Source organism: Cyanistes caeruleus, chromosome 3 (assembly GCF_971803275.1).
Source record: "Cyanistes caeruleus chromosome 3, bCyaCae1.hap1.1, whole genome shotgun sequence".
Taxonomy (NCBI): Eukaryota; Metazoa; Chordata; class Aves; order Passeriformes; family Paridae; genus Cyanistes; species Cyanistes caeruleus.
In genome coordinates, this window is record NC_141703.1 from 98,958,791 (window position 1) to 99,097,782 (window position 138,992).

Consider the following 138,992-nt stretch of genomic DNA (forward strand, 5'->3'; position numbering starts at 1 on the left):
TCCCTACTCTTCAACTTGTGACTTTTCACATATTTGAATCTTTTACCACCCCTTTTGACCAATAATATGATCATTTTATTGTCAAAATAAGTATTTTTTAGCAAATGAAAAGCTTGTTGCAACAGTACAACATCTCTATATCCAGTGTGAAAGCAACATGGTGGTATAAATATATGCATACATTGTATTACACAATCTATTCTATACATTCCAGTTAACCATGGAACAATTAACAGGAGTAGATGACCACTGATTAAGGGCACAAAGTATTTTTGTGAACAAGATTTTGAGAAACCTGAGGGAAAATCTGGTTTCTAGAAAGATGACAACCTTGGGATTCCATTTCTGTTTTCAATGAAGTCAATGATTTTATTTTTAAGGATGCTGTATATAAGAATGCACTTTGTATTAAAACAAAGATCAATACTTTACAGTTTAAGAAACTTTACATATGTACATAAATTACACATCAGGAATGGTTTTAAAGCTCAAAATGAGTGGTGGTAAAAGTCTATTTTCCTTCTATTAGAATCTTGAACTCTTTTACATTGTGATCATTTGCAACAGTAATGGCATGATCCAGGGCTCGGACACTTGCTAGAAGCTTTATGATCTGCTTGATGTGCTCCCTAAAAAGGAGGCAGGAGAGGTAAATATAGAAACAGAACAATCAATGACATGGATTAATTTTCCAACAGAAGACTACATTATGAATGCATATATTTCATATTCCTGTTGCAGATTTATTACATTTGCTTAGTAAGCGTAAAGGCAACAGATTTTTAAATGCTGGGAAAAAAGCAGAAGACAGAAATCAAAATATAACCTGCTATGAAAACAGGATAATTGGATGTTTCTCTTGCAATAAAATTTTTTACCAAGTCATCATTTCACCTGGTGAAGAAAGTTCTTTCTTTTAAATTTCAAAACACACCACCAAAAGAGAGCTCAAGAACTTATATGAACTTCAATCCCAAACTATCACACTAAAACACAGGACTGTACCAGCACTGGAGACTGTTCATTCTTGTGCTGTTACTGTTCCCTTAGCATGTCAGGTTACTTGGCCAGCAGTAATATGTCTAACACAAACTTTTAGTTAAGCTGATCATAGGATCCAAGTAAAATTACTCTTGGATCTCAGGCAAAACAGGTTCATCTAGTTGGTTGTGTAAATAGTCAGAACTTTTGAACTGTTTGCAATTTAGAAGCCTCACTGCAGGACTTAGCAACAGGCTCACAAAGTGAAACACTCCAAACATGGTAGCTTCAAAATTTGACAGAATCATAGAATTCTTTGGGTTGGAAGGTACCTTAAAAGCTTATCTCAGTCCAACACCCTGCTATGGACAGGGACACCTTCCAGCAGGCCAGGCTGCTCAGAGCTCCATCCAACAAGGCCTTGAACATTTCTAGGGACAGGAAGCTTCTCTGGGCAACCTGTGCCAGGGCCACCTTCACAGCCAAGAATTCTGTCCCTAATATCTAACATAAATATCTCCTCCTTCAGGTTTAAAGCCACTCTCCCTTGTCCTGACAGTACCTGCTCATATAAAAAGTATTTCTCCCTGCTTTTTATAAACCCCCTTAAGAATCCAGGACACTTGGCAGTACTGCAAAATATATTATCAGTGTGTCAGTATTTTCAGAAGTTGCTATTTTCAGACACCTTAAAAATATCCATTTCTAACATGTGAATTCAATGAAGTTTCCAAAGACAGAGAGCAGGATGGAGAGAGTAACCAAAGTTTGCATGCACTGGAAAAATAAATCACAAGAACTGCAGCTGCTTTAACTCAAAATAAGTTACCTTGCATTTCTCTTCTCTACATCAGAGGAACCAATGCTGTTTCTGTAAATTGTATCAGCCAGGTGAACAAGGTATCTACAGAAGTTTTCTAGCTGGGAAATAGTCTTGTCTCCTGTTAGATTAGTGAACCACTGCTTAGGGAAGCAAGCAATTACCTATGAAAAACAGGAGAAAGGAAGTTAAACACAACGTAACAAAATTTTTAAAAGCTATGTAACATAACTTGTCAAGTCTGCCTAGTAAGACTGCAGGACCAACGGAGTGAAAAAATGAGAAAACAAAAAACCCACACCAAAATCCAAGCAGTAAAGCACTGAAACCCACACTATACCTAATCCATCTACAGGCACGAGCCAGAGAAGGTTCTTTCTCTAGTCTCTATACTAAAAAAAAAGTAAAATCCGTTTTTCACAGACTACAGCTTTTGAGGACTCAAAGCCAATATTTCATAGGCAATGCCAAGTTTCAACTATATATTTCTTTCAGCTGAAATACATTCCTTTAAACATTCCTTGATTTTACTTACACTTTGAGCTTTCTTAATGCTGTCCTCTCCATACTCTGAGTTTTGAAAAGCCATAAGAATGTATCTATTTAGCAATCCATCTATGGACAGCTCCTGCAGAGTTTTGTTTGAAAGGATTCCATACCACTGGAGAAAGTTTCCCAATAACTGAAAATACAACACAGGGAAAATAACTGCTCTAAAATGTACTGAAACCAGAGAGTTAATCAAACACATCAAAGATTTTGAAATATTTTGTTTTGCAAACCTATTGGGAATACAGTCTCCCTTGCTGCTGCAATTTAAATAGAAAATTCCAGAGAAGAGTTCTGTCTGTGTGATCATGGAGAGCAGTTGTCCAATCAACATCAGCCTCTACTTTTCTGTTTATCTGGGAGTTAATTTTCTTCACAGTCTTTTATTGGAAATAAACTATGACATCCACAGCTTTGAGCACCCCCATTCCCCAAAGTAGTATATTTTATTCTGACAAGCACAAGGATACAAAAAACCTGAGTAAGCCAAGTGACCCCATAACATTCAGTTGAAATAATGGTCCTTCCACTTGACAATCTTCCAACTACAAAACCAATTAGACTGGAAAACACCTCTGAGATCAAGTCCACTCTTAGACCAACAACCACCCTGTCAACTCAACCAGAATATGGAACGCCACATCCACCTCTGTAAACATCTCCAGGGATGTTGTTAGGCTCCATTTCCATGGTTAATTATCCTTTCTGTGAAAAAATTCTTCCTGATGTCCATCCTGAAGCTCTCCTGGCACAGCTTGAGGACATTCCCTCTCACCCTATCTCTGGCTGCCTGGGAGCAGAGCCAGACTCCACCTGGCCCTGCCCCACTGTCAGGCAGTGATAAGGTGTCCCTGTCCCTGTCCTGTCCCCCCTACTTCCCACCTCCTCTTCTCCAGGCTAAACAACCCCAACTCCCTCAGCTGCTCCTAGGACTTACCCTCTAGACCATTCCCAGCTCTGTTCCCATCTCTGAACATGCTGCAGCCCCTCAATGTCCTTCCTGAACTGAGGAGCCCAGAGCTGGACACAGCATTTGGGGTGTGGCCTCAGCAGTGCCAAGCACAGAGGGACAGTCACTCCCTGGTGTGTACACCAGGTGTGTACACAGCACTGCTGGTACAAGTGTCCTTGACCTTCTTGCCCATCTGAGCACACCTGGCTCACCTTCAGCTTCTGTTGACCTGTACCCTCAGGGCCTTTCCTGCCCAGCAGCTTTCCAGCCACTCTGCCCTGCAGGCTGCAGCTCTGTACCATGGACAAAGTGTACTCAGCACTTGGCCTTGTTGACCCTCATCCCACGGGCCCCATCAATCCAGGTCTCTCTGCAGAGCCCTCCTGTCCTCCAGCAGATCAACACTCCTGCCCAACTTGGTGTCGTCCACAGATTTACTGAGGGTGCACTTGATCCCCTCATCCAGATCATCAGTAAGGATATAAAACAGGACTGGGCCCAAAACTGAGCCCTGGGGGACACCACCAGTCACCAGACACACCGTGAAGAGGGCACAGTGCATTATCAAAGGCTAAGAATGTGAAGTTGGAGTTTTTGCAAATTAAGTTGAAGCAGTTTCCATCTACCATTTTCCACAAATCTGAGGAGGATTTTATTGCTACACTGTCTTAAACCAAAGATCTACCAGATGCATTTACTGACTTACCTTAACAGAGGACCAAAACTGACGTTGGAAAAACAAATATGGACCAGAGTTCTTGTTTTCTAAGATGCTGAAAAGTAAGAAATTTCTTTAATGAGCAACCAAGACTAAACCTCTGTCTTTAATTTGCTAGATTTTTCCTTCCAACACACAGTACATTTCCATAAATATTCCCTTTCATCCTTCTTGTCTTTGCTAAATGCTCCCAGAAGGATGACAAAAGATCTCCTGTACCCAGACACTGAAACACACTGGGAAAAACCCTTCATAAGTACAGACAGAACACAGTGACTTGCTAAGAAAGGTCTCACATGGTGGTTGAAAGTAAACTTACTTTTTTGGATACAAGGGCATGAATACATCATCATCTAGTGTTCTCCTCATTCTTAGCAACAACGCCTTTAAAAGCATCTGAAACAGGTAATTTTTTTTTAATGTCCAATGCACTTAGTAGTTAAACACTCAGAAACTGGTTTTTAAAGCAACAAACAACACTTGTGACCATAACAGTAAACATACATACATACATATTTGACCACACAAATAAACCATCTTAAAGAAGTCTGTAATAATTAACAGAGCTGAAATTTGACATTTAATATTTTTGAAATTGAATTTTTTAAAATTTGAATTTTTTTTAATTTTTCAATTAAAACCTGAACTTTTAATACCAGTTCCTGGATTCACAGAAGGCACATAAAACAATCCAATTTGTAGGCAATACATTTGAAAAGGCTACAAAGATCTAAAAAAGAAAAGCCTGAGTATTTGTAGGCAACCCTTACAGCAAAACTGGAGACAAGTCTTAGAACATCTGGTGTATCTTTTCATCTCTAGTATCTGTTTTGGAGAAGCTCCACTGAATTTCTTCTTTTAATTTATCATCATCATACTTTACTCCCCACAAACAGGCCACAGAGCACCAAATAATTAAAAATTTTTTTTTTCTTGGTGTATTTCCCAACATAAGGTATTAAAAATTTATTCAAATTCTTTAATTTATGCAACATATTTAAGAAACTTACTTGTGTATTTTTGTTTTCTGCATTCACCACTGAAGGATATCCATCTATTAGTTTCTGTACAATTGCTACCATTCTAGACGTTTGTGTAGTAGAAAAGGGATCCCAGATATTTTCAGAAATTACTGTAAGAGATTAAAGAATTACTCCACTTTACAAATACTCAAATACAAGCATAGAGACATCCATCCAAGTACAGAGACATGCAATTATTTAAGAAGCAGAAAAATCTGAAAGCACAAACAAGCATCAGACTCCACAACCCCTTCCCTCCCATTTTCTAAGCCTATACCTGTTAATTTAGGAAGAACAACTCTCTCTACAATGGTAGGCAACAGTGAAATATCAGCATCATCTTTCACCTGCTCCTGCTCTTCACAGCCATAAAACAGCAATGACTCAAACCACAGCATTGTTTCAAAATCTCGACACTTGCCCTAATAAAAAAAGAATCTGGGTTAGATCCCTAAACAAAGGTTTTAAGTTACCACATAGAAAAAGTATTGCGTATGCAAGTACGATACACTCACAAAAACAGCTTTTAAACACTCTGCCAAATGAACCAATTGATTCTACCAGCACAGCCCCTAGATGTAATGAAAAGAGAAAATGGCTGAAGCAAGATTGATTTTTTTAGCAGCTGCTGCCCCACAGATTTTAACTCCTACTTCCACCTGAGCCAAAAAAAGCCTACAGATTAGGGTACAAGTCAGAAGTACAGCTCAATTGTGCTGCATTATAAAATTATGCCTTCTGGATTTAAAGCCTCTCTTTATGAGCACCTTGTAATTTTTCTACCTTAACAAAATGCTTACCAGGATCAGTAACAGAGACTAATGAATACAGTTAGACTTGACCATTCTGTACCATGTCTCCAACTAACACAAGCTTTGTTTTGTCAACCTGAAAAACTCAGAGAGATGGCATGCGAGAAGAGAGAATGCACAAAGAATGTTTTAAATTTAATGAGGGCATCTTTCTTAGATTTTTCCTTGTTTGATTAACGAAGTCAAATTTCTCTGAAGAGGAGTCATGCCTCCCCCTCCTCTGCACTTGGAGAAGAGGTGACAGAAAATCCCCTTTTGCAGATAATCTCTTGGTAGTTAACAAAAAAAAGAAGCACTTCTGAAAAAAGGAGGAATAGAGAGGGAGTGAAAAGCTACCTGAACTGTTTGTCCTGGTGGCATCACATGAAAGCATACATATGCAGGCTGGACAAGGAATGTGTGCCAGGGATACTCGGCTGCCACAGTGCTGTCCTGCTCTTCCCATGTTCCCTATATAATAACTGGGCAGTGAGTACTATGGGAAAGACTTGGAAATTGCCAGCCAGAATTCTACAGGGTATGGAGATGTAGCTGAGAGATAGATACATAACCTACAGACACTAGGTTGTAATTCCACAAGTTTCATAGTTCCACTTCTAACAAAACAGCATTATCTAGAGTCAGAATTTTCTCTGAAGTATTTCAAAGACTAAATGCACTTTCATAGAACCATACAATGGTTTGGGTTGGAAGGGACCTTAATGATTACCTAGTTCCAACCCACTACCATGGGCAATTGCAGGTCTTTTGGTTGGCCACTTCCTGAGAAGGAACTGGCAGCATGCCAAAATGAACTCCAGTCTGCTGGGAACATAAAGGATCAACTAGTCCAGACACTCCCCAGAAAAACTTTGCCTCAAGACAGGTGCCCATTTGAAATTTCATCCCTAGAACACACATCAAAGGTGCAATTTATTTTGCTCTGCTGAAGTGTCAAAGAACCACCATGTAGCAGCTAACATAGAAGCTGCTTGCAGAGAAGCTTACCTCCAAAGGAGTCCAGGTAAGCAGCTGAAGTCTGATTAAAGGGTTAAACAACTTTGGTAAACAGAGGCCAATATAAGCATCCTTATAAGAAGCAAAGTACTTGGAGCGCCAAGCTTCAAACTGTGACTTAATGCAATCAATCGAGTAAAAGCTTTCCAAAACATCTTCGAAAACTTTGCTGGATTCTTTCAATATACGATCTAGCAAGGGAGAAAAGAAACAAAAAGTTAATCACTTACTCCTTGTAATGCTTCTTTCAAGACATCTTTGATGCTCACTGGCACAAGCCCATAAACAAAACAAAAAAAAAAACCTCCATCATCTTTAGATGATCTGTTACTCCTGCCTCAAACACACAAAGCTATAAAGACAGGAGCATGTGAGTACTCTCAAATAGACTGTTTTATTGCAGGTCTTACTTTATATATTTCATGGAAGGATTTTAAGTTACCAGACGTAATTAGGATTGGTGACATACTGGGCTGTGTTCAGAGTGAATCTAACTTCAAAGCTGGCCTTGCTTTGCATGGGAGTTTTAACCAGCAGATCTCCAGCCCCCTCCCAACTCTGATTATTCTACATCTTTGATAACCTAAGTGCAAATACAGGAGGTCATCTCAGATAAGTCAACTGAACTGGCACTTCAGATAGGGTGGGTCCTGGCAGAGACCATGCTAAAATGCTGTGCAGAACGTGCCTGCTGGCACTGGGCCGTGATTACAATCCTCTAGCACCTTCTTTTCTATTTTTATTTTATCTGCAGTACCAGTATTCTATGCAGTCCAGACCTTTTCCTCTATATATTATTTTCCCTTCATCTTTTCTACTTCTCAGGGTTAGTTTCATTCTAATCAGTCGTATCTGCCACAGCTGCAGGTGGTAAATGTTTGGTTACAGTAGTAACCCTTACACAACGAGCACAACTAGTACACACAGCAGGCAGAGACAGGGCCGAGGGAACAGGAGATTAGGTCATGTAACCACACTTTTCATATTGGGCAGTATTCATATATCCATATTTTCATATTGGTCAGTAGGTGCAAAGTGCACTCCTCTGTTCCACTGCTGTTTCTGAACTAACGTCACAGCTACAAACAATAGCAAAAAAGCTTTACAAACACTATGCCTATTCAGAAACTGAAAAAATTTCTACAAAATGCTTTTGCACACATAAACTGCCAAGTTACCAAGTGCAATTCAGCCCCATTGAGTCTAGATAATTTAATTTAGCTTAAGTTTATTATAGCACCAAACAACCCTGACCACTTCTTCTGTTTATCCAAGACCCCTCCTTGTATGCAGAAAACCAGTGCAACCATAAAATTGCAGCCAGTGACTAAAGGTGTGCAAACTGCACTTCCAAAGGACCTAGCAGCTAGACAGGTCATCTAATTGCTTTCTAATACGTTCATAGTTTGGGTCTCCACAACCACCTACAGCAATGACTTTGCCATTTATTGCCTTCTCTGTGGGAAATGACCTCTTTATTTTAAACCTATCCTATCCCTTAATTTCATAGTCCCTAGCTCTCATACTGTGAAAAGTCAATACTGTTCTCCTACCTGAAGAGACCAAAACCAATCAATCCCTCCTCAAATGCAACACAAGCAATTCTATGTATACGATCCTTACTGCTCTCCTCCTCCTCACTTCTAACCTGATTCTCTTTTAATCAGAGCCAACACTAATTGTACCACCAGATTTTTCTGCAGTGTTTGCATTCAACATTGTTTCCTATCATTTGCAAACTTTGCCAGGCTGCAACAAGACTACAAAACTTCTGTCACTGCATTTCTAGAAGCTTATTCACAACTCCACTACATACTTGTCATGAACCAAAAAAAGATTTTTAAAGCACTGAGGTTTTCAAAATTTCACAAGTAAGATAAACACGTATTTCAAGAATCATAAATTATTTTACAAATTGGAAGGAAGACTTACTGATGGTCCAAAACCTTACTGCTTGCCAGCAAAAGGAAGTTTGAATTAAATAAATAGAATCTCACTAAGGATGGGCTATCCAGTCAGACGGTGATAGAGGCTATTCTGGTCACACTGATGATCCAGGAATCAAAAGTTCCCAAACTCCTTCCAAAATATGGTGAAGTATATAAATAGGGCTGCATTTGGATCAATTCTTTTTCCTGTCAAATATTTGGTGCTTTGTTACATAAGAGAACTGGGATTGTTCAACCTGGAGAAGTTTCAAGGTAACTTAACTGTGTGTGGCCTTAGAGTACCTGAAGGCAGTCTGCAGGATGGAGAGGGACTATTTATAAGGGCCTGAAGTACCAGGACAAGGGGGAAGGCTTCCCACTGACAGAGGGCAAGGTTAGATGGGATATTGGGAAGAAACTCGCCCCTGTGAGGGTGGTGAGGCCCTGGCAGGCTGCTCAAAGAAACTGTGACTGCCCCATGCCTGGAAGTGCTCAAGGCCAGGTTAGATGGGGCTTGGAGCAACGTGGTCTAGTGGAAGGTGTTCCTGCCCATGGCAGGGGGTTGGAACTGGGTGGGCTTTAAGCTCCCTTCCAACCCAGACCATGCTGTGATTCTGTGATAAAGCCTGGGTAGCTTTTCTAACCTCGCTCCAAGTTGAAGTTTGTGATATCTGTTGAAGTTTCCTCGTCATCACTGGAAAGGCCTTCAAGGTGATCTGCCATCTTCCCAGTTTGCTCTCTTGCTTGTCTACGGCGAGCTCTGGAAAGGAGGAGCAGTATAAACCAGCTATAGTAAAGAGAAATGAGCTGTTTTCCCCACCTGTACAATGAATACACCCACTTAGGCTTGTCCTTTTAGTTCTAGGAAAGTCAAGCTGAAAAAAACTTTTACTATGTCACCACCTCAAGCGTTCCATTATGCTGCTGCCTCAAACAATGAAAAGAAAGAAAACCAGCCGAGACCATATAGCTGTGGAATGTATTTACTTTGCTTTCTTTTAGCGACTTTCAATCAGTATCATGGAATGCTTTGTACACTTGCATGGTAGTCTGGGATGTATAAGAATATTCCTGCCCAACATACCAGCTGAAGTGTTTTCTTCCCTTTGCAAGGAAGAAGCAAACATTGCCACTCATGTTAGTATGTCACAGAGGACAGCTGTACCTTGCAAGCAGACAAAGACTCCTAAAGGAGAAAAGAAATCTCATTCTCTACCTTCTAGCCTCTCTTTCTGCAGTTCGACGCTTGACTTGTTCTTGATAGATCACTCTGTCTCGCCCAAAAGAATCAAGATTTGGAGCCATGAGAGCTTTATCTGTAAAATTACATTGATGAAAATTAAAATGTTTATTTATGATTCTATAAATGTGCTGTAGGCAGTTTCATAAGAGCCTTTTACCCACTTTTAAACTAAATGCAATTTGAAATAGAAAGTTGAAGTATAAAAAAAGAAAAAAAAAAAAAACAACAATGCCCCCCAGAAGCCCGAATTCACGATGTGTAGAGATTATAACAGAAAGTAGTGGAGTTTGGAAAAATTTCCACTTAAATGTCAAATAGTCACTGCACTTCCCTCTTATTTCTCTCACAACAGTGCTGAACTACATAAAAGTCAACAGTTTTAACAGAAATAGCTGAAATGAAGTGTCCAAGAAAAAAGTGCTCCTTAGATAAACACATTCACCACATAATTTTTGAGAAGAAAACTAGCAAAAAAAAGCAGACAAGAGTGACTGGGGAATATACATTATTTCAGAGCTCTAGTCACAGTGTTTCTAAGTTTTTTTGCTTTAGATTGCCTAAAGTTTAAAACATCAAAATCTACTAATCTTCTCTCCTCTTTTCAAGCTCCTCTTATCTATGCTCCTGGCTATAGAAAACAACACAGCTAGAACAGCAGCCACTGCTCAAGTCCACCATTAAAGTTTAAACATTAACAAGTAAACAACAGCCTATCCAAACTTCAGGAATAAATTTACATGTTCTGACAAAATGTCTTTACAAATTCATCATTTAAAGTACTAATGCCAATCTATGTCAGCATTCCAATTCAATACCTGAACTCCTAAAGAGCCTTATCTAAACTTCCAGATACTGAATAAAGTCTCTGTAAAACCCAACATCAGCAATGAGAACTATTCCCATCCTATCATTAAATTTCATTATAAAAGAATCCATTCTAAGCTTTTAGGAAATAGGTTTCTAGTTCTCACAGCAGCATTTTCATGATAAAACTGCAAGGCCATCTGATGCCTGGAACTCCAAATAACAGTTCTAGAAAGAACATGTATGCTAACCACTCTATAAAGGAACAACCAACTCTGACACCCTAACACTTCATCATCTTCAGTGAGCTGTAGCTAATGGTATTAACAAGATTTCATCTGAAAACTGTGGCAGAACAGGGAAATGGCATTGATTATAGAATTTTACATCAGCAACAGGACAGAAAGCCATTTTTAAAAATGGGAAATTCTATGAAGCATAAAGAGGACTCCTATTAACAGGATATTTCATCCATTGATTTAATAGTCTGAATAAAACCTCCTCCAAGAAACATAGACTTCCATCCAAGTTAACATTTATGCTTTTGTAGTTTTACATACTGAAGAGTAATCACCGTAAGACACCCCCTCAGTGAGAATTCCCCATCCACAAATTCACAGTAAGCAGGAATTTTAACTAGGTATTCTTAAGCTGTATTTCATACATGGTTACTGTGTTAGTCTGATTAGTCTTCCAGTTCTTTAATTTACCAGTTAAGTATCTGAAATCAAATACTTATACTGGCTACAAAACAGAACATCAGACAGAAGTCTAGCCCAGTGCTTTGTGGCTTTATACAGTTAACTGTACATGTTAAAGAACATTTATAGATTCAGGAAGGTTAAAATAAATTTTTTAGAAGTCCTGCTATAAGAAGAAAATGGGGAGTCACATACTACCACTACTCCCACAGCCACCATGCATATATTTTTAGTGCTAGGAAGGAGAAAATTTAGTTAAGAGAAACAGAAACGAGAGATTAAGTCAGAGTTACGGTGGTTTAGAGTTTAAAACAAAACAGAACTTTCATCTAAACTTGCTTCTACTAATATCAAGAGTAAGAATAAACTTTAATAAGACAGTCATACATTAAACATTTACATTTCAATTAAGTCATACTATGTAAACAAGGTTGTTTAATGAATAATAAAAACCTTCAAGATGGACTGACTTGAATGGCTTGAAAACTCCGAAGATTCATCTTTAATATCATCTTGTCGTCTTTGGACAAGGCGGGAAGCTCGCTGTTTGTACAGCTGGTGCATTGCAGATTCAAGTTCGTTAATCAGAGGCACCTGTAAAAATACAACACACCACGTAATACCCGGATCCTGAGCTGCTCAGCTTCTGGGGTCCCAGTCTATTCCGGAGCAAAATGCTGTCACTGTGCTCCCAGCAGCACAAAGTCCTGGCTTTTACTCGTTTGTATCATTTGCACCAGGAAATAGTTCAAGGTGTGAAAAATGCATACATTTAACATTGGCAGCTTTCAATCAGAACAAGAGCATTCTGAAAGCAACTTCCATGGATTGGATGAGTCTACACAGACAGACATCCTATTTAGAGAGTGCAATATTCTTCCCAGTACTCTTGCATTCCCTAGCAAGTGTGTAATGTGTTGCATAAAGGTCTGCAATTCTCAGACGTCGACTGCTTCCCATCTACCTTTAAACAAGAATGTAGAAGTATTCTGTACTCCGGTGAGAAAATAAGCTGACTGTACACAGTGAAAAAACTACCCATCAATCTAACCTACTGAAGCCAGCAGCTACTGTTCTGCTCTAACTCTTCACAGCATATGCTGAAATATTACTGAAATGAAATCAAACCCTGCATAAGGGTGTTATGCCAACCGGTAATTCAAGTAAGTCAAATACTCCTCTAGCTTATCACTAAAATTAAAGTAGTACAATTTGCACAAGTTATGCATTAAGTATAACCTTGAATTAATCAGGTAGATCAGGTCAGACCTATCACTTTTTTTTTCTTTAATGAACTATTCTAGTAGCATCTCTAACAAAAATAGATATTATGACAGCCAGGAATTTCCTGACATAATATAGCAGGCTCACTGCTCATTTTTTTTTATTTTTTTTTTCATTTCCTGGGACAAGTTAAAATTAGATCATTATAAATATTCAAATGCAAACCAGAAGTTTTCACAATCTCTTAATGTGGAAAGGCAAGTCCTTTTGGTATGAACACTTAAGCCATGTCCTCCTTACCTCTGAGACGTATGCTTACTCCACAGTCTTCCAGTCTTTTATATTTCATTGCTGCCTACCATCCAGGATTATATTTTTTTTTTCAAAACAAAATATAAAAATCAGAAATTGTTTCCTAATGTGTTTTAGAATGTGACTCAGCAGCTATTAAAGAACCTCCTTCAGTAAAATGTAAAATTCTGAGTTTATAGTTACAGGGCCATTTCAGCTCGCTGAGACTGACACACACACCAGAGAAGAAAAGAAAATTAGCTTTGTGGGATAAACTGGGCTCCAGGGATTAAAATGAAAGCAGCTCTGCACCACCTCAAAACACAGGCAACTTTCTTTTGGAGAAAAGAGTAGAGTGAAAGACAAGGAGGGAATAAACTTCCAAGTGCTGGAAGTTTATATTCAGAATTTAAGACCATTTTGAAAACAGAAATAATAGTTTAAAAATACTAGTTTTACTGCAGTTTACCATAGAAAACACAGTTTCTTCTCTTAAGCGTGAAGAGGAAATTTTAAGATTGAAAACTTAAATGAAAATTTTTCAAAGCATCTCAAGTGTTTTTTTCTGTAATTTTCTCAGGATTAAAAAAGAACCCTAGTAATGTATTCAGATATATGAATCCAGTCAAAATATTTCCCATTTAGAATACAAGAGACTTAGCAGCCCTTATTCTTCTTTAATCAATACTGTGGTTAATGAGTGGCTCATAATTTTACTGACTACTATAAAGTTACAGTCCTCATTCCCTGTTTTATTTAGTCAGTACCTTAAATTCAGTGTTTTCAAGGGGATTTTTTTGTTCACTTTTCCTGTATACAGTGGAAGAGGAAAAGCAGAAAGGTCTCCAAACATTTAGATCACAAGAAAAATCCTGACACACAGAGCATGTTTTGGTAATTCACTTTTGCAGGTAAAGTAACAACTCATCTACTTATGCTTTCAAAGGTATGCCCAGAACAATTCAATCTTTCTGTATCCACTGTATGTTCCTACATTCAAAATGCAGAAGTGTCATTGCGACTCACCAGCCTTCTCAGAAAGCATAATTTTGACAGTATTTATTTCTGAAGGAAGTCATGCAGCCATCTTCCACTCTACTGGTTGTCTTTTTATTGGGGAAAAAAGGGTATTACGCAGGATTTGACCTTTCTAGTGATTGTTTCTAAAATTTGTGTAATAGCTATCTTGTCATACTCTCTGCTGAGCCTTAAGAATGAGCAAAGTGACCCTAACATTCATATTTAAAGATATGTTTTCATATATGTATGTATATACACATATGGTATTTATTATTACACATACATATACACATATCCTCATGTGTATTATAATAACTACATACATTATAAATAATAATAATAACAACACTTTAAATAGAAACAGTCAGGGCCACAGGTTCTACAAAAAAGCTGAAGGTAATTTATAATTTATCTACACTCACAAGATAAGAACAATTTGCTGTCCTCCTGCATTTCATTTAAATAAAAACTGATACTGATTTTATTACTTGATTTTGTCCCCTTTCAACACCTTCTTTTTAGAAAACTTTTCAGTGTCTTGTTCTGGACAAGTGTTACTGGTTCTGAATTTGATGGTACTTTTGGCATGCTGAAAGCACTGAACTCCAAACCACATTATCTGGACAAACAATAAAAAAATAAATGAAATGCTCCTGTTAGACTGCATCACCTGCTGCTTTTGCAACTCGCTTTACATACAAGTACAGCAGCAGCCTCCACCTGAAACCAGCAAAACCCCGTGAATGCCCCTAAGAAGCCTGAGATGATAAAAGTCACATTTTAAGAATATTTGAACAGGACCACTTATGCTATCAAGGAGAACCTCCAGACATGGTTTATAGTTATCACAAAGGTAATTTAACAAAAGGTCTTTAGAAAGGTCTTTAACAAAAGGTCTGTAGAAAGAAAACACTGAATAGAGACTTCAGAAATAAAAATATATCACAGAGTAATAATGTCAAAACTTATCTTTAGTAGGAATTCAGCCATCTGGGTAACCAGCACTGCCAGAGATGCTTAGAAAAGTACCTTTATTAGATAACCTTCAACAGCTAATGCTAATATGGACTCAGGAATATGGCTTCCTAAGTGAACAATCAATTGCAACTAATCAGTTACACTAATTAATCAGCTGGGCGAATTAACTGTCCCACGCTTCCTGGGTTTGTTCATGACATAGTTATGTTCACTTTTACAGGACAAAGACTGGACTGGACTCTCCCAATTCCACTAATAACAGACAACTAACGTCTAGGACCCAAAGTGCTTTTCCATTCCTCTCCCAAAGCTAATGGGCTAGGCAAGCAGTAGCTTAAAACTACTCAGTTATTCTGACAAGATACCGAGAAATTAATATACTACTACTGTATTTAAGTCAGAAGACAAGGAAGAAATAGCCAATATACTGCTAACTGAATTCTACACCTTCTGTGCCTAATTAATATATATATATATATATATATTCATGAGTTTCTACAATATTTGCAACAAAGTAAGTAATCAAAGCACTGTGCATAATAAAAGAAAAAATACTAAGTCTTGGACTTAGAGATGCATGAAAGTATTACACTACATGAAAGAAATATATTTTTAAGTCTGGGTGTCTTTGAACAGCTATGCTAGTTTTAAAACTTCTCTCCTTCAGACTCCAGAGCAATACCAAGAAACATCTGCAGGAGGAAGTTTATAATAAGAAAGAAAATACAAGTCTCAGCTATTGTGTACCCCAAGCATTCCAGAAAGTAGCAATGTCATAATTCAGTCCTCACTTTTGCTAACCTGATATCCAGCACAAGTAAAAGGAGTATCTGAGTAAAGTTGAAATGCCAGAGTATCTACCAAAATCCTGAAGACATAAAATCTCCAAGTTTTTAGACAATCTCAAGTCAGTGAGCTGGGAAGAGAGACTTCTGATAATCAGCTTAGAATGGTAAAAAGTTCTTTTCAATCCTCAAATAACCAAACCTTTAGGAGAATATGCTCTCAAAGGACTTTTTTTCAAAATCAGAGGGAGAAGTGGTGTTTGGCATGTAATAGAGACCTTTTTATTTTTTTTTTTTTTTTTTAAAGAGATTAATGTTTTTGCATCCTTACCTTTTCACTGAAACACTCAAGCAAGTCTTGGACATACCCTCGCATTTCTTGCAAAAACTTATACCGTTCACCAATACCCCCAGAAGACCCTTCTAATCTTTCAATTGCCTTGGTAGAGTCCTCTTGGCTTTGCTGGTGTTTCTCATATTGCTGCCGATTAGCTTTGTGAATTTCTTTCATAGAGTCCAACCTGAAGGGCAATGGATAAATAGTAAATTTACATCCAAAAGTCTATTTCAGACCATTGAGACATCAAACAGACAGTACAGTGCAAGTACTGAGCCAATATACGGGAAATTTTGCAAAGACATTCTTGACCTTTGATTTGTCACCTTCTCCCCTCTCTTCATGAACTGCAAGGCTAATGATTGGAACTCAATTGCTAGACTATGCTGTAGTGCACTGCACTGGCCACTCCTACAAACTTTTACAGGAGTTGATAGCACAAAGAATAGTGCAAGGCTATCCCTAATGAAAAGCTGGCTGGACAGCTTGGGGGTGGATGGGCTTATACAAAGCAGCTTATACAAAGCATTCTTTTTCCTCTAACTTGACTCATTGTCAAAGGCTGCAACACTACAAGGCATACAAACCAATTTCAAAGACATGTGAAGTACAAGCTGTTTGTTACATATGATTTCTCATTTCAATTGTGTCGTTCATTCCGTACCTTTTGCGTACCTGACAAGCAGATTACAGTGTTTAAGCCAAAAAATCTCTGTATACACTAAAAATTAAATTCTTTATCTACTGGAGGGGAAATATCTGATTCACAGTTTAAAGGAATGCAGCTTGATAAGCTAAACACCTCACTGGCCTTTCATTTCTTCACTATAAGACTGTGCAGTGTCCAGAAGATGCAACTCAGACCTCTCTTCAACAAGATCAATGGCCTCATATTTAAAGTTTCACTTCAGAGAAGCAATCCAAGGAGACTCGAACAAAGTGTCAATGTCATCTTCACTTTGAGCTTTTTTGCCTTTTTTTTTTTTTTTTTTAAATGGATGTGCCAGTCAGTACTTTTCCAGCGATGAAACTCTGTGTTTGCTCACCGAGACTAAAAGACACCTGAGGAACAGAAACCTAGGGTACAGGTCTTTAAGTCTAAAAAGATGGTCTGTCCTACCTGTCTTTAAGCTGTTTCTTTACCAAATCAATAGTAACAGGAGTCATCTCATTACTGGGAGTTTTGAAAGGAACTGTATTATCTGTTTTTTGAGACTTGTTTTCTGATGATCCATACGCAGCATAGGTGTATGGAATGCCATATGAGGAACCGTAAGACAGTGTCTGGTAAGTGTTCTGGTAGTATACATTATTCACTTCTGCAGGCTGACTTGGTTGAACCTAGTGGCAGAGGAAATGCAATTGTAGTATATTAGGCTTTAAAGAAAGGGGGAATTTATTTTTTTACACATCTGAAATCAAAGTGAAAAATGTAAGCAGATACGGTTACAAAATGTAATTATCAAGGGGATATAAGCATTTAATATCTAAGGTAGAAGAAACAAATGCCCACGAGAAGATAAATGGACAAATTCTTAGTATCAATACCATTCTAAATACTTATACTATTTCTCTTTAAAGAGCACCAGAATTTACAGACTTAATTTCTCAAATGCAACAGCCTCCTGTAAACTAATCAAGTTTATAAAGGATTTAGCCAATACTTGCAGAAACAAATCAAAAAAGAGTGCACAATTATATACATGCCTGGGGTATGTTGATTCCTTTTCGTATCTGCTCTTGCTCCCATCTACTGAGCTCTTCATCTTGCTCCCCTGCCACTAGTGCTTCATCATCGCTTCCTTCAATACCTTCATACAAGTACAAAAAAGAAGATAATGTATTCATGATTATAAGGGTCATGAATTCAAAAACCTGAAACCATGCTTCAGTGAGAAAATCTCACAGTATCTTCCTTTCCTTTTCATGAGGAATTAAGGACACTGGCCTGTGAATTATTAGCACAGGGGTTCCACTTAAAAGATCCAATGGGAAAATTTGCAATTCACTGCTGGTAAAATCCTCTAACATTTAACTCCTTTTCCAAAAGGATATTTTACCTGCTTGACAGCAAGAAGAATTCTGTATCAAACCTTTTGTTTCACAACTATATACTTCCTAAAAATAGAGTACAGGAAAAACAAGAACTGATCCTTAGTGTAAGTTTCTATCACAGTCAGCAGTGTGCACAGGAACATAGTTTTGTGCTCAGGATTTTACAAACATATTCCATTATGTAGTACTTTTCCTCAGAAATGTTATGCAACTCCAGATTGTTTGAAAAACATGTTGTTTAAAACGCTGAATAGGAGCACTCGCAGTGAAAACAGTGTGAATATTTATCAGCTGACCTTCCAAAAAAAGGGTTTACCTATTTCCTCAGCAATCTTTTGCCTCTGGGATTTTTCCTTCACTGTAAAAACTATCCTCCTCTTCTCGTCATCATCTTCATCATCACTGGCATCATTTTCATCTTCTCGAACAAGGCGGCTTTTACCTGGTTCACTGTCAACGGGGGTAAAGTCTCCAAGTTCACGAGCCATTTGACGCTTTTTCCTAGCGGCATGAATAAAAGCAGCATCTGGAATTTCTCCTAAAGACAGATGCGTGCACTGTTAAACAACCACTTTAACAAAACAGGTGTTACAATTTCTTATTGCTCATCTCTGTCATTGCACCGAATCACCTCTGCACACAGAAAAAAAATGTGAGGGGAAACGAATCCATACTCACAGAAAATATTTGCAAGCAACTTAGATGCTAAACATGTCAACTTTCTGACCAGAAACCCTCAAAGTTGGGATTGTCACAGAAAGTCTGGCTCTGCTTCCAGCAGCTCATGTCATAAGAGCAGAAGCCCGATGCTCCTATGAGAAATATTCCTTAAAGAAGAGGAAGCTCTTTACAGGAGCTGACTATTGCAAAGGGAGATAGAAAATGAGGTGTTACCTCCCATCCCAATATTGCTCCCAGCTCTTCTTATTTTGGGGGGAATAAAAAGCATCAACAGTTTCAACAGTCAGTCATCGGTCAGAGATTAAGAGGACTCCAAATTAGACACGGTTAATATACAGAAGATTGTACAATCAAGGGGAAACATGAGAAGTGCCAGACCTAATTGGAAACTCTAAAATCTGCAGCACAAAACTTAATGCAACTTACATAAGTCTTATCAATTAGTGTGTGGACCCAGGACACCCATCTGGTATTTGGGGAACAGACTACCATAATTAGCAAACTAGTTTCAAAAATATTTTCCTAGAGTGATTTCTCTGACCTCAGGGCCTGACTAGAACCTCAGTATACAAAACAGGATAGGAGAATATTTCAGACACCTTGCAGACCCATAACTGAAATATTTGAACTAAAGAGATTTTAACTGAAAGCAGTGAAATCTCATGTGAAGTCACCTATTCCAAATCTAGATTTTCTTTCAGTTTGTCATCTATTTGAGAGACAAATTCCTGCTTCTGACATCAAGATGAAGCATTCTGTAGCAAAACATATTCTCTCATAAGGCTTGTAAAACTGAACACCTTTAAAAAATAGCAGTTTCTGTAATTCTCAGATGCTAAACTGTTGGAAACTATTTCCTAATCTCTCTCACACATTAGTCTGCTGTAAACATTGGCTAAATCACTTGGTAACTTATCAAACATAATACAAAAACCAACCTGGGCGGAGAACATTCAGTGATGACAGAGCACTTGAAAAAGCACCACCTGCTTTTGGTTTTTCTTCTTCCTTCTCACTTTCAACTTCCATTTCTTCCTCACCATGCTCACTGTTTGCAGTCCCATCTTCTTGGCCTATATCCTTATTCTGTCCTGTCTTTTCTAGTGGTGCTTCAACTGATAAGACAGCAAAGTCCATGTTTTACTCCTTTTATAAAGATCACTCAGAAGTATTTTTTTAAGATATAACAATCAAAAGTGAAAATCAAATGAAAATGTTAAATAATTATTTTACTGTTTGAGATCTAGAAAAATACACTTTCTTAACTGTGATTAAATCACTGACATACTCTCAAAACAAAATGTGACAAGGCAGGCCCCAGCAACTACTAAACAGTCTCCATATTGTTAAGTATTAAGAAAGTGGGCGAACTCAACTTTGTGCAACCTTGTCAAAGTCTCTTACATATGCAATGAGAAAGCTCTGCCTGTGTTACACCAAATCTTTCCACAAGAACCAGCTGATTTCAAAAGAACCCTTCATCTTCCTCTCAGCCTACAACCTATATTAGGTGGGTAACATACATACAGGCAGCAAGTGCAAATAATATGTAAAAAAATGCATGTTAAACCCAGCTACTCAATCCAAGCTGCACATATCTGACGTTTCAGACTCAAGCACTTGTTTAGAGAATGCAGGCTTCTCCCTCAGTAGCAGCCTTGAAGTCTTTGAACTATAGCCACATGAATTAGGGAGAGCAAAACAAACAGTAATCAAACAAACATTGCCCACACAGCCATGTGCAAAATGCAATGTTTTAAGGGTCTTTGTGACAGAAGCAAGAACCCAGGTTTTCACAGATGAACTAAACATTAGCCACAGAAATGATAATTTCTGATTTTGCTCATGCCCCACATCACTGCATAGGCAATTTAAAGGATTCTAATAAGAATCTGTGGGTTTTCTAAATGCAGGCAAAACCTTTAAGAATAATTTAATTAAATTTAAAAATTTTAAAATATTTCCTGAATGGGACCATGTTCAACCCCCATGTGCTTCTCTAGATCACTGCAATCTTTAGATCATAAGCCTCCCAGCTCGAGCTAGTAGTATTATATAAGCCAAGTCAAAACTTAAGTGGAAAAGCAACCACTACACTTTACCAATAAGCTTCCCAAAACCCAACAGTACAATGAAACTGAGTCCCAGGCTCTACTTCAAGCTCTCAAGGACTGTACATTGTTAACAGATCCTTTTGCTCCAACACTTTCAGTCTGTTATCTACTCAAAGGTTCAAGTCCTGAAACAAGCAGCTCTTGAACAATTAATAAAAAAGACCACCACTCTGCTCACCCCAACAATCTTCCTTTTCAAAGAAAATGCATTACAAGGGCACATTCTGTCAGACAAGCACCAGAAACATTTTCAAACTAATGTAATTCCTTCCTAATTCAACAAGTAACTCATCTGTCATAAACACAGCTGCAGTCCAGAATACTGATGTCTATTTGACAACCATATAACAGAGCTGAGAAGTTCCATCCTTCTGTGTTCATTTCTACATGAGAATCAAAGAACTCTCTACCAACTGCAGAACAGCATTCCTAAGGCTCAAGTAACACATTTCATCTGTGCTTTACTTCAGCTCTAAATGTGAAATCCTCTGGAAGAATAGCAATCCATCTTGAAAACAATTAATTAAATTACAGTACTTAAGCTCTTCCACTACAAAAGTTACTATTAGTTTTGCAGTTACCATCTGTTGGAGAATTGACCTCTGTTCTAACTTTTGATTTTTCAAGATCTTCTTTGTATTCTTTCTTCAACTGTTTTACAATCTTTTTGCTGTAACTTGATTTCTTCACTTTGAAAACTTCTTCAGTTTCTTTAAAAGAGAAATTGGATAACATTACATTCATTAGATCTCTCAAGCATACTTATTTGCTAAATCTCTTAATTTTGTACCTGGAACTTCACAAATTGCCATTAACAAACATTGTAGGGTTTTTTCAGAGTCTTATTCTACGCTTTCAGTACTTCCATCAAGATTTCAAATCACGAGTCTGAGAAAACAAGTTTCAGTGATTTCAAGAGAATTCCTTCCAAGACGACTCAAAACTATACGAATTGTTCGGACAACAGGCAGTGAGTCCGAGGTGACCCATGAACACCAGCCACATCAGACTAAAACAAACTCGACACAAAGCCACAGGACACATGCTCCTCAGCCAGTGCTGCTGGCTCCAGGGGGAGACTACGGGCTGCACCTACTCCCGCACAAACCTGCGGGCTACCCAGGGGCAGTGAACGCAGCACAGGTGATGCACCAGCAACACAGAAGCAGAGGCAATTTGAACCCCTACACCACAACTAAGCCCGCTGGGAGCATGATGGCTCCGCAGGAGCCAGGTCGGGCCGGGGAAGGCGCGGGCATCCCTGGCCGCCCGTACCGTGCCCCCAGGGCTCGCCCCCTCTTACGTGATCCCACATCACCACACGCCACACGGGGGAACTGCCTTAAGAAATAAATATTGATCCCAACTCTCTTGGAGGGCCGGGGGAGGCCCAGTGCAGGCTGAGCAACTCCAGGTCCCTTCCACTCCCGCAAGAAGCTACCCAAAAGCCAGGCAACGACCCGCCTCACCCTCCTCCTCGTCCTGGAAGCTAAGCAGGCTGGCCCTCGGCACCTCTTTGTTCTCCCGCGAACGCTTCTTCTCCTTGGGGCGCCCGGCCGCCGGCAGCCCATTGCCCTGCTGGGGCTGCGGCGGCGGCGGAGGAGGGCGCAGGACAGCGGGCGCCGGCAGAACCCCCAGGCCTGCTCGGTCGCTTCCCATCAAGCCCAGCCCCAAGCCGAGAGCCGCGCCGTAGCTCGCTGCACAGGCGAAGGCCGCGGGGCTGCCGGGCAGGGAGAGGGGCACGCAGCCGGCGGGCAGCGGCAGGAGCCCGGCGCCCGACGCCAGCGGCATGGCGGCCTCGCTGGGCCCTTCCCCCGCCGCCCCGACAGCCGGCGCCGGCTCCTGAGGCGGTTCCTCATCGCGCTCCTCATCCTCCTCCTCCGAGTCATTCCGCTTCCGCACATTCACCCTCCGCGCCTTGCGGAACATCCCGCCGGGCACCGACCGGCCGCCCCGCCAGGCCCCGGTGCCGCCCGCTCCAGCCGCCCCGCGCCGCGGCCCAGGCCCGGCCCCGCGAGCATGGCACCGCCGCCCGCAGCGCCCCCTGCCGCCGGCTCCACTACCGACGGGCTGAGGACGCGGCTCTGCGCCTGCGCGCCGGGGAGCGCGCCGAGCGGGCTCGAGCGGCCCGGCCCGCCCCCGCTACCCCCTCACGGCCGCCGCCATCTTGCGTCGGGAGAGCAGCGCGAGCCGGGCGGGAAGGGGGAAAGGGGAGGGAGGGAATAAGAGGAGGGCCGGGTGATGTAAATATAAAGTGAGTTATATTAAAGAAAAGATTCATTGTATGAGACGAGTTTATTTTACAAAATTTGTTTTATTACACCAGACATACACGTATTTTAGAGACATTGCTGTGGAAAAACACTGCGACCTTCTAATGCAGTACTTGCATAGGGCAAAGCCATATAAAATAGAATTGGGAGGATTAGGTTCTTGGTATCCGTTGGGGCCGAATAGGGCCTTTGGGAAGATCTCCACAATATCGGAGCTGTGGATTTCTGTAGTTGAGGATTTTTTGCTCTTTCCAGAAAAAAAATCCTGCAGTGGTTGCTTGGGTGCTGGAATAAAAGGTGTTTTGCACCAGCCTTATTCAGAACGCTACAGTGGCAAAAGTAACTGGCAATTTAATTTGCTCTGTTAGAAAGCCCATGGACTATTAACCTTGTTTCTTCCCAAGGCCAGAATACATACATCCTCAGCTACTGCTGCATGTGTGAATTTTTGGACATCACAGTTATGGTAATGGGGGATTACTGTGACTTCAGCACATTTTTTACCAGAGGGCAGCAGATCTTTGCTGAAGATCATCTAGGTTTAATTTTTCCAGATTTTGGAGAAAGCCTTGGTAACATTTAGAAATCAATATATTTGTGTGTGTGTACTGCCTTCAAGTTCGTGAAGGAAAGGTTAGTTCCCTTGCAGAAACAGCTGGAGAAGGCAGTTCCTGGGAAGATGACATGAATTATGTCTGTAATAGACAGTCATGAGAGGTATCACTAGAAGTATTTGTAATTTAGAGAAAAAGGCTTATGGTTTGTTGCCAAGGTGCTGACAAAGGAAACTACATCTTTACAACAGCTGATTCAATTGTTCTCTGCCTGAGTTAAATGGAGTTCCGTAACCAGCTTGTAAACACCACTGTGCTTCAATCTATTTGCAATTGCAAATAGATCCCATTAATTCCATTGTTAGCACACTGTTGATTTCGGAGGGAAAGCTCATAGGTTCAAAGTAATGGGCGGTGGACATGTATTTAAGTCTTCTGAAAAATTAAGTTTTGCTTCCTAGCAAAACTGCTCCATCATTGATTACAGTTATATCAATACAATTATTTAAAATACAAATAACCTTTCTTTAAAATTGCAGCAGCTTCACTGGTTCCTCAGAATCTTGATAGCCATTCACCTAAGTGCACAGAGAATCATGGAATCTCAGATTGGCTTAGCTTGGACGGGCCCTTCAAGACCCCCCAGTTCAATCCCCCCTGCCACAGGCAGGAACACCTTCCACAAACCATGTTGCTTCAAGCTCCATCCACCCTGGCCTTGGACACTTCCAGGGATGGAGCAGCCACAGCTTCTCTGGGCTGAAGTTTTCTTATATTTTGTCTCAGTTTCATGTAATCCGTTGCTGGGAGTGCAAAGCTCTTACAACCTGCTATTTCAAAGCCTTTATTGTACTATATGGATGGATACAGCCTTAGTCGTATCTCACAGAATTCAAAACCTCCAGACACAGGCAAGAAGCAGACTGAGCTATTTTAACAGTCCTGGTATATGTTTTTCAGGGCATGACAACCTTTCTTGTGCAACACATCTGAAAATTGTCTGCCTGAAGCCTCGCCTCCCTTGTCAGATGAGACTCATTGTATGGGGTATTTCTACTCTCTCTTAGGGGAGAACATGACCAGTTTGCCATTATCACAAAAGTTGAAGCTCCCTGCATTTAGGGAATTGCAGTTGTCAGCACATCCGTCATGCAGGTGGCAGCCTCTCCCTGGAAAAATATGGATCAGCTGAAGTGGTCCAGTGGAGAGTATGGGCCATTCACTTAACGGTTAGACTTGCTGGTCCTTGTGGGTCCCTTCCAACCCAGAGTATTCTGTGATCTGGAAATAAAGATTATGTATGAAATAAGGAAGAAAGGACAGATGCAGGGAAATACCTGCTTCACAGAAGGAAGTCCCATACCTGTTTCCTAAATCGCTGAGCATAATGGGAGTAGATTGCACCTTGTAAAACAACCGTGAATTTACCTGTTGAGCTGCAATCTAACCTGAGTGGTTTTCTGGGGGTCTTGGATTCTTCTGCAGGGGGAACTACATGATTATGCCTTTTCTGTCCAAGACACAACCTTAAAACAAAATTTATCTGCAGATTTCAATTCTAGACTTAGAATATATAAACAAAAAAAATCTAACAGTGCTTTGGAAAACAGTTGTTTCACATTTACTTTGTTCTTTAAGAAAGTGTTTGCTGAATTAATCTGATGAATCTCTTACATCAAACACCTCTTTGTAGAGTTCTCTCACAGTCCCCTTGTGCATCCTCCTAGACAAACCAGGACAGCCTTAAAAGCATCCCATCACTCTTTGAAGCCTCCCATGCCTCTTACTACTGATTGCGTTAAATTACTCAGTAAATGAATGTTACAACATAGCTCTCATTGTCTGAGGTTGAGAAAACATCTAAGTACAGCAGGCTGGAAAAGTGCTTTATGATACTAGAGACGTTTTCCACACTGTATGACTTCAGCAATGAATATCCATTGAAAACTGAGGTATCCAGAAAAGAAATAAGTGCAAGCATTTGCCTGTCTTTGTTGTGTGCCTCAAGCAAGTCTTTGTCATTATTGCTGCTGCTGGAAATGGTTACGCTCTGGTCTGGAAATTGTCCCTTGACCTTGTTTACCTGGAGCTTTTGAATTCCCCAAATGGCCATATATTGTGTTGGGAGAGGAGTGGTACCACAGAAGGACAGCTTCAAATCCCACACCCTTGTGAAGTTGAGGACCATCCCCAGCACAGAGGTGTCTGTGAACCAGATGCTCAGGTGGCTGTTGTAGGTAGTTTTTTCCATGGTAGGAGGCAGCACTGTTTTGCAGTTGCACATCAGTTTTGCCAGGCAGTAATCGCAGTCATGGATAGCCACAGAACAGCTGCAGTTGTGAATTGTGTTTTCCTCAGTCAAAATTTGCACGTGGTTCTTCTGATTTCTCAGAAAAACTGATGTGTATGCCAAGGAATCTGGCCAAAATGAGAGCCAGAAAAATGGAGAAAGCAGGGTAGACTATTGGCTTCATTAGTAGGTACCAAGCTGCCAAGTGTCTTCTCCTTATACTGAGTGATTTAGATCACATGGCTTTACCTACTGCGAAAAAACAGTTTCTTTACTATACTAAAGATCTCTCAATGGTTAATATTACTTTGCTTTTCCACTCATTACTTGTTGCATACCTGGCCTATTTAGAGTCATACTGCAGTTCTGCATTAAGGGGAAACCACAACTACACTGATTTAGAAAACGGATTGTGACTAAAGTTTGGGATTCTTTTTTTGTTCTTTTTTTGCCCTAAGTGGTTATTATAACCACTAACGGATATAATATGGTGTTATTATAATATGGTTATATGATGTTATTAATTATAACACATTGAACACATTCTTCTCTATGCAGACAGCTCCTTGGTCTGGCCTGTGCAGAGGTAAGGACAGGACAAGGAGTTATGCAGGACAATTCTTGCTTGTTTCTCCTTTCTGCCTTTTTTACTTCCAACCAGACAGTGGTGACAAAGGACCCTGTTCTCCACTTCACTGAGTGAGGCAGTCTGAGAAGGCCTAGCAGCAATAGCTTTGTTTTACACCTGAATTGCTAAGTAACATTGTGATAACCTTTCCCTTAAACTGATTTTGGGATATTGTTGGGGATTATGTATTCTTCCTTTTATTTTTTCTTACCAATAGAATTTTTCCTCATTAGTTGTCGGGAAACCTGACTGCTGGTACTTATTGGGTGCTTGAGAAGACAAAGAGTTTAGCTGGGCTCAGGGGGAAAGGAAGCTGCAAGTACAAGGGAGGGCAGCGGCAGCTAAGGACAGAGCTTCTTCTTGTTCTTCTTCTTGTTCTTGTTTTTCTTGTTCATGTTCTTGTTCTTGTTCTTCTTGTTCTTCTTATTCTTCTTGTTGTTGTTGTTGTTCTTCTTCTTCATCATCTTCTTCTTCTTTGTCTTCTTCTTTGTCCTCTTCGTCGTCTTCATCATCATCATCATCTTCATTGTCATCTTCATTGTCTCCTTCTTCTTTGTCTTCGTTGTCTTCCTTGTCTTCATTTTCTTCTTCTTTTGTGGGCCCTCGCACCCCCTGTTCTGCCAGGACATCCTGCAGTGCCAGCCACTGCCGTGGAGCTTCTGATACATCTTATCCACTGGCCTGGGATTTCCGCTCATTCCTGCCGTTCCAGCAGGGTGTTCCTCAGAATCCTGCAGGGGCACAGGGATCAACTGCCCACAGGGGGTTTGTGAAGCAAAGCCTCTCCTCCATCCTTTCCTGTCTTGGCCGAGAAGGCTGTCACGAGGTCCCTCATTCTGTTTTGTTATTAATGCCATAGTTGTTGTTGTTTGTTTGCCTTGCTATACATACTAATAAAAAACTATTATTCCTATCCCCATATCTTTGCTTGAGAACCCCTTAATTTCAAAATTATAATAATTCAAAGGGAGGTAGTTTACACTTTTCATTCCAGGGAAGGCTCCTGCCTTCTCTAGCAAACACCTGTCTTCCAAAACAAGACAGATGTACTGGGAAAATGGAGGGAGGGAAAGCACTTAAGGGCAGAAGTATCACTGGACACAGCACATATCCTTCTGAGCTATGTGAAATGCTGATAAAACCCAATTTATATCCATGTGAAGCTACATCTGCTCCAGCCTTAGTCTGTAAGTTTTAAAGACCAAGGACCACCATGTCTTGCACAGCAACTACTACAGGACAGATCCAGGCTTTGTCAGTTGCTCTGCCTCTCCTTATTTTACCCTAGCAAAGCAAAATATCAATTTCACACATACCTATGACAATGGAGTAAGTTTCCATCCCAGCCATGGGCCACCTCAAATGGTTGGGACCATGTTTGGTGGGGCTCTTGGATTCTCAGCTGCCAGTCCTTTGGTCTTCAGAGTGGGTTTGAATTTTACCAGGAGCATCTGTGTTTTCCTGACATACTATTATTTGATGGTACAGGCAATGAAACACGGTGCGATTTCTTAACACAAATTGTAAAGATGTTGGAAAGTTTGTTTACTTTGATGTAGCTGTTTTGAAACACAAGAAGCATTAGAGACAAATTTTGACCAAAGATGACAGATTCTAGTGACAGCAGCAGTAGGGCACATGCTGGACAGAATTAGGTCTTTACCATGTAAAAAGACTGATTCACATCCATAATGTTTGTCTGCAGCACTTCAGAAAACACGGCAATATACCTACAGTTTTGTAAACTTCTGTTATTCATATTCTTGTTCCTGTTTATCCTATTCCTGTTCCTGTTCATTTTCTTAACTCATTGCTGTTTTCAGTGAACTGTTCCTATCCCTACCCTTGAGCTGTGACTTTTGTGCCTCCAGCTGGAGGTGGGGGGAGGAGAGCATGGGAGGCTTTTTTAGTGTGAGTACTAAAGTGGAGAATACCATTCCCAAATCATGACAGAAGGATGCAGACATTTAAGTTTTTAAATCAAATATTTCATATATGTTGTGGAACATACCAGAAATTCCAGTCCAGCTGCTGGCTGATGTTTAACTCCAAAGGTCAGACTCACCCAAGCTGTAGATGTTGTGGTATCATTATTGCTAGAAATGTTTCCACTATCTAAGCATTTAATCACATTGGAAAATCTATTACTACACCTCCATACTGCTTATTTTCTCAGTCCTTAATAGTGGCTAACAATTGTGATAGACCAGAAATCTGTAATATCAACACAGTTTCACAACTAAATGAAATGATTTTAAATTTTCTGTGTTGGAGGTAGTATGTGCAAGAAATCCCAGACAATGTTGACAACATGAGTTTGGCCTAAGTAAAAGAGATTCAAACTCCCACCTATGTCAAAAGAAGTGACACTGCTTTTTCCACTTAACATTTGAGGGCTTAATATTCATAAAACATCAGATTAAAATACTTTGATGCATCCTCATTAGTTTAAACCCTTGTTTCTTTTATTTATCTCAGTACCTGAAGAGTGGAGAACCTTTAAAGTTCTCTACTGGTTTGCAGCCAACCAATCAGGTTTAGCTTAGCTGATAACATTTAGGCCCCATCCATCAGAATCCAAACAAAATTCTAAATTCTGGCATTCCAGGAAATTTAAACTCCAGAAATACATCTGTTCTTCTCTGTTCCCTGCAAATCAGGAACATTCCTATCCGGTTCTCGGGATTTAGTTTCTGTGTGGCTTTGGTGAGAGATATGCAAGAAGAAATATACATTGCAGGTTATGTGTCTGGGAAGTGTCAAATGCAACACATCTTTTCTTAAGCTAACAAGTATCTACAGAAAAATATGCATTATATGGTTCCTAATCAAACTGCATTGCTGTCTCCACTCCTTAAGGCTTGGGAAATGATTTGCTTTAATTTTTAGGGCTTGGGAGAACTGCCCTCAGTAGGGCTCTTGGAGCCCTTTTTTGTAATATTGTCATTAAGATGAAATAAAATATGGGGTGATTTTCTTGCCTGATGTAGTTCTGTTCTCCATCATCTCCAAAATTAAAAAGATGCAGTATTTCAGAAAACTGTAGAATATGGTATGTGTGGTACATCTTTCCACCATGGTCTCTCTCTGAGCATTACCCACTTCCCATAACAGAGATAATTTATCACTTGAACTCACCAAAATAGTTTTAGACATAACCTATAGAAATTCAAGGAATGCAGTAGTTTGTGCTAAATGTCAAGATTTTCTGTGCAATTTTCTAGGGTAAACTGGTGGGTATGCCTTCATCTCTTCCCTAAGTTTTCAATAAAATTTAGCTAGACTTCCATTATAATCAGTACAACCACTTAAAGTCTCACCCACCTGACACAATGGATTTTACAACTGCTCTCCATAAGCTATTTGACTTGTCCTTATGTAATGTAGCAGGTATAGAAGTTCTGTAAAAATCATAGAAGCCTTTTTCAGCTTTCTAGTTTATATTAGAAGACTTTTGAACTCAGGAAACAAAAATAGGCTTTCAACTCTGAACTTGCCAAATTATCTGGAAGCTCTTTGGCTCACTGATGGGTAACCAAAACCTACCTGCCTCTATGTATCTGTTCTGATGAAAAGAATAACTCCTTTGTCTACAGAAGCTCAAGCTAAGAAGGAGCTGGTTTGCATTTTATTTCCATATAATTGTCCATTAGCTGGTTTAGACCATCATTCTTGTCCAACCTTATACTCAAGTGTTCATCAATACCTGAAAGTGGCTGGAGTGATAAAACTGGTAACACATTTGCATAACAAAAGTGATTGAACTTTTAAATTATGAGTGAGATGATTAATAAATTCATTTTTATTAAAACACAGAATGACTCCATAGCCTAAATGTGGCATATACTAAGTGGTCTACTGCTGAAGATTTGGTTTAAACTTTCAGTCTAAAGAATCTAGTGCTCTACCTGGCTGCAAGATGACCTCCAGCAGAAATAATATCACCCTGGTAAATACCTCTCCTTGTCCAATCCAGCAAAAAATAAATTTGTCCAAACAGATGGGGATTTATTCTAACAACATAGTTTCTCCAGGGTGCTATTATTTCTAACAACATCCCAGACAACCATGGTTCAAATGATGCGTGCCTTCCACTCAGCTGCACTGGTATTTGTTCTAAGTTGGTCTCATACAGTCAGCTAAAAATTACACTGTGTTTTGAAATTATGCTCTGTGATTGCAATGTTTTCTTTTATGAATTATTGGTCAGTTTTTGTTCCAGTGGTAAACTTCAACGAATTCCCCCACCCCTGCAAAGGTAAATTAGAGATAAAGCCTACATTCCTGTCCTTTCTGTCTTTACATGCTCTGGTTTGGGACCTACAATTAGAAGTAAAAAAACCAAGAGGACAGTAAAACTAGGAGATGAACAGCTACTGAGCCCTTTCACCACCATCACCCCACCTGGCTGCCCAGAATTGAACTGTGGCAAGCACTCAGTGTGTGAGAATGAAGTGAGAAATCTGTGCATAAGAACACATTAGTGCTTTGAATAGTTATTAGACTGTATTGCCCCAAAGGTCTTTTCTTATGTCAGGGTAAAATGTCATCCAAATTCACTGAGCAGTGGTAGCACATTGCTACCCCATGGAAATTACTGATAGTTAATTCAATTCTTCAAACAGCTGAGAATGTTTCCCCAGCAGTTACCTACCAGTTACAGCATTATAACACCTCTGAAAAGTTTTGAAGTGTGGATTTTGGTTTCTACGAACTGAAGATACCTCAGTTCTGGTGTCAGATAGTAAAGATTCAGCAATTACAAGAAGAGTTCTGATACTGCCACTGCAACGGCTGTCTGGGAAATGGGGAGGTGGAAGTGAGATATGGTTGAGATGAAAAGAAAGTTAATTGTCCTGAAGCTGCTAATTATCAAGAAGACCTTGGCGGTTGGCATAATTTTCTTGATTTTCATGTGGCTGAAGTCTGAAGTTACCATTGTTTTCCTCATAGACATCCCTGGGAGTGTTCAAGACCAGGTTGGACAGGGCTTTGATCAACCTGGTATAGTGGAAGATGTCCCTGCATATAGCAGAGGTTGGAATGAGCTGGGCTGTAAGGTCATTTCCAACCCAAAATATCCTGTCATTCTCTCAGGGGCTGGGTGGAGGAGAGGCAACTGCAGCCTAGAGTTGGGATGGAGGAATGAAGGAGAAACAAGGAGCAAGAATCCTTCTTCAACAAATCAGGAAGCTCTTATCAGGGCAGAATATCCAGAAAGAGAACAAAACTGAGCTCCTGGGGCAGGCTTTTCTCTAACTTTACAAGCCTTTTTTGACCAAAAGAAAAGGGAAAACATTTCTGTAAAAGAGCCACCCATGATGCTCCTTCTGTGGCTCCTGATTAGTGTGGTGTATATCCAACCCAGTGTTTGTTGTTCAGTAATGAGTTGTTCCTTCCATGCAAGAGCTAGCTGAGATCCTAGAAGCTGCCTCAGAGTCCCTGCAGCCTGCAGTGCTGGCCTGGGAGGGGTAAGGCCACTGCTGTTTGCAGCTGGAATCTCTGCAATAGAGAGGGGAGAAGGGAAGTTGCATTCTCTGCTTAGCAGCAAACAAAAATACCAATTATTTTAGGGAAATACTTCTGGTAGCAAAAACCTGCTTCTGAAAAAAACTATTCTGAGTGATCTAAATGTAGTAAATAATTTGTTCATTTTTTTGTCCTGAATGGGGGGCCTCTCAGGCGAAAATCAGACTAGATATAAATAGCAGCAGAAAATTATTAGTTTGATTGTTTCAGCCATGCATGGTTTTAGATGTGTATCTTCCTTCTAGCATGGAAACCTGTGGTTTATTATGTGTTATCCCAAAGGTTTTCTAGCACAAGATTCCAGCCCTGTTCCTTTTGCTTCACAGGTTTTGATTGCTAAAGGGGATTTTCAGTGCTTATTCAGTAGTAGCATTATTTCAGGTTTTTTGAATCTGCTTTGATAATTCCACTTTATATTTTTCTCTCTAATTGCAGGTCTGTGTATTAAAAAACTACAAAAAAAGCAATAAAAAGCCTTTGACTACTGTGTGAGAACGCTACTGTCACAAGGAAAGTTTATCCTATTCAATGGAAGTTCCAAGCCTATAAAATTGATTTCTTCTATTCTTTCTTCAGAAAAAAAATGAATTTAAACCTCTCATTGACCACTTGTACTAACATACACCTATCTGAAAGTGCAAAGAGGAGTTTAAATTGGAATAATTTTGTGCAGCTTGAGTAATGTACACAGGATGAATAGCAAACCAAATTTAGATCAAAATGTCATTTTGAACTGAGCAGGTGTTAAAATATAAGATTACAGGAAAATGCAATGAGTCAGTCCCTGAATAAACCTAATCTGAGTCTTGACTGCAGACTAGCTACATAATCTGATCAGAAAACCCTAGGGAGACCGTGGCTTTGAGAAAAACAAAATGCTGGATTTGATGTTTTTACTCCATGGGAATTTTAGGAATTCCCTAAGTGGGCTGATTGCTGAGAGGAATTTTGTTTTCCTTCTCTGCTTAAAAAAATACTGACCTTATTTATTGCAAAGTCAGAAAGTACTTTGGACCTGATTAGTGTAAGAAATTTGATAGCCAGGATGCCTTGGAAAGAAAAAACAGAGCTTTGAAGACTGCAAGAAGATTGAATCAGACTGGTGACAGGGAAGATTAAATCAAGTAAAAGAGATGTTGCAAAAAGGTATAAATTTATATGTTTGTATGATGTTTAACCCAATCACTGTAGTATAAAATTACTAGCTTTCCTAGAATGGTATATAAGCTTATGTAGGCCACAGTAAATTTGGATTCTGATCACCACTCAGTTGTCCCCGTCTCTCTCCATCACCAATACTTATTTAGTTAGTCCATAGATAAATTGAGGCAAGTAAGTTTGTTATCAAAGCTGAAGTTCTACAGCCTTTCAGGCTGCAGCACAATTCATTCTTGTTGTCAATAGCTTGAAAATGATATTTGTATCTGCTTGTGCAGCTGAACCCTGGGCTACTGGTATTAGGTTGCAGCGGTGGAGTGCTCAAGTGTAGTGGAACAAATTCCTTCCCAGTAAGATAAAAATGCAAGATAAAATAGGCAATACTGTAGCACTGAACTTGAAAAACACACTTGAAATGTTCACTGTATGGGTATTTTGATTTTCAGTTGTACACAGTCTCCAGGAGAGGCAATTCATCTAGAAACACCTCTTTAAAATCCTCAAGCCTGTCCATCTTATGCAGAGCTTCTGTCCACAGCAGAGGCAAACATTACAGCGGGGAAGGCTGTGGCATGGAACTGCAGGGAGACAGAAAAATAGGAGAAAATTCAAGGGAAAAGAGGACATTTTCTTCTCCCAAAGAACTGGGAGTGGTGATACCTCCCTTTTCCCCCCAGATGAAGGTTACCCTCAGCAGGTCAAAGCCTGATTATTCCCAGCCCTGAGAAAGTAGGAAGGAGGCATGTGCAAGAACTTCATTTTCATGCTGTGTTTCATACATGCAGCCTGCACTTTTGCTAATAAAGAGTAGGGGACCAGGATGAGTGGCAGGATTTGCTTTGCCAGAACAATCCTTGAGCTATTCCAGCTTGGAGGTGTGCACAATACTTGCTGTCTGTGCGAGGGAAGGCAGACACACACTGACCTGGGTATTCACATTTGAATTGCATCACAATAAGAATTTACATAAATGAAAAGTGAGAAGGAAGATTAATGAAGATAAATAAATATTTACCAGCATGGGAGGAGAGAACTGTTTTGCACAGATGTAAGGTAGAATGATTGGTGGAGTTGCTCTCTGGGATTTAAAATTTTCAAAAAAACACACAAGTGTATATCCATGCATAAAGCATGAATGTGCAGGCTCGCAATTACACAATTGTCATACAAGAAGTATTTCTGTAATTGTAAGTTATGCACAGTCAAAACCCTGTTTATTCACGTGCTCTCAGAAAGAGACATCTTCTGGGAAGCCAAGTGTCCCAAGGATGTGTGGTCAGTGCTGTCCAAAAAAACAGAGCTACCCTTGGTGGCTCAAGGTGAGCACTACAAAACCGAAGTACTTACATTCCTTTTTTAAAGATTTTTTTAAATTTTCATTTTTTATGTCAAACCAACTACTCCCTGGAACAAGGGCACTTACACTGAGTGAACTTTAGGAAAGGAAGCTTGACTGCAATTTTGGTTATTTCCCAGTACCCTTTCTAATGTGACCTGGACAAAAGTTCAAGTTAAATATTACATGAAACTAAAGATTTGCTAATCCCAAAACATAATGCTGAAAATCAGTCTATTGTAGAACTAAATTTTCTATTGTTCAGATCCCAAATAAGGGGAAAAAAAGTGAGATCAGAAAGCCGCATGATCAAAAAAACTGGTATGAAATATTAGTGGTCACTAAGCAACAGGAGACTGAAACTCTGGAGCAGGGTACCTTGGGGCCAGATATCTCAGCTTTGTTCACTCAGACAGTGGATGTTGTCATTGCCATTGAGACTCCAGAGCTACACAGAGATTGTATATTTACTTTAGTTTGTCCTTACTGTATCACTGACTTTCTTTATAAATTAAATGGCAGAATAAAACAGAGGTCCTAGATGCTCTTTCCTTGAGCCTTCTCTTCCAATGCTCTTCTCAAGGCAGTTTTAACTGAATGTGTCAAATCCTGTTGGCTGGAATAATTCCCATGAAAATTCCTGTCCCCTTTTAAGTTTTGCCTAAAGGAGTTTTTGCAAAATGGAGCAAAATCTCTCAACTATTCTTCGTGGTTGTTCTTCATATAACTATTAATTATTACCTAAGGCATACAGGTACAATGTATAAACAATTGCAACACATGAAAGGCAAATTTTACAGAATCTGTTACTTCATCTTCATTATAAAGCAACAACTTTGAAACATAAATGTGGCGGCGTGCCTCGGGGGAGGCAAAACAGTTACATTGTCCCACCCCAAACCCCTTGTGAAGGGCAGCCCAGGAGTTCTGATGGGGTTTGAGTCCCTGGGGGGGTTCTCCCTTGGTGTGTTTCTACTGGTCCCTGACCCTGAACTCCACCCTCAAGGGTGGAGACCCTCAAGAGTTCTGTCCCTCAAAAACCACTGCCGCTGCCGTGCCTCTGTTTGGGGCTCTGTTCTGGATCTGAGTTTGTTCCCATGCTGAATAATGGTTTCATGAACCAGGAGCCCGTCTCCTAGGTGTCCCATGCTGGTCCCCCAGAACCCTGCAGCTTCCCTGGATGAGATCCTGCAGCTGCGGACTGCAACGCATAAATAACTGCTAGGAAGAGTGACTGAAAAGGGAAACAGCCTCATTCATAAAAACACAAGCTATTAAATGTTTCTCTCTTATCTACCTCTCTCCTTTAAAGCCACGCATGGAAAACACCATCTTTGTGGCATGTTTTACATTCCTGTTTTCACAGCAGAGTACCTACTGAATGCTAGAATTTCTGCTGCTAGCCTGGGACTAACTGTGCTGATTAAGCAGCGAGATTATTTTCAAGAACTGATAAGCAGCTTCACAAGGAAATGCAGTAGGAGTACCCTGAAAAATCACAAGGCAACGTGCTGTGGAGCAAAGGCACTCTAGTAGGGCACATGTAAGGAACAAAGACTAAGATTTGCTAGGATTCAAATGAAAATATATTTGCTGCTTTTTCAAAAATAATGCCTGGCCTTTACATGCTCCAGATCCTTGTGAGAATGACTGATACTGGTACACAGTATCAGTATACCAAAGTCAGGAGGAGTTAGGGTGCCATTCAGAGCCTGGACATCCAGGCATTTTTTTTTTTCCTGGCAAATGTCCAAGCCATGAGCAGACAGTTTCTCCAGAAAGCTATGGGAAATGGTGTCAAGGCTTTGCTAAACCCCAGGTAGACAGTCCACAGCCTTTCACTCACCCCCTGAGCAGGTCATCTTGTCACAGCAGCCAGGTTGATCAAGCAGGGCTTGCCTTTCATGAACCCATGCTGGCTGGGCCTGATCCCTGGTTGTCCTGCATGTGCCATATGATGGCACCCAGAATGGTCTGCTCTGTCACCTTTTGAGGTACCTGAGACTTTTCCTCATTCTTTGTCTTTGGGTTTCCCCAGCCATCCAATAAAGGAAATTCTCTTTAGCCCTCATTTTTAGGTTAATGTATGTATAGAAACATTTATTTTATTGTCTTTTACAGCAGTGGCCAGATAGGCTTCTATTCTTGTTTTCTCTCTGCATAACCTCATTACATTCTTGTTGCTTTCCTGACTTGCTGTCTCTTTCAAAAGTCATAAACTCTCCTTTTTACTCTGAGTTCCAGACAAAGTTCTTCTCGCTCTGGCTCTTCTTTTAGCATAGCCTGCTCCTGTGCCCTGAAGATTCCTTCTTACAGCATGTCCAGCCTTCCTGGCCTCCTTTGCTGTTCAGGACAGCCTCCTGAGAGACTCTGTCAACCAAAGTGTGCTCTCAGGGAGTCCAAGGTGGCAGTTCTGCTGACTCTCTTCCTTACTGCTCCAAAAATCAAAAATTCTATCCTTTTAAGGTCACCAGGATGGCCTCCCACCATGCACTAGAACTTCTCTCCTCACAAACAGCATGTCCAGGAGTTGCCTTCCCTAGCTGCCCCCTCACCAGCTGTGTCAGAAACATCTCTTCCACACATTCCAGGAACCTACTGAACTCTCTCCTCTGTACTGGATTGTATTTTCAGCAGAAGTCTGCTGTGTTGAAGCCCGCATGAAGACAAGGGCTGGCCATCATGAGGACTTGGTCAGGTGATCTGTACCCAGCTACCACCTGGCTATCTGCCCTGCTGGCCTTCCCCACAATTCTTACCCACCAACCCTCGACACTTGCATCACCACTGTCAAACTCTAGACTGTCAAAACACTCCTTCACATACAGGACTACCCCACCACCCCTCATTCCTTGCCTGTCCCTTCTGAAGAGTTCACCACCATCCATTGCACCATTCCAGTGGTGCTAGTCATCCCACCATGTCTTTGTGATGGCAACGATGCCATAGTTTTCCTCCTGCACCATGCCTTCCAGGATCTCCTGTTTGCTGTCCACGCTGCAGGCACTGGGGCAGATGCACTGGGTTATCAGTCCTGATGCCTTTTTGGATTTTGCAGCTTTTTGGGGAGAGAAGCTCCAGTTCCTGAATGGCCATTCTCAGGATCTTCCATGGTTTCTGGGACATCAATAACACTTGCACTCTCGCTGCTTCATGGATCTCTATCTCCTGTGTCTATTGAGATGGTAGCCTGAACGACCATCCTTAGAACAGTGTCAAGCCACTCCCAGGCTTATCTCAAGTGACCTGGTTTTCATCCCCTTCCCCCTTCAAATCCAATTTAAGGCTCATTCAACATGCCCTACTAAGTCCTGCACAAAGATCCTTTTCCCTCTGAGACAGGTATAGCCAGTCTGTCACCAGTAGGCTTGTTGTCATCTAAACCGTCCCAAGATCAAAGCCCCCAAAATTCTGTTGGTGACACCTGGCTTAAAGCCAGGGATTTGTCTGTACAACTTTCTACCCTGAGCAGTGGACACCCCAGGCCAACCTTCCCCAGTTTTACTACCTGTGGTTGGGAATATGCCTGGGGTCAGCTGGGTCCAATGGCCATATCCCTTCCCAACTCCTTTCAAACCCCCACCCTACTTGCTGGTGGGGCAGCATGAGGAGCATCAAAGGCCTTGATGCTCAGTATTGACTGAAACATCCCTGGTTTATCAATGCTCCCTCCAGCAAAAATCCAAACCACAGCCCCAGGGAAGAAAGAGAACTTCTCCTCCACCCAACATGGTACATTCTCAGGTCCTGTGGTATCCAATACACCACCAGCCCCTTCCCACCCTTAGCTATCATGCACAGATATAATTCCTTTAGTCTATGGACTATGAAATATCTATAGATATATCTACTACTCCTATGAAATATCCATAAAATTCCCATAAAATGTCCACAAATCTTCACAAAATCATAGAACCACAGAATGGTTTGGGCTGGGAGGGACCTTAAAACTCATCCTGTTCCAACCCCCTGCCATGAGCAGGGATACCTTCCACTTGACCAGGTTGCTCTCCAGGTCCCATCCAACATTGAACCTTCCCAGGGATGGGGCATATACCTGCTCTAGTTTGGCCTTCTGCATGGCTGAAGTGCCTCCTGGGGTATATCTGCTCTGTTGAGGGTTTATGCATGGCCACACACTTTGAGGTGTTCCAACATGACGTCCAGCACAGCCACAGATGCTTCAAGGTGTACCTTCTCCAGCATGGTTTTATTCTTGGGCCACATTTCCTTCAGAGGTGCTCCTGCTGCAGAATGGACATACCCGTGGTCACTGATGAGGTGTGCTGCTTCCACATGGATACATCCACATGTCACAGTAAACAGAAGAATCCACTAATGAGAACCAGACTAATTTACGGTAAGGCATGCACAGGAGCCTTGTGGTTTTACTTTTCCTTCCTCATTGGCCTCCAGGGCTGCCCTGGCCAGGCTCTCTCTGGCTCCACCAGAGCTTACCCCTCATCCCAGCTGCCCCAAGAGGACAGTGTCTCCTTTTCCTCACCAGGGTTCCCCAGCTAGATTCCTGCCCTCAACCAGGGGTAGTGCTGCTTGAATTTCTCCCACTACAGCAAATCCTTTATGTGCCATCCCAGTGAGACCCAGGTTCCCTCCTCCTTGGTGTCCCCAGCACCTCAAACTCTCATCCCTCTGACCCCTCATCACCTCATATCATGGACATCCCCCCATATCTGGCTGTTGTCCACCTCCCTGCTGGCTGATGGAGCCCCCTGTCTGGGGAGGCCCCAGCTCCTGATGGATGTGAACCTGACCAGTACATGGGGGTGATGGGTGAGAATGGCCAAGTTACTGCTGCCTGCATAGGAGGAGCCAGAGGTGGCTGAGCCACAAATGATAAATTCTTGGGGGTTCATTTGGCTTGAAAGGGTGCCTAGCTGTAGGCTGCCATCCCAGTGTCATCAGCATTGGCCCCATGGTCCCCCTGCTTTGTCTCTGAACCTCCAAGTCTGCTGTGCCCTGCTGTGCAGACCCAGGTCCCCAGAGAGAGGCATTGCTGCTGACCTGAGCCACAGCCTAAACCATCCTCAGCAGCATGATGGGGATTGGGGCAAACACTGCATCCCAGGTCAGGAGCACCCTGCACCCATAAGCCCAGGACATGCTGCTGGCTGGGATCCCAGTGGGGTTGCTCCTGGTGGGTGACACAGCAAAGCAGGTCTCAGCTGGTGTCGGCATCAGTGTCTGGGTCAGTGCTGGGACATGTGTCAAGGAGAGGTTCTGCCCTGTGATGCAGCTGGGGTGCTTTCCCTCAGCCTGCCCTGTGTCTCTCTGCAGCCCCTCCCTGGCCCCACCACCCTCCCTGACCTGACCTTGCTCCTGCTGCCACACCTCCCCAGCCACTCATGGAGCAACCAGTTGCTCCCCTGTCTGCAGCACTGCAGCACCTCGGGGCTTCACTCAGGGTGGCTCTGCCTGCCATGGAGCATCTGCTGGCCCCAAGACCCTGGCCACCAGCAGCCCCCCACACCATCAAGACCTCCACCTCATCAAGGAGATAGTATGGAACATGGCCCCCACCTTCTTAGCTGCTACTGTGTCCATGGGAACATTGCAGTACCACCAACCCATCCATGTTGGCTGCTCCACCTCCACTTCCCTCTGGAAAACGGGCACCCTGCCCTTCAACTGGGATGTCATCTTCATGATGGAGACCTGTTGCAGTGCATTTTTGTTCATTATATTTGATTCAATTACCTCCTGTATTGTTAAGTTGTATCCCCACTCCCCCTTATTAATAGTTTAGTTCCAGTTGTGCCCTCCTACCCCGGTTGCCAGTCCACCCTGATACCTGCCCCTTGTTCCCAAATGTTCCCTGGTCTCCCTCCCATTAAGTTGTCAATCCTCCCTTGTGCCAACACCCTGCCTGGACTGTCCCCTTTGGAATTCCCCTATTCCTCCAAGCCCCATTGGACCACGTGCCCCACTCTCCTCCCCTTGTGTTACCCACTGGTTTATGTATTGTGTAACCCAGCCTTGCGCTCTTCGCCTAAGTCTTCCCTATTGGTTTATTATTTGTACACTCCCCTTGCTCCTCCCCCTTACTTACACGTACCCCTGTATCTTTTGTCTTTCATCCCTGGAACCTTCAAGAGAATGAATCCCTTTTGGAAGCCACATGGAAGACCTCTCCCATTCCTTGCTCCTGCCCTCGACGCTGGACAGCCAGTGCCATAGAGCATCAGCCCTAATCTGCCCTGCTTCCCAGGAGCAGCCCACTCTTGGCTCAGTGCCGGGAGCTGGCTGGGGAAAAATCTGGCACTGTGTCAGAGACCTGCTACAGTGTCCCTACCAAGGACTTGTCCCATAAGGACAAGGAGGTCCTCATCCTGCTTTTCCAGATGTTTGAGGTTGCTGAAATTGCCCTCTTCCAGCTGTTTCCAACGGTGCTCAGCACCTACAACTGTGATTGTGTGAAAGGTGATGTCCCTGCAAGACAGTCTCTCCCACTGCTGGGCCATGGGGACTTGCGGCAGGGAACAGTCCTGTCCCACCAGGTCTGCCAGAACAGGGAGATCTCGATCTTGGTGGTGGGGAGGGCATGCCATGGACACACAGCCTTGCACATCTCAGAGCAGCTCTCACCTGTGGTTTGCAGTAGGGTCTGTGGGCAGCAAAGTGTGACACAGTGTGCCGCAGCATGACGCAGCATGGCGTGAGATGGCATGGCAGGGCTGGGTGCCATGGTGTGCAGTGAGAAGTGTGCTGCTGCCATCACACTGCGGCAAGAAGAAGGGGTCAGGGATGGAGCCACCAGCGTCAGGGGAAGAGCAGGACAGGATGAGGGACATGGAGATACCCGCACAGGGTCCTGCACGGCAGGTATCTGTGCTCAGCCTGGCCGTAGTGTCACTGCCCCCAGGACATTGGTTGAGCGTGACAGAGGCCTTTGCTGAGTGGCAGCTGTGGTGTCAGGATGCAGCTGTGTGTGGGGTCTGTGAGAGGCTCTCCCAGGAATGGAGTCTGGAATTAACAAGGCTAGGGGGTGCAGGTCCCTGCCCAGGTGGCTGCTCCACTGCTTGCCTTCCCCTAGCTCTTAAGAGTCACTGTGGGACTGGGGTGTCCCCAGGGGGCTCCTGTGGCTCCCTGGGCTGAGGGCAGCTCATGGGGCGTGCACCTGGAGACTTCTCCACTCCCCCCCACCCCCATCCCTATCCCTCCCACATTCTGAGCATCCTGAAGTGTGATGCCCATAGCCCAGGGGTTGCTCAAAGGGTTTGGGATTTGTTCCCCAGCCTGTCCCACAGTCCAGGGGGTCACACCCCCCACAAGCACCTGAGGGAGCAAGAAGGGGCCTGGCAATAAAGAGCAGGTGGTATCCTGCCAGCACAGGATGGTTACAGGGGTTGCCCCACGGAGCAGCAATGCCATGCTGAGGAAGAGTCCCAACCCCCCCCAGGTGCAGAGAGGGATGTGGTGGGCCCATCTTCTGGGGTGCCTGCACTCCAGGGCTTCTCCACCCACACTCTCCTCCAGGACAGGGCACAGCTGTTGTGCCAGGTATTCCCTGAGCATAACTGGGAGTACTGTGGCTCTCTAGCCCTTCACTAGGCAGGAAGGGGGTCAGGAATGGATCCTACACTTCATGGACCCCAGGGCTACCTTATCTCCCTCCCCCACATGTGCCCTCTACACCCCTGGGCAGCACCATTACCGGGATGCAGGTGACACTGGGAAACCTTGATGTACTTTAATAAACTCTGGGGTCCCAAAGCCAGCTATGGGCAGGGCTGGTTTCAGCCCAGGCAGCGCTCCTGACTCGGCTTGGGGCACCAGGAGCCCCACTCACAGTGGGGCCAGCATATGTGGGGCCATGCAGTCCCCAAAGCAGAGGCGTCACAGAGACGGGCCTCCCTGGAGGTGTCTCATGTGCATGCAGTGGTGGGTGTGGGGCTGTCAGAGCAGGGAGCTGCACTGCAGGCTGCTCACTCAGCACCCAGCACTGAAGTTGCTCCTCCATCTCAGCCCAGGCCCTCACTCTTCCCAGTGATGGGGGCCAGTGCTGGCGATGGCCATCGCACCTCCCTGGTGTCGACACCGAGGGGACTGAGCACCACGCAGGTGAAGTTGGTGTGCAGGTACTGCTTGTTGAAGGAACTGAAGTGCAGATCACGGTGCAGGGCCAGCCCCGAGGCCTGCAGCTCCTCTCTGGGGAGCCAGCAGGGACCAATCAATATCTGGTCCAGACGGGCAGGCCCAGAGGCCCTGCCACAACTGGGGCTGCCCCGCTGTCACTGCCCCCCAGGCCTCCTGTCCCCATACTCACTGCACTGTCCCCTCACGCACAGCCCCATCCGGGTGCAGGCTCTCCACAAAGAAGCCGTTCTCCAGCCAGTAAAGCAGCGTCGACTCTGGAAGCCCACTCAACGCCTCGCACGACACAGTCACGCTCTCGCCTGCAGCCGGAGGGAGCGCGAAGGGCAGGAGGGCCGCGAGGGTCCCCAGTGCCCCCCAGGCACACGCACAGCTCCCCTCCCCAGCTAAGGGGAACATTCCCCCACCTCATCAGCACCCTGAAATCTTGGCTGCGGGTGGAGGATTCACCTTGTGTCTGCTGGAGGCTGGCACAGGAGCTGACCCCCACTGCAGCCTCCTCACACTTAGGCCCTGCCATGCCCCCGAGGGTCTCTCACCTGGGAGGGGGAGCTCTGCTGGCATCCGCAAGATGGTGATACGGGGTGGCTGCAAGGCCATGGCACCTGGGGGAGCAGAGTGAGGTGAGATGGGAAGCCAAGAGTGATCCCAAGACTCCACATTTTTGTAGTGGGTGAGCAGGCAGGGTCTCATAAAGGGACGGGGGCAATGCTCATCCCCAGAACCCTGAACAGGCCTCTTGAGGGGCATAGAGCTCAGTGTCCTTAAGGCCCGAGCCTTAAGCTCCCCAGCCCCACAGTAACCCCCACTTACCTGTGCAGCAAGCAGCCAGGCTCCAGCAGAGCAGAAGGATCCAGGCAGGGCGTCCCAGGAGCTCTGCAGGCAAAAATGGAGCTCAATGCTGGGCACCCAGGGATGCTCCCCATGAGCTTCGGGTGGTTCTCCCAGAATTCCCTGAGCCTGGGATGGTCCCGTCCTCATCTCAGCATCCTCCCAGCTGGCCATGGCAACCCCAGCATGCTCCCCCCAGGACTCCCCAAGTCGATGTATTCCGTACCCTCGTATCCACCCAGCACCCCCCGAGTCTGGGATAGTCCCGTACCCCCCAGCATCCTCCTCCCGGAATCTCTCAAGTCGCGGCTAGCGTCCCTCAAGGCTGTGCACCCGCCGCTCCGGTGGACACGGAGAGCCCGTGGCTCAGACACGGGGCGGCGGCGCTCGGGACCGCGGCGCTTTATGAGGCGGCCCGGGGAGGGGCGAGAGGCAGCGCCGTGACTCACCGGGAGCCGCCCTCGGCCCCGGCCACGTGGCGCGGCGGCACCGCGCGGGGACCCTCACCTGGACGGTGATCTGTGCCAATGGCTCCTGTGCAGCCACGTCCCCGAGCCCCCTGAACGTGCCTAGTGTCCCCATGCCTCCTGCACCTGGGGACACACAGCCCTCAGGCACTCCCGTGATCCGCATCCCATGACCCCTCCCCCGCCCCACATCTCCCCCCCGCCCCTGGGGGACCATCCATGAGCTCCCCAGGGATGGAGGACTGGGGCCCAGCTGGGCCCCGCAGTGTCAGCCACAGGGGGCTCTGGCTGAGTGTCACAGGATTCTGAACATGCTGGTTTGTTCCCCCATGCTTTGGGATCAGAGACAAGGCAGGGTCTGCACAGGAGGAAGGAGGGTGAAGCACCCAGGAGACTGAGTATGACACTGCTGGGGGAGCTTGGGTGCTGGCCCCTCGGTGTCCCAGCCCATGCAGAACAACAGCGGATAGAAACCCCCAGGAATTTAGTTCTTGGCTGTGGGAAGCCGTCTCCGTGTCCCACAGCAGTCCCCCACCCCAGAGCCAGCCCCTTGACAGCAGATGTGGTTTCGACAACTCGCTGGTGACAAAACCAGGGGCCAGCCCCCACTCCCCATTCCCCAGCAGTGCCAAGGCTGGGAGCCAGTGTGGGCACAGCAACAGGGCAGAAACAGCCACCTGAGTTACAGACCCTGGTAAGGCTTGGAAAAAAGTCGCTAAACTCCCAATGAGTTTTATTATCCGTTCCCAGCACAGCAGGAAGGTGACAGGAACAGAAGTGTTATCTTAGAGACCTGGCAAGTGCAATCCATTCCCAGCCTCCTGCTGGGATGAGGCCAGTGTCTGCATCCTCCCTCCAGCAACCATGAGTGTCCAATGGGTAGTGATGAGCCAGGCAGCCCCCTTGGCAGCTGCCATCTCCTCTGACACCTTTTGGCTCCCACCAACACTAACTAGCTTAGCTCTGGATGCTACAGGGTTAAAGAGGTGGGCAGGATATGCAGATGGGTGCTTGGTCATCATCTACACAATATCCTTCCCCTGGGAGAGATGAAAGGAGGAACCATGGCCCTGCCCTGCTGCAGGGAAGACGATAAAGAAAAACCCAGGGCCGTGTCTCTGTTTCCAGGGCTCTTATTTCGGTGTTTGGCACAACACTGCAATGTGGTTTTACCCAAAAGAAAACTCAAGAGGATGCAGCATGGCACTGGGGCTCCCCAGGGGGGAACACAGCCCACACAGCACCCACAGCCATGCCACCGCTGTGGCCACTTCCCAAATCCCTTGAGCCAGGAGCTGCCTTGTAGCTCTCCACCAGACCCCAGTGCCCTCAGGGAATATGACTCAAGTCTCTATATGCCAAAATACCACCGCTGGCCCTGGGATTGGGGACTTTGCCCCCACCCACTACCAAAAATTGAGCCCAAAGCCACTTGCACCAGCAGGACTTTGGCATGGCTCCTACCAGCATGACCAGGAGAATGTCATGGAGTAATGCTGGGGCAGGGAAATGCCAGTACCAGCCCAACCTTCACTCCATCCCTTTTATTCCAGCACCAAGAGCAATACCCAGTGAGGGCGGACCCGCGCCCTGGGGCAGGGGCACCCGCTCTTGGTGCTCTTGACTGTCACTGTTACCCAAAGGGGCACAGAGAGGAACAGCACTGGCCCCACTCCATGCCTTGGCTGACCCCCCCTGAGCAGTTAGGGGACACCGCAGGACTCCAGGGAGGAACACAGAAAATTTGGGAGCATATAAAAGGGTTCCCCAAGGCAGAGCCCACCATCACCATGCTGGAGGGCAGCCTGGTTCCTGCTGGCATACCCATGGTGCCCAGAGCGGACCTGGCAGCCGGGGGTAGCCAGGCGACCTTCCATCCCCTCTTTCAGGGTGCTGGGCTCTCCTCTGCAGCCCCCATATCCCATCCTCGCTGCCAGCAAGGCTGCTCCAGGGTGCTGGTGTTGGAGCTGGCAAAGTCTCAGCCTTTCTCCCTACGGCCTCCCCTAAGAGAGTGGCAGGAGGGAGCTGGAGAACAGCCCTCGACCCAAAGGTCAGCCCAGCAGGGCACTGCAAAGGGCAGGAGAGGTGCAGGGAAAGGGGACAAGCGTCTCTTTTTGGCTGCAATAGAAAGTTTTAAATATGCTCATTAAAATAACTTTTTTAAAAAATCCTCCCCTAGCCCCAGCAGGAGGGGCCTCGATGTTGCTGTCCTTGAGGGTGGCCAAGGTCCTGAGAGGCGACGGAGCAAAGCCAGCATCCCCGGTGGCAATGTCCTCTCGTGGTTCCGCGGCTCCCCACCACCTGCCCTTACTCCAGCCCCAGGATATAGTTGATTCCCTGGACCAGTCCAATGATCACTGGCTGCCAGGCCACCAAGTAGCGCAGCCAGTCCAGCAGCTGCCCATACATGACGTGTGGCCTCTCCCAGCTGGGCAGGAAGGAGTTAAAGAGCCATGGGAAATGGAAGAGAGGAGCATAGCCCACCCAGAAGTGACCCAAAGCAGGGACAGAGAACACAGGTATCCAGGGAGGGATGGATAAGCACACAGGCAAGGACACACATGAGTCCTCATGGAGGCTTGCCTTGCTTGTGTTTTGCCGGGTCTCTACCACAGCTGCATGCTGCAGCAACCTACCCAGGGTGCCAGGCAAGCCTCTTGCCCCTTGTGTGCTCTACCCACTGCTTCCCTTCCCAAAGTGCTGGCTCCCAGAAGGAGAAAGGATACGGATTACTGAACATCCTCTTGAGATCCACCTTCTCTTTGCAGTATGGACACGTCTGCTTCTTCCCAACAATGCACCAGCCCCGGATGCAGAACTCATGAAACCTGGGGATTGGCATGTTAAGGGGAACTGGAAGAAGAGGGGGATACATGGCTCAGTGTGGTGGAATCCACCAAGTCCGCGGAAGTTCTCAGAGCCACAGAAACATCCTGCCATGTGAGCATGGTGTATTGCACAACCACAACCCTTTCCTAGAAGGTGCAGCAGCTTCCAGGGACACCAGAAGTAGCTCATGGGGCAGCAGAATGGGGCCAGGGTGGCAGCACAAAGGCCATGACCAATGCATGGGCACCAGGGAGACTGAAACTCTTCAGTGATGGTGCTCAAGCACTGAGAAGGTTTGCACAGCCTAGGAGAGCTCTGTGAACTGCATGAACTGCATGCATTTTGGAAGCCTTCTTGAAAGGCTTTCTGGAGATTAGCATTTAAGATACTTTTCTCTGAGTGAGGGTCTAACTTACAAATGCCTGCTATGCTCTCTCACAGGGATTTGCACTATCTGAGCACAGAAGAAGTTACAGGAAACAGAGAAGGTACAGGAAAACATGAGGCGGCTGCAGCTGACTCTGACACATACAGGGGTGTCACTGAGCAAATAAACTTTCCCTAGAATATCTCTGCTGGTGAGACCGTGGAAGAATGCCAGGGAGCAGCAGCAACAGGAGTCACTTCCTTGTCAGCCCTGGAGCCATCAACGCAGGAGTGCCCAACCAGCTGTCACCCCTGAGGACCACCAGGGGCACCAACCAGCTCCTCTGGCAGCCACACCACCTCAAGCTGTTGCAGTCCCAGGCCCTTTCAGTGTCAGTCATAAATCTCCCCAACAGTTCCCAAGAGTTAAATTTAGGCTGCGAGTTTTACCAGCATGACCTTTGCTCAGACCCAGTTTGGAAACCACCTCGCAGGCAGCAACGCACACAGTGCCAGAGGACATCCCATCTCCACACTGAATCACCACAGGGAAAAAACCCTGACTTGCTGCCCCAGCTGGGGCTGAGCACCAACTAGGACTTCTAGTTTCAAAACCCACTTCCCATCAATCAGCTGACAGGAAGGACTGAGTGACTCCAGCACGCTGGAAACCCTGGAGGAGTTCTGGAGAAGGAGGAAGCTCCTGAACTGTGCCTAGAGCAGGTAGCAACTGGCAGTGCTGGACCAGGGGGGCCAGAAGTGTTTCCCCACAACTCTTTCTCATGGACCCACTGCAATGGGTTTCTGATGAGGGGCCAGTGTGGCATGGAGCAGGGATGCCTCATGTCCTGACCTCACACCATCACTTTCCCCAGAACATCTGCTGGGGGCACTGCCAGGCAGATGAGTCACAGCAGATTTGTCAAAAGCAGGTAAAAACTGAGGTGCAGCTCCATGCATGCTCTTGCTGAGCAGAGGTAGCCAGGGAGGAGAAGGAAGAGGAAACAACCACTTGTAAGTGGCAACAAAGTAATTCCAGGGACACCTCTTCCCATGCCAAGTCAGTGATGACACAGGCACAGATCACATGCAAATTCAGCTGGACGGCCCTGAGTCCCAGAACAGGCATTTCTTCATGGAGTGTGGGAGAAGCCATGGGGCAGGAGCTCCCTGCTGCCCACCCCAGCGTGGGGCCAGTGAGGCAGGGAGCTGGCACCTGCAGAGAAGGATACACGTGGTTGCAGGAGAGGCGGTAGGTGTTCTCAATGATCCCTTCCTCATTGACATCCACGAAGATCTGCTGGCCACAGACGGCACAGACGCTGTCGGAGAGGTGCTTGGTGGGCATTCCTGAGGCACTGTAGAACTGAGCGAGGGCAGAGCAGAGGGAGAGCGGTGACAGTGGCAGGGCATGTGCCCCGCGCCCGCAGGGCACAGCTAAGCTCTAAAGAGGGCTGGGCTCAGCACCCCAGGAGTCCAGCCTTGGTCTTTGGGGCTTAAAAACCTTGTTACAGGTCCAGCTGCAGGAAACAACTACAACAGGACAGCTGCTCAGTGATGCAGTGGCCCATCACACCCCAGCCCCATGTTGAGGGGTCACCCTTGTTGCTCCCCAACTGCCAGGTGGGTTTTCAGCTGCCTGCCAGGGCTGTGCACCCAGGGCAGAGACTGAGACAGCAGGACAAGCTGGAGGTCACAGCTTTGACCCAAAATGGCAACCTTGGGCTGCCAGTCAGACACGGCCCCCACCTCCAGCCCTTCAGGTCCCTGACACTCATTCAGCAAAGCACAGAGCAGCCACCCCTCTCCATTTCCAAGCCTGATGGCTCAGCACAGGCCTGACACAACACACAGAGTGCAGGCACAAAACCAGGTCCCCACACACTCTAGCTGCGAGGGGCCCCCAGGATCATAGATTCAAACTCCCTGCTCCACTGCACTACCTAGAACTAAACCATATGACTAAGAGACTCTTTGGACTCTGGCAGACTTGATGACATGATCATGTCCCTGGGGAGCCTGTTCCCTCTGGGTAAATAATCTTTATCCTATGTCCATTCTGCACTTCCCCTGATTCATCTTCACTCCATCTCCTCATGGCTTACTGCTGGACAGCCACCTCTCCTGGCCACACAGTGATGCTGTGCTTGATGCACCCCAGGCCACAGCTGGCCCCTTTTAGCTGCCAGGACACACTACTGACTCATATTCAACTTGCTGTCAACACCAACTCCCTAATCCCTTTCCACAGAGCTCTCTCCAGACTCTTGTTCTCAAATTTGTATTTATAACCAGGATTACACCATCCCAAGTGGGGAATCTGGCACTTTCCCCCTTTAAATTTCACACAGCTGGTGACTGCCCAGCTCTCATCTGTCCAGCTCTCTCTCCAAGGAGGTCACAGCTCCTCCTGGTTTAGTACCATCAACAAAACATGCCTCTGGAAGAGCCCTGGCACAGCTTTGCTTGGAGCATCCAACAGAGCCCTGAAAATCTAAGAGAGACTCAAGCTGTGCCAAGGTGTCCTAGTGTGGCAGGCCAGGGGCTGGGGCAGAACCTCAAGGAGCAGCATGAGAAAGCTCAGAAAAAAGGAAACACAAAGTCCAAGACCCTAAACATCTACTGAAAAGAAGAAACATGACCTATTCCACTGGTGTCCTAGGTCATGTATTTCTGGTGAAGTGGGTTATTTTGATACCAGGTGAGTGGGCTACAGATTTTAGGCCACTGTGTCCTTTGTCCACAGGGACAGCTAAAGTTACAGCAGATACAAGGAAGGAAGCCCACAGTGTGAATCCTTCCCTGGTGGCTGCAGGTCACAAGTTAATGCTAGCACAGTGGTGTCAGAAATGGGACTGTTTATTGGCACTGGAGATTTCAAAGGCCCAGGAAAATAAATATTTGTCAGTTTAGCAGGGCTAAACAGATCATTCCACTTCTCCATAGAATTAGAGAATGGCTTGGGTTGTAAAGGACCTTGAAGATCATCCAGTTCCAATCTCTTTCAGGGGCAGGGATGCCTTCCACTAATCCAGGTTGTTACAAACCCCATCCAATCTGGCCTAGAACACCTCCAGAGGATGGGGCAGCCACAGCTTCTCTGGGGAATCTGTGCCAATGTCTCACCACCCTCATATGAAAGAACTTCTCATCCTGGAGATGGGACCCTGCAGAGGCTGTGCTCTTGAAGAAGGATCTCAGAGCAACTCCTGTTACATAAGATCCTGGGACCCTTCCTTGAGATGGGGAATTTCCATTTGAGGGAAGCCAAAGCTGCTACTGAGACCAACATGTTTCAGGCCTCCTGATATGGGGCACAACTCTGGCCTGAGGGACAGTCCATCATGAACTCACCCCAATGGTTGAGGCCATGTAATCTGCACACATCTCAGCAAAGTCCCGTTCCAGCACTCCGTAGTAAAGACCGTAGAAGAGGAGGGAGATGCCAAAGTCCATTGCATCTTCTGGTTTGATTCTACAACAGAAAAAACATCAACACAGTTTTTTTGAGGGCACCCTAACCACATTCCAGAGAACGTACTACTCCAGAGAAGTAGTTGACCTTTCTAACGATTAAGCTGTTTTGGGCTAAAGTCCTCTGCCACCACCCATGGACTGGCTGCTTCTTGCAGTATAGCAAAAAAAATGCCACTGCTGCCCCCAGGCTGGACACCACAGAGCTGCGGGAGCTGCCAACAAATGAGCTGGAAGGAGGGCTCTCCAGCAAGCTGGACCAGTTCAGGTACCAGCCCCTTACCTGTGATCCTCCACAGAGTGAAAGGACACCCCAATAGTCTTTCTGGCCCCATTAATCCAGACTGCCAAGTAAACTGTTTTTCCAGAGTAATAGCCAAAGGTGTGTTCCACCCCATTGCCCCAGGAGTGGGTGCTGGAAGATTCACTCACCTGAATAATAAGTTAAGACCAAAAAGCGTAAACATGACAGCCATGTACCCCACGATCCCAGTAGCATAGCTAATCTTGTATATTAGTAGAAACCATTTATAAACCAGCCTGTAAAGAATTAAAACAAGGAATTTAATGACTTCATTTTTCCTGAATCAAAGTGTGCCAATCATCTGAAGAGTTTCATTTTTCACACCTGTTGTGTTTTTGCAGACACTTCACCTACCCCTACATATAGGCAAGAGCTTTACATTCCTAATTCAACTTGTCACAGGCTGCTCACGGTCTTGACTTGAGAAACCTCATGATCTCCAAAGGCCATAAGGAAGTATGCTTCATGCTGGGAATTCATCCTCGGGTGAGGACACCAGTCCACCTTTCCACCCCCCACCCAGGTACCAAGTATATTGGGCTGGCTGCCAGCAATCAGTTAAGTGCATCACACCCTTTCACATGTGCAGGGCTCTCACAATCCCAGGGTGCAAAGCTTAAGGCACATCTGTAGCAGGGAATTTGGAAAGATCCTTGTAATGGTTACCCTGGGGCTGAGGAGTTTCCCCAGGAACAGCAGACAAACCTGGGTGTTGTCTGTACCAGAGGCTTTCGAGTTGCCCGGAAGGTGACAAAAGCTGTGACTGCTGAGAAGAGCACCCAGATCACCAGGAACCGCCACCAGTTCAGCTTGATAGTGAAATACAGAGGCACTACCCACATCTGGAAGAGGGTCACCATCTGCAGGAACAGAGAAAAGGCATTTGGAGCTGGTTCTCTGCTCCTCAGACATCAGAAATGCTCTGTCAGCCATGGCAGCCATTCTGCCTGCATCAAATGGCCCTGAATTGCACCAGGAACATGGGGAGGTTTGACCTCTGGCACCTACAGAAGAGCTCAAAGCTTAGTGCATGAGTCAGATAGGGAGCAACTGAGGGAGCTGGGGAGGCTCAGACTGGAGAAAAGGGAGCTCAGGGGTCACTTTCCTGCTCTCTGTATCTACCTAAGGTTATAGCCAAGTGGGGCTCATTCTGTGCTCCAGGTAACAAGTGAATGGACATAAGAAAAGGCCTCAGGTTTTGCTAGAGGAGGTTAAGGTTGCATATTGGGAAAATTTCTTCCCCAAAAGGGTGGTGAAACCCTGGCACAGGCTGCCTGAGGCAGTGATGGAGTCACCATCTCTGGAGGGATTTAAAAGCTGAGTGGATGTGGCACTTGGGGACATGGGTTAGGGCAGGGCTTGGCAGTGCAGGAGGAAGAGTTGGACTCAATGATCTCAGAGGGCTTTTCCAACCCAAACAGTTCCGTGATTTTGTGAGGGAGTCAGAGGAAGCAGCCACATGATTTTTGGTAGCAAAAGGTACAGCTGGCAGGAGAATGCAGAGGAATCATCTCCAGAGGAATGTGTGGGAAATGATCCACACAACTAGTTGTGGTAAGGCAGCTACATAAAATTTTGTCTTCCCAGCATCCCAAGGCTGCAGCCACAGATGTCTCAGACAGGTATTACACAAGGCAGGAAGGTTTTGGCTCACCTCTGCACTACAGCCTATTCCCAAAAGGATCTACAGCTGTGCAGCTGAGCTCCCACAGTGCTGCTGGAGGGAAACAGGCAAACAGGTTTGGTTTGAAGTTCACAGAGGACTACAGGGACTACCTGGAAACATTAAGAGTGCTGCAGGAACCATCAAACCCAAGCTGCCAGCAGCAAGAAGCCCCCGTTGCTTCCAAGGAATCACCCACAAAACGCAGCTTCCCTCAGGACAACCCCCAGGATCTGCTTGTCAACCCCTGATGTTAAAGCACTATGTCACACCGAGTTATCTGCATCACTTCCAGCAGAAACCTGAGGCCTTCACGTTCATCCTTCCTCATCCCTAGCCAGAATCCCCCACGTGCTGGGAGAAACAAGGCAATGCTGGGAAAACAAGGGAATCACACCACCAGACAATGGGAAAACAAACCAGGAAGGCTTTTCTCATCAGCAAAAGGAGGGCATTGCTCAGCACTCACATCCCGCCTGGGAGGCAGAACGGCTGTGGGGGCAACTCACATTGTAGGAGCGAGGGTGCCGCTGCTTCCACTGAACCAGGAGGAGCTGTGCCACCACGAGTGTGGCGATGAGGATGAGAACCATTTCGGCATGCATCGCCTCGTGGCCGCGGTGCTTGGCGTGCATCCGTACGTGCTCCACCCTGCAACAACCAGGAAAAGGCGGCTGAAGAGCACACCGGCACAGACTGCACGCTGGGGTAAAAGCACCTCAGGAGAGCCAGGAAGACCAGATGGAACAACAGCACTAAGAAGAACTGTGGTTGTGAACAATCCAGAGGGGAAGGGACAAAAGGCTGCTCTGGGAGCAGCTCATTTCTATGCTGTGAAAGCCAAGAACAACACTTTGCCCACCTGAGCATGAAGGAGGTGGAGAACTCCCACTCATTCCATACCTGGACTAATGAACATGGAATGCACAGGCGACATAACTTGCAACCCCAGAATGGGCAAGGTTACAAGGGACCACCAGTGGGGTCATCTCTCTCAATCTTCCTGATCAGGCAGTGTCTTCCTAGAGCACATTGCAGCTGTTGGACCCAGGGCATGTGCTAATTCTCCATACCAAACCCTCAGCGCAGTTTTGGAACCACTAACACTGTTCTCTCTCTTGTCCAGCAAGGGAAAGGCTGGAAGGGTCAGGGTGGAGAGTAGGGGAAAAGAGCTGACATCTGGCAAAACCTCCAAACCCCAGCAAATTGCTTCTCTCCACCCTGAGCATTCTGGAACAAGTAATCTCCAACCGATACTTGCCAGACACCTGAGGTTTTTTTCCCATCTTGTGCTGTTTGACCAAAAACAAGGTGGAATTAAGAGCTGTGACATCCTCATGTCTTGGTCTCTAGGTGATAACACTGTTCAAGGAGTTTGAGGAAAGAAAAAATCCAAACCTAACAAATAGGCCAAATTCTCTGATTTTAAGTTGTTCTCTAGAAACTAAGACAGAAGCACAAAATCAGGTTGGAAGGCACCACAGTGGGTCATCTGGTCCAACCTCCCTGCTCAGGCAGGACCATCCTAGAGCACACAGCACAGGATTGTGTCCAGATGGTTCTGGAAGATCTCCAGTGAGGGGGATTCCACACCCTTTCTGAGCAATCTGTTCTATTGCTCGGTTACTGCACAGGAAAGAAGTTCTTCCTCATGTTCAGATGGAATTTCCTGTACATCTCTTTCTGCCTGTGGCCTCTTGTCCCATTGCTGGGCCCCACTGAGCAGAGCCTGGTCCTTCCTCTGATCCCTCCCTGCAGGCACTGACAGACATTGATGAGGTCCCCTCTCAGTCATCTCCTCTTGAGGCTGAACAGCCCCAGCTCCCTCAGCCTTTCCTCATAAGAGATGCTCCAGTCCCTTCATCATCTCTGTAAGCTCCACTGGAGCTGCTCCAGGAGCTCCATGTCCCTCCTGTCCTGAGGAGCCCAGAACTGGACACAGCACTTCAGAGGTGCCTCATCAGGGCTGAGTAAAGGAGCAGGATCACCTCCTCTGACTTGCTGGCAATGCTATTCCCAGTGCATCCCAGGATCCCATTGGCCTCCTTGGCCCACAGGGCACTGCTGCCTCAGGGACAGTTTGTTCTCCACCAGGACCCCAAGGCCCTTCTCCATAAAGCTGCTCCAGCAAGTTGGCCCCCAGTCAGTGCTGGGGCAATACTGAGAGCCCATTCTGACCGTGATTTTCAATTAAAATCTGGATTAAATTGGTTCAGCTAAGGGCAAAAGAGAGATTTTTCAGGCCCCTTACTATAATACAGACATTGAAGGGCTGGAGGGTGTCCAGAGAAGGGTAGAAGAGCCGGAGAAGGGTCAAGAGCACAAGTCTAGTGAGAAATGGCTGAGGGAGCTGGGGACACTCTGCCTGGGAAAAGGAGGCTTGGCAGGGGATCTTTTTGCTCTCTACACAGGAGGGTGGACCCAAGCAGGGGTTGGGCTCTTCTTCCAGGTAACAAGTGATGGGACAAGAGAAAATGGTCTCAGGTAGTGCCAGGGAAGGTTTAGAATGGATACTGGGAAAATTTCTACACAGAAGGGCAGTCCAGCCCAGGTACAGGCTGCCCAGGGCAGTGGAGGAGTCCCTATCCCTGGAGGGATTTAACAGACATACAGATGTGGCACCTGGGGACATGGTTTAGTTGGTGTTTAGCACTCAGCACTGCTGAGGGAATGGTTGGACTCTATGATCTCAGATGTACCACAACCTAACTATTTAGTTTTGCAATTTAAACAATTCTGTGATTTTATACGTAGCAGCAGTTTGAAAGAAAAAAAAAAATAAAAAATTGCCTTTTAAGACAATACTTCCCCCATCAAAAAATGGTGACCTTTCCTGCCCCACTGTGGCCACAGGCTGTGCTGCTGGTAGCTCTGGTCAGTAGCAGGAGCTCAGTTGAGCTGTATGATCCAAATCAGTTCCCAAAACACTCACCTCCATCTCTCCTCTGGGGACAAGTGTGAAAGATCAACCTAGGGAGTAAAAAAAACAACAAACACCCATGGAATCAGCTGCTGGGAAGCTCTGGATTCAGATGCTTTAAATAAGAAACCTCAACATGCCCACAGTGCCAGCACAGCCCAGAGCTGTCCTTCACCTTCCCAGGAAAAGCAGTGACTCCCCCTGCTCCTCCACCATTTACACTCCCATATTTTATTGGAGCTGAGGCTCTGTCCACCATCCCATGTGACCAGAACTAGAGAACTGGCTTAAATCCCACAATCACAACCCAGCCAGGTGTCTCACGGCACAGAGTGGTGATCCCAATGAAGCCAGTGCTCCCACCAGTGGTAGGAGTCCAAAATCCCACTAGGCTGCAGGACAGCAGACAGTATGTCACACACCAGCAACAAATCAGTGCCAAAAAGATTTCAAAATCACACTAAAAGAAAGATTTAGGCCTTGCTTTGCTGAGGCAATTGGAAATTCCTCCCAAACACCACAGGCAGGAACTATGGAGAGCAAGGGGAGCTGCTGCTATTAATGATGATTGACAGTGGATACCTGTATCCCACCTTCTCCAGTAAGATTCACAGAAGTGTGAATACTCTCACTTTTGTACAGGGGAGGAGTAAGAGGAGCTTCAACACTGCATTTCTGCTTTCACCTGGAGCTTTATATAGAATCATAGAACCACAGAATGCTTTGCCTTGGAGAGACCTTAAAGCTCATTTTACTCCAACCCTCCTCCTGTGGGGACACCTCCACTGGACCAGGTTGCTCCAAGCACCATCCAACCTTCCCTTGAACACCTCCAGGGATGGGGAGTTCACAGCTTCTCTGGGCAAAACCTTTCCTTGAAATCTTCACCTAACTGCTGAGGAGCCTCCAGCACCGGCCATGTCCCCACATGGGCTCACTGACCAGGCAGCATGCCCTGACCCACAGCACTGTGGAGGGAATCCCACAGCTCTTCCCACCACCTTTTCTTGGTGACACACAAACTCAGATTAAATCAAGAGCAGCTCATCTGGGCTGGGAACATACATGTGGGGTTTACAAATCCTCACAGTGCTGGAGACACTCCAGTATTGCAGAGGTGTTGGCGATGAAGGTTGGAAACAAGCCATAGCACGGACTGTTACCACTCTTTCCTGCACACACCAGAGATGTGTACACAGGAACAAGCTCCACCTCACCCCACTGGGTACAGGGCCACAGGCTTGGATCCAACCTTTATGCTGGGCTCTCCCTGGGCTGGTGCAGCAGTCACCTCACCTGCCTGGTCACCACCAGCAGCACCCACATGTCTCCCAGGCAGCAGCTCTGATCACAGCCAGGTTCAGCTGAGGATGCACAGCTGCCTCGTTTCCTCTGTGGCACCTAATTATACCCCAGAGTGAGGGGTAGGGAAAAACCCACCACAGCAATCCATCTGCCTGATATGGAATATCTGCTGAGCTTCACCCCAGAGTAACACCTATGAGAAATTCAGCCCTTGAGAATCAAGTGTTTCTTCAGGATTTAGATGCAAAATCTAAAGCTATGAAAGTCCTTGTTGGAGCTTGTTGGCTTCATCAGAAGCTGAGGGAAGGTGGTGACAACCTGACACCAAGAAGGGTGTTTGTATCAACCAAATCCCCTGAGCACCTCTGTTCCTAAAGCAGCCATGTCCAGATCCATCAGTTCAGTAGCTGCAATGTAATTTGGAGCAAGAACTGCTCCAAATAAATAGGAAAAAAGGAGATTTTAGAATGTTTGCTAATCACTGCGCACAGGAGAAGCTGAGAAAGCCCTAGTGCTTGCTGGCTCCAGCACAGGTCAATCCCTCTACAAGCTCTGGGAGTCACTCAGGTGCTCCCACTGCCTTCCCTCACGAGACCCTCACTCCTCCCAGGCTCAGCCCCCATGCTCGCTGGATGAAGGCGTTTGACAAGCACCTTCCAACCACAGCAATAATTTCCATTCCTGTACAGTGGCTCAGCTCACTCCTCTGGACCACACCGGTAGCTGCTCCATCCACAGCGTTGGTTCCATCTTAGAGATTGGGATATTTACCAGCCTCTTTCCTTCAGCATCTTCCCTGAATCTCCAAATTCTTCCAGCAAATGCGTTTAAGTTACCTCAGCCCCAAACTCAATGGAAATACGGCTGGCATTTCTCAGAGTGGGCTTCTTCCGAGCCGTATTCCCAAGCCAACCAAGGATCCATGGCACAGTTTTCTTCTCAATTACAAGAAGCGAGCTTCACCAGATTCCCCAGAGCTCAAAGCTCCTGAAATAACTTTATTAAGGGGGGGCCAGGACACGACAGAAGGGATGTTGGGAGGGATCTGATGACTGTCAGACAGGACTTGGCAGAGCAGCCACCCTGAGTCAGATCTTCCAGTTAACCCCTCCCTTATCTGCACACTCTCTTAGCACACAGATTTTGGGCTGGGGCTAAAAACGTACAGCAACGGTGAAGGAAGCACCTGCTCTTGCTAGCAAACATTTATTCCACTTCTAGTTTGGGGTTGTTTGATTTTAACATGCAGTTTTTGAGTCTTTTGGGTCTCTTTCTAACCCCAAGAGCTAGGTAAAAGAACCTCTACTCCAAAATCTCCCTTTTCCAAGAGGGGTTTTACAAGAACATTTAGGGTGACTGAAGCAGCTGAAGATCAGCTCTACCAAGTGTCAAGCACCAGCCTACTCCTCTTTCAGCATTCTCCAGCTACCATACCAACACAGGGCCAATGTGCAACCAATTACAGCTCTTAGACAAACTTTTTGTTTAAAAAAAAGGGATTAACAAAAATTCTTCTTCTCTCTGTCTCCTCTGTAACTCACGATCCTCTCAAAAACCTCAGCCTCCTCTGGGTGACAACTAGGAGGAACTGGCTATCTAGGACTAAAGTCTAATCCTCTCCTTGGACATGGTACCATGGCCTTTGAAAGAACCTTGTGCCACTCCCTGGTTTTCTGCAGGGGCTGATGCCCCAAAGCCTCCACAAACTTGTGATCCCCACCACTGGGACAGTCACAGAATAATCCCCTCCAGAAAAACACAAAGGCCTTTGATACAGGTAACATCCTGGATCCATACATTCCTCACAGCCCAGGGGGATCTCCAGGCAAACATACAAACCACTGTGAGCTGCCTGTAATCTACTTATGCTAAATCATCAAAGGAGGCAAAGAAGAATGCCTTGAGGATGGAGAATAAGCAGTTGCTGATTTCAGTTCAAAGGTCCAGAGCAACTGACAGCCCTGATCTCACCTTTCCCATTGCCCCAACCTCAGTCTTCATCTCCCAGCACCTACCAGGAATAACCTGAAATAAGGTGAAGATAAATCTCCACAGCACTGTAAATACAACCAAGGCAGGTTGGGACGAGGCATATTCTTTAGTGAAACTCTGAAGAGATTTTTTGGAATCTCAATTCTGCATTTTTCCTGCTCATAAGACAGAGGAACAAGAAGCGGGGGGCAGAAGTATCCCAACTGATCAAACATTTGGATAACTGGAATTAAACCACCCCCAGGCAGAGCTAGGGCCATGGAACACTCAGCTTTATGCTGGTGGAATGTTAAACTGCTTCCAGGTCCCCACCAGGAGTGGCTCCTCAGCAACCTGCTCCCTCCAAAGAGCTGCCAAGACCTTAGAACAACAGACGCAGATAGGTTTTGTACCAACATTTTGTGGAATCACAGGGATAAGCACAATCCTATATGCACCTCATCATTCGCTGCCTCCTTGCGATGCCCTCTCTGATGGCCCCCGATGCAATGAAAAGCAGGAATTTCACTTCTGTGATTTGGATCTTCCACATTTTTACATACCAAGTCACCAAAGAATATCTTAAAATATAACCAGTAGCAACTCAAGAGTGACTGACCTGTGGTTTAATCCTCCCATCGCCCCATTGCACCACTCCCCAACAGCAACACAGGGCACAGGGAGGAAGTACAAGCTCCCACAGCTCAGCCATATACTAGAGCATCTCCACAACTTGGCCCTGCCAGCAATCTTCTCCAAAACAACCATAGACATCTGAGAATTTTTAAGCCACACCACCAACTCTTGAGCAAAGGCACAAAGAAGTACCTGACTGTACCAGCTAAGTGACTTATGACCTCTGTGCTGCTGCTCCCACAGTGCAAACAGGATGGAACCAAGTTCTTGTGGTTGTCTACGAGTGGAAGAAAAACTCCCAAGTATGAAGCACAGGTGAAGAGCCACTGAAAAGCCCAGGGCAGCAGTGCTGGAAAGTGGCACGCATACTGTGACAGACTCACCCACCCTGCTTCCAATTCCACCTTTCCAAACACATTTGTTTTCTAGTTTTGTCATTTTTGACCCCCAGGAACATTTAAAAGCCAGCACGGGAACAACAGCTGAGCCTCCATCCCTTCCCTCCTGCCCCCAGGGCCCGCACCGTCCCCTGCCCAAGGGGCCTTCCGAAGCTCCCAGTGTCACCCTGCCCTGGGACCCTCAATGTCCTCCTACACCAAGGATCTTCCCCAGCCCTAACACTCTCCGCACCTACTTGTCCCAAAGGCCCACGAGCTCAGAGTGACCCAGAGCCGCCGCCATCCCATTCCAGGGACCCTCCGAGCTCCAGCGCACATCCCTACCCCGCGCCCCCAGACCCCGCGTCCCCCAGGCCCCGGGTCCGCTGCGGCTCCCCTTCAAAGAGCACCCCACAGCGCTGGAGCTCCCCGCCCCGCAGCCCCTGCCCTAGCCTGTTCTCCCTAGCCCAGCCCCCGCCGACCCCGTCCCCCGCACCTCCTCCACCTCACGCTCAACGGGGCCGCCAACCTCCACCTCCAGCACAGCCGCCATCTTGCCCCGCCCCCCCAGTGGCCAGCTCCTTCCGCCGCCGTTCACCAATCATCGAACAAGCTGCCGCACCTCGGGCCAATCGCTGGGCTCGGCGCTACCCCGGCGGCCAATCAGGACAGGGGAGGAGTGGAACTGCTGCCAGACGCGCCATTTCGGGCGCATGAAAACGGTGAGCTGTCACAGCTAGGGACCGGCTCCTATTTCTAAGCCCGAAGCGGGACGTGTAACCCCCGTCAGCAGCACCGACAGTAGCAGCCACCTCGCACCGCGGTACCGGCAGTGTCAGTGCTGCCGGGCCGCCCCCTGCCCCCGCCCGCCTCTCTCCGGCACCGCCTCGCGCTGTTCTGGAAAGCTCAGGTGGCTCCTGAGCTCCGCCCGCGCGGGGCCGTAGCGCGGCGTTGCCCGCGGCCTGTCTGTCCCGTCAGGCACCGCGGCTGGCCCGGCCCGCGGGCCCGGACCGGAGCGCGGGCGGGAGAGGGGCTGAAGTGGGGCGGGAAGCGGCGATCAAGGTGCCCCGTGATTTGGGCGGCAGGAGACTCAGGATCGGTGCGACTGGGGCCGGGGGCCGAACGGGGAGCTATGGGGTGAAGGACTGGTGGGTTGGGGAATGGCGTGGAGAGGCTGTGGGGTAGAGCCAAGGGTATAATAGGGTTGGGAAAGTATGAAAGGGCCGGGGGAGGGTGGGTTAGCGGTAGCAGAATAGCTCTGAGGCGTTGTTTATGGGTCGGGGAGCACGGGTCGTGGAGCTGAAGGGAGTTGTGGGTAAGGACTTGAGGGCACTGGAGAATAGGGCTGGGGCGTGTGGGCTGGATGTGGGTGGCACGCGTGTGGCAGAATGGGGCGGGAATGGGGCCTTGTGGGGTGAGCTGGGGGCACAGGGGTGGCTGAAGGGAGCTGGGGGACTGCTGGGTCTGTAACCTGAGGGGTGGTGGGACAGGTCTGGGGGTCACATGAGGCGGTGGGATGGGACTGGGGAGTTGCCGAATGGTTCCAGAAGCAGGAGATGCCCAAGCTCATCAGACTCTCTCTCCCCACCAGGCACTGGAGGGATCTGAAGGGAAGTTATGTTTGGCAGAATATTGTCTCCAAGGTTCCTGAATGGCTCCAGTTGACATCAGCAATGTGATGTCCTCCTCCCAGGCCCTCTGGGGGTCTGGGTGTGGGAGTGATCCCTCTGAGCTGCTGGGGTCTCTGAAGAGATGGGTAAGGGTGTGAGAGGATGCAGCCCTGGCTCGCTTTGTTAGGCTTAAGGGCAATGATTCACATGATTTTTGCTCTCTCAAAATGGGGTGTTGTTCCTGTAGGTTACCAGAGAATTCTGTGCTTTTCCCCTGTGCCCAGAACAAACTGGAGCTGGAGGGAAAGGTGTTTAGGGAGGGGTTGGTGCATGATGCTCTGTCCCTGTGAACCTGCTGAGTGAGGATGGCATATGGCCCTGGCTTGGCTGTGTTGATGTTGGTACTTACCTGTCCTCTGCCCCCATGCAGGAACCAGGGCCATGCCCCACAATGGGGTCAGCAGCTCTGAAACCACTCACCCCTGTGCTTCTCGCTGCTCCCCAGGGAAGTATGGCTGTGTCTTTCTGCAGATTGAGGTTGGATGTTCCTCATGGCCCTGTGACCAGCCCTATCTCACCCTGGTACCCACTGTCACACTGATGCCACCAGCTGACTCAAAGGTGGACCAGAATTGCTGCAGGGTTTGGATATTTAAGGAAGGTAAAGACTGAGCCAAAGGAAAAAGGCATGGGGAAGAGCTGTGGCCTGATGGTAGGATGGAGCTGATTAGGGTAGATAGTGATGGAATGGGGGTGGCAGTAGGATGTGGCTGATAGAGGGTAGAAGAGGAGAAGTAGACCAGGGAACCAGGGTTGTTCATGGCCTCAGGAAAGCTGCCCCAGCCTCTCGTGCCCATAATCCCCCAGATGTCCTGGGTGGCACAGCAACAGAGCAACAAGCAGAGGTAGGAGTGGTGTTGGGACAGTGATGAGTGCTGTGCCCCATCCACCCCAGCTGCGCTTCCCACGGCAGATTTCTCAGAGCTGATGGTGGGGCAGAAGTGGGACCACCTTGTGGCTCACCTGCAGCCAGCCCTTCGGTCCATGCAGCCACTTTGAGGCCTCCTTCATCTGCCTGTGCACAACACAGGAGAAAGATCCTGACCCCCCTGGACACCCCTGCATGCAGTAGGTGTCTATCACACCCTTACCTTTGATACCTGGCTCTGACATACAAAAAAACACTGAATTTCATATAACACCATGAAAACAACTGTTAAAGTTAAATGGAAAAACTAAGAGTGTGAGTGTGTAAATTAGAGAGTTTTCTTAAGTCACTAGGTGAAAAAGTTAAAGTTTAGAGTTTAAGATAGTTTAAAGAACAAAAGACAAGATGGAGGATTTAGGGTGTTGTCTCCTTTCTTCATCTTCTTACTAGAGTTTTTTTGGGTAGTTGTAAATGATTGGATAGAGAATGCCGCAGTGCAGCACGTAGGTTTTGGGTCACTAAGAAAAATAATTTACTTGGCATTTGTTAATTGGATAAATGAACATATAAAAGACCTTGAAGAAGTTCTTTGTTAGCCATTTTGCACCTTTCTATATCTTAGTGCATGTAGCTCCTTGTACGTTGTATACATGTAATACAGATAGGAGAAGAATAAACAACCGAGTCTGAATAAGAGAAAACTGCCTCTCTCATCAATCTCAGTCCAAGGGGGAAAAGGAACCCAGCCACAAGTGTCCCATCAGGATGAAGTGGCACCAAAACGTGTGGCACCTTGAACTGAAGGCCCCTTTTGAAAAAAGGCAGTGAAAAGCTGGAGATCTCCTTGGAGAGGGGAAAAGGAGGAACTCTATCATCCTTGTGTGCTGGTGAGAGCAGAAGCCAGAGCCAGACATCTGTTAGCTGTGAGATGGACCATGGACAGAGGAGCTGAGAGACAGGCTGACCCTGAGGTCAGGTAAGCCATCAAAAGGAAGCAGAAATATGAGACATTATGTCCAAACCTGAGGGAGGTTTTGGCTCTCTTCAAAAATACAAGCAAGGAGCATCTGATCCCTGTATCCATGGATGAGCTTAAAAGCCTTTTATCCTGGATACAGGCAGAATTTCCTAACATGGATCCAGACACAGGAAGGGATACCCTGATGAATATCCCAGAGAAGGCTGGGTCTGCCCCTGGCCTCTGTAATTCCATGGGGATCAAGACATCTTTAGCTCTCACGACAACACCCAGAGTGTTGGAAATCTTTTCAAAAGGACGAAATTACGGCGGTAAAAGCCACACAAGACACAGTATCTCCTTCGAACACGGCAGAAGCAGGAGACGGGGGAAGAACAGAGAATACGGGCTCAGATAAAGGACAAACAGGCTTATTATCTCAGACAGCTGCGAAATTCTCGCAAGCTGCAGAGGTTGTGCGAGCCTCCCTGAATGCTATCATAGCCAAGGGAGTGTCTAAGCCTGTTGCAAGCCCAGAGAAACAATCATGCAGAGACGTGGGGGCATTTCTAAAACGCAGGCAGAAACTGCATAAAGAGGGTTCCGACGGCTCGGAGCTTTTGCAAGCGTATCTGGGCTCTCTTGGAGCTGTTCCAGCGCTCGGCATGCTGTTGCAGGCAGAAGAAGGAAGGGAAAATTCCGTGGTCGATTTCGCGCCAGCAGCCGAGTCCTTTTCCGGCCCTAGGGGGGTGGAGTGGACAGGGGAGCGGACAGCCCCGTTCCCCCGGGAGGGCGCGGGATGGTTCAGCCCGGCCCAGAGCGGCTCGGCACTCACGGGCACGGCCCCGTCTCTCGGGGGTGTGCTGGCAGCCACGGCCGCCAGTCAAGGTGACGTCAGCAGTGACGCAAGCACAGCCGGACTCTATGCCCCGCCTGCGTCACCGCCCCCAGGCCAGCGCTCATCAGGGCATTCCCTGCAGCCTCCGCAGCGCCTCTGCACCGCCCACTGAGGGCAGCGGGACCCCCAGGACCGTCAGAGGCAGGCGTGCTCCCTTCCCTTCCCTCCGTGCCCAGCCCAGCGCGGGGGACAGAAGAGTGGACGAGCGGAGCCGCTGCCCGTGCTGGCTGCTGTAGCACTGCTGCCTTGGCAAGCACCGCTGGAGCAAGCAACAGCAGCTTTACAACAGAGTCAGCTTTGCTCAGGGCCTGCGAAGTCCGAACTGCTCAGCAACACAGTTGCAGTTCAACAACAACAGCCTAAAGAAGCAACAATTTCTACACCGCAGATGGCTTCACTAGATACTTCGCTGACTACACAGCCACGCAAACCCTACAGCAGGTGTGGACCCGTGGATTCGAGACATGTCAACACGAAGTCCAGCAGCCCTGGGCTGCTTTTGACAGTGGGGAGGCTTGGAACTAGATGAGCTTTAAAATCTCCTCCAAGCCAATCTGTCCTTTGTGCTTCGTGCTTGCTCATCCCCAGGCTCTGCACTGGATATCCCTGCAGCTCCCCCGAGCACCTGTAGGCAGCTGGACAGGCACTGTGTTCCCAGCCCTGTTGGCAGATAAATCCAGGTGCTTGGCAGGGGAGGCCCTTGGTGGCCTGGGGACATTGAGCAGCAAATGGGGATAGTGGTGGCATTTCTGTAGCTGGCACAAATCACTCCTGCTGGTGCCCTGGCACTGGAGGGACAGCAGAGCGTATTCCCAGGCTGCCATGAAAACCAGCCGGGAGGATGTCAGTCCAAAGCCCACATCATCCCAACACCAGTGAGCCTGTGACAAACATCACCTTCCCTTTCCACAGGCTCCTTCCTGCTGGATCTGCTCCCCACACACGCCTCCCAGTGCAGAGAAGACCCCTCCGCAGCCTGGCCTTTCTTGTCCCCTGAGGCCTGAGTGTCCTGTCCCCTTTGCCAGCTGCCCTTTGGCATGGCAGAGGTGGAGCAGCATGCCAGCAACTGTGGGGAGACAGCAGGGGCCCTGTCCTCACCCCAGTGCCTGCAGTAGGGCAGCAGAGCTAGGGACAAACCCTGTGTCACCACCCCTGGGGGCTGAACCTGCAGTACTCCAAGGGGAGAGAGACTGCAGGCGGCCTCAGACAGTGTGGCAAGGCTGGTGTGAGGATGGAGAAGGTGCTTCCAGTCCCATGGCCAGGTTTGGTGGAGTTTGAAGCACTGTAATGGCAGGAGTTGCTACTGGATTAGAAGTTAAAGGAGAAAAAGAAGACAGAAATCTGCACTATGACTGCTTAGTGCTACAGCAGGTTCCCTGTACACCTCCCTCCCATCCTGCCTTGGGAGACCCTGTGTAGTTCATGGGGACAGCGACAGGACAAGGAGGAAGTCATGCTTTTCCTCCCCTCAAGCCCTGATAAGGATTGCAGGAAGAACAAGCCAGGACCCTAGAGCAGGTGAAAAATACACTTTATTTACAAGTAGAAACATTTAAAAATGCTGTCTCAGCTTCCCTGGGAGGAGCAGGACAGGGAAGTCCCACACACAGGGAACAGGGATGGTGGCCCTAGGGATGCTAAGTTTCACCCTCTGTCCCCGTAACTGAGGCTGCAGGATATCTCTGGGGAGAGCTCAGCCCTTCCAGCCACAGCCTGGTGCCAGCCTCTGCACCCTTGTGTGTTTCTAGCCCTCAACCTCTGTGCATCCCCTTGCCTTGGATCTCAGAACGGTTTAGGGTGACTGGGTGCAGGAAGGGCAAGGGGGCCTCGCCATGCCCAGGGCACCCCCACAGTTGTCTGCAAGGCAGTCATGTGGGTGGCCCCACCTCTTCCCCCTTGGTACTCCTGGGCCCCGGGGAGACAAGGAGAGGTGAGGGGGTGCAGGTGGGGGCCAGGGCAGAGCCAGCAATGCAGGGACTGGGGAAACCTCAGGATTGCTTGTCCTTGCGTGACTGGCGACTGGCCTGGAAAGGACAGAGCAAAGATGGGAGGTTAGGGACCATGGACATGACCAGGGCCCTGTGCTGGGACCTGCTGTTGCCCTGGCACCCCAGGGACAGTAGGGACTGGCCCCCCTTTTCCCCATGGTCAGTATGAACCCAAGGCAGGGGTTGGGGGCACTGGGCTGAGCATGAGCTCAGAAGTGTGCCCAGGGGGTCAGGCAGTACCTACCTGGCCCCTGGGGGACTTGGCGGTGGCGATGCGGGATGAACGGCGGGTGCCACTGCTGCTGGAGGGTGTGGAAGTGTTCTTCCGGGTGACTGCCTGGCGCAGCAGGCGCCTCCCCAGAGCCCTGGGGGTGTTGAGGATGCTGAATGCCATCGACTGGCGCCTCTGAGCCTGCAGAGGAAGGGCAGGACCATTAACTCAGGGTGGGACAGGATGGAGGGGTCCCTCCTGATCCCTCTTTTTCCCTCTGAAGCTTACCTGTGTGGCTGGGGCTGGCTGCTTGCTCTCTTGACTGACCTGGGAGGCGCTCTGTTCACTGCGATCCTGGGTGGTCTGGGGCCGGGGGAAGCAGCTGGTTGGCTTCTTGGACTGGAAAACAGGGGGAGCAGCTAGTACTGTCATCTGTGGGTCACCCTGCTGTGGGGCTGGCAGCAATAAGGGAACTGAGGGGCTGCAGGGGTAGCAGTGATGGGGGTGAGGGTAGCAGTGCCCAGGGAAGGCAGAAGGCTCAGTCCTTCACCTCTGGAATTGCCTTCTTGCTAGCCCTAGGAGCATCACGAGTACCAGACACACCACTGGTACAACACTGCACAAGTGTGGTACAACACAACACAAGTGTGGTGCAACACTGCTAGGAACACTGGGCACTGGGATCCAGGATCAGTGGGAACATGTGGCCATTGGGGGTGTTACCCACAGGGCCACAGAAGTTCCCTCAAAACCTGGAACACCTGTTGTTCCCAGTGCTGTGATGGGGCACTGGGCTGAGCTCACCGGGGGGGTGTCGGGGTCCTGGTGGGTCTCTGAGAGGCGCTTCCGCTGCTGCCGGGTAGTGATGCTGCTGGCCTGGGTGCTGCACTGGCTGCCTGCCTTGCTGCCGGCGGTGATGATCTGGGTGGGCTGTGTGCTGGCACGTCGCAGCGTCTCCTCTGGGTCCCCCATCTTCACGTCCTCATCCGTGATGGTTCCCAAGGAGGTGGATGGCTGGGAAGGGGATGTGTGGATGTTGCCAAGGGGCGCTGTCTATTCCTAGACCCCCTCCCAAACCACAGTTCTGGAGAAAGTCTGCCTGACCTCCCTGTCCAGCCCCTTACCATGCTCTCTACGGGGTAGCTGGTCTTCAGGTGGGGCGGGCGGGCCTGGTTCCGCCGCTGCAGTTCTGCAATGCGGTTCCAGTCATCCAGCTGCTCTGGCTCATCCTGGCATGTGCCCAGGTTTATGGTGTTCCGGCCTAAATCCAAAGCAAGGAAGGATGAGGGGGGTGTTCTCAGGTAAGACCTGACTCCCCCAAGCCAGGGCAGAAGCCCACAGCCAGCAGTCCAAGTGCCTACCCCACCCACACACACCGAGGCTGGAGCTGCTGGTCTGCTTCAAGCGCAGGGAACTACGGGTGACTGGCCGGTACCCAGGGAGGCCCAACAGTCCTGAATTGCCAGGGGTCTTCTCTGGGGAGGAGGTTTCCAGCTTTGTAAGAGTTTCCTGGGAGGGGAAGCTGGTGAGGGAATGGGTGGAGGCACCTGAGCGCAGACGGCCTTTAGCAGGGGAAGAAGTTTTTGTAGACTGAGCCAATGGGATGTTCTTGATGCAGATCAGTTCCTCAGACTGTGCCTGTTTCTGTGAGAGAAAAACCCACAGATGAGGGGATCGCAGAAGAGTTTAGGCTGAACAAACCTTAAAGCTCATCTCCTTCCACCCCCTGCTCCCTTGGCTGGGACACTTTCCATTAGACCAGATTGCTCCAGCCACATCCAATCTGGTCTTGAACACTTCCAGAGATGGGGCAGCCACAGCTTCTCTGGACAGCCTGTGCCAGGGCCTCACTACCTTCACAGGGAAGAATTTCTTCCCAGTGTCCCACCTAACCCTGTCCTCTGTCAATGGGAAGCCACTCCCTCTTATCCTATCACTCCAGGCCTTTATCCAAAGTCCCTCTCCCGCTCTTTTGGACCCCCTTTAGGCACTGGCAGGGCCTCTAAGGTCTCCCTGGAAGCTTCTTTTCTCTGGGCTGAATGCCACCAGGTCTCTCAACCTCTCCAAAGCAGAGGGGCTCCAGCTCTTAGAGCATCTCAGTGGCCTCCTCTGGACTCACTCCAGCAGCTCCTTGTTGGGGGTCCCAGAGCTGGAAGCAGCTCTGCAGGTGGGGTCTCACCACAGTGGCGCAGAGGGGCAGAATCCCCACCTGGCCCTGCTTCTCACTGTGCTGGGGATCAGCCAAGGATATGGCTGGACTTTAGGCTGCCAGTGCATATTGACAGGTCATGTTCAGGTTTTCAGTTCTCAGCATGCTGGATCCCTCTGAAGTGCTGCTCCTGATCCCTGCATCCCCCAGCAGGGGCCCCTGCTCACATCTGTCATGGTGATGTTGATGGTAGTGCGGCGCCGGGCTGAGCGGGTCTTGCAGCCGGAGTCGAGTGAGAAGTCACCCGGGAAGTTGGTGCCGCTCTTCAGCTGCGACGGCGTCTCAGAGTGGATGGGGGTAAAGTAGAGACTCTCCAGGGATGACTTCCTCTGGGCCAGCCGCTGAGACAGTGGTGACTCTTCACTGTCTGATGGCAAGGCTGAGAAATCCAACTGAGAGCTGGTAGCCTTCCTGCAGAGACAGGGGATGAGGGTAGCACCAGCAGGCTTACCAGGCCATCAGGAACAGTGGATTTTTGGAGTGCTGGAAGCAGATTGATCTGGTACCTGGTGGAGCTGAGCAGCTGTGCCTCATCAAGGCTATCAGTGCTCTGGTTGGCCACACTCTGGCAGGAAGACTCCTGTCCCTTTACTGTGGTAGTCATCACCTGGAACTTGCTGAGTTCCTGCACCTGTTGTTTGGCAGCCTCCACCTGAATGGGAATCAGGGAGGCATGGATGGATCTATCCTCCAAGTGAGGTGGTGATGGAGGTGAGGACAAGGAGGGTGAAACCCCACTATGCCATGCCCACCTGAGCTTTCAGGCTGTGGATCTGGCTGGTAAGATTCTTGCAGCTCATCTCAGACTCCTTGGCCTGCAGGATGCTCTGCTGTAGCTCCTTGGCCAGTCTCTCCGATTTGCTCTGAAGCTCTATGTTCTCTTTCTGAAGGTGCTCCATGGCTTTCAGCTTCTCTGACAGCTCCTGGTTCTGCTGCTTCTTGGCATCATAATGACTTTTTGCCTTCTCCATCTAGAATGTAAAGCAGAGAAATCCTGTCAAGCTTCCCTGCACTGTGAGGGACAGCAGGGCCATGCTAGCCCCTAGCATACCTGCCCTTTGTAGTACTCAGCTGCCTGCTCCTTCTGGGTGAGCTGCGCCTGCAGCTCTGCCACCTTCTCCTCATGGCTGGTGACCCCTGCCTGCAGCTCCCCTTCCAGTCCCTGTGGGCAGGGAAGAGACTGGCTTTAGAGGCAACCCAGGTGAGCCCCCTAGCAGCACCAACAGCTCCAGGGCTCAGCCCCCAGGTTTTGGGTCTCTCTTCACCTTCACTCTCTGCTGATGGGTCCAGGTGGCCTTCTCCTGCTGCGTCAGCTTTTTATTCAGCTCCTCCACCTGGAAGAACATGACTACATGGAAGAACATGGCTAGCTCCAGGCACAAAACTACCATCTTCCCATGGAGGAACACATCCCCTCCTCTCTAGTCAGCTCTAGGGCACAATGAAGAAATTTCCTGCCACAGGGCGACTGTTCAGCACCACCCCAGGACACAGCAAGGTGACAGTAACTCCATGTTAGTCCTTACAGCAAGGCTGGTTGGAACTACTCAAGCGTAAGGAGCAGCCACATGCTAGAACCAAAACCTGTGTTAAGTTCCCAGTGCCCCAGTGCTGCAACCTGGAGTCCCACAAGTCATCCAGCACTCTTGGCACAGCTAGATGGCTGCTGCAAGTTCTGGCCTGGTCATGCTCTCCCTGCTGTATGCCTGATGAGCCCCCAGCCCTCTGGTCATAGCCACAAGGTCTCTGCAGAGTCCTGGGCAGCTCTGGCTGGGTCTGGGCAGGGAAATATGGCTTTTCCAGCATTGTCTCCTAAGTGCTAACTCCTATTACATCTGAGATCAGTGCTGCTCTAGCCATGCTGTCTGAGTGCAGCTGTTCCTACCAGTTGTGCCAAGAGCTGGACCTTGGCTAAAGGCTGGGGGGAAGCCATCACAGCACTGACAGTCCTACAGCTGAGGAGCCCTGGATGCTCCTGGCAGCCACTTGCTGTGTGTGCTACCATGGGGCATACAAGAAGCCATGCTGAGTTGCAGGCACCAATGTGAGGGGGCAGGTGGCAGGATGGGACCCCAGTTGTTACCCCCTGGAGGTGAAGGGGCCCACAGACCTAGAGCCATGTGGCCCATGGCTGGGTCCATACTGTGAACAGTTCACAAGAGGAGAGGGTGGCTCCAGCAGGAAGTAGTAAACAAGGAGGGCTGTGCACTGTCACTGAGCAACCAGCACTTGGTGTGTTACCTGCTTAGCTTGGTCCTTCTGGATTATCTCCAGCTGCTTGACCTGCAAGCACAAAAGGTAGAGGTGAGTACACAGCTGGCACATAGGCTGTTTTTCATAGAATCATTTAGCTTGGAAAAGCCCTCTGAGACTGAGTCCAGCCATTCCCCCAGCACTGCCAAGACCACCACTAATCCATGTCCCCAAGTGCCACATCCACATGTCTGTTAAATCCCTTCACAGACAGGGACTCTACCACTGTCCTGGGCAGCCTGTGCCTCGTCTGGACAACTCTTTAGGGAAGGATTTTTTTCCTAATATCCAACCTAAGCCTCCCCAAGCACAATTTGAAACCATTACCTTTTGTCATGTCACTTGTTAACTGGGAGAACAAGTTACCTGGGAGACCCTCATCTGGCTGCACCCTCTTTTCAAGGAGCTGTTTCACCCTTTCAGGGGAGAGGTGGTCTCCCCCTGTGCCTCTTCTCCAGGCTTAGCTCCCCAACTCCCTCATCAGACTGCTGCTCATCAGACTGGAGCTCCAGATCATTCCCCAGCTTCACTGCCCTCCTCTGGAAACACTCCAGCACCTCAATGTGAGAGTCCCTTTCACACCTAGGAATGTGTCCCACAGCCGCAGTCCCTGTGCCGAGTAGGCATGGATTCAGGGGTGTCACCCTGAAAATTAAACCTCTGATAATGTTTTCATGGTTTTAGTTACTTTCCCATGAAAGTTCTATAAACGTAAGTTGTTTATCACATTCCTTGTAAGAAACATCTTTTGATGGACTTTTCACATGACCAGTGTTCTTGGGAAGGTGGTAACTTAATTGTCCAATCCTTGATCATTGTTGAGAATCTATAAATACCGGAGTCAGAGAATAAAGTGACAGGTTTTTTGTTCTGACACAGAGTTTGTGTGAATCATTTAGTGTCCTTTAGCGACACAGGGGTGTGCAGAAGGCTGAACCCCTTTTCCAGGAGGGCTCCCCCACCCACAGCCCTCCTGCTGGGAGTGGAACCCCTACCTGAGTTGTCAGTCTTTGCTTCTCTTCCAGGAGCTGCTTCTTCTCTTCTAGGGCTGCTGCTTTGCTGCTCTCATACTCCTTACTCATATCCTCCAGCTTCTGTACTGCTTCCTTAGCCTCCTGCCTGCTGTTGGTCACCAGCTTCTCAGACGCTGCCCGCAGCTGCTCCAGCTCCTGCATGTGCCGCTCCCTGGCCTGGCCTAGTTCCACCTCAAGCTGCTGCTGCCCTTGGCTGTGGCTCTTGCTGAGCCCCTGGTTCTCCTCGGCCAGCCGAGCATTGGTCTGTTGCAGCCCTGCCAGCTGTGCCCCCGCCTCTGCTGCCTCAGCCTGCAGCCGCTGAATGGCCCGGTCCCGTTCTGCCAACTGCTCCCGCAGTGACGGCACCTCAGCCACCTCCAGCTTGGCCTGCGCTAGCTCGGCTTGCAGTGCAGACACGGCTTTTGCTCTCTGCTCCAGGTCCTGGCGGTGCCGGCTTTCCAGGGAGACACGCTCGGCCCGAGCACTGTCGAGCTCCTGCTGCAGGGCAGCCAGGAGCTGCTCCTTCTGTAGGCACTTGTCCTGGCAGACCTTTGCCTCCTGCCGCAGCTCATCCTCCCGCTCGCTCTGGCAATGGCGGTCCCTCTTCAGGGCCTCGATGGTCATCCGCTGCTTCTCCATCTCTTCCTGGCACCGCTGCACCTCCACCTTCATCAGTGAGCACCTCTCAGCTGCACGGGAGGCTGCGGTGGCCATCTCCGTCTGCAGCACCCGCAGCCTCTCCTCCAGCTTCTTGCTCTTCTCCGACTCAGCCAGGATCAGGCGTTTCAGCTCCTTGCTTTCTCCTTCCTTCTCCATCACCTGACGATGAAGGATGGAGACCTCATGCTCTAGGCTGCTGATCAGACTGTTCTTCCTCTCCATCTCCTGGACACACTGGGACACTTGCTCCTTCCAGCTCTCTTTCTCCTGCATGGCAGAGCGGAGGGACACCAGCTCTTTCTCTGCTGCCTGCAGCTGATCCATGGTGCCTTCCAGCTCCTTGGATTTGAGCTTCTCCTGGGAGAGCTGCTGGGAGACTCCCTCCAGTGCCTCAGCAGCTCTCTGGGCATCTGCCTCCAGCTTGGCCACACGCTGGGCTGCTGTTTGCTCTGCCACAGCCATCTTCTCCTGCAGGGAGGAAATCTCGGCCCTCAGCTTCTGCTCCTCACTCTCCTTCTCCTTTGCCCATGACTGAGCGCTGGACAGGTCAGCCTGGAGGGCAGCCAGTCGCTCTGCCTGGGCCTCCAGCACAGCCACCTTCTCCTGCTCAGCCTGCAGCTGCTGGCAGGCCCGGCTGTGCTCCTGGCTCAGCGCCTGCATTTCCTCCTTCAGCCGCCTGCACTCTTCATCCTCCCCTCGGGGAGCAGGAGAGGCTCCCATGGGCTGCTCTCGGCTCTCCTCCAGCACCTGGCGTGTGGCCAGCTCCTCACTCTGCTTCGGCAGAGCTGGCTCCCGGTCCTGAACCAGCTGCTGTCTCTCTGCCTCCAGCTCAGCGATCCTGGCCAGGTTGCCCTCCAGGCACTCAGCTGCCCGCCTCTTCTCATCCTCCAGTATACCCTCAGTGTTCCGCAGGGATTCCTCCAGGAAGAGCAGCTGCTCCTGCAGGCGGCTGTTCTCCCGAGCCAGCTTCTCCCTCTCGGCCAGCTTCTGCTGGCTCTCCTTTAGCCTGCCCTCCAGCTCCTGCAGCTGGGCTTTCAGTGCCTCTGCTGCCATTCCCTGCTGCCGTTGGGCACCCAGCTCCAGGATCTGGGCTTCCAGTTCACTGATCTTGCGGCTTAGTGCAGCCTTCTCCTCATCCACGGCCTGCAGCTGGCTGCTCAGGGATGTGTTGGCCTGCTGGAGCTGCTGCAGGGCAGAGTCCCTTTCCCGCAGGGTCTGCTCATGCTGGACACTGAGGGCAGCCAGCTGCTCAGCCTGGCCCTCAGCAGCCTGTGCCTGCAGGTCTCGCTTCAGCCTCTCTCGGGCCTGGTGGCTCTCAGAGAGGGAACTCTGGAGGCTGGTGACAAGGCTCTCCAGCTGTTGCTTCTCCTCCTCCAGCCGCACTCCTTTGGCTGTGAGGCTGGACACCTCCTGCTTCAGCTCCTCCAGCTGCCAAAGAGAAGAGCAGGAAGACTATTGGGTCTGACTGAGACAGAGAGATAGTGCTGCTCAGCAGTAGCCAAAACACTGCTGTGTTATCAACACAGCTACCCATGCAAAGCACAGCACTGTGAAAGCTTCTAAGGGAAAATGAACTCTTAACATTCCCCTCAGTGAGGGTCTAGGAGTGGGCAAGATCCTGGGAGGTGACACTATGAGGCCAACTGACCCAAATTAACCAAAGGGATATTCCACAACTTGTGATGTCAGCTCAGACACAAAAGCTAAGGGGTGTACAAGGAATAGGGGGAATTCATTATTTTAGTGTTTTCCTTGTGGAGCAACCACTCCCCATGCTGAAGCCCTGTTTCCCAGGAAGTGTCTAAACATCACTTGCTGATAGGAAGTAGAGATTGACTTTTCTCTTTGCTTATGTATGCATAAACTTTCACTTTTCCTTTTTTGATTTAGTAAATTACCTTACCTCAAGCTATTAGTTCTTTTCCATCTTATTTTACTCTTCCCTGTCCTGCTGGAAAGGGAAGTGATAGCAGGGCTTGGTGGGCACCTGGTGCCCCGCCAAGATCAGACTGCTACAGGGACAAAACATGCACCCCCTAGGTGTTACTCAAGCTGTAGCCAACATGCTCACCAGAGCCCCACATGCTGCATCCCACTGAGAGCTGCCCAGTGTCTGCCTTCCCTCCCATCACACCCCCAAGCACACCTTCCTTCCCCCTCAGCCTTGTGCCACTCTGCTCCCTTGGACCAAACACTTTTTTCTCACCCTGCAGGAGATGCTCTCTTCACGACCAATTCATGTTGTGAGGGGCCTGTGGAGCCACCAGCTCCCTGGGAGCAGTATTTGCAAATTCAGCCCAAGAAGGGGTCTCCCACAGTGTTCAGCCCCATGTGACCTATCCAGCAGCAGAAAGCAGCAGCCTCTGCCCCACATGACTTTGCCATCCATCTCCTGGCACCTGCTGCTCTCTCCAACTGGAGTAGTTTCCCATTCAAGCCCTTGCTGCAGGAGCCCCAGTGTACCTTCAAAATGTCCCCCATGACTTCTCCCTTCTCCTGGGTGCTGCACTCCTCCAGCTTGGCCAGCTGGTCCTCCAGCATAGAGATCTTGCCCTGCAGAATCTCGATTTTTTCTTCTGAGCATTTCTGGGGACAGAGATGGGACTGAGCATGGTGCAAGACAGAAGAGCCAACCAACCCAGGAGAGGCACAGTCACCCAGTCAGGACTGACACCCTGCTTTTCCAGCAGCTTTGTCTCACCCCACTGCAAGGACAGCAGCCCATCCCACCATGGGGAACCCTTCCTGGGAACAGGGAGAGGCTTCCCACATGAGCTGACAGTTACACAGCTTCTCCCCATGAGCTGGCACAAACAGGCAGGAGGCTCCTGGCTGCTGCACCCTGCTTGCAGTTGGGGTGTCCCCCAGCTGGGGGGAGCTACAGAGGGGCACCCACCATTCCCCAGGCCCCCTGACCTTGTCCTGCAGGGCAGCATGCAGTTCCTTCTCCAGCTGTTGCTGTTTCTCCTGAAACTGTGCCATGGCAGTGTTGTGCTCTTCCAAGAGCTCATCATGGGCTCGCTGCAGCTGGACCATGTTGCTGGCAAACTCCCGCAGCTGCCAAATGAAAATCCACCCAGTCCAGAAGAGAGTCAGAGGGTGCCCTGGCCATCCAGGGCTCTGCCTACTCCCCATTCCCAAGAGCTGCAGCACACGTGGACATCATGGGTTCTGTGTGCTCACCACATGCAGGCAGCTCCACCCGGTCCCCATTCCCCCACCACAGTTCGATATGGATCAGGATGCAGAGCCCAAGGCAGGCTTGGTCACTGGGTCAAAGATTGCATTAGCAGAACCATAAACATCCCAGCATCCAGCACTGCCATCAAATCTTCCCCTCTGGATTCCACCACAACCAACTGGGATGTGGGGACATGGACAGGACACTGCAGCCCATACCTTGAAGGAGAGATCCCCATTCTCCTCAGAGAGCTGGTTGATTTTTCTGTCCATCTGAGCTTTTTCAGTCTTCAGGTCCTGGCACTGTCTGAAGGCCTCGTGCAGGCGCCCCACCAGGCTGTGGGAAAGGAGGTGGTTGAGGAGGGGGTGCATGCTGGCAGCAGGCAAGGATATCACCAGGGATTGGTGCTGCTGGACATTGCCGAGGAAACCAAAGAAAGGTTCCAAGGGATCTCCCTGCCTTGCTGTGACTCTACCATCAACCCAGCTCTAAAACTGGGTCACAACAAATGGCAAAGCAGAGTAGAGATGAGCAGTGTTTGTGCTTTGCAGAAGCCCAGTAGCTCCAAACTGAGAGCAGAGGCAGCTGTGGGACTCCAGCAACCCCCCTGCAAAGAGAAATAAGTGAGGAAAGGCTAAAAAGAACATGGCACTTCCAGTGGAGGTTGGGCAGCCTTCCTGAGTAAACAATGGCACAGGGACAGAGCAAAGACCAGTGTGACAGGTGTTTTCAAGTGTGTGACGAAGCCCAGTACAAAGGATCAAAGTAAAGGCCTGGGAAAAGGGGCTGGAGTCAGGAGTTCCAGGATCATCCTGAAAGCTTCCCCTTTTCCAGGATTAGGTGAGACCCACATGGGCAGGACTTTGGATAAGAGGCTGGAGTTGACAGGGCAAGAGGGAATGGTCTTCCACTGACAGATGACAGGGTTAGATTGGATATTGGGCAGAAATTCTTCCTTGAGAAGGTGCTGAGGCCCTGGCACAGGTTGTCTACAGAAGCTGTGGCTGCCCCATGCCTGGAAGTGCTCAAGGCCAGGTTGGACAGGGCTTGGAGCAACCTGGTCTAGTACAAGGTGTCCCTGCCCATGGCAGGGCATTCCACTTAAATGAGCTTTAAGGTCCCTTCCAATCCAGATCCATTTTTGATTCTGTGCCTGCTGTCTTCTCCCCAGGGCACAGCAGCAGAGGAACAAGGAGGTTTGCTTTCTCCTGTTTCATGCACTGCTAGGGAAGAGACTGACAACATCTAGGATGTGGAAGTCACAAGGTCCCACCTAGGAGGAAGGAGCATTACCTCTCCTTCTTCTCCCTCAGCTCCTCCATTTCTTTGGGTTCCAGCTGGTCTTCAGTTTGCTTCTCATTGAGCTCTACCAAGCGATCAATACGCTGCTGCATCGTGGTGATCTGAGCATCTGGGGAAGGGGGCAAGAAAGGGCTCGTTACCAACTTTTCATTTCACCTGAAGCCCCCACAAGAGCATTTCTGCACAGAAACCCTCTGCAGCAGGAGATCAAAGAGCCAGGCTACCAGTGCTGCTGCTCAGCATAGGTGTTGCTTCAGTCATGGCTTTTGTTGCCCAGGATATGTAAGGCAATACGAGACAGAAGAAGGAATCTGGAGTCTTCACTTGCAGCCTGGCAGGACGGACCATGCATGAGCAGTTGTGGTGGGGTCAACACAGACAAGTCAGAGAAACAAGGAGGGATCTCTGCCCCACAGACCCCTCCCTGCACCCCAGGATGTCCTGCTAGTGACTGACCCTTCTTCCTGATGAGCTCTTGAGCCTCGGCCATCTGCACCTCCAGCTCTTCCCGGTTCTCTCTCTCAAAAGCCAGCTGCTCATTCACCCTCCGCAGCTGAAACTGCTGGGTCTGCATGATGTCCCCCATGGGTGAAGACGGAGTGCTGGGCAGGCTGCAGGGAGACACACACACAGCTGGATTATCCTGAGCCAGCACAGGCCCCGTGCAGCCAGACCCACTCTGCTGCCCCCATCTCTGGGGCAGGATCTCCTGCCTGGCTCCCCGAGGAACTACTGCCTTAAAAATCTAGGAACGAAACAACACACAGATGAGACAATTTCAATAAAGGAGGTAATATAAAAGTTGGTGTTTAATTGGAGGCCTCTGGGGGAAAACATGGAAAAATGCCCCTGGAGGCCTCCAGTTAAAGACCAGCTTTTATATTACCTCCTTTATTAAAACTGTTTTTTATGTATGTTGTTCTACTGCTAGATTTTTAAGGCATCAGTTCCTCCCCCTTCTGGTTCAACTCTCTTTGGGAGCCCCCCTTTTGCAAGTTGTTTATGGGAAAGTGTCTTGGGAGGGTGGCTCGTCCTTGGTTCCCAAAAGAACCAAGATTAGAATAGGGACTTCAAAATGTGTTTTGTCTTTCTGTCTGTCAAGGTAGGAAAAATACTGGAGACAGATAGGAACTATATAACTATACAATAACAGTCTACAGAGCTACAGAGTATGAAGAAAATAAAAAAGCAAAAATAATTTTGGCATCAGGTTCACAGGAATGAATTTGATACCACATCACTTGAGCAGAAAGGCCATGCTCCTCCTCTTGCCTGTACTAATGTCAAGCTCTACATGCTGAGCAAAAACCACAACCAGCATGCCCAGGTGGCCAAGGGCATCCCCACTTGTGTTAGCCATAGCGTGACCCCATAGGGTTGAAGCAGTGGCTGCCCCCTGTGCTGGGCACTGCTGAGGCACCTCAATCCTGGAGTCCAGTTGTGGACCCCTCACAAGAAAGACACTGAGGTGCTGGAGAGTGTGAGCAGAATCAACTGAATCAACAGAGGTGGGGAAGGCTCTGGAACATGAGTCTGATGAGGAGCAGCTGAGGGAGCTGGGGGGACACTGCCTGGAGAAAAGGAGGCTCACGGGGGACCTTCTCCATCACAGACACATTTGGAATCAATGGTCTCAGAGGGCTTTTCCAAGCTGAATGAGTCCATGATTCTAAAAGGAGCTGGAGCCCAAGCTCACCCCCACCATCCATCCCCACATCAGGCCAAGCAATGTGCAGCAGGGCATTCCAGGGAGTCAGCATGCAGCCCAGCTACATGTGCGGGTCCCAAAAGCCTCCCTACCCACTTCTCCCTTTCCTCATTTCCCCTGGCATCCACCAGGCAGGGCACATACTTGCTGCTGGGGAAGGAGGCGATCCTCTGCAGCTCCAGGAAACGCACCTCTTGCTTGGGTGGGAGAGAGAACAGTGGGGAACGCTCCTCAAAGCTACTGCTGGACACACTGGACGAAGGTGGCTCTGCTGAAAATAAAAAGGGAGAAGAAGGCTGTGATCTTTAGTATCTAAGAGCCGCTTGGCAACTGAAATCTCAGGAGCACGGGAACCACAAATTCCAGTCAGGATGGAATAGCCCAACAGAGGAAGCCATAACCCTGCCCTACATCCCCATCCCACTCCTGTTCCACCGCTTCTGCAGTCCCCAGCAACTCTGCTCCCACAAGACTGTCAGCATCCCACCTGCTCCACTCCTCCAGGGAAAGGCTGAGCTACTGCTGACTGGGAAGGGCCAGCAGCTCTAAGGCAGCCTTACTCTTGGAGTTTACAGGGCACCATTTTGTAGCTGAGGGCATCTGGGTGGTGCAGCTGCCTTTATGGCAAGGCAGTTACAGCAGCACAAACAGGAGGAAAAGCCAGGGCCCAACACTTACCTCTCCTCTGCAGAAATGGCTCCAGATTCTCATTCAGACACTCCTCGTTATCCAGCACAAATTTGAGGATTGATGCCAACTCAACCTGTGTTGGAGGAGCTGCAGAGTTAGTGGCTCTGCTGCGGGTCACAGGCAGCACCACAGCAGGCATGGGGCAGTGGGCAGCTCCCTGCCTGCCTGTGCTGCTGCCACACTTGCCACCACAAGCTTTTGATAGCCCAAAGCCACCAGTGAGCACCACAGTGCCCACTCCATGCTGTCTTACGATGGGACCCAGGAGGGCTAGTCCTGGAGCACCTTCTGCCAAAGGCACCGCTGTTTCCCCCTGCACCCCAGATCCAGAGGAGGAACCCCAAAGGGATTACCTGAGTCTTGTAGTCAAATTCATTCCAGTCCCCAGGGTTCCTGGAACTCATGGAGGTGTGGTACAAGAGCAGCACAGCCACCTGAGCAAGGGAGGAAAGGCATCACTAACCCCAGGCCAGTCACAAGCACATTGGTGCTGTCTGGGACTAAAATATGCCACACAGTTACCTTGGCCAGCGCCAGCTCCTCTCCATCCAGGAGTTTCTGTGCAGAGACCAGGTTTTCCATAGCATATTTGTCCCTGCAGTGCTCTGCAACATGAAGCACAATTCCCAGTCATACAGGAGCCACTGGGCATGTGGGGTGCCCTGAGGTGACATTCATGGCCAGGAGAGCACTGTAATACATCCCCAGGGAGAAGGGACACAGGGCAGGATGGGCTCCAGAGTCGAGATCTCAGTGGTCAGCCTTTGCTATTAACTCTGACTTTCATTCCCCTCCCTGGAACCCCACCCTGAATCTCAGCCTCCCCACCTTGGCATCACCCCTCCAACATCAGCACAAACAGTTCCACCTGTGAAGGGTGGGATACAAGGTGGGATATGGTGTCTTCCCTCCAAGAAAGAGGAGCAAGAGTGTGAGATACTTCCCATTTCCCCTCCCAGGATCTCTGCTTGGGTAAAGGTTTTCCACTGGGATTTAAAGAGCTTAAGTCCAGTTACCCATCTAGGAAAACTGCTCCAAAGCAGCATCACCAGAGCAGCCACTGGCAGCCTGCCCTTTACATCCAGATCCTCACTGCTTTGAAGCCTAGGCTCTGGCAAGGATTTCCATCTGGAAGTTTCCCATCAGGAAGCTTTCCCTTCCACAGGCTGCTGTGGGAAAGCTGCTGGCACCTCACAAAGCTGCTGATGTGGGGTCAAAGGGGGTCACTTTGTGGAGGGGGAAGCTGCAGATCAGACTCCCTAAGAGGTCAGGGGCACCGAGTTGGGGCAGTTGCTTCCCCCAGCACCAGCGGTCTTACTCTGCAGGAAACCACGGATGAAGGAGATCCTCTCTGGCAGTGGCTGCTCCAGCACAGATTCCCCCTCCTTGCTCCTGTGTCTGGAAGAGTGCAGGGTTTGCGTTAACTCTTTCTGAAGGGATTAGATCAATGATGAGTTATGTGCAGTGTCGCTGAGCCAGGGCCAACAGCGTCATGCACGGGAGTGAAATCCCCCAGAATCTCCCTGCTGGGAGAGCAGCTGGAGCTGGGCAGCCAATCCTCCCCCCGGCACTGCTTCCTATTCTGCCTGCCAGGCATCCAGCACAGCACAGGGAGCTTGTGCTGGCCCTACCAGCCAGGAAGCACCACAGGAGCCAGTCCATGCACGGAGCCTCGGGCTTTTCTTGCTGCACTTTGGGGAGCCTGAAGCTTCCTCTTGCACTTATTTGTGACTGACTCCACTCTTCCTGAGCAGCCACCAGTTCATGCAATACCCTGAGTTGGAAGGGACCCACAAGGGTCACTGAACCCAATGCAGCTCAGAAATGGCATGCCCAAAACCCACACCAATCATGCTTGACCAGCACTGCCTCAGTACTGTCACTTACTCCCAAGGTACCAAAACCAGGAACCTGGCCTAGGACAGGGGCTGCCATGAGGATTTGCTCCTCCCCACCGATTTCCCCTGGTGCTACAGGAGCTCCTCAGATCAGCCAGCTGCTATGGCAGCTGCCCTGCTTCCACCCCACTTTATCAAGCCATGGCCAGGCCTCTTTAGAGAGCACGTGCCACCAGGATCCCTACTAATCCAGGCTGGAGCACAGACCCAGGAGATTAACCAGGTCTGACTAAATATACCTGCGGTGCAGGCAGCTCCTTCCTCCCCACCCACTGCAGGCAGATCCCTGCTCCAGGCAGGCTCTCCTTACCCCGCCCAGGAGGTAATTACAGCAGACAGGCTCCCACCGGAAGGGTTTGAAAGCAATGCATGGCAGCCTCACACCCTCTCAATTTGTTTTGCCAGCTCCTTAATCACCAGGCTTCATCCCACCTCTGATGCCCATTATGGCTGTAGATTTTAGTTGTCCCTTGTTCCCAGACAATAAACACAATTCCCAAAAGAGGCATTCCTCCCACCCCTGCCCAGCCACCTCAGGTCCCAGGACAGAGCACACAGGTTCCATCCTGACCACTCTATACTCAGCAGCAGCCTGACATCCCCAGGCAACAGAAGCACTTCATGAGGCAGAAACTGTCATTCTTTACACTGCTTTCCAGACACGAGGCTTCCTCAGGATCCCTAGGCTGCCACTCAGGAAAACTTGCTGGGCTGTTCTCTCAGCAGGGTAGCATCAACAGAAATTAGAAATCTCCTGTGGAGCTGCAGGAACCCCTGGGCTGCTAGCAGCAGCACTTGGGTCTTTTCTTCAATGCCAGGAGCAAACCCAGATGTTAAGTGCCAGATGCGATAACAAGTCTCAAATGACAGGAACTCTGACCAAAACATTCCCTGGGCAGCTCCGTGGGACCCAACAGCTCTGCACAGACCCCAGCTGTCCAGTGGCACAGAGAAGATGGAGATCCCAGCAGCTCATATGCCAGAGGAGGAATAAATACCCCAATAAATACCCACTCCCACCCTGCCCAAGAACAGAGCCCCTTAGCTCCTGGGGGTTGAGGCCATGGCTCCAGGAGACAGCCCAGACCCAGCTGCGTGGTTTGAAATGTGCACACAGCTCCCCATACTCACATTTTGTGGATAATTCTGATGAAGACACTACAGTCCTGGAGCTGGGACAGATCATTGAGGCGATCAGGACAAACATTTGTGCTGTTCACCTAGAAATGGGGTGGCACAGTCAGAAGGCAGAAACCAAGACAACACTGTGCTGTGCCACCCACCACCTCCAGTCCTGGCAGGGGACAGCACAACTGGTCTGGGTGTGAAAGTAAATCTACCCCTTCAAACCACCCCTTCCCAGGGAACGGATGAATGTGATCCCCACAGCTCTACAGACTGCCAGGGAGTCTGGCACAGGTGCCATTTATCACCCTGCTGGAGCCCCTCTTCTCTGGAGAGGCTGAGAGACCTGGAGGTGTTCAGCCTGGAGAAAAGAAGCCTCCAGGGAGACCTCAGAGCCCCTGCCAGTGCCTAAAGGGGCTCCAAGAGAGCTGGAGAGGGACTTTGGACAAAGGCATGGAGGGACAGGACAAGAGGGAATGGAGTCCCACTGACAGAGAGCAGCATTAGACAGGATATTGGGAAGAAATTCTTCCCTGTCAGGGTTGTCCAGATGAGCCATGGCTGCCCTATCCCTGGAAATGTTCAGGGCTAGGCTGGACATGGTTTGGAGTAAGTTGGTCTAGTGAGAGGTCTCCCTGCCCATGGCAGTGCATTCCAGTTGAATGAGCTTACAAGTCCCTTCTAACCCAAACCATTCTATGAGTTTTTGCTTGGACACAGCAGTGCTTTGTGAGACAGATCCAACAACCCCTTCACACTACAGCTGTTGCCTGCTTCAGGCTCAGCTGCATCTCCCAGGCTGTTTCCATGACCAGACCAGGCCATTCCAGCATTTCTGGTTACTCAACAGGAAGAGTGAGCAAGGCTTCTCCTGCAAACACCCACCTGCCCAGGAACAGTAGCAACTGAGCTACCCTAGGACCTGCCCCAGCCACAATCCCTCCTGAGATAAGCCCCAGCATCATGCCCTGAAGCTGCCAGTGCTGGCAGCAGCATGTCCACCTATGCAGTGAGCTCCAGCAGAGGAGGGGGGACTTACCCAAGCAAGGAGAGCAGCAACTCTTGCACTGTGAACAGACATTGTGGCCAGCCTGTCAGGTCACTGCCCAGACCTAAAAACACCAACAAGGGGGCAAGGGGTAGCAATAAAAAAAGGTAAAATATAGTAATTATGTTAATTAAGTGACCTGCACCCAGTGCCAGGCATTTGTGCCCACCAAGGGAGAATGTGTCCCTGCATCTGGCCAGCTGTACAGGAGCAGCCAGCATCCTCCTGCTTCCCCACAGGCACAGAGTGGGGAGCAATGCTGAGCAGCAGCCAGGTCCACTACCACATGTCAGGATCCTGAAAAGGGGTCAATGGAAAACCACTGCTTAGGCTCCTCATTCTCCTGCTGTGCCTTCTTCCCTCCCTCCCACCTCCAAATATCACTAACATTTCTTGCCCAGCAAGGCAGTGGCCAAGCCACTGAAGTGCTGCCAGCTCCCCTTCCCACTGCTACTAGTGAAAGAACCACCTGCTGGGGGCACGGGAGCTCACCGGGCATCGCTGCATTGGGTGGGAGCAGGGATGAGCTGCCCTGACTGGATCTGGGATCACTGCCAGCGACCTTTGCCTCCACACTGGCTGCCCCCAGAGCCACCCTGGGAGTCTTCCAGGTGAGGGGAGGGGACTGCTGGGAGACAAAAAGTCACCCTGATGAAGAGGGGGCTCCTCACCTTGTATTGCACCTGGACACCCACACCACAACAAGTCAAGAACCTGGTCGGGATCTGCAGCTGCTCAGCAAAGCACAACCAACCAGTCACGGTGGCTTTAGAGACTACAGAGCTCCCACGGCCATCAGTCCAGCTGGGAAGCACGGGATCCTCAGCAATACAGGTCCTTCCTCCAATCTGGCTACAGCCCAGCTCCCATGGCTGGGTCACTTAGCAACTACTGTCCCTCCAGCCGGTGCCACAGCCAGGACCTCTCCCTAAAAACCCACCCAAAGGCACCAGGCAAAGCACTCGTGCAGCACCGGATGCAGACCTCGGAGAAAACCGTGTTCCACCAGCGTCATGCTGGGTTTTACCAGAACCAGTCTGCAAACACACTGGTGCCTGGTCTGGTGTGAGATCTGGACGGGCAGGGCTACCGCTCCTGCCGCGGGCACAGCCTGGCTTGTCCCTGGTGACACTGGCCGCCCTGAGCATCTGAGACAACGCCATGACCCGCCGTGAGGACGTGCCTTTCGTGATGGCAGGCGGGAAGTGGCTGGGGAGCCCGCCAGCGGCCGTGAGCGCCTTCCAGCCGCGTCCCCGAAGAGAGCAGCTGCAGGAAGGCGGTGGGCAGCGGGGAACGAGCCCCGGAGGTGGCGGCGGCCGCGGCGGCATTGTCCTTCCCCGCTTTCCCCTGCTCCGCTCCGGTCACAGCACGGCGTTACGCAAGCCCGCGCTCCGGAGCTCCCGACGCGCCACCGTGCCGGGGGGACGCGCCCGCGGGCCCCGGGCTGTCCCAGGCCAGGGGTCCGGCTGCGGGAAGCACCCGGGCGGGGTGAGCGACCCACGGCAGCCCCCGCGCACGGACGGGCCCGCAGCTGGCGCGGGGCGGAGGGGGAGAGCAGCCGCCGACCCGAGCGCCCGGATGTTGGCGAGCCCGACGCGGCCACCCGGGGACCCGCACCCCGGGGGCTCGCGAGGCGCCGGGCCGGGAGCCGGACGCGGCGGCGGAGCTGGGCGAGCTGAGCTTCGCAGCCCCCGCCTCCCTCCCCCTCCTCCGCGCCCGCCCGGGGAAAACAAAACAAGGAAGAGGCAGAAAAGTCTTTGCTGGGGCCTTACCGGGGCCGCGCGGCCGTCGTCGGCGCGCTGGGGTTAATCGGCCATGAGCGCTGGCAAGCCGCGGAGGGCCGGGGAGCCAGCGGCCACGCACAAAAGAAAAGTTGTTGAGCTTCTCTTCGGCGGGGCTGGCAGGCGGCGGTTCCCCTTCCTGGCCCTGGGCCACCCCACGTCACCGCGCCGGGGCCGCGCTCGTTAAAGGCGCACGGCCCAGAAACCTCCGGCGCCTCGCCATGGAGGGGGGGAATCGTCCGAACCCGGACGCGCTCACTGCCGCCAGCCTGCCCAGGTACCGAGGGACGGGGAGCTGGTGGGGCCGGCACAGACCCGCTCCCGGCCCCAGCGCAGCTCAGGAAATGCCGGGGGCTCAGCAGAGAATGGCCCCAATGTCACGTCTCCCTCTGGGCTGACTGGAGTCACATGCCAGCTGACCCCTGACAAACTCCCCCCGACACGCACACACCCCGCGGCCACGGATTCAACGGGAACCGGACCCTACGGGTCGCCAGCTCGGCCAGGGAGGTGCCGGGCGAGGAAGGGACGTTCACCCCTCGCTGCCGTTCCGGAGACCCTCGGAAGTCACCTCCGCAGCGTCTGGGCTGCCTGAGGAGGCCCAGGGCCGCAGGATGGGGCTGCCCCGAGCACGGCACAGGAAAAGCACAAGGAGAAGGTTCTTCCAAACCGGCGCTGGGGGCAGCAGAGGAACCCGCGAGGAAGGCGGCCGCCGAAGGCTCCGGCTTCGCCAAGCGCCGGGAAACGAAGAACAACACGGCCGAACCACAGCGCTCCGGCCGGGACCGCCCCCCGCCCCCGTCCTTAGGAAAGGGGGCACCGCTGAGCTCGGCCCGGCACGGAGGCTGTGCCACACGCGTGCCCCGCCGGCCCGAGGGTTTCGCCTGTTGGCTGCCTGTGGCACAGCCTCGCTCTGCGGCCCGGAGCCCCCGCCGAGGGAAGCACCGGGGCCCGCCCCGCCTCAGCTCTCCCCCTACCGTGACCGCGGCTGGGAATCGTGTCCGCCTTCAGCGTCCTCGGAGTCGCCGGGGCTCCAGCCGCGTTGATGGTAGGAGGGGGAGCCGCCAAACTCCGTGCCGCGGCCGCCCTTATTCGAACGGCAGCGCCCGCCCCGCGCTGCCGCCCATTGGGCACGGGCGGGCCGGGGGCGTCAGGCGGGCGGGGCGCGAATGGCGGGTGCGGCACACACCGGGGGCTGCAGGGGGCGCGCTCCCGTGAAGGTGCAGGGACACAGGCGGGAGCGCGGGGGTGAGCACCGGTGTGAGGCGGGGACACATGACGGGGCTTGTGTGGGGCCCGGGCAGGGCACGGAGTACTGGAAGCCCACAGTGAGTCAGGGGACACGTGTGTCACACGCAGACATCCCACCCTGCCTTGCAGTGCCAGCTAGGTGGGAATCCTCAGCAACCCCCAAACGTGTCCTGTCCTACTAGTGGGGCCTCATCTCACTTGGGGGATCCTGGCCTTGTCCCCATGGCCACAGCCCTATTTCATCCCGTAGAGGCCCAGAGAAGTTTAGGCATGGACTGGATTGTGGTGGTGCATGTCCCTGCCACCGCCCAGGCCCCACCGAGACCTGAGAAACGCTCGTTAGACTTTGTCCTTCACAAACAGCACCTGGGCTAAACCCTTCTTGAGCTTATTGGATATATTCTGTTGTAAGGAACTGACAGATGTTTATCAAACATCTGTTTTTTAATGAACAGACTTGGAAACTTACTTTTCTTGCCTGAGTAACAACCCAAGTGAAATCGTATTTTTGTTGTTGAACCTTCAACCAACGCAAGTTGTGGCCAGGATTGAAAATTACTAATGACCTATGAAGGTCTCTTGGGACCAAATCCAGCAAGGTCCCAGCAATCCAAAGTGAGATCCTTTGAGCTCTCAGTTATAAGGGGCTAATGCATACTGAAGCCCACTCTTTAATAACCCTAAAAACTGCAGTCCAGAGTAAGTCTTTCTGAGTATTCTATTCCCAGAACATAAGAGAGCTAATGTGTATGTCTCAAACAGAGGTAATTGGATGGCTGTGGAGTCACTGGAGGACTGGAGGTAATAAACAAGGACTGTTGATATTAACATGCCATGAGAAAGTGCAAGATGTGACTGAAGAAGGGGCGCAAGGTGAGAAAGGGCAACTAAACATAAACCCTTGGTTTTGGAAGACAGGTGTCTGCTAGGGAGGGCAGGAGCCTCCCTTGGAATGAAAATGTAGACCTCCCTCTGAATTATTGTAATTTTGAAATCAAGGGCTCTCAGGCAGAGATCTGGGGATAGGAATTACAGTTCTTTACCAGTGTGTATAACCAGGCACACAAACAACAATAACTACAGCATTACCAACAAAACAGCAGCAGGGACCCCGTGACAGCCTTCTGGGCCGAGACGGGAAGGGATGGAGGAGAGGCTTTGCTTCACAAACCCCTGGGGCAGTCAGTGCCGGTGCTCCTGCAGGGCTCTGAGGAACACTCAGCTGGAACAGCAGGGATGAGCTGAGATCCTGGGCTGGGGGATGAGGTGGATCAGCAGCTCCAGGCTGGCACTGCCACACGTCCCAGCAGGACAGGGGGTGTGAGGCCCAGAGATGAAGAAGGAGAAGGAGAAGAAGAAGCATCAGCTCTGTCTGGGTGATGGCAAATTCCCTTCCCTCTGCAGCAACAGCTCCCAGCAAAGTGTCCTTCTCTGAAGCTGGAGAAGCCAACAAAACTGTCCTCTCCCTCCCTTTTTCCTGCCATCCTTCCTCCATGGGCCCAGCCAAACTCTTTGTGTTTCTGCAGCACCTCAAGTACCAGCAGTCAGGTTTTCCCCATAACTAATGGGTAAAAATTCCACAGGTGAGCCAGAACTAAAAGAAAGACACCTAACCCCCAACAAGCCTTCTGACCCATTTCCAGGAAGACCTGAAAGAGCAGACTGTACATGATAATTTGCATGGAAAATGAGAAATTCCTCTTCAGGATGGGGGAACCTATCCAAAAAAAGGTACCCTGCAATTCCATGTCAAGTGTGTAATTTACTAATAAAACTTTCTGATTATTTGCAAACCCTCTGATTTTTGACATGCCTTTTGACCATAAACATTTATGAATTTAGGTGCTTCCTTCCCCTTAAAGGTAGGTTGTCATATATTCCCTGTCCTTTTGTGGGACATGATCAAGGAGGTGACAAGGGACAGACAGATGTGCATACACCCCCACCAGGGTGTGGCTCCCCCATCACATCCATGCTGTGTCCAACAGAGAACAGTGGAGACAGGCACTGGATGAATGTGGCTTTATATACTGTGGCAAAAAATAAAAGCAATTAAAAAAAACCCCCAAAAAACCAAACACACCAAACAACAACAAACGACCAAAAAAAAGGTCTAAACGTGTAAAAAGGAGAAGGGATGGTGTTGGAGCCACCAGGCCCCACACAGAGCATCACATCTGCCTGCCCACCTGCCATCCAGCCACCCTGGTGTGGTGCTGGATGTGCTGGCCCAGCACCACAAGGACTTCCTTGCACCAGCTGTTCCCTTTGTGTTCATCTCTGTGCAAGGCAGCGTCCAGATGACAGAGCCTCCTCCCCATGCACACCCACCCACCCACCACACACTCACGAGGAGGAGAAAGCCTCAAGCAATGCAGGTGGGCTTGACATGCTAGTGATGGGCACCTTGGCATTTAGTAGGAAACAGGGTATCTGTCCAAGTTCTGTGGCAGCAGCATGGGGAAGGAAGGGATATAAAGAGAAAAAAATGGGGGAAAACCCAAAACCAACCCAAAGGGTTGAAGCAGTGGTGGTGGGGGGGCAGGCTCAGGGGATGCCAAACGTACATACATAAAACCAGTTCTTCTTTGGCATCGACACGGATCTGTGAGAGCGCACTGGAGGCGTAGGCAGCTATCCGGGACACCTGCAGGCACGAGGACATGGCTGTGTCACTGGTGGCTACTGAAACTCACTGTTATCCCAAAGAAACTGTTGCAGGTGGTTAGCCTCCAGCCCTAATGAGTCCCTAAGCCTGTCCTAGGCTTTGTCCTCACCTCCAACAAGTTGTGTCAGGGCTCTAGGCAAGCCAGGAGAGCAGCACTGCTCCTCCAGGATGAGGATGTGTCTCTGGAGCTCACTCCAGCCCTGCTCACCTGCTGCAGGTCTGCAAAGGGGACAGGATCGCTGGCGAGCACTTGGTGTGGTTGGTTAGTCAGAGATGGCAGCAGTGGGAGCTTCTTCCAGGTTGTTGCTGAGCATGGCCAGGCATGTGCTGTGAGGGGAGAGCAGAGAACATCAGCACCATATCAAGACAGGGGGACACCCAGAGATGGGTGCTGCACCCCCAGGAGAGAAAGGGAGAGCAATGGTACTGCACTCCCAGCATCCAACCCTCTTCACTCCTTGCAGCAGGAGGATGAGGGAGCTTCCAGCTCTCCCACACAAGCACCTTTCAAGCAGAAACAGCCACATCCAGCCCCGCACCATCTTCCCAAGGGCTGGGTGAACACAGGAGCCCTTCATCCTGGGCTCTGCTGCCTGCACTGCCATGGGTCTTCCCTGAGCAGGCTGCACCCTGCTCTCCAAGATGCCGCAGCCCTTCTACATGCCGAGTTCAGTCACCCAGGCCCAAACCCCTGGGACCTGCCCAGGGACACACACAGCTGTGAAGGGACTGTAGGCACCCCAGGGGAGAAGCGTAGGTCCCACCTGTACTGCCTGTACTCATGTACCATGTACTCATGCTGCTCCATGCCCTGGGAATCCGCTGCTGACACGTCGATGATGTTGCTGCAGAGACAAGACAGTGGCTCCCACTGGAGGCTCATTGCTCCCCCTGAGTTCCCTCCCCATCTCAGAGCATCCTCTGACTGGGGCAGACAAAACCCAGCACCCGCCAGCACCCCAAACCAAACATCTCAGGGCTAAACTCGCCCAATGAATGCTGCCAGCTGGACACAAGTGTGCCAGGCTGGAGTGGCTGGCTGTTTGCCAGGAAGGAAATGCCAGGGACTGTTTGCCCACAGCTGTCCTGGGGCAGAGGCAGGCAGAGGCTGCAGGAAGCTGGGGGCTGGTCTGGGCTCTGGGGAGCTTGGCATGCAGCCACCTGGAGAAAAAAGGAACCACTGGGAGGATAATGTTCTTGGCAGATGTCCTGAGAGCCCTGGTACCGGGCCCTGGGATCACAGAGGACCTGGGCACTTGCCCAGGGCAGTCCTGCAGCCCCATTGCATGCACCCCACAGCAAAGTAGCACTCAGGACTGCTATGGCCCTGCATGTTGGACACACATCAGTGGCCACTAGCTCCCCAATGTCAGGCAGGGCAGCAGAGGGGCCTACAAGCATCCCAAAGCCCTCCCAGCCAGGCTGGACACAGCCCTCTCCTCACATTACCCCTGTGTATTTAAGGAAAAGCCTCCTCAAAAGGGGATACAGTGCTGCTGCCTGCCCAGCCACCCTCTCCACATCCCCATGGACTACTTTTCTTATCCAAACCCTGTCTCTATTTCCAGCCCAGCCAAGGGATTACTTCACATCTGGGGTCTTGTTTTTGTGTCCCCATGGTGCTCAAAGCTGAGGCTGTCTGAAGGCAGAGGGCCATGGGGGGCTCTGCCACAGCTCCTGCCTTCCCCTCAGCACATAGAGCTGATCAGCAGGGCCCACAGCCAGGCCCCCCAGCTGTGTGCCACATCCAGGGTCACCGCTGGTCCCCGAGGTGTGCTGCCTGCCCCACGGGCACAGCCTGAGGCTTACATGGCTGTTTTGGCGAGGATGGAGGACAGCATGGCCTGCTCATCAGTGCGTGCTGACGGGAGGTTGTGGTAGCTCTGCTCTGCTCCATTCAGCACCTTGTTGGGTGGGCTGGCTGCGGGCTCCAGCAGCCGCTTTGTCTCTTCCTCCTGAGAGAAAGGCAAGAGGAAAATCAGCCCTGTCTTCCCCACACCAGCACCATTAACCCCAAGAGATGAGGCGAGTCTCACCCTTCCCTCACCTGCCAGGAGGGCTCCCTGTGCATCCCAGTGTAACCCAGAATATCCTCAGCTGTGCCAGGCACTTCTTTGCCCAATTTTTTTGCTTTTTCACAGCTGAAGCCCCCTCAGCCACAAAGGCAGCAAGTGTGGCTGAAATCAGGCAGCACATCTGGAGAGGCCAATCCTGCAGGCAGGAGCCTGCAGCCAGCATCAACCTGCATGAAACCCCACAGTTAAATGAGGACCTACTGTGGCCCCACAGGCAGCGCACCCTGGCATAGCAGGTTGCTATGCAGGGTCCAAAGAACCTGGTCCAAAGGGGTCCAAAGAACCCCCTTATCCTGTGGTGCTTGTGTCTTTGCATCCTATTTGTGCATTCTAGCTCTTTACCTTACCTTGGAGCCTTGCTCTCTTCTTGTACTTGTGGGAACAGTAAGCATTTCACACAGTTTTGTCAGGCCCCTGCCTTTTAGTCAAAGCATTTCTTGATGCTTGGTTCCCAGTTCTTAATTTCTCTGTTTCACCACTCTAGGTTGTGGAGATGTGCTAGTGGCATAGGTGTGTCTTAGGACAAGAGGAAATGCTGTGGTGTTATGCTGGCAAGTGAAAGGCACAAGAAGCAGCTATCACTGATCTGTTTTTTTTTGCTGTCACTGATGGGGGAGACTGCCACATTTACACTGCGGTCTGCATGTGGGATGGAAGAGGGTGACTTTATAAGAAAAGTAACAAACAGGACTGGCAACTACTGAAAGAGGCAAAAGGGGTCTCCCTTGGTCAAGACAGGGCAGGTCTAGTGAGGAAGAACATCCTCAGCAACCACCCATCCAACAGCACAGGGACAGTGACTTAGAGGAAGGCAACACTACATCAGAATTTGCCATCAGCATCCCTCAACACTTTCTGGGTTTAGCAAAAGCATTTTTGGCTACAGCCACCTGCTTTTCCTGTACTCAGATGAGACCTCAGCTGCACTAGGCTGTCTAGCTCCTGGGATCTTGGAAAAGACAGTTCTCCCAGAGAAAAGGGACAAAGGTACTGGATGTCCTTAGGATGCCTCCCCTTCTTCCCAGAGCGGGCAGCCTCTCTTTGTCTCAGCAGCTACAAAGGGAAATGCAGAGGCAATTTTTTTCCTCTATGACACCAGAGTGCATATAGAGAGCAGAGCCTAGCAGTGACACCCACAGACACATCCACAGACACACATCTGCTCTTCCCAGGTGTGACAGCAGCTGGACACACAGAGCTCAGCATCTAGAGCTGTGCCCCTGGAGCCACATCTCTGGGTGTGCCCAGCTTGCATGTGCACCTAGGTACACGCAGAGAGTGAGTGCACACACACACACAGAGTTGTACATACTAATATGTGTATTGTTATATACATTGACACACATATCTTACACGTAATCCCACAGAGAATCTGCAGCCAGCCCCAGCAGAGAAAAAAGAAACAGCGCTCTTTGGGAAGAGCTGAACTACAGAGTTATCGATGTGTACAGTGCTGTGCACACTAGCACATTTGTATCTGTGCAAAGCAGGGCGTGTACACTTACATCTGGGCACACCAGAAAACACATGTGCATGCAGCTTCACACGCTGACACACACGTACACCCCAGCACCGGTGTGTGCACACAGAGCAGTGCACACTGGCACAGCATGTGCAGACTCACACACCTTGGCACACACACGGGCACATATGTGCACAGCACTTCCCAGAGCCCTTCTGGAAAGAGAGTAGGTGGACATCTACTGCCTGCTACCTTCTTCTTGGTAATATTTCACCCTCTGTGCCTTTGGGATGCTGTCTTAAAGGAAAAGTCAAAGAGACTACAGTGGATTCTTGTCTCTTACCCTACAAGGGCAGGAGGGCATAAAACTGAGCACCTTCTGTTGTCCTGTTCTCTCTAGGGGCTTGACTAGCACAAGGGGAGGATTCATTGCTAGTGCATAGCACACATGGCATTCCTCACCCCTTACATTAGGAGAGAGGAAGGGCAGTGTAGGTAACCAGATAAATGGTTGTGTTTTGTCAAGGGGCACCTCTTGCCCCTTAATTGAGGTGGGGGTACCTGTGGTCCCTATCTCTGTGGATGGTAGCTCACAGTTTCTTGAGGATCAGGTAAGGAAAGCTCTAGGCCTCTCTGTAGGGGTGACAGTGACTTTGAAACAGAGTTCATTAAGGTTTCATCTCAGATTGAAAGAGGGAAAGGCATTTTGAAATCACTGTATATGCATGGAAAAATTAATTTGAGTAGAGAACGACTCTTCTGTGTTACACTTGATCTAAAATTAGTCTAACAGAGAGAAAAAGAAAAAGGTAGGAAGCGGCAAGAGAAAGCAGGAAAACACAGCATATCCTACACCAGTGTTTTTCTTGAATCCAGGATTTTCTGTTTGGATGGAGTGCAGAGTAACTTTCCTTTGAGGTTCAGGACTGAGAGGTCAGAGCTAGAAAGGCCGTTCAGTGAGAAGTCTCTTTTCTCTGACGTGTACCGAGATCTTCTGTTTTTATATGGAAGGTTAAAACTTGACACATTCACTCTTCATCTGACTCACACCATGACCAGTACACATGCTCAATCTCCGTCTCTCAGTCCACTCTATCACACAATATTTCATATGTTTGGTGTTGGGATCACATCTCCACCGGGTTAGTTTCCTTCTGAAGGCTATCTGGGGCTATACCTGTTGACATCTCTTTCTCCTCTCCTTGCGGACTTCTTCCTCACTCTCAGTCCCATCCCAATCAGCCAAGCACAGACCATCCCAACAAGGCCCAGCTTCTTAATTAGCCAACTACAGACCCTCTAAGCAAGGCCTGCCTTCCCGAAGGGAAGGGAAGGGAAGAAGGAAGGAATGCCGAAAGCTACCCACGTGCTCCCTCCCCGTGATCGGGCAGATTTATGCTGGCGGATTGCAGAGAAGCCGTCGCGTTTCGGCGTCCCTCATGCAATTTCCGAGACTCCGGTATAACCAGGCCCGTTCCCGACCCTCAGCGGCGCCGTACGCAAACTGCGTTCCGCCGCCGCCGCTGGGTTAGCGAGCTCTGCGGTTTCCGAGACTCCACACACAATTAAAACAGCTTCTGTCTTAGTTCTGTCTGTAAAGGCAGTGCGGTGCGCAGCTTTAGCACTGCCGCCGCTGGGTTAGCAAGCTCTGGGAGCTTCTGTGCTGTGTCCCCGCTGGCTGGTACCCAGCGCTCCCGGCCGCCGCTCACACGGCGCCCCCGCGCTCTCCGCTCGGGAAACACCGGCCGCGGTCCCCGCTACCCCCAGGGCTCCCCGCCGTCCGCCCCCGGTCTGGCCCCGGTGCGTGATCCGGCCAGCCCTGGCGGAGGCCGCCGCACTCAGCACCTCCCAGTCCCCGCAGAACCCAGCAGCGGTCGCTCGCTCCCCGCTGCCTGGCGGTTCCCGCTGCCGGCAGCCTCACGCTGCCGCTTTTTCAACCCCTCTTTTCTACCTCCTTTTCTAACTAACAAATCAACTCAGTAACCGTGCAAAGATCACAGCCTCTCTCGCTTGTGATGGCGTCTCCGGTGATTGCCCTGGCCTTCCTCCCCTTCATTGTCACCCTGCTGATCCGGTACCGGCACTACCTGCTGCTGCTGTACCGGGCAGTGCTGGTGGCCTGGCTGCGGGACCGGCTCACCGGCACCTCGCGGGAGCAGCGTGCCTTCCAGTACGTGCTGGCCCACGCCATCCCTGGGGACCCCCACCACATCCTCCAGACCTTCGACCAGTGGTGCTACCACTGTGAGCACCTCAGCTGTGTGGGGCCTGACAAAGGTGAGTGCCACCCTTGTGTGCTCACCCCACGTGGGGCATGGCACTGGGCTCAGCCATGGCACCACTGGCACAGCCGTGACACCACTGACGTGGCTGTGACAGTGTTGGTGTGGTGCCAGCACCATATGGCAGAGGCATTGTTGATATAGCCATAGTACCACTGGCATGATTGTGGCACCATTGTCACGGCCATCACACTGCCAGCACAGCCATGGCACTGTTGGTGTGGCATCACTGGCCTGGCTGTGGCATTTCCTCCATCCCTCTGGGCACTGGGAACCGCTTGGCACCTTCGCCCTGCCCAGGGCTGGGGTGGCACAGGCGCGTGGGTGCTGAGAGGCTCGTGCCACGTCAGGGCGGATCGTGGAGCGGGTGCTGTTGGAGCGGGCACCACTGCGGGTGCTGGAGCTGGGCACGTACTGTGGCTATGGCACCGTGCTGCTGGCACAGGGGCTGCCCCCAGGTGCCCGTCTCTACACCATCGAGGGGGACCCCCGGCACGCCGCCGTGGCCGAGAAGGTCATCCGCCTGGCTGGCTTCAGTGAGCAGACAAGTGGGGGTCCTTCACTGCTGTGGCAGGGACTGCAGAACCTGCAGGGTAGTATATGTGGGAATGGAAAGGTCCTCTTCCATCTGGACCTCTCACCACCCTGACACCCTGCCCCAGTAACTGAGGGTCCTGCAGCACAGGTGGAGCTGATCGTGGGTTCCTCGGAGGAGGTGATACCCCGCCTGCGGGAGAAGCACGGCCTGACGAATGCCAACTTGGTCTTCATGGATCACTGCAAACGCTGCTACCTGCGGGACCTACGGCTGCTGGAGAGCCACCAGCTGCTGGCTGAGGGGGCCACCATCCTGGCTGATAATGTCCTCTTCCCTGGGGCACCCCACTTCCTGCAGTACGCCAAGACCTGCGGCAGGTATCACAGCAAGGTGCACCGCGCCAGCCTGGAGTACTTCCGCGCCATTCCTGATGGGATCGCCGAGCTGCGCTACACTGGCACCCACTGAGTGAGCAAGGGGCTCCTGCCTTGTGGTGGCCACGGTTACCGGCAGGGTGCCAGGTCCCCAACCCCCATCTCAGCCTCAACATGGGCTCTGGAGGAAACACAGTGGCTGCTGTGGTCTGTGGTGGGCACAGTGGGTAAGGAGGGGGCTCATTCCCTGTAGTGCTCCTGCCTGCACTGCACAGGGAGGTCTGCCAGGCACACCAGTGGATGGTGGGGGGCAGCCCTGCACTTGCCTGAGTGGTACCCCCTGCCTGCCCTGGTGGCCTCAGACACCAGATTTGGGGTTGTTTTCTTGAAAACTGAGTTGATTAGAAAAGATGTGTCAGCTCTAATGTGTCAGGTGGTAGTCTCCCCTCAGAACCCTTCTTCCCCACACAGCACCCACAGCAGGAGGAGCTTCACTGAACTATCCCCAGAGCCATGGGGAGCAAAGGCTCTCCCCCAGCCTCTGGTTTGGTGTGGTTGTGACAGAATCAGATCATCCACTGGTCCTGATCCTGTTCTGTCCCTGCCATATCCACCTAGGAAAGAAAGAGGTTTGAGATCTCCTACCAGAGAAAGAACCCTGCAGAGGGACTGAAGGAGAGAAGACAGCCCCTGGAACTCATGTTCAGGGTCCCACACATTTCACATCCCCTGCTTTGGGGTCTCATGCTATTTACCTTATTGATCTCCCCATCATCAGGAGACTCATTATAATCATTCATCTCATCCATATCCTGCATGTCCTTATCTTCTGAGTCCTCTTCACTGTCTTCATCATCTTCCATCATCCTCCTCATCCTCTCATCATAGTGCTGTGGACATAACAGCTCCAGCAACCCCCTCTGCCCCTCAAGCCCTGTGGCAACCCCTCACTTCCCTGCCCACGCACCCACCTCGGACGCTGGCTTTCCTATGGGCACCAAGTTGTTGTCCTTTTCAGCAATGCTCTGGAGCTGGGGAAGGGAGAGAGGCGGGTGAGCACCCCGACAGCTCCATGGTACCCCAGCAAACAGGGCCCTCGGGCTCAGCTGCTGCCTTGTGTCGCTTCCTGACCACGTCTAATTGCAGCCCGAGCCCTGCTGCCTCCCTGGCAGCCCCCAGCCAAGCAGGGAAGAGCAGCTACAGACACCTGCCTGAGCACCCTGGCTCCAGGCAGGGTCCCAGTGCCACTCTGGGGCTGAGAGGGTTCCAGGTGTCCCCTTGCGTGGCAGGAGGAGCTCAGACACAAAGCTTATGCATTTCTTTATCAAAAAAGATCTGAGACATCTGATCAGCCATATGAACTGTTCTTCCCTCATACTCAGGGGCACTGCAGCGCCAAACCAGGCTCACAGCACAAACACTTAGTTACCAGGATCAGAAATCGCTCCTCGCCTCCCTCGGCAGATTAGTTAATTAATTATTGGGAGCTGGTGCGGGAGCCTCGGTTCAGCAGCAGCTTATTAATTAACCCCCACACCGCAAACAGAGCTCCGGTATGACACACGGATGATGGACACGAGAGCGGGGCCCGAGCCGGCAACACTGGCACAGGACGCTGAAGCACAAGCACGGTCGGTGAACAGGCAGGGGAGGGATGCACCGGAGGAGCCCCGTGTGCCGGGACGCGCGGGAACCCCCACCCCGGGCACTGAAACGAGCACCGCGGCCGTGCCCGCTGGAGGACCGGAGGCCGCTCCCCCAGCCCCAAACCCGTTCCCGGCCTCCGGATACCCGGCCCCGCATCTCCTCGCACCCCGGTGCCGGAAGTGGCGGCCAAGCCGGAAGCAGTTACAGCGCACGGAGCATGCGCAGAGCGAGAGCGGTTATGTCTGGCGCGGCCAGGCCCACAAGATGAAAAATGGGCGGGGCGGAGCCTGATTGACAGGTAGTGGGCGGGGCCCCGCGCCTCCGGGTCTGGGGCGTTCATGACCACCCCCAGAGATACCTGTGACCCGAGTGAGGGGATATCTGTGACTAATGGTGGGTATGTGACCCCCCACGGGTACCAATGACCCCAGGGGGAGGTATCAGTGATCCTCATGGGGTATCGGCTCCTTTGAGGCAGCTGGCATCCATGGGTGGGGGTCTCTGTCATCTGTGATGTGAGGGAGTATCTGCGACCCCACTGGGGTGTGTCTTCCCCCTCCTCAGGGCACCTGTGACCCCCGGGGCATGTCTGGTCCCCCCATCATGGGTGATCTTGGAAGTATCTGCATCTTCCAGGGTATCTTCTCTCCCTCCCTCCTCGAGGCATGTCCCACACTGGAGAGTTTCTGTCCCTCCCGAGCCACAGGTGACTGCTCTCCCCCAGGGCATCTGGTCCCCCCTCCATGGGGCATCTGTGATCCCCTGGAGTACCTGTAATTCCATGAGGGGTATTTGCCTCTACCCTGTGGCCATCGGTGACCCCACAGGGGTTCCTGTCCCCACCAGCAACATCTCTTACCCACTGCAGTGCTCCCCCCTGGTCACTCACAGGGACCCTGTGGTGTTGGGGGCCAGGTCCTGCCCCTTGTGCTGGTGTCAGGGAATCGGGCCACCTCCCACAGGAGGGAAGGAAAAACAGCCACTGGTGGATTTTGGCTCTTGGTGGCCCCAGCCTGGTGCAGGAGGATGAATTCCAGCTGTATGCAGGGCAGTTGGGGGGCCAGGATGGGCACAAATGTCAATCCAGGATGCAGCAGGGTGCCAGGGAAGGGTGCAGGGCCTCCTCCGTGCCCTCAGTGCTGTCCAATCTGCCACTGTGATCCGTGGCCAAGGGTTGCACCAGGACGTTTGAGATTGAGCTGAGCTCATCCCATGGCACCTGGAGCCAGCTGCCCCCCAGGTAAGAGCCCCGACCCCTGGCACCCCCCAGGTAAGATCCCTGGCCCCACTGTTGGTGGCAGTGACCATGTGCTGCTGCACTTCCACACGCACAGTGGGGGACTTTGTCCCCGCTGTCACCGCGTGTCTCAGTGCTGCCGTCCTGACCTGCTGTCGCCCTGGCAGAGCAATGGCAGCGGTGTTGGCTCTGCTGGTGCTGGTGGCTTGGCCAGTTCCTGCCGCAGGACTCTCTGCTCAATGTCTGCATGGATGCCAAGCACAATAAAACAGAGCCTGGCCCTGAGGGGCAGCTCTACGGGCAGGTACGGTCCTCATCCACTGCACCAGCACACGCTGGTGTCACTTGCTGTGGGGTCACTAGGATGGAGGCTGGGGGGCTCTGTGTCCCAACATGAATTCTATCACTCAGTGTCACCCACCCATGGGAACTAACACTTTTCCTGGAGCCCTGGTGGGTCCTGATGGGTCTTTGCTGATCCCCAGCTGCTCTGGTGCAGTGTCTCCTCTGTAAGGACAATGCCTGCTGCATTGCAAGCACCGGTTTGGAAACCCAGCAGGATCAGTCCTACCTGTAAAACTTCCAACTGGGCTCACTGTGGGGCCATGCCGGACAAGTACAAGTGCCACTTCATCCAGGACGTGTCTCTATGAGTGCTCCCCTAACCTGGGGCCATGGATTGACCAGGTAGGTGCAGACTTCCCCTCACCCACCCACCAGGATCCCTGGGGTGAACTGGGGGAAACTGGGGGCCCTGCAGGCAGACACCAGCTGGCGGAAGGAGCGGATCCAGGATGTGCCACTGTGCCAGGAGGACTGAGCAGTGGTGGGAGGATTGCTGGGATGCTGTAAGCTGTAAGGTCAATTAGCACAAGAGCTGGAACTGGACTACAGGTGACTGGGGGTTGTGAGCACCTCCCATCATTCCTTGACCCTCCAGCCACTCTCTGTCACTGATGGTGGAGACAGGAAAGTGACACAAACACAACAAGATCATGCAGCAACAGCCAACTTTGATTGAATTGCACCCTCTTCTACAGGGGCTTTGAATTTCCCATGCTTACAGAGATGATTGGACAAAGATCTTAACTGCATCCAGCTCACTGGCCAACATGGAAAAATGCCCCTGGAGGCCTCCAATTAAAGACCAGCTTTTATATTACCTCCTTTATTAAAAATGTTTTTTATGTGTGTTGTTCTATTGCTAGATTTTTAAGGCATCAGTTCCTCCCCCTTCTGGTTCAACTCTCTTTGGGAGCCCCCCTTTTGCAAGTTGTTTATGGGAAAGTGTCTTGGGAGGGTGGCTCGTCCTTGGTTCCCAAAAGAACCAAGATTAGAATAGGGACTTCGAAATGTGTTTTGTCTTTCTGTCTGTCAAGGTAGGAAAAATACTGGAGACAGATAGGAACTATATAACTATACAATAAGAATCTACAGAGCTACAGAGTATGAAGAAAACAGAAAAGCAAAAATCATTTTGGCACCAGGTTCACAGGAATAAATTTGATGGCACATCAATTGAGCAGAAAGGCCATGCTCCTCCTCTTGCCTGTATATATATTCTTATATATACATATATATAATATGTACATATACATATATGCATATATATGTATATATATACATATATGCATATATATACATCTTATATTATACCTGAGAAGAGGTTATAGCCAAATGGAGCTCATTCTGTGCTCCCAGGAAACAAGTGAATGGACATAATAAAAGGCCTCAGGTTTTGCTAGAGGAGGTTAAGGTTACATATTGGGAAAATTTCTTCCCAGAAAGGGTGGTGAAACCCTGGCACAGGCTGCCTGAGGCAGTGATGGAGTCACCATCTCTGGAGGGATTTAAAAGCTGAGTGGATGTGGCACTTGGGGACATGGGTTAGGGCAGGGCTTGGCAGTGCAGGAGGAACAGTTGGACTCAATGATCTCAGAGGGCTTTTCCAAGCCAAACAGTTCCGTGATTTTGTGAGGGAGTCAGAGGAAGCAGCCACATGATTTTTGGTAGCAAAAGGTACAGCTGGCAGGAGAATGCAGAGGAATCATCTCCAGAGGAATGTGTGGGAAATGATCCACACAACTAGTTGTGGTAAGGCAGCTACATAAAATTTTGTCTTCCCAGCATCCCAAGGCTGCAGCCACAGATGTCTCAGACAGGTATTACACAAGGCAGGAAGGTTTTGGCTCACCTCTGCACTACAGCCTATTCCCAAAAGGATCTACAGCTGTGCAGCTGAGCTCCCACAGTGCTGCTGGAGGAGCCCAGAACTGGACACAGCACTTCAGAGGTGCCTCATCAGGGCTGAGTAAAGGAGCAGGATCACCTCCTCTGACTTGCTGGCAATGCTATTCCCAGTGCATCCCAGGATCCCATTGGCCTCCTTGGCCCACAGGGCACTGCTGCCTCAGGGACAGTTTGTTCTCCACCAGGATTCTCAGGTCCTTCTCAGAGATCCTTTTCTTACTTGACCCTTACCTTGGTACTGAATCGACAAGGTTTAGCAACAGACTTGCACGTGGAGATTAATCCATCTTCTGACAATAAAACTGGGAATTTTCTAATGCCTACTTACTCATAGGCCCACTTACATACACAAAGAATGATGCTACTGACTTTTTCCCCTCATGAACCACAAAATACTCAGACAAGCTCAAGTCCCTATTCATGCATTTGTGGAGAGACTTTGGATTAGCTGGAGGATATGGAATAAACAATAAAAAAATAATAAAAACACAAATAATACCCAGTTATCACTACACACAGATCAATCAATAAAGCTACTCTGAACTTTGGCTTATTTCTCAGCTTGAGTTTAAAATCAAATTTAAACCTTTCTTCATGCTAGTCATGCTTCAGCCCAGCTACAGAAGTTACTCCATTTTCACTTAAAGAACTAAAAGCGCAAACTTTCATCTTTTTTTTGTGTATGTGTCTGTATCTTCCACTCATCCTGTCCTCCCCCAGATTTTTCAGTGCAACTCAGCAACTTTCAGCTACTCAAATGCAGCCCTGCAGTATTTTTGGCAGAGACTAAGATTTCCTGTCATGGTAGACTGACATAAGTTTAAAAAATGCAAAAGCTGTTCTGATTTATAATGTATCATTACTGCTTGCATTTCAGAATTAAAAGGCTTTGTCAGTGTGATCCAGCTTTATAAAGAAATCATAACAAGGCAGTGTAATATTACAAATTTATTGAGTTTTGTCAAAGTAATTTTTCAGCATTGAAAATTTCACACATATAAAACAACTTCAACTTCTATGCATTAAAACCGAAGTATGGATCATTTTTTTTTAGTTTAAAGCAAGTGCTGTGCTTTTTTTAAACATCTCATGAACCAAATTCTTCAGTTATAAAGCTGATAAAAATAAGTGATACACCACTAGAGTTTGTTCTTCAAAATGTGAAATTCATCTCTTTGGGAAACAATATTTTTAAAATTGTATCATGAAAGATACAGACCTGAAAAAAGACAAACAATCATACACAAGGCATAAATGTTACATAGAATAATTCAGACATTTTATAAAGAGATCTGGAAAAGTACCTAAAATAGTGATATTTATTTAGTATAAAATTTCAATAATAAAATATTGCTCATAATAAATAAGAAAACATGAGTTTCGTTAATACTGTCCTCCCCTTAAAGCTCTCTTGGATGTAAAAGGATCAGACCTGATCAAAAGTCAAATTTTTATTTTGTCCTCTGTATGAAGGAGGCAGGTTTACAGGCTTCAGGTCATTCTTTGCTAGAAACAATTTTATTATAAACAAAACACAGAATTAATTTCAAGGCTCATGCACACTTATGGGGAAAAAATAATAATCCTCAAATGTGAATAAACATTATTACAGTAGATTTTAATACCCAAAGTATTTGCCCTTTTTGTTAAACCCAAAGTGGAATAAGACTTCCCATGGATTATGAATACATAGAGAAAGCTGCCCGAGTTTTCTCAAAAGCTTCTAAACGTGTGCAGCTGTACTTAATGGTTATCAACTCTGTTAGGGCCAGTTTTCCAGGGGGGATGGAAGTTGTCTCCCTTTATATGGGGACATTGGATTTCATCCCTGCTCTTCCCATCTGCAGACAGGGCAGTTTGGAGCAGTTCTTCAGCAGCTGCTCGATGGCGATGTGGCGCACGTTGAGCTCGGAGGCCAGCGAGTCCTTCTCCTGGACCTGCTGTGTCAGCTCCTCAAACACTTCTGCAACAACAGCACTGGGTCAATGCACTTGGTCCCTGTACTGTGAGAAAAGCTCTTCCTGGTTCCATCACAGCTTTGTATGCATTGCAAACTGAACAGCATCACCTCGTTTCTAGTTATAACCTGAGCCAAGGTGGATCAGTTTGACTGACTCTGGCCTGTATCAGCAGTGCTGTGGCACCAGAACTAATGGTTCTAGTCAAATTCTTAAAGAGAATACCAGGCCTATTTGCAGCACCAAAGCAGATTACATAATAAAAGCACCTAGAAATCTCTCTATATCACAGATTTCCATGCAAAAGACGAGACTTCAGTTAAAAACTTAACTGATGAAAAGGCAATCAAAATTTATTTTTTAAAACCAAATTTTTTTTTTATGACAAAGCACCACAAACCCAAAACAAAAGAGTATTGAAAAATTCTCACCCTGGATTTGCTTGAGCAGTTTTTCATTAAGTTGCTTTAACTCTCCTAGAGTCATTGTAGTCACTGCAACAATAAAATCTGTTATTACTAATACCAAAGTCACATAAGCATATTCCTATTTTCTCAAGATCTCTCCTAATTGCATCCTAATAATCAACAGATTCATGTCAGTAAGTCAGAGGCAACAGTATTTATCAGTCATTTGAGGAAAGTTTGAAAATTCTCTTTTGAGTGTTGACACAAACAAGGATTTACTCCATTAGAAAACCCTCTCTTCAAAACAGTGGAAAATTAAGTCCCCAAAACAACATCAGAATCCAGAATTAGAACTGCTTGGCACATTTAAATACTATACCTCCTCTGACTGCAAAACAAGATTTTCCCAGTGTAATCCATGGAAGCACATCTGTTTAACTGTGGGCAATTAAAAGGGGACAATTCTGAGGTAAGTCCTGCTATGTTTCCCAGCGTGCAAGACGCAGCTTTCTGGCAGAATTTTCAACATGTGGCGCCCTGTTTTGGTTATCAAGGTTTGTGCTTTATGCATAAAGAAATAACTTACAGAGTTTCCACTGAGTACCTCAGTGACAAATGATGAAGGACAATCCTGGCTTGATATGAAGACCAGCATATAAAAATAGGTTTCCTTCTGTGCTCCTGGGTGAGAACTACAAGATCCTCTGTATCACTGAAAAGTCCTTCTGTATCTCAGGCTCTGTGCATTGATCATCCTCACAGAAAACACACATTAAGCCTCAGAGGAGAGAACTGTGAAAGTTTTCTTCACTGCCCTTGATCAACAGCAGGGAAGCACTGGCTTGGTTCCTGGGATTCCCTCAACCCTGCAGTGGACACACATGGTGCCATTCCAGCTGCTGAGATGCCCTTGTCACCACGGTGTAATGTGACAATCTGAACACCACGGGGGGTACTGGGCACTGGCACAAGCTTTAAGACCTTGCAATTCTATAAAACTGTTCTTAAACTTCAGCAAAGCTGTTTCTGCTGCAGCTTAGCAAAGCTCTCATTGAATACTTGAGAGAAAAAATGACACTGCAGCTTTTTTTCCAGAGATTTCTCTGTGCAAAAGGTTCCTACATGGCAAATTTAAATTCTGGAGTTCTGAAAAAGATGGGTTTTAGCTACCCACTGGATTATTTGATTATCCTAAGCTTTCCCTTTCAAACTTTCTCACAGCTGGCAGTTTTGGGCTGTTAAATTGCTGACAGTATTGCCAAACCAAAGAAGCTGGCAGTAGCTAAGACTTGGTACTCAAGACATAATCCTAGTTAAGAATAGAACAGAGTCACCTTTCTCCTCCATCAGTCAGGTAAAATGTGCTCCTTCCCACCTTCAGCTATCAATAAACCTGACAAGTCCCTTCTCACACCATATCATACTTTAAGCACCATGAAAATGCTGACCAAATTTAATATAGCAATTAACAGCTAAAAATATCAATATTTTTTCTCCCTTTTATACCCAGTGGTAGGGTGTTACTTCCCCATTCTTCAGTATTTTTATTAACATTTTGTCATCTGGCAGAGAGGCTGGTTCACATGTCCCATGTGTCTTGGGACAAGACTGTTTCATGGCACATAATTCTGATACAGAGGGGAAAGGGAGAAAGAACAGAGCACTTAATTTAAATGGTAAAATATTATTCTATCCAGAGCTGAGGTGAAGTCTGAAGAAATACTGCCCAAGCTATTTACAGTTCCATTAATACTTGTTTTCAGTAGACAACTATGTTAAGAGTATTGCAGTAAGAAGGCACCGAATTCTGGCAGTCTAAGTTTTCATCTAAAACACAAATCTTATGTAATCATTGAGCTTCCAAATGAATGTCTTTTAAAGATAAATACTGACAAATACAAGCAAAAATGCCTCAAAGCTGCGTTATGTAGTCATAACAGAAGAAAAAACCTGTTACTGTGCTCAATGCAGTATCAAAGAGTGGAGATAAATGCCAAGTCACTAACTTCAATTAGACAACCCCATAAACCAGGTCAAGCTTCCATAATTCCTCTGTTATGTGCTGTCCTGATTTATGTAATCCCAATTTATGACTCCAGCTGACAGGTGGTCAAACAGCCCAGTGTATCTGTTTTGATTTATGGCCTTAAGGCTACTAATTCACTACAAATGCAACATGACACATGCAGCAGGTTAAGTAAAATCCTTTCATAAAAAAAGAAATGACTCAGCTTTGCAAGGACAGAAATGTCAGTTTGTTAAAAAAAAAAAGGGAGACTAAAGAAGCCGATTCCAACTTCTTACAGTACCTCTTTACCTCTTTCTCTGACTCTTCTGACATTCTGATTCCATTACTACCTTGTTTTTCATCACCTGTTTTTCCCTGGAATATTTTATCAGTGATTTTTTTTTTCTTTCTCAGGTCTTTTGAAGTTTAGAAACTCTCTGCAATTACTTTCCTCATCTACAAAAGTAAGAGTGGACATACACCAATTCAGGACCAAGTACTGACTAAAAAGCAGGATGGTAACAACAAATACCTCTAGGAATCTATTCCTAACACATTTCATGGAGCCTGATTCCAGAGACACTAGAATATCTTAGATTTTTCTAAAGATTTCTTCTAGTGATCTTCTTAAACAACAAGAAAACTAATTTTCTGTTATTTTCACTATCACTACAGTCATCAAAAGATAGGTCAGGTCTTCTGCTACAGTCTTTAAGAGGACACGGTAGCAGAAGGGCCTTCCCATTTCCTTATGCTCAACACAATGCAAAACCAAATCCAGTAAAATGCACAAGGACAGTCTGCTACTGTTAAGATTATTTCACAAGTTTGCTCTGCTATATAACCTCTAATTTCCCCAGCTGCTTAGGGCTGGTCTCTGTGAAATCTAACTCAGGGCACTGTGCAAGGTCAGTAAGAGAGAGATTTGCAGGAGCTGAGTAACCTCCACCTCCACAGGCAGCACTGTGCAACTCCCAGGAATGACATCTTGAAATGACTTTTTTTGCATAAATTAGACATGTCCTGTATCACACTGGGCTACACCTAAGAGTGAAATAAAAACCAAACCAAACCAAACAACAACAGCAAAAAAACAAAAACCAAACCCCCCACAAAACAAAACAACAAAAAACCAAAGCAAAACATAACCCCAAAACCACCCCAAACCCCACAAACCAAATAAAAAAAACCAAAACAATACCAAAAAAACCCCAAAACTCCAGCCACACCACCCTATTTGCTCAGCCAGGTGGAGGTAGCTTTTTCTCCCCCCACAGATTTTACATGCTGAACTTCAGGACAAGAACTAATGCCCCGTGGAGACCTGAAGTGGTCAGTATCTATTTGAAAGAATGCCCTTGCTTGTTAGGCTGTGTATAAATGGACATATACTCACAATCCTCCCTGCTGTGTTGAGGATGTCTCCTATGAACACTGGCAGGTGAATCACCTTCAGCTTTTTCAGCTTTCTGGACTTGGCTGTGGTTGGACCACAAAACGCTGCTGCAGCAGAAGGTAGCACCGAGTCTGAAATCAGTGGATTCTCTTGGTTCCAGCAGAGTCTGTGAGCAGCTTGAGATGCCTTCAGATTTCCCATCTATCCATTTTGCAGAGTATCTAGGTACTGGAGAGTCAAACTGTGGGAGTAATTTTCTATCAGTCTGATGTCTGAAACTAAAAAGCTGGTGTTGGGATGGTTTTGAGCTTTCAGAATCAGAGTCTAAATCCTTGTTTTGTGCGTATTGTATGATCCAGTTAATTTTTTTGCTCAAGATATTTTTTACTCCTGCATAAGGACTTTTAGAGAGCTTTGATCGTGGACAGTCCTGATTTGCTATTAAGTGGAATTTTTCAAAGCAGTCTCTATGCCCTCTTAAAGATCTTGTATGTAGAAGATCTGACTTTGGTACTCCTGTAAAGACACAAAAGAAAGAAGTTCACTTACTGCTAATTTTTTTAAATCTTTACTCACAAGCAACCAAGAAAACAAAAACTTTAGTGATGCTTTCCTACTAACAGTCTTGACACTGAAGCAAACAAGGGCACCTCACAGTCCAAAATTTGTGAAGTTTCCCTTAGGCTTGAGGCCTTGTCATGCAAAGTGTTTTGTACACAATAATTTCTAGAGCAGGACTTCATGCGTGCCTCTTGCACGGTGACAGAGATGAAGCAAACTGACAACTCCACACATGCTGCATCACCCCTACACAAAAGTGTATAAGCTGCAGAAGTAAAATAAACTCAACTGTGTATCAGCAAGCGCTATAGAACGATCCTAAAGAGCATTCTGACAGCACTCATACAAGCTCACATCTTCTATGCATAATGTTATGAGCCATCTGCTCCAATACTGCAGGGTGCAGGCCCGTCTCATTCAAGTGGTCAAACGTAACTCAGATTTCAGTCTTAGTTTATTATTTTGCACTGGTACAAGCCTGCAGCCCAGCTAGGGAAACAAGCTCTAATACTGTCAATGCTTGCCAATGTTAAACTGTCCTGAAATTCATTTGAGGTGTGCTGATTTTGGCTGGGATAGAGTTAATTCTGATCACAATAGTGCAATATGGGGCTGTGTTTTGGATTTGCACTGCAGTGTTTTCATTATCACTAAGCAGGGCTTACACGCAGTCACGGCCCTTTCTGCCTCTCTTACCACCCCAACAGCAAGTGGGCTGGGGCATGCAAGGAGCTGGGAAAGGACACAGCTGGAACAGCTGATCCCAGCTGACTTAAGGGATATCCCACACCATATGGCATCATGCTCAGTGTATAAAGCTGGGGAAGAAGATGGAAGGGAGGAATGTTTGGAGTGATGGAGTTTGTCATCCCAAGTCAGTGTTATGCATGACAGAGCCCTGCTCTCCTGGGGATGGCTGAACACCTGCCCAACCATGGGAAGCAGTGAATGAATTCCTTATTTTGCTTTGCTTGTATGGGCAGCTTCTGCTCTCCCTTTGAAACTGTCTTTGTCTCAACACACAAGCTGAAATTCTCTCCCCATCCCACTGGAGTTAAACCATGACATCACACAAGATGGATGTTTATTTTCCTTTTTGCTCATCCTCCCTCAAAGACTGTTGAAATAGCTACAGCAGGTAACTTAAACCTCTAAGTAACTGCTAGTGATTGACAGGTTAAAAGGGAACACAATCTGTGAAGATCTGCAGTTGGTGAGTGAACACAGATGGTATGAGAAATGACTATTCCAGAAAGTTAATAGTGCCCTAGTACAAAATTACTTTCTGCAACTTCAGTGGATATTTATTTTTCTTCAGACTCATGTACACAGTAGATTCAGAATCCAAGTCCAGAGTAATGAACAGTTTGTCATTTATCTCAGTACCTCATATATTACTTGGGAGATTCCCAATACAATGAAAACCATATACTTGTGAACCAGAGGTTGAAAGTGCTTAATGCTGAAGTATTTAAACCAACAAACAATGTCACAGGATCTCTGAATCTAGGCAGCTTAAACCAACCAATGCAGCCATCCTTTTAGCCATTAAAAGTAACTTGAAGAAAAAAACCATGAAATGCAACAGGAAACAAAATCTGGTAACAGAGACATTTACAGACATTAGAAGAAAGCCACGGTACAGCAAGTCAGTCTTTCAGTTCTATCTGATTTACCCTCTTAAATTCTTGTGGTAAAGTGTAATCTCCCCACCCCAAACCATTAACAAATGATACAATGCATTTTTCAGTTACTGAATGTCACAAAATTCCACACTAGTCTCAAAACTGAAAAGGTAAAATTTTTAAAATGAAGCTGTGAAAACAAATCCAAGCACTTAATTTTGATTATCTCACTTGCTGGTAACTGCTGTTTGAAGTTGGGGAGTTCAAACATCAGGAGCAGACATTGTCAATTGTTGATTTTCCACTCTGGGCAGCACTGAAACTTAAATGCATTATTTTCTGGCTGACTTTCTGAGAGTGCACACAATTTATGGGGCAAAATGTCTAAAAAACTGGAAAATGAAACAAAACAGCAGTGGAATTTATTCTGTTCTTAGCAGCAGGGGAAAAAAGGAAGTCATGAAAACACATAATCCTTCTGTTCATGAGATAACTATTAGAAGAAACAAAACTCACATACTAACCAGAGGTACCTTTTAAGAAGGAAGTTCTGGAGTAAAGTACACTCCATGCCCCCTTTCAGTGGGCAGTCAAGATTCTCACTCCAAACCTAAGAATACTTTTCAATCTCTTTCAGCAAACAGATATTCCCCAACTTTTCTTAAACTCTGCATAATCTGCTGCCTACTTGCAATGCTATTTTACCTCTCTATCTTTACAGAGACTTAAAAAACCCAACAAACATTTCTACTGAAAACAAGAAAGACAAGTCATTTGTTTTCATGACTTATCAGCACCATTTAAATAGAGCAAGCCTGCTTAACTCAAGTAGCATGATGGAAAACTTAAATCTTTAAGCCATCAAGGGAGAGCAAACACTGTCAAATGAAATTATAAGGCAAATATATTCACAGTGCTACAAACCCTAGAAAACCAGAGTGATTTTTTCAATGTTATTTGCTTTACCCAAGTGATCCTTCAACATTCTACTTTTCTGCTGCTCACAGTGCTTTTACTTACAGAAAATAATCAATGGGCTGAGAAACACGCTTTGCACAATTTTCCATATGATAATGCCCAGGAACCCACCTAACAAACACACCTGCACAACAAATGACAGAATAATGACAGTATCAATTACAAAAAGAAATTCCTTTGAGGCTGCTTCATTATTTCAATGAGAAAAAATGTTACTTGTCCAGTAGGAGTGTGAGACCACACAGAATAGCCAACACCCAAATTGTTACACAAAAAAAAGAACTACTGCAGCATGACTTCATCAAGCCTCAACTCAATTATGTCCAAGTCTTAAGCTCAAGGTTATTCAAGTCTTTCCTTCAGATGAATTTATCTTTTAAGAGCTCTGAACATTGCTAACTTCTCCATTCTAGAGGCATGCTGCTCAAAGAGATCTGCTTTATCTGAACTCAGTAATAGAGCTCCTGAAATGAGCAATTATTACAGAAGAAAAAACCCATGCTACTTCAAGAGTTTAAGCTTTGCTATTTATATGCCACCCATTGGCCACAATGTCCCTCTTTCTGAGCACAGGGCAGGTTATTGCAAAACGCTTTCAGTATACAAGATCAGAGTTTACATCCTACTCCTTTCTCTTGTTCCACTGCAAAACCCCCAAAGGGGTCCTATCTAAGTAATCTTGGTTAAAGTAAGGAACTGAAAATGTGCAAATCCAAACTGCTAACAGACCTGCTTCAGCTTTCACATAACTGGGTTGGATTTTTACTGCAACAATCACACACAAAACTAAAGCAACCATCAACTTCTCTTTTGTCCTAAGGTGACAATTAGTCCTTTCCTATGCAGAAGACATCAGCCATAACCTTCTGGAAGAGCTAATCAGGGACAGCAGCTGCTGTGCCAGCACTAACTAGCGATCACGTACCAGAATTACAGCAAGTAAGGGTATGGTTCTTTGGAACAAATCCTTCTGTTGTGGGCAATGCTGTCAGATTTATGAGGCAGAAAAGATGTCCATTTCTTTTCAGGAAGACTTCATACTCCACTCAGACTACTTCATATTTTCTCCTTTCAACTGCAGAAAAAGCTACAATCTGGTAAGCTGGCATGGGAGCAGGTGATATAGAAAGATGATTCAGTTTTATTGCTTTATTCAACACTATACGCCAAGAGATGAATAAAGTATGACAAGATTTCTGTACAAAACAAGAAGCAATACTGTAATTTTGATAAACAGCTACTGTGAGTTCCAGGGACTTTCACAGGGTTTCAGTTCCATCTCTGTATTTCTGTTTGCCAATATCAACCTTAATCTTTCTTACTTTTTGTCTGTTTCTTCAAGTCTGCAATCTTAAAACCATCAACTTCCCCCCTCCCCATTTGCAGGTATGTGTACATTTACCCCTTATCTTGCTTTCCAAGAACAGGATTGCAGACTATGTCCAAGTATGCCCTAAGCTTCATATTTATTTCTTCAGAGAAGGGAAAAACCCCTCAAAAAGCAACAAAAAACCCCCACCCAACAATCACCTAGAGAAGAAAAGTTTAATCTGCAGGGAAAGAAATAAAAAAATCCCACAAAATTCATTAATATCTAGAAGACCATATCTATAAAACTTAAGACAGCACAGATGCAATTAGGAAACAAGCTCATGCCACAGATCATTCCTCAAGTGCACATGATTCACAGGCTGATGCCAAACCTCCAGACAAATCATAAAACAATGTAAGTGCTTACAATCCATTATTTGTTTCTGATTCTAGTAACTCTTGTGTCCTAGATGAAATACAAATGTATCACTTCACTCAACAATATCTTTGTATATTGACTTGAAGAACAGGACTTCCTACATAAGTACCTAATGCTTAGGCAAAAAAAAAACCTCAACCCAAACTCTGACTTTCAATTTTGTAAGTTATGCACGGCAGGCAGTCAACATGACTCCTAAGCCACTCCTACAAAGTAATTTGGTAAATGCATGACTAGTAATCAGGCAGTTTAATACACATTTTCGTAACTTCCATTTTTTCATAAGTGTAAAGCAGCTGAGAGCAGGGAGAATATTTACCAGATAACCAGGTGAGCAATCACATCTCTACAAATTCTACCCTATTTTAAGGCATTTGTATTTGAAAGTAATTGAGTTTCCATCTAAAGTTTTTTGCTTTCTGGTTTTTTTTGGGGTTAAGAAACCTACAAAGACTTTATTTCTGCCTTTCCAACTGATTCATTGAGAATTATGTATAACTCTTCTTCATTATAAAGACACAGAACTAAACTGAAACGTTTGCTCATGTTTATATAAAGCTGACTAGAATAATTGTCTCATTTGGAGATTATAATAGTAATCAACAAGTCCAATTCAAAAGCAATGTTCTTGAATACCAAAATTATTCCACATCCTTCACAAATGCTTCCACAGAAAAAAATAAATCTCTGATCATTAGCTTGCTTATCTTCACCAGTGGGGTTTTTTTTCATTTGTTTGCTATTCTCTTTAACAAAAACAAACAACCAAACTTCTTATTTGGTCTTTCAGATCCATCAGTTGGAAATAACGTTAAAGAAAGCCTGCATTCCCTTCTTAGCATTTCCTAATGTAATGTTGTAAACAAATTGTTTTTTGCAATGGTGAATAGCAGCTGAATTGGAAAATCTCCCCTGAATCTAAGATGAACTAAAATTAACAGGAATACTTGGAGACACCTGAATAGTCAGTGATAAGTTTGTACTACACCATTAGATACTTAAAGCCCCTTTAAAGTATTTACAAATGCTTATGGGTAAGATTTATACCTGACCACCTCTTCTGTCTCCAGTTTGACCTAGCTGTGGAGACCTGCCTTCACAACCAGTAAAGAAATGCTTCTCAGGCACAATTTACCTCAACTGAAACAGTGAACTCCAGAGAGATTTGTGACAGACACCTCTGCTCTTCTCCTGTAATCCTAGAGTAAGCCAAGAGCCCTTGCCTGTGGCTTCCCACTTTCAGAGCCTTGGTCTTCACAGTGTGTTCCTAGATGTTCCAGCTGTTGTTCCCCTTGGCTCAGGAGCCACCTCAGGAGCACTCTGTAAACAGGGATGTTCAGCCAGCTCATGGAACTGCTCCCAGACATCTGCGAGTGTCCACTAGGAACACAAAGATCAGATGAGCTCCAGTGTGGTTTACCTCGTGAGCAGGGCCAAAACCTGCAGCAGACAGAAAGGCTTCACAAGACATTAAATGTTCATGTCTATCTATTTTAAGCCACTGCTGCATAGGCTGTTTACCAAGAGTGCTGAAAGAAGGGGGTTCCCAGAAAAGCAGATCCCAAGACATGTTCAAAACGCATGAAACAAAAGCAGCCCAGGATAACCTAAGGCAACAAGTTATCCACATCTCTAAATGACAAAAACCTGGTATTCTTCAGCTGTACAATTCTGCCAGCATTGAAAAGCAGGATCATTAGAGATGTGTACCTCCAGTACATCTGCCTGACAAGATGTAAAGCCAACTGCTACTTTTAAGGGTTTATATGCAATCTCATTTGAGAGTTAAATCTTACGATTTATTAGACTGGCTACAAGGAAAATGCAAATGCCATTCATTAACTTCTAAAACCAGACACTTTGCAAAGACTAGATATTATCTTGTTCATAAATTGAAGTTCTGTCCTTGCTTTCATATGATAATGCCAGTACTTTCCATACATCAAGTGTGGACACAAATCACTTCCCACTTAATTTCTATCAGCTCATTTGTATTTTAGCACAAAGATATCAGACAGAACAGAGATTCAGCTAGCCTCTTAAATATATTTTCAAAAATCATGTTACTTATAAACTACTGTACAAAGATGAGCTTGCTACTGTATTAAACAAAGCAATGCATTCTGATGAAAACGTCACTACAGAAAATATTATGTCACATACTTTGTAAGAAAAATCAGTTAAACAGACCTAGAAGAAAGGTCCTAAGCTGGTATTTCTGTAGTCTGGATGATGACAGGTAACATAAATACTCAATTATCTGGTTTGCATGGACAAACATCCCAAATTCACATATTAAGAATGCAAAAATGTACTTATTGAACCAGCTCCACAGCTTGACATTACTCAGTGGTACTCATACAGCATTCAGAGTAAGAACAGCATCTCCAATCATGTTCAGACTTGAATTTGTAGTTAAGAGCTTTAGCAGAAACTGCAGCTAATTTCACATGTCCATTCAAGTTTGCAGAAATGAGTCATATCCCTGGCCTGCAAATGCTACCTTGAAACAAGTTCTGATCTCTTTAGTCTAAAGGGCAATGATTGAAATTTTTAACTTTTATTGCCAGAATAATCTATTTTACTCTTTATCATTTCATTAACACTGAAAAAATAGGGATGTGTAATATTCTTGAACAAAATTAAATCAAACAGTGATTTCTATTTTTCTTTTGACTATACCTTACAAAAAATTTATTTCAGTGAGATATTCTTCTGTAGAGTGTAAAAAGGAAAAAAAACCTGAAATTTGAGTGCTTACAGATTGCAAAAACTAAACCCACCCTGCTTTAATTTTTTTTTTTTATTTAATGAACACAGAATGAGGATATTATACAAGATTTTACAGACCTTAACAGGAAAAAAGCTATATGGTAAGACAGACTTATTTATAACATCCTTGTCTCAGCCTGGAGACTGATTCACTCACCTGATGCTGAAATTGCCTCAAAAGCTGAGTCTATCAGCACTTTAAAGGACCATGGAAACCTAACTACTTCAACATAAATCAGGGGAATGGACGCCCAATACTTACTCTGTCTCTTACAATACAGGACCTGGGGTTGGAACTGTCACTTGCTATTCAGCTGTTCAACTCTAAACAGAAATGGAAGTGAGCCAGTTTGCTTGTCAGCCAGCATTCTCCAAGATGTTATTGTAGTTAGCAGCACTGGACAAGCAAAAGAGTAAAAAATAACCTCAAACAATCACATTTTCCACTTCCATTACCGTTTGTCCCCATTACAACCCTTGAATGTGAGGAAATTAGGGTTTTTAAATAATTCTTCATTAGGAAATGCCAGCATAAACCCAGTTAAAGACAGATACAATAGGTAAAGTAATGCAAAGGTAAGTCAATTATTATAGACTTTCAAGTTTGGTGTTTGAACAAAAAACATTAAAGTATTAAGATCTTGAAGCTGGGATTTGCACAGGTGACCAGAGGATCCCAGGACACAGCTGCCATGTGCAATGCCCTCCCATGGGAAGGAACCTGAACACCTGTAAGCAGCACCCTCTGCAGCACAGGCAGGACCCTCTGGCTGCTCCTGTGTGAGGAGTAAGACATGGGAAAATGTGACGCATGGTCACACAGAGCCACAGACTGGTTTGTGTTGGAAGGGACCTTAAATATCATCTCATCCCAACCCCCTGCCATTGGCAGGGACACCTTTCACCAGACCAGGTTACTCAGAGCTCCATCTCACCTCTCCTTAAAACACTTCTAGGCATGGAGCATCCACAGCTTGGAAATGCTACAAGTGGAGTTTCAAAACACCATATTCAGGAAGAGGATTTTGTTTTGTTGATGTAGACATTTACAGACAGTTTTTACACATACACAAGCGTGTTTTTGAGTTTTCATGCATTTCTCCCCACCCTTGAGGTATCACTGCAGATTTGTTGTTAGTACAGTATCTCTGCTGAGATCCGTTAATAATTCTCCCATATTCTAATGAAATTAAAAAGAAGAACTTTGTTTCAACTAACCCACAACACGTGATCTCCTGCCTTATGCAAACCAGTCACATATGAATTTAAAATATTTCCTGTTTCAATCCACTGATTACTACTGTGACACCTAATCAGAAAAGCAAACAATGCATGATCTCTGATGTTTGCTTCATCTGCACAAGGCAAACAAAAGCCAACATCAAACCCCAGCAGATCCTCCTCACCAGGATAGTCTAAACCCCATGCAGAACTTCAAAAACATGGCCCATAATTAGCTCAATTTTTCAAAATGTTTAGTATTTCACACGTAACTACTTTGCAGATTTTAAGCTTTAAGAAGCACATTAATATTCTATTGTATCATCTGACTATGAATCTTCAGACACAAAAGATAGTTTGGCAACAGAAGTATTTACATGTAGCTTAGTCCACTCGGCTTCCCTGAGTGTGAATCCTCAAATTAAGCGAGCCGGATGAGCCAGTGCAACAGGAAAAAAATAGTGCCAACAAATTCCAAAGACAACACTGTTCCCACCCCTTTGAGACTGAAGACCAGAACTACTAAACTCTCCTGAGCATGTTGCTCTTTCCTTGTTCAAGAAACACTGATGAAATTTAACAAGATTAAGTTTAAACCTGCATACTGGCTTCAGTTATTCCGATGCCCACATTCTCTTTTCTTCTCCCCTTGCTACCACTCTTTCAGTCAGCTTCAGAGAAATGGATCCTATAATGCATATGTATCACTCCTGAATAAATTCTGGGACAGACACCACAGCTGATCTCCCAGTTACACTCAAACCAGCGGTTTCTGTGAATTAATGGAACTTAGAAAGAAGCATAATCACAGTTTAGGCTAAGATACCATTTTTTTTCACTAAAATACTAAAACCCTGCTATTAGAAAAATCATGACAGAGACCTGATATCTGATAAAAACCAAAGGTTTTATGACACAATAACTGACTTCCTCATTCAGAAATTCAACAGTTATTTAATCAAGACAGACCACAGATTAAGCTTTCTGTATAGCAGTATTCCCTATAAAAGAATATGAGAGAAACTCAGTTTCCCCCCCAGTTATGTAACATTACCAAGATATGTCCAAACATAATAAAGGTTACCAACAAACACTCCAATGTCAGCAAAGGGTTGAGCCATGTCTGACACTAATCTAGTAATGAGTCATTCTTAGAGATGAGGATGCTCTCCAAGTCCCCCATTTCTAATTCCTCCTCTTACTGACCCAAGCCAATCAACAACATCACCATTGAGACACAGGCAAACCTGTACAGCTGCTGAACTCACAGATGCAAGGAAATGCAAAGATTCACCATCATTACATTACACTGTTATTAAGTGCAACTAAGAAAATTATATTTCCGTAGTATTTTGCTCATAGACACCTGAGAAAGTCTGTTTCAAGGTGGGTTTCCCAGCACATGGATTTTCCATGTCCAAGTTTAAAGCAGTCAGATGCTTCTGGGATGAGGGGAAACAGAACTGTCCTCATCAGCTTTGTTAAAGCATTACAATAGGACGCCCTATTGAAAAAAGAAAACTGGGAAGCCTACTTCCAAAATTTCATACCTAGACTCACAAATCAGAAATATTTAGGTCAAAAAAGACCTTTAAGATCATTGAGTCCAACTGCAAACCCAAGATTGCCAAGCCCATTGCTTGCCCTTGCACATCCATCTGCAATACTCCTTTCTATCCTGCCCCAGCTCCTGCTGCAGACTGCAGGGTCAGGAAAGATGGAAGAGGTGCCATACATTCCAATTAAGTCAGACAGCACTTACCACATGGAAGTTAACAGGGTGCTGCAAACAGTGGGAGTACTCAAGCATCCTGCAAGATGCTGAGCTGTGACTAATAGCCTGCCTGCTCTCCAACAGCAGCTATTTCCTGCTTCTCCGAGGGAGCAGTTCCACATGCACATCAACACCAAAAATGAGCAAGCCTGTCTTAGCTGTTGCATGAGTACCTTTTTAGAGTTGCCTAGTTCACTTCCTGAAATATTTAATATATGTACGGGTTTTAATTTCTGACAGTTTTAAATATGATGCTAAATAAAAAGACAAACTATCAGTGAGATCGACACTCATTTGTAAGTGTGGGATAACACATCTACAAGAGCTGATGCAACTTGCAGCTGATTCTGCTCAACAAGTTTTAATTCATCTAAACTCCATTAAAACATAACCAGGAGGTCAGTATGAAAACATCCAGTTAAACGCTGTGCTTTAGTGAATTACCCAATTCATGCTGTACCCAGGACTGCCAGAAGACTTATTTTAGATGCATAAAAATCAGTCTTTGTCACAAAAAAAATACAGGAATGTAGAGATATGTCAAATGTAGGAAGAGTGTGACCCTATGGTATGGTAAAGAGCTGACTCATGCAGCTAACAAGCCTTATAATGACTTTATATAAAAAGTCGCTGACACAGCCCCTGACACCTTTAAGCCTCCCCTCCCTATGAGCAGTAACAGTATATCTTTTCAAAGTGGCACACAAAAGATGGACTATCAGCAGTTGAGGTATTTTGATGCTAACATGGTCAAAGACATATACACTTTTATTATGCAAAATAAAAGAATTGCAATTGCCCATGTAACTTCAGGGGAGCTTTTATCACCATTCTATTCCAAGCAGCCTCCTTCTAAAATTAACTGCAAATTTAGAAGATTATGCAAAGCTTTGCACAGATTAAGTATTTCCTACTATCAAGGCTATTTAGAGAAAAAAATCCCAAACCTATTCCACTTGAAATACACAATCACTATGTGAAGTCACAGCCATAACAAGCAGCTTTGACAAATCCACAGCTTATCTCAAACAACAGAGCACAGGAACCATCCAGCAGTTTTTTAATGTGTTCTATCACTTTCAACACAAAACTAGCTAAGTAATGTAATGGAAGTACTTAATTCTCATCCTGTCGGTATGCTTTTAAACCCTAGAGAGAGAAACATCCTCTCTCCATATGGAGAAGTCTAAACCTAACATTCTAAAGCAGTAAGAAAACTCAAACAGGCTGACAGGTTGTCCTAGGTTAGACAGCTGCTCTTTCAAACAAAAAGTGCAAGTAAACAGGCATGTCTCTTCTAAACAAAAGCAAAAAAACATGGCAATTACTACTGAAGTATCAAAGCATTGTTCAGATTAAAATACACTGCCTCTACTAGCAACAAAAATCTAATGTCTGTTATCAGAAATGAGAGGAATACTCACGTAACACTGTTAAGACCTTCATATTCAATTGCTTCACAGCAACGTAAATTACTCTGGGTAGTCATATCTAAATATAATTGGCAAAGGCCACTTACTGACTATATAAGTGGAAGAAATTACTTTGTTGCTCCAAAGCCAAGTAATTTGACTTAAAAAAGTGACAAAAATAATCTACTGCTCATTCATGCATGAAGAAAAGCAACAAGATGGGGAAATTCTTTACCAAAACAGGTTTAAAACCTTAAAAATATTATTCTGGAGGCCAAAATGGTTCTGCAAGATTAGTCTTTTAAAAGATGGCTGAAATTCCTACTTTAAAATCAGCAGACTTTAGGAAGCTTTGATAATGAACCCTGTTATATCATATTACACATACCAACATTTTATGAAAACAAAAAGAAATTTTGAAATTTCTTTCATTAATTTCAAAAAACAATTATGAAAACAAAAATTCCATTCCTCTGAGATTTAGTGAAAGCAAAGTGATCTGCTTCCAAAAACCCCAAATATTATGCTATAAAATTTGCAATTTAAGCTTGCTTTATACATAGACCCCCTCTAAATTGTTGAGCAAACCCGCTGAATACAGGCAGAACGTGATTCAGATCCCAAGTTCACCATCGGATCTCTAATGCCAGGAGATGGAATAAACACCAGGGCACTTCAGAGGCTCTGGAAAGTGTGTGTGTGGGGGGGCTCACCTTCACGTCTGGAGGAGCAGCACCCACCTTTACTGCAAACGAGCTAGAAAACAAACTGGTTTAAAACTTTCTACGGGCAGACGCTTCCAAAGCCGCGAGTGGACGGAAGCTTTCGGAGGAGCCGGCTGCGCCCTCAGCCCTCAGCCCTCAGGGCCAGGACGGCCCCCGCTCGCAGCCTCACCTTCGATGTTCAGCTCGAAACAGACGTGGCAGAAGGACAGCGTCTCCTTCTCGGTGCCCAGCTTGCAGACGCTGCAGATGTTGTCATCGTCCAAGTCGATGCTCACGAACTGCTCCTCGTTCATAGTGCCCTGGGGAGGGGGCCACAGGGGAAGGGAGGGTTACCGCCGGAGCCTCCCGGCCGCTGCTCCGCGCCCGCCGAGTGGGAGGGCAAGGGCGGAACGAGGGCGGGAGAGTCCCGGCAAAGTTTTCCCTTTAGGGAAACCGAGGCCAGGCCGCACAGCGGGGCCGGCACGGACCGACACTTCCCCGTTCCCTCGCCCGAAGGCTGCCCCGTTCCATCCCGCCCTGCTCCCCAGCAATTTCATCACCAGCTCCATCATCGCTGCCCCCGCCATCCATTCCCCCCCCTCCGCGCGGCAGCGGTGCGGACACCCCGCCACCGCCCGTACCGCGATATCCCCGGCTCTGCCCTATCCCCCACCGCTAATCCGATCCCGAACCCCGGCCCCGTTCCCGCTCACCGCCGCCCGCCCCGGCCGCGCTCCGCTTTGTCCGCCCGCCCGCGCCGCCGCCGCCGGAGCTCCCGGCGCCGGGCACCGCCCGCCGCTTCCGGCCGCCACCACTGCCCGGCGGCACGGGGGGGAACCGCGGCGCCCGAGCCTCGCCCCGCAGCACCCGGGCAGCTGGAGTCGCCTCAGAGCTGGGTAGCGTAGCAGAAGAAGCGAGGAGCTGCGGTTTCCCCGGCCCTCCGAGCGGAAAGGACGGCGGGGAGCGGCCAGGCTCCCCCCGCAGCAGTTGGTGTGCGCCGCGCGGGCGGGGTGCGCGCGGGGCGCGCGCGGGCGGTGTCGCGGCGCTGCTCCTGTCGCGACTGGGGCTGCCCGCCGCGATTGACACCGAAAACCTTTACAGCTGGTGCTGAGCGGGGCCATCCGGGGCGACTAGGTTAGACTAGAGGTGGAGGATAAAGAACCCCAAAGGTGCAGTGATGGAATATCGATTCCGTTCAGGAGCCGATATTAAAAGCCGGCCAGGGCTCCGGAGGTGAAGCCACAGGCGGTCACAGAATCACAGGTTGGAAGGGACCACAGCGGGTCATTGGTCACATCTCCCTGCCCAGGCAGGATCATCCCAGAGCACACGAGACAGGATTTCGTCCAGATGGTTGTGGAATGTCTCCAGTGAGGGAGACTCTACACCCTTTTTGGGTGATCCGTTCCAGCGTGTGTTCACTTGCACAGGAAAATTCTTCCTCAAGTTTAGGAGTGTCAGATTTTGCCCGCTCCCTCTTTTTCTGTTGTTTGGCGACACAGGGAAGAGGTCCATTGTATAGTCCGGGGAATTTCCATAGCTGATGGAAATTACGTACAGCACATTGCTACATGTCCCAGTGAGGTTATTTATGGGAAAGTTAAGTACTCTTCCTGAGGCTCCTGTGCTGAAACACATCTCTGCAGTTTTGATTGTTTCTTTCACTGTGTTTTCTTGGGGTGTTTGATTTTATCAAAGACAAATGCATGTGATGCCATCCAGAGGGATCTGGACAAGCTCAAGAAGCGGCCCATAGGAATCTCATGGTGTTTGATGCAATGAAGTCCAAGGTGCTGCACCTGGGTCAGGACAATCCCCTGTACCAATCCAGGCTGGGGATGAACAGATCCAGAACATCCCTGGGAGAAGGACTTGGGGGTGCTGGTGGGTGAGGGGCTGGACATGGCCCAGCTGGGAGCCCAGGAAGCCCCCGTGTGCTGGGCTGCATCCAGAGCCCCGTGGGCAGCAGGGCAGGGAGGGGATTCTGCCCCTCTGCCCCTCTCTGCTCAGACCCCACCTGCAGGGCTGCATCCAGCCCTGGGCTCCCAGCACAGGAAGGACAGGGAGCTGCTGGAGCCGGGCCAGAGGAGACACCAAGGGGATCAGAGGGATGGAACAGCTCTGCTGTGAGGAAAGGCTGAGAGATTTGGGATTATTCAGCCTGGGAAAGAGAAGGCTTTGGGGTGACCTGACTGCAGTTTTCCAGTACCTGAAGGGAGCCTACAAGAAAGATGGAGAGAGTGGAGAGATTTACAGGTGCCTGGAGTGACAGGATAAGAGGGAACAGCTTCAAACTGACTGAGAGTAGGTTTAGATTAGATATTAGGAAAAATTCTTTACTATGAGAGTGGAGAGGCACTGGAACAGGTTGCCTGGACAAGTTGTGGATGCCCCATCCCTGGAAGTATTCAAGACCAGCTTGGATTGGGATTTGAGCAACCTGGTCTAGTGGAAGGTGTCCCTACCATGGCTGGAACTAGAGTATCTTTGAGGTCCCTTTTAACCCAGGCCATTCTATGATTCTGTGATTTTCTGAAAAGGAAAAGAAGTCCTGCACTGTGCTGGAGTTCCATCCTTTATCACTCTTAGGCAGCAAGTTAACTCTAGATTTGCTTTTGTTGGAGGATGATGGAGCGTGTTTCATCACAGAGCTTGTTGGAATCTTCCTCAAATTGTCTCTGCCACAAGCTGAGAACTGGATCTGGGAGCGGGGGGGATGCATTTTCTTCTCCCCTTGTCATCTGCTTTTTTGATGAAAGGTAGAAAAGAAGTGGCACCTTCGCTTCATTGTAGAAGAAGTATTAAGACAGAAGAAGGCACATCAACCTGGGGTGGAAGATTTAGAAACAGAAAGGGGAGGCTGGACAAATGATGGTAGAGCTTTATAAAATCTGTAATTATTTTCCCCTCCAGAATCTGATGTCTATTGAGTCTCAACAGCTCTTTGCCACAGTGCAGCAGCAGCTGTTGTGAAATCCAAGGGCAAAGAAGTCATGAATCTTGTTAATAAATGACATGTGGGAGACAGTATGGCTCTTGGTAACTGAGCTGCTTTTCTTGTCAAATATTGTTCTAAAATATAGAGGTCATGGCAGTAAAAACAGTGAAGGAGAACTAATGTTTCAGGCACAAATTTCTGAAAAAAGCTAGCAAATACCAAGATGAAGATTGTGAAATTGTAGCTGCTGGCTGTGTTGTGGTTTATATGTATTCATACACATTTGTATTTCCTCCCTTGGTTTATCAGTGCATGTAATTCTAGCTAACAGTTTACTTACACTGGAAAATTATTTTAGTAGGAAACAAGTTTGTTTTGTCTTTCTATGTTTCTTTTTCTCTACTGAGTTTGCATTTTCTTAACAGGGAGGCTTTGGCAGTGTTTCAGTAATTCCCACTGCTTCACCTTCCCGCAGCTGCTTGGTCATGTTCCCACACTGTTTTCTCTCTGTATTTCTGTGTTTGTGAGGTGACACAAGGGACTGGATTGCTGGTTTAAAGGAAGAGAGTTAATTCCACCTCAGGCTGATTCACTGTGCTTCACAGTGCAGCCCTACAAGCACTGGGGGAGGGCAGCTGAAGGGGTAATGCATAGATGACGATGCGTATTCCGGACCCTGCAGGGTCTTCCCTCCAAACACTGAAATGCTGGAAATTAAAGCTTGTGGCAGTGTTTTACAGACATACTTAGTTCCAGTTTTATGAGCAAAGATTTAGGAGTTCTAAAAGGCATTTTTACTGAAAAATACAGTGTTAAACAGGAATCCATGTGGAGGTGGGGCAAAATACTGCCGTGGACATCCCCCGTGAAGACAACAAATAATGTTGATACTGCTCAAATGAAAGTATCTGTGTGGATTTGTATATTAAAAGAGACTCAAGAAATGAGAAGAGTTTGTCAAAAATTTAAATGTTAGACAAGGCGAAGTAGGTCTGCCTCCCTGAAAATTAAGAAGTAACATAATGAAATCAGCCTGACTTCTTTGTCTGCCCTCTCTGCACTCTCCCTTCTGTTCTCCCCTGGGCTTGGGGATATTTTTCCCCTTGGTAGGTCATGCAACTGTGGCTTTTCCATCCACTCTGGCAGATCTTCATGTTCCTCAGGCATTTCTGTCTGCAGTTAATAAACACATGCATTTTCTCCAACTCATCTGGGTTTTGGTGGGGTTTTTTGTTTTTGTTTGTTTTTTTTTTCTTTATTCTAGTGGATTTTTTCCTAGTTTCTTTTACTTGTTGCTGTCCGTTTTTTTCACAGCTCTTTTGTTCTTTTGTTCTCTGACCTTTCCTAGTTTATTTTATATTTCACCCCTGGAATAAAAGTAAACATAGGAATGATTTGCTGTACCCCCTATCCTGTTCCCACTCATCTGTTTTGTGACCTGTTATCTCTTCTTATTCTCCCAGTCCTCTTTAAAATTCATCCAGTGTGCAACCTTTATTATAATGTCCTATTTAAAATCTTTATTGACTGGTCTTTCCCCCTTAGTGTGTGGCATAAAACCTAATTGAAAAGGTGTAGTTCCACATTCCCTGTCCCTGCCATTTCTTTTGTGTTGGATCTGATGATCCCATGACTGCTGCAACGTGAAATGAGTCACTGAGGTGATAAAAAAAAGAAAACAAAATTTAAAAGAAGCATCAAAGCCTTTCTTCACCAGCTCATTGAAACATCTACATATTCAGCTATATCAGTGCTAGATGTGGTTTAAGGGTTTTTGGGGTGGGAATGCAACTGACCTTTCAGCATCCTGAATTTCACCAGACTTGATGTAACCACTAGTTTTTTCTCTTGCTCCTAGTCCTTCTGTTCCTTCATCCAGTCCCTTTGCTTCACCTTCCCCCCAGGCCCTGATCTCATGACCCTCTCTTTGGCCAGCTGAAATATTCACTGCTTCTACCTATTTTCCACCCTGTTTTTTTTTTTTTTTTTTTTGGGTGTTTTAGGGATATTTGTCTGAAAAGTAACCAGCATCTGTCAGATTCCTGTTCAGTTTCCTGCATGACTGCCCAGACCCTCGAGAGAGTGGTAGTAGAGTCAATTTAAGCCAACTGTCTGAATGCCTGGGTAAAGACAGCCCAAGTATTTCTTCTCCTGCCTTTTTCTGGTCTTCTCTTCCCCTTATGACTGTTTTTCTCCTGTCCCTTTCCTCCATGTCCCTCCTGTTCTGCCATATGAAACCACACAGTTTCTCCACTACTCTTTCTGTAAAACAGCCCTGTCTGTGCTGTAGCACACCACCAGGCTTTATCTCTTATCTCTTCTTTTTCTTCCTGAGCTCACTGAACTGCATGCCTTCATTAAGATCTCCTCCTGTGGAAGTTTAGTTCTGTTCATTATTCAGTGGCAGAAATACAGGGCTGTTCAAAACACTCAGTAAACTCAGTGCCAGACTTGAAGAGACACCGCAAAGGAAAACTTCAAAAGCTTACCATAATACCACTGGTCTGATTCACAGATGTCACCTCAGCAAAGCAGCAAGAAAAGGATGGGTTACTCATTGGTTTTCAGCTTCATGATTGGCCTCTAAAATGAAATACCAAGCTAGTGTGGAAAAGTATTCCTTGGAAAGTCATGTCCTATATTTTTTGAGGTTAGAATAACAAAACTTCTACTCACCTAATAGGCCACAAAATGAAGGAAGCTGAGCCAACCTGGAATTACATGAAAGTCACAGCAAACAAGTGTGGAGCAACAATTTGTGTCTTATAAAAAAAGGCTTGTATCAAGTTGCTGCTATAGTGGATCAGAGACATGATAGATGAGTATGTGTGTATGCAAAGAAGTCATGAATAAGAGACAGAGGAAGGGAGTGACTTCAATGCCTGCACACCCTGGTAAAAGGCTTTCTAGTAGAAAAAAAAAAAAAATTACTAAACTAGAAAGTTTATCCTGATTTTCTAATCAGAAGAACACACGCAAGATTTCCTAACCCTAACAAGATCTCATTAATTAATTGTAATGATGAAATAGCACTTAATTTCTAAATTATGTTTATGCATTCCTCTTTCATCCATAGATTTAGATATCCTTTAAAATACCTCTTGCCCCTTTAATGATCAACAGTGTTCTTTAAACTTATTTTTCCAAGGTGAATGGAATGTGTTGTCCACTGCCACAGCCTTGTTTCTGGCACAGCCTCATTTTCCTTCTTGATCATCACAACAATGCACAAAGCTGTGGTTGTCTGCAAGTCACAGAAAGTGCTTTCCCGAGCTGAGCATGCCTTCCCCCTGCCCAGATCTCAGCCTTCCAATTCCACCTGAATCTCCCTTGACCACTCAGTATCATCTGATAATACAAGTCATTCCATCATTTCCAAAATCAAGATTTCATATTGGCTTTTGTGTTTTGTCCAGTGTGCCTTCTAATTCTTGGCTATTTCTCTTAAAGCATCTGATTCTTGTTAATCAGCTTTTAATCAGGATCTGTAATACATCCCCTGAAGTCCTCATGGCTGTGAGCCTGTCTCTAGGTCTCTTATCCACGAATTTGGCAATGACTCACATCTTACTGTGGTGATTCACAGCTCTTCCCCTCTGGCCTGGCCTGTCTTTTCACGCCCAGTTAAAATCAGTACCTTTGTGCCACCTCCTTGAGGGCAGCTACCACAGCTTATACTTGGCACTGGACATTCAGGTCCTGGGTTTTTTCTGTCACAAACCTCTCTTTCTCCCTCTTTGTACTATAAATTCCTCACCTCCCTTCCAGCCATTTAGGGCTTTAAATTGAATGGAAAGATGGCTTAAGTTTTAGCTTTCATATTTTCTAGATTCTGTATTGCATTAGTATGTAACTCTGAGCTTCATATAAAGTGTTAGCAAGTTCTCCTCACAGTTTAGTTAGACAAAACAATCCTTTTCCAGCCCTAGAACCAAGGACACCATTGTAGTTTCAGGCCCAAAAAGAATAAACAACAGTGAATTGAAGAGAGCAAACTGGGATGGAACTTCATAACCTGAAGCTGTAATTGGACAATTAATCCCAATATTGAAATGGACCAAAACTTATAAAAGTATGAAAACTTGTGACCCCTTGTCCATCTTGGGTGTAGCCTCGGCCAAGCTCTTGTACTGCCCAAGGTGTGCTCTTGGAAGGCCTTTTTAATAAATACCTACTTGATCTCTTTAACTCTGTCTAGCCTCTGCTCAAGGTGGCCTCTCAAGGCATCAGATCTTGCAGTTTCTGTGGAGCTGTACATGAGCAATGTGCCCATACCATCTTGTTTCTTCCTACATATCAATTAAGAGATTCAGCCTTGTTGACAGTCCCAGTGTCCCTGTCACTTCACACCTCAGCTATTACCAACTTCTCTGTGCATCTCCTGCAACTTCCACAGTGCCCTCTGAAAGCTCATTCAGAATTGCACCATGAGGATTGCTTTCCTTGCTGACATAATGTCTCTCTTCTGGCTTTCTGGTTCATTGTCATGAAAGGCAAACTCATTGTGCTCTTCAAAGTTTCTGATTGATTGACTCTGCATCGACTTGGTGTTATGGTCACATTGGGCACAGCCCTCACTGCTCTCTGTCAGTAGCACTTGTCTTCACTGTCTCATTAGCTGTTCCCCACACAGCCACCTCTGGCCTTTTTACAAAGTACCTCCTCCTTTGCTGGAAGTTCCTTGTAGACTTCAAAGGAATTGGTTTGTATTGTTATCTCACCCAAGACTTATTTCTGCATCGTTGCCCAGAGCTGAACATGTAAAATGCAGTCATTGTGCTCTGTACCCTCCATTATCTTCACCAGTTTTACTCCTCCTCTTTTTGTAACCTACAAATTCTGGTCTTGTTTTTATTACAAATACTAATGCAGTTCTTAACAGGCCTTGCAGCCACCAAAGTGTGGTCTTGTGAAAATCATCTAAGGTAGTCTGCTAGTCTGGTTTTGCTTGAAAAAAGGTTTTGTGGAAGTTTTGGCTGATTTGGAAAATAATAATTATGTGAGAAATTTTGGGAAGAGCCAAAGTGCCACTGGCTTAACTGTGAGGGTCACTGAGTAGCACAGAAAGCTCTGATTTTTGATAAAGAGAATCTTTGTAGTAACATGTTGTAACAACATCAATACAGCATTATGAAACTTCCATATACACCTAGAACATTATGAAAGTTCTGTGGTCTTTAATGGCTTTCCATGTGTTGAAATATCAACATGAAAAGGACACAACTGAGAGAGCAGAGATGTGTATCACTACCTAATACACAGATTAAGGGGAGGCTTCTGAAGCATGTTGGTGTTTCAGTATCTTGGCAAATGCTCTGTACTTTCCTAGAGAACTGACAGCATCAGTTGTGCTATCGGAATACTGAGTGTGCTGTCCTTGTACTACAGCCTTCTGTAGCAGCAATTGCAAGGAAAACAGCAGCCTCATACTACTGTCCTCACAATTTCTTTTTAATCCTAAACTATTCTTTGACAGGATACCAGAGGGGGCTGATCCATTACATGGTTCCTTCCCCTATACATTTCCTGGAGTAAAAATTCAATAGATTAAAAAAAAAAAAAAAAAAAAGGTAAAATCAGATGCCCGTGTAAAATTGTATGGTGAACTAAAAACCTTTAGTAAAGGTTATCAAAAATGAGTACCACCTTCTCTTTCAATGATGTTTGAAAAATTTCTTTACTATCCTCTCTATTTTGTTGATAATAATCCTCCAAGGATTCCTCTATGATGGTAAGGCTTGCCTCAAGAAACACATACCCACTTGAAGCGTGTGAATTTTTCACTACAGCACCAACTCCAGTTATTGCTGCAACACAATCATCCTCTTTGGAAACTCATTTAACTGGTGACACTGCTGCTACTTATGCCTCTTGTTGCTGTCACTGTTTATGGTTTTACACACACACACAGACACACACATTTAAAAGTTACTGCTTCAGTGAAACGAGTCAATAGGGCATCAGAGGGGATGTACTTGCAGAAGCAAGCAGCAATATGAATTTGCACTTGTGTGGATGCTGAACCCACCATAATACTCTGGCCACTGAGGTTCCCCATTGCAAATGCTTTCCCTGAGTATTTATGTGGAGACATTTTCACTGTAGCGTGGATGTTGTCATCCCTGTGTGCAGGTTATTGGCTTAGCCCTGCCTTCCAGCTCTGGTGGGTGTGTTTGGGTGTATTTGCACCAGCTGTACATCCAGAAACTGCCTACATCAGCAGGAGGAAGAGTTAGTGCCATACCAGGGCCTTAAAAGAGACCCAGCCTAGATGCCTAAACATTGGAGAAAATGAAAAATGAGTGAGAATGTGGGCTGTCAATTTTAGAATCACCTGGGCATGACACACTGCAATATTTGTGATCACACACCCAGCTGGGGCTGGAAGGTACCTCAGGAGATTGCCCGGTCCAACCCCTGCTCAGAGCAGGTCACCCAGGGCAGGTTGCTCAGGGCTGTGTCTGCCTGGATTTTCAGTATCTTCAAGGTTGCAGACTGCTTGGCTTCTTTGGGCAGCCTGTGCCAGTGGCCAAACACCCTTATAGTAAAAAGTTTTTCCTTATGTTTCAGTGAAATTTCCCATATTTCACTTAATACCCATTGCCTCTTGTCTTGTTGCTGGATACCACTATGAGTGACCTGGCTCCCTCCATTTCAGTCCCTTCTTCAGGTCTTTTGACACACTGATGAGATCCCTCTGCGCCTTCTGTGCTCCAGGCTGGACACTCCCAGCTCTCTGTCTCCCCGTAGGACAAATGCCTTCAATGACTGAGCGCTCATGGGCTGTATCCTGTGACTAGACCTCTGTTGCAGTGGAGAGCCCAGTGCTTGATCCAGCCCTCCAGGGTGTTGATATTCTCACCAGGGCTGAGGAGAGGGGAAGGACTGCCTTCCCTGACCTGCTGGCAACACTCTGCTTAATCCAGCTCAGGAGGCTGTTGGCCTTCTGCACAGCAAGGGCTCTTTGCTGGATTATGTCCCACTTGCCCACCAGAGACCTCAGCTCCTTTTCTACAAAGCTGTTTTCCAGCCAGATGGTTCCACTTGTCCTGGTGCATGGGGTTATTCCTCCTGGGGTTCAGGACTTTGCACTTCTGTGTCCAATTTCAAACACCAGCTCATTTCTCCAGCCTGTCAAGGACCATCTGAAGGGCAGCACACCCCTCCCTGTTTTGTGCCAGCAGCAGACTGGCTGAAGACACCCTGTGCCATCATCCAGGTGGCTGTTGAAGATGTTAAAGAGTCTTGGCTCTGCATCAGCCCTTGGGCTGCACCTTTAGGGATTGGTTTCCAGCTGAACTAACTGCTGCTGATCACAACTTTTTGAGCCCAGCTGTGTCAGTTTTCAGTCCACCTCAGGTACTTTTATCGAGTCTGTATACCACCAAGGATATTATCAGAGACAATGCTGAAAGCCTTGTTAAAGTCAAGATAAAGAACACCACTGCTTGTACCTCATCCTCTCAACTAGCTTTTTATGGAAGAAGGCTTTCAGGTCATGAGGCATGATTTTCCTTTCATATATCCTTACTGGTCCTAGTCACCTTCTTGTCCTTCATGTATTTGGAAATGACTTCCAGGATTACAGGTCCCATCATTTTACCAGAGATTAAGGGGAGGCTGATGAGCCTATAGCTCTCCTTCATTCACCTTATGGCCCTTCTTGAAGATAGGAGTGATGTTTGCTTTGTGTTCCAGTCCTCAGAAACCCCTCCTTAGGCCATAGTCTTTCAGAGATGATGGAGAGTGTCCTCACAGTGGCATTGTCCAGCTCCATCAGCAGTCATGAGTGGGTCCCGTCAGGTATCAGGACTTTGGGCATGTCCAAGTTTTTTATATGCTCCCTAACTGATTCTCATCCAGTGAGAAGAGTCACTGAAGAATTAAGAAGAATTAAGCCCTCATTTCCCCTAGGTCCTGGCTCTCATGGGCCTTTGATTTCCACAGACTGGTTTTTACTGGTAGTCAAAGGCATTCCATGCCATAGGCTTTTCCATGTCCTGTGTCACCAGATCCCTTGCCCTGTTAAGTAGTGAGCTCACATTTTTCCTGTAGAAACTCTTGTTGCCCTTTATATTCCTCACCAGACTCAACAACCCTTTGGTTGTTGGGTTTCCTGATCCTATCCCTGGACATACCAGATTCCCAACTATCTTATTGGTTCCATTTATCAGCCTCTGGAAAATGCAGGTGGTTCTCCATGCAGCTGCCCAACACACATGCTGATAAACTTAATGAGAAGCAAAGGCTGTGTTTAGTTGTGTCTTTTTACTTAATTAAAATTAAAATGACACATCACTCTCTATGCCGGCCAAGCCTTAATCTCCAAAGAGTGCCAATTAGTATTAGGCTCATTATTGACAGTGGCCTAGTTTCTATTGATGGAGTCATTAAAAGTTTTAGTCTGCAAAGTCAGGAAAAAGTGGTGGCTGATAGTCCTGATCTGAAATAAGGGGAAAAGAAAAAAAAGCTCATACCCAACCTGTTTTGTTAATCCATCCACGTACATGAAAACAGCACAGCAGGATTGGGGAACTAATCCCATCTCGAATCAGATGCCTGCTGGTTCTATTTAATGAGTGTTATGTCTGTTTCTTTTTTAACCCTAAAATACCTTAATTCATATAACAGCATTCTGCTTTTTAAAAAAAATTATTATATTTTTATTAATTCTGTTAAGGTATTTGCTTCTATAACTGGACCAAAGATGGATTGCTAACTGCTATCTTTACTGCCAAACCCACACTGAACTTCAGTCATATAGAAATACCCAGAATATGGAATTAGCACAATCCTGAGAGAATTGGTAATAATGAAATTTCCTACAGATTTGTACCTTATGAGTAAACTCTGTTGTGTAGGGAGAAATAAAGTTATGGGAGATTGTCTTTGAGCTGAGACATTAAAAATGTCTTTCTCTTCACACATCTTTAGTACTCAATAAATATTTTATACCCTCACACTGTACTCTTTTCCTGTGTAGATGCTCTGTCAAGATTACTCCACCCTATGTGCCCACTTACATTAAATTTGCAAAAAAAAAAAATACTGGGACTTTTGTCTCACTGCCAAACAAGCCTGAAATTGGAGAAAGATATAAAACTTATTAGCAGAGGTTAAGGAGGGGCATTTTTCATTCCTCTCTGCCAAAGGCCATGTCAGCAGAATTAGTGAGTGTGTCATGTACCAGCATAATTCAGCAATGTTTATATCCCTTGATAGCAATGCTTGCACAGAGTCCAGGATAATGAAGAAATAATGATCCAATTCTATTGGTTATCAATATTAACTTGATATTACTGTGATAGCTATATAGTGATATTAGGGAAAATAAAAGTATATTTATGTAAATGTTATTATTCAGTGTAGACATCAGCTATTATCCTAAGTACTGTTTGTTCTCTCAGCATCTACTATATAATTTTTTGTCTGCTTCATAATTCCTGGGGGAAAAAAATTCCTCATTCCGCAAAATATCTTTATCTTGGATGATGTCTAGAAATTTGTTAAAATAATATAGAACATACTAAAATGGGTAGAGACTTAATTAAAAAATGCATACACATACACATACACATATACATACACATATACATACACATATACATATATATATACAGGAGTCTATGTAAAGCAATTCCTGCAGCATTAATTTGTTCAATTCTCTTCAGCCTAGACATCCTCATAATCCTCTGTTGGTTTATTTGTTTAATTTTCAGGCCAGGGCAGCCTGTTCATGTATACAAGCAGCCTAAAGAGTTCCCTGAATAGCAAAATACTTGCAGTAACATTTGCAAAATATCTGATGTCATGAATAGGAAACTTTAAAGGTGACATTAATGATCAGGTAAATAAGGCCAGTGCATTTAGTCACTTCATCACTCAGTTGTCAGCTGGCCAATTTGTATATTTTTCATGCATTTCAGACTTTGCATCTTGGGATCAGTGACTTGCTTAAAGATATTTATCATCATCCCAAGTCTTCACTAATTTTCCATGCAGTTTGAATGATTCTTCCTTCTTCTGTGCAACATCTTGGAAGGCAAAACGTTTTTTGGATGGATAAAACAAAAGCTTAGCAGTTCTCCCTTTTTACTATGATGCGTGTCATAACACTGAGAAAAGAATACAAGTTTGCAAATGATGTGCTGTCATGATTATCAGAAGACTTAGAAGAGGCTGGAACTACAGGAGGTTTCCACCTGTAAATAGATGTCAGGTATAAAATCATGTTTCAGTAAACAAAAGCTACACTCCACGGAGCAGAGCAGCAGAGGACAGACACGCCAGAGTGGCAGCACGGCAGTGCTGACCTACTTGAGCAGGCTGTGCAGGAACCAGCATGCAGCTCTGGCTCTGCTTCAGCAAAACAGTGCCTGACTTCCCAAACTGGAATGTAATTTGAAACATTAAATTACACTAGACATATCTTTTGGCAATGCAGTTATTAACTTTTGACTTTATCTCCAGCCCACAAGGCCACCTTTGACATCACAGTGATGCAATGACTACTAATTAATTGAAAGTCAGTTTTTTGCCAGCCAAGGACACTGGCAGAAAGTGTTTGCTGATATTGTGATATTGTCTGTGATCTTGTGTCTGCAAAAAGCAGACACAAATACGTGCAGAGGGGAGATATTCTTATTATTTCTTCCTCTGACTCCCTCACTCTACCTGACATCTGTCTTTGCTACTCTTTCTCTCTTTGTTTCCCTTCTGCCTACACATCAAAAACCCTTAAAGCACAACTTCTTTGGGAAGGAAGAAAGTGGAATTATGTATTCTGGCCATAAGGAATGATCTTGATATGAGAAACTGTTAGACATTCATTCCTTAAGATGTTTCTTGGCAAAGTGCACTAGTGAACAGGTGTGTTAAATAACACTGCTACTCGCTTTTTGAAGGAAAAGGTAACAACTGTCTTGAGGAAATCTCGAGCAAAGTCTGAATGAAGCTTCTCTCGCTTTTCAGTGCAGGTTTGCTTAGATCCTGTTTATATTCAGAAGATATACAGGATATAGAACTAACATTTTACAAGTCTGCCACAAATGCTTTGTCAGCTTTTAATATTTCTGGTTAGTGTTTTTAAAAAACTGGTTTACTCATTCTCTATTCTTCCTGATATATTTATCAAAGGCACATTTTTGTAACAGCTATAAAAGTCCTAGCAGAGAAAGATTGTTGATCTAGAGGCTTTCTGGATCTTAAGCATTTAGAAATCTCTTTCATAAGTAGAATTAAATTATTGCTGAGTGTAGGAGAGGCCAGGGTATCATGTTTCCCTTTTGAATTGCATCAGCTTTTGCAAAAAGCATGATCCTGAATGCAGCTGTTTCTGACTGCTCACATTGGGAAAAGCACCCAAGAGACATTAATGCCAAAATTTGGAGGAAATTCCTGGCTGAATAGAGGCAGAAGCAACCAAAATTATTAGAACATGGTTGGAATGTTCTAGTAAGATACAGATGGAAGAAAGTGTAAATCACAGTCTGCTTTTGGGAAGTGACTCCTCTTATGAGTATCCCAAATTTTGGGGCTACCATGCACTTATACAGCTCACCCACACAGAACTTCATTAATTCAACTAAAGGATTCCAAGTAATTTCAGTGGGTTTTGGCCCAAAGGGTGGTTGTCCATTCAGTTGTTGTCCTTCTCAGTTGTCCATAAGCTCTCTCACTGGGATGTATGGAAATTTCCTATTTCTTTCTGCAGATCAGTTGTATTCTCAACCAATGTGCTAATGCAGAAAACTTGTCCAAATCCAGAAAACTGAAAACTGTACAAATAAAATTAATAGTGATATCCAGAGCTGCTTTATAGCTTTAGCAGACACAAACCTGATTGATCTATTTTCCAAGTTATGGAGAGCTCCAGACCCTCTTCCACACTTCTGTAGTGTCATTCTGGCTTATCTTTATATTTAAGAGCATGAGTGAGGCTTGAGGGTATTTTGTGTTTCATCACTTTCTCATCTCTGTTACAGAACACCTGATGCTGGTGCTCAGCAAGTGAAATGTTAACATCCAAGGGAGCCTGCCTGACTTGCATGCTGATGTTAATGAAGCTGTGAATTGTGTCACATTAGTCTCATTTGCTTCCCATATGCTTACTCTCATCTTCCTCTCAGAAACTGCAACTTCACATTTTGTCTTAATTTGTATGCCCAAAATGCAGCAAACTTAATTACCAATTATAACCTTGCTCATTTAAAGGCTAAATCAACTGGAAACAATGCTAAAAAGTGTTTCCCTTGAGGAGAACTGAAGGCTTTGTGTTAATTCTCTTCACATATTTTGATTCGTAGAAAGCACTGTGTAACTTACAAATTAATCTCCCCAAATGATGTTAATTTTAAATTGAGCTGACACGTGCCCACTCATGGGATGACAGCCTGAGAAATCTGCCTTGTCTTCCTCCTTCAACTCTGACCTGCTGTGCAAAATTATCTCTCCCTGGGAAGCTCTCAGTGGAGCTCCAGAGCACCCAGGTCTGCCAGCAGCTTTTTATTTATGGCCACCTTTTCCTGCTTTTTTTTTTTTATAACTGCCTGACTTGTGCTATTTTCTTGACTTTGGAAGTCCCTTGAGAGTTTCTTCTAAATGCAATTTCTTTCATCTTAGGAAATGAGAACTCCATAAACTTCCAGGTAGGTTTCATGGGACCCATGGAAGGCGTAATAGCTGTTTGGGTTGATATACTAGTGATTGCCACATAACATCCCTCCAATCAATACTGCAAAGCTCTCAGACACTCTTCAGCTCCTGAGTGAATTTACAGTTCCTAGTGACAATCTCCATTACTGCCATAAAGACCTGGAACTGGAAGAAAAGTAAACTAGATTTGGGAAGCTGCCATTATTATTTGTGGAATATTTGCATGCTATAATTCATCAGCTATTTGGAGCGTGCCACCTGCTGTTTATGGCAGATGCAAGACATGTTTTTCAGCTGTTCTTTTCGGTTTTTTGCAAAGCAAAAACAACCAGGTATTGAAAATTGTGTGCTTTTAAATAAAAATAGCAGAAAATAAAGCAAATATTTGGAACTCATGGCGAGCTCAGTGCAATTACATTGCCTGTAGCTCAAACTTCAGCAGAACCTAAAACTTTGGTTGTTGTGTACTGCACATTTGTCAACAACACAGGTTTCCCATACGGAACCACCCATGCCCATCTCTTCTTTTGAAAATAAAAATCTCAACCCTGCTTCCATCCTGGGAAAAAACACACACAAAGCACTCACAGCCCCCTCATCTTGTGTGGGGTTCATATAGTTTTTAGCTTCTGTCTTAGCAGAAAAGTCCTCTTTCATACACCTAGAAATGACTAAACACAACCTAATAAGACTAAGATGTTAGGCTGTGTTTAACATTCCCTCTGGTTTGTCACTCTTTGATTATATGACCTAGAAGTGTTTTATGGACCACCACTCTGCTTGTGATAGATAAAGAAACAATAGTTTTGTAATTTTTCCAGGCAGAACTGGGACTTTTTCCTATGAATCTCTTTTCCTATTAATTATATTGTCCTCTCTCTAGAAGTATGAAGGTAAGCTTTTGATCTGTTCAGCTTGTAGCACAAAGGCCTGAAGGGATATGATTACTCTTTTTTAGTACACTGAGCAAATGAATGGGATGGAGAAAGCTCAAACACTAAAGAATGGCAGGGATACAGAAACAAATGAGTATAAGCTGGCACAGTTCATCTTGAAACCTAACATAATGATCTAGTAATCAGGAAAAATAAGGTTCTTGAAGCAGTGTGATGAGGAATCTAGACAACTTTCATATGAGGGTTTCTAAAGTTTAACAGTTTAATTAATACCTGTGAGAGCAGCATGTAGGACTAAGTGACTGAAATTTCCCATTCTTGTCTGAATTTTGAGGTCCTTTGTCCCTTAATATCATCATGGAATGACGTGTTTGAGCCAGTCCAGAGGAGGCCACCAACTTGATCAGAGGGCTGGAGCAGCTCTGCTGTGAGGGAAGGCTCACAGCTGGAGAATTGGGATTGATCAGGCTGGAAAAAGAGCAGGCTCTGGGGTCACCTAATTGTGACCTTCCAGTGCCCAAAGGGAGTGTATAGGAAAGATGGAGAGAGAGTATTTACAAGTTCCTGGAGTGACAGGACAACGGGGAATGGCTTCAAACTGATAGAAAATAGGTTTAGATTAGAGATTGGGAAGAAGTTCTCTCTGAGGGTGGTGAGGCCATGGCACAGGTTGCCCAGAGAGGCTGTGGATGTCCCATCCCTGGAAGTGTTCAAGGCCAGGCTGGATGGGTCTGTTGAGCAGCCTGGTCTAGTGGAAGGTGTCCCTGCCCATGGCAGGGGGCTGTAATGCAATGATCTTTGAGGTTCCTTCCAACCCAGGCCATTCGATGGTTCTGTAATCATGGTGTACACATATAAAACACACAAATGGAGATGAAGCTATGCTGCAGGCAGTAATATGTTTCCCTTTCACCAGTTTTTCACACTTCAGCTTCCCTTTTTTCATGTCACCTGACATTTTTATTTAATTCCCAATTCCTGGGATGTATATGACATTGATTTTTCATTTAGCTAAAGGGCAGGCTTACAAATCCCTGTTAAGAGCAGGAGTGCACTGCCCTGGTTGAAAAACTGGCAGGCAAGAAAAAAAAATATTTGGAGCTGTTGAAGGTATTTAGATGGGGATTTTCCCCCAAATATCTTCATAATGGCTTTAAATGTTGGTTTTGAGGGAATTTCCTCCCTGGCAATTACCAAGGGAGCTTACTCTTGAGAAGAGCTGGTGCTTTTGGAAGCATTATGGTAGAAATTCGCATTTATGCACCTCTTACATTACGCTGGAGATGATGGTGTGGCTCATTAGTCATCTTCTGGTCTTACATTTTTTAGCGTGTATCCATGCCACAGAACTTCTGCACAGTGTTTCAATTTGCTTTGAAGTAACACTTTAAGGGGGTTTTGCAGGAGCACTGGCATTTCTGTCACCCATGCCCCACTCTGCTGTGGATGGATCATCTTAATGCCTAGTGATTCTTATAAGCTTTTTGCTTCATGGTACTCAGCACCTTGTGTGAGGATTAAATTCTGAGAGCAAGCAGGTGTGTCCCTAAGTTTAGCTGCCCTATTTATAGTGTTTTCCTGTAAGCATAACCCTGCAATTGTCACTCACACTGTCTTCCTCCAATTCTGCATGGCAGCAGGCTGGTGACATAATAAACATCCTTTTATGAATATGGCCTTCTTGGAGAAATGAAAATTAATTGCCTAAATGGTATCACATGTAATTAAAGAGAAAAAGCTTATTACGAAGAGAATTTAAAGTAAATCATCATCAGGAAATTCTGAGCTGAATTTTAATACAGCAATACATTTTATTTATTAATTTCTACTTTACAGTGATAAATTTACATCAAATTGCATGTGAAAATGATGTACAAATTCATATAGACATATTTTATGCACAGTATAGTGAAGAAAAATAGGGGCATGGGAGAAGTGATTATTGTATTTCGAAATCAGTCATTAACTTCCCCTTAACTGCCCTGTAATTGGTAGCATAAGTTACAAGAGTACACAGACCAGTGCAATCATTTATTTTGTTCTGAAGCTGGTGAAGTACAGACTGTAGTAAATAGTTTCGGGGCAAAGAACTGTAACAAGAGATAAAAACATCCAAATATTATTTCAATTAATGTTTTATGTACAGGTAATGTTAACAGTGGTGTGGTTAGTGATATTTACCTGCTAAAGGAATTCTGATGGACCCCTGGAAGCAGCTTTGTTGTTGTGCATCGTGCTTTAGTTCTGCAGCAAACACAGGGGACAGAGGGAAAGTCAGCAGCAAACAGCAGAGGTCAGGACAGAAATCATCTGTGCACAGACCATATCCTTGCCCTGTGAGGAACCTTTACAACACCTCAGCAGTGTGAAAAAACATCAGTAAAACTGGAAATAGGCTTTGTTTATTCAAATCATTTGCTGCTTAATGAGAGTGATAGTCTATTGGTTTAGATAAGGTGGCATTTTGAAGACTTTCTTCACAGCAGAGGTGCAGAAATGTTATCTGCTGGTTTAGATAAAACCTGGATTTTGTAGCACCACTTTATAAGAGAGAATTAAAATTGCAACTAATTTTACTGGAGCTAAATTAAAGAAAACGCAAGGCTCTGTCTTTTAAAACAGAAGCTTACTCCATTTTTATCCCTGGTGGTGACATAAC

The 138,992-nt window shown here is 47.2% G+C and overlaps 8 protein-coding genes, 2 long non-coding RNA genes and 1 pseudogene across 35 annotated transcripts; 3 read left to right on the forward strand and 8 right to left on the reverse strand.

The window, feature by feature from the left end:
* Positions 1-342: 342 nt before the first annotated feature.
* PAXBP1 (PAX3 and PAX7 binding protein 1) lies at positions 343-23,083 on the reverse strand. Its single transcript, XM_086883346.1, has 18 exons — positions 22,481-23,083; positions 21,593-21,721; positions 19,836-20,012; positions 18,533-18,754; positions 17,869-17,972; positions 17,282-17,502; positions 16,156-16,345; positions 11,997-12,120; positions 9,995-10,094; positions 9,423-9,538; positions 6,842-7,041; positions 5,320-5,464; positions 5,031-5,152; positions 4,340-4,416; positions 4,009-4,075; positions 2,337-2,483; positions 1,811-1,965; positions 343-629 (listed from the first exon to the last, which is right to left on the reverse strand). The coding sequence occupies exons 1-18, from the start codon at positions 22,938-22,940 to the stop codon at positions 512-514; spliced, it is 2,874 nt and encodes a 957-aa protein (XP_086739472.1). The 5' UTR covers positions 22,941-23,083; the 3' UTR covers positions 343-511.
* Positions 23,084-25,568: 2,485 nt separating this feature from the next.
* EPCIP (exosomal polycystin 1 interacting protein) lies at positions 25,569-29,098 on the reverse strand. The gene is given in 2 exon segments (XM_086883366.1): positions 25,569-26,234; positions 26,236-29,098. Coding segments are annotated over 2 exon segments (666 nt in total). The 5' UTR covers positions 26,313-29,098; the 3' UTR covers positions 25,569-25,645.
* A 7,752-nt stretch (positions 29,099-36,850) lies between these two features.
* Positions 36,851-45,201, reverse strand: IL18BP (interleukin 18 binding protein). 3 transcript variants are annotated; one of them, XR_015285136.1, is made up of 10 exons: positions 44,230-45,201; positions 43,705-43,767; positions 43,431-43,496; positions 43,064-43,193; positions 41,603-42,945; positions 41,383-41,516; positions 41,090-41,200; positions 40,318-40,452; positions 38,837-39,026; positions 36,851-37,896 (listed from the first exon to the last, which is right to left on the reverse strand). XR_015285136.1 is itself a non-coding variant. In XM_086883372.1 (5 exons), the coding sequence occupies exons 1-5, from the start codon at positions 44,001-44,003 to the stop codon at positions 42,759-42,761; spliced, it is 456 nt and encodes a 151-aa protein (XP_086739498.1). In that variant the 5' UTR covers positions 44,004-44,143; the 3' UTR covers positions 41,991-42,758. The 3 variants fall into 3 exon arrangements, 1 of the variants encoding a protein (XP_086739498.1); XR_015285135.1 differs by lacking the exons at positions 41,383-41,516; positions 44,230-45,201 and adding an exon at positions 43,994-44,143 and having other exon boundaries at positions 42,819-42,945; XM_086883372.1 differs by lacking the exons at positions 36,851-37,896; positions 38,837-39,026; positions 40,318-40,452; ... (1 more) ...; positions 41,383-41,516; positions 44,230-45,201 and adding an exon at positions 43,994-44,143 and having other exon boundaries at positions 41,991-42,945.
* A 105-nt stretch (positions 45,202-45,306) lies between these two features.
* Positions 45,307-61,017, reverse strand: RNF121 (ring finger protein 121). Of its 13 annotated transcripts, none has more exons than XR_015285134.1 (9): positions 59,850-60,110; positions 55,758-55,795; positions 53,335-53,476; positions 51,868-52,022; positions 51,291-51,398; positions 50,739-50,859; positions 48,617-48,917; positions 46,916-47,017; positions 45,307-46,617 (listed from the first exon to the last, which is right to left on the reverse strand). XR_015285134.1 is itself a non-coding variant. In XM_086883356.1 (9 exons), exons 1-9 carry the CDS (start codon positions 60,747-60,749, stop codon positions 46,497-46,499), a joined length of 1,014 nt encoding a protein of 337 aa, XP_086739482.1. In that variant the 5' UTR covers positions 60,750-61,017; the 3' UTR covers positions 45,307-46,496. The 13 variants fall into 13 exon arrangements, 12 of the variants coding, with proteins under 12 accessions (XP_086739482.1, XP_086739491.1, XP_086739483.1 ...); XM_086883356.1 differs by lacking the exon at positions 59,850-60,110 and adding an exon at positions 60,657-61,017 and having other exon boundaries at positions 48,617-48,750; XM_086883365.1 differs by lacking the exon at positions 59,850-60,110 and adding an exon at positions 60,531-60,791 and having other exon boundaries at positions 45,307-46,631; positions 46,919-47,017; positions 48,617-48,750.
* Positions 60,999-79,255, forward strand: LOC147654390 (uncharacterized). 2 transcript variants are annotated; one of them, XR_015285139.1, is made up of 3 exons: positions 60,999-61,133; positions 61,626-61,790; positions 77,115-79,255. It is a non-coding gene; the product is annotated as an uncharacterized LOC147654390 (long non-coding RNA). The 2 variants fall into 2 exon arrangements; XR_015285138.1 differs by lacking the exon at positions 77,115-79,255 and adding an exon at positions 62,150-63,273.
* On the reverse strand, positions 65,943-86,804 carry NUMA1 (nuclear mitotic apparatus protein 1). Of its 6 annotated transcripts, none has more exons than XM_086883350.1 (26): positions 86,473-86,804; positions 83,706-83,778; positions 82,673-82,761; positions 80,962-81,041; positions 80,166-80,248; positions 79,997-80,077; positions 79,632-79,716; positions 79,098-79,224; positions 77,702-77,856; positions 77,237-77,354; positions 76,162-76,279; positions 75,679-75,819; positions 75,226-75,348; positions 72,085-74,190; positions 71,078-71,119; positions 70,102-70,170; positions 69,888-69,998; positions 69,589-69,807; positions 69,343-69,488; positions 69,004-69,247; positions 68,004-68,271; positions 67,752-67,888; positions 67,432-67,641; positions 66,916-67,026; positions 66,661-66,828; positions 65,943-66,452 (listed from the first exon to the last, which is right to left on the reverse strand). In XM_086883350.1, exons 2-26 carry the CDS (start codon positions 83,745-83,747, stop codon positions 66,417-66,419), a joined length of 5,109 nt encoding a protein of 1,702 aa, XP_086739476.1. In that variant the 5' UTR covers positions 83,748-83,778; positions 86,473-86,804; the 3' UTR covers positions 65,943-66,416. The 6 variants fall into 6 exon arrangements, with proteins under 6 accessions (XP_086739476.1, XP_086739479.1, XP_086739477.1 ...); XM_086883353.1 differs by having other exon boundaries at positions 79,098-79,221; positions 86,473-86,685; XM_086883351.1 differs by lacking the exon at positions 86,473-86,804 and adding an exon at positions 85,487-86,325.
* Positions 86,805-87,761: 957 nt separating this feature from the next.
* Positions 87,762-95,040, reverse strand: LOC111940811 (ragulator complex protein LAMTOR1-like; annotated as a pseudogene). Its single transcript, XR_015285137.1, has 6 exons — positions 91,462-95,040; positions 91,224-91,369; positions 90,179-90,259; positions 89,623-89,741; positions 89,318-89,393; positions 87,762-89,190 (listed from the first exon to the last, which is right to left on the reverse strand). The product of XR_015285137.1 is annotated as a ragulator complex protein LAMTOR1-like (transcript).
* On the forward strand, positions 94,967-96,336 carry LOC147654391 (transmembrane O-methyltransferase homolog). Of its 2 annotated transcripts, none has more exons than XM_086883368.1 (2): positions 94,967-95,228; positions 95,584-96,336. In XM_086883368.1, exons 1-2 carry the CDS (start codon positions 94,967-94,969, stop codon positions 95,880-95,882), a joined length of 561 nt encoding a protein of 186 aa, XP_086739494.1. In that variant the 3' UTR covers positions 95,883-96,336. The 2 variants fall into 2 exon arrangements, with proteins under 2 accessions (XP_086739494.1, XP_086739493.1); XM_086883367.1 differs by having other exon boundaries at positions 95,914-96,336.
* On the reverse strand, positions 95,518-98,395 carry LOC147654392 (uncharacterized). 2 transcript variants are annotated; one of them, XM_086883370.1, is made up of 4 exons: positions 97,959-98,395; positions 97,117-97,176; positions 96,901-97,035; positions 95,518-95,819 (listed from the first exon to the last, which is right to left on the reverse strand). In XM_086883370.1, the coding sequence occupies exons 1-4, from the start codon at positions 98,298-98,300 to the stop codon at positions 95,793-95,795; spliced, it is 564 nt and encodes a 187-aa protein (XP_086739496.1). In that variant the 5' UTR covers positions 98,301-98,395; the 3' UTR covers positions 95,518-95,792. The 2 variants fall into 2 exon arrangements, with proteins under 2 accessions (XP_086739496.1, XP_086739495.1); XM_086883369.1 differs by having other exon boundaries at positions 95,518-96,759.
* Positions 98,396-99,626: 1,231 nt separating this feature from the next.
* On the forward strand, positions 99,627-100,220 carry LOC111940834 (uncharacterized). The gene is made up of 2 exons (XR_002869736.2): positions 99,627-99,716; positions 100,070-100,220. It is a non-coding gene; the product is annotated as an uncharacterized LOC111940834 (long non-coding RNA).
* A 1,994-nt stretch (positions 100,221-102,214) lies between these two features.
* C3H21orf91 (chromosome 3 C21orf91 homolog) lies at positions 102,215-120,660 on the reverse strand. Of its 3 annotated transcripts, none has more exons than XM_086883373.1 (5): positions 120,559-120,660; positions 120,036-120,165; positions 107,049-107,564; positions 103,669-103,731; positions 102,215-103,242 (listed from the first exon to the last, which is right to left on the reverse strand). In XM_086883373.1, the coding sequence occupies exons 2-5, from the start codon at positions 120,157-120,159 to the stop codon at positions 103,082-103,084; spliced, it is 864 nt and encodes a 287-aa protein (XP_086739499.1). In that variant the 5' UTR covers positions 120,160-120,165; positions 120,559-120,660; the 3' UTR covers positions 102,215-103,081. The 3 variants fall into 3 exon arrangements, with proteins under 3 accessions (XP_086739499.1, XP_023799469.1, XP_023799476.1); XM_023943701.2 differs by having other exon boundaries at positions 120,519-120,571; XM_023943708.2 differs by having other exon boundaries at positions 120,487-120,566.
* Between the last annotated feature and the right edge of the window lie 18,332 nt (positions 120,661-138,992).

Excerpts from the sequence above, each read along its gene's own strand:
- PAXBP1 (XM_086883346.1), bottom strand. The coding sequence starts at position 22,940 with ATGTTCCGCAAGGCGCGGAGGGTGAATGTGCGGAAGCGGAATGACTCG. Across the intron at positions 21,722-22,480 it reads CTTCCAGGACGAGGAGGAGG|AAACTGAAGAAGTTTTCAAA; the intron begins GTGAGGCGGGTC and ends TCTCTTTTAAAG. Across the intron at positions 18,755-19,835 it reads ACTGAATGTTCTCCGCCCAG|GAGAAATTCCAGATGCTGCT; the intron begins GTTGGTTTTTGT and ends ATCTGTCTTTAG.
- IL18BP (XM_086883372.1), bottom strand. Across the intron at positions 43,497-43,704 it reads CCTGGCTGCTTGCTGCACAG|GTGCCATGGCCTTGCAGCCA; the intron begins GTAAGTGGGGGT and ends CTGCTCCCCCAG. Across the intron at positions 43,194-43,430 it reads AGCAGAGCTCCCCCTCCCAG|GCGAGAGCGTGACTGTGTCG; the intron begins GTGAGAGACCCT and ends CTCCGGCTGCAG.
- RNF121 (XM_023943638.2), bottom strand. The coding sequence starts at position 60,095 with ATGACAAAACTAGAAAACAAATGTGTTTGGAAAGGTGGAATTGGAAGC. Across the intron at positions 55,796-59,849 it reads CACTTAGCTGGTACAGTCAG|GTTGATCTTTCACACTTGTC; the intron begins GTACTTCTTTGT and ends TTTACTCCCTAG. Across the intron at positions 51,399-51,867 it reads CTGGTACAGACAACACCCAG|GCTGGTTTATAAATGGTTTC; the intron begins GTTTGTCTGCTG and ends AATTCTTTACAG.
- NUMA1 (XM_086883350.1), bottom strand. The coding sequence starts at position 83,747 with ATGTCTGTTCACAGTGCAAGAGTTGCTGCTCTCCTTGCTTGG. Across the intron at positions 80,249-80,961 it reads CATCCGTGGTTTCCTGCAGA|AGCACTGCAGGGACAAATAT; the intron begins GTAAGACCGCTG and ends TTCATGTTGCAG. Across the intron at positions 79,717-79,996 it reads AATTTGACTACAAGACTCAG|GTTGAGTTGGCATCAATCCT; the intron begins GTAATCCCTTTG and ends CCTCCAACACAG.
- LOC147654391 (XM_086883367.1), top strand. The coding sequence starts at position 94,967 with ATGGCGTCTCCGGTGATTGCCCTGGCCTTCCTCCCCTTCATTGTCACC. Across the intron at positions 95,229-95,913 it reads CTGTGTGGGGCCTGACAAAG|CACAGGTGGAGCTGATCGTG; the intron begins GTGAGTGCCACC and ends AGGGTCCTGCAG.
- LOC147654392 (XM_086883369.1), bottom strand. The coding sequence starts at position 98,300 with ATGACAGAGACCCCCACCCATGGATGCCAGCTGCCTCAAAGGAGCCGA. Across the intron at positions 97,177-97,958 it reads CCGCCACTTCCGGCACCGGG|CTCCAGAGCATTGCTGAAAA; the intron begins GTGCGAGGAGAT and ends TCCCTTCCCCAG. Across the intron at positions 96,760-96,900 it reads ATGATGGGGAGATCAATAAG|GTGGATATGGCAGGGACAGA; the intron begins GTAAATAGCATG and ends TTTCTTTCCTAG.
- C3H21orf91 (XM_086883373.1), bottom strand. The coding sequence starts at position 120,159 with ATGAACGAGGAGCAGTTCGTGAGCATCGACTTGGACGATGACAACATC. Across the intron at positions 107,565-120,035 it reads TTTCGAGCTGAACATCGAAG|GAGTACCAAAGTCAGATCTT; the intron begins GTGAGGCTGCGA and ends GTGTCTTTACAG. Across the intron at positions 103,243-103,668 it reads ACTGCTCAAGCAAATCCAGG|AAGTGTTTGAGGAGCTGACA; the intron begins GTGAGAATTTTT and ends CTGTTGTTGCAG.